The sequence below is a fragment of the Lissotriton helveticus genome, chromosome 8, assembly GCF_964261635.1.
Source record: "Lissotriton helveticus chromosome 8, aLisHel1.1, whole genome shotgun sequence".
Taxonomy (NCBI): Eukaryota; Metazoa; Chordata; class Amphibia; order Caudata; family Salamandridae; genus Lissotriton; species Lissotriton helveticus.
Window position 1 is genome coordinate 147,179,255 of NC_136069.1, and position 144,179 is coordinate 147,323,433.

The 144,179-nt window shown below is 45.5% G+C and overlaps 1 protein-coding gene across 1 annotated transcript; it reads right to left on the minus strand.

Moving 5' to 3' along the window:
• Positions 1-4,135: 4,135 nt before the first annotated feature.
• On the minus strand, positions 4,136-103,886 carry BTLA (B and T lymphocyte associated). Its single transcript, XM_078656765.1, has 7 exons — positions 103,617-103,886; positions 53,223-53,570; positions 32,667-32,825; positions 18,772-18,818; positions 6,397-9,581; positions 5,663-5,719; positions 4,136-4,964 (listed from the first exon to the last, which is right to left on the minus strand). The coding sequence occupies exons 1-5, from the start codon at positions 103,681-103,683 to the stop codon at positions 9,249-9,251; spliced, it is 954 nt and encodes a 317-aa protein (XP_078512891.1). The 5' UTR covers positions 103,684-103,886; the 3' UTR covers positions 4,136-4,964; positions 5,663-5,719; positions 6,397-9,248.
• Positions 103,887-144,179: the final 40,293 nt, after the last annotated feature.

Genomic DNA, 144,179 nt, shown 5'->3' on the forward strand with positions numbered 1-144,179 from the left:
ATTCACTTGTTTCTCTAGAAAGGTTAGGAGGGCGTGTGAGGCACTAGTTAGTTGGGCTCATTGATACTGAGGTGGTATGGAGACTTACTCCTTACATGCTGATGTTCTATGGTCCCAAGCACAGTTCTGTTCCTGAGCACAATCCCTGCAACAATTCCTCTGGGTTTTGTTCTAAATCTGCACAGTCTAGTTCCATCTACCATTCACACCTCTCTGGTTCTGCATGTACTTACCTTTTTTTTTGTAATTGTTGCCAGATGTTATTTCATTGTGCCAGGGTGGACATCAATTTAGCAGGGCAGCTACCGCACCACACTATGGTATGGGGAGCATTCTTTATTTGGCTCCCGTGCTTAGACATGAAATCAGGGCACTAACCCTAAAAAAAGAAGTGTGGAGACTAATCGAGTTAGACAGCATGCAAGTGGCATCATGGCTCATGACATCACAGGGTGTGACGTCACATGTGGCGTCACTGAAAGTGGCATCACAACCCAAGACCTCACAGGCAGTGACATCACAAGATGTGATATCAGATATTAACACCACACACATAGTTAGCAGGTCTATCATGTGTACATTTGAGTGCACCACAAGGTTGATCAAATTTGCTTTTGGGTTGTGTCAAACAAGTAATACAACCCTGATGCAAAATCTGAACCTCAATTTATACATCTATTTTTAATTATTCTGCCACAGAGATATTGGCAACCAGAAGAAATATGAAGAGTTAATCTACTTTGCTCAATTGTTTGCAAAGTCTGCATTTTTAAATATCTTATGGTGTTGGGGCACCTGAGGCAAAGATATTTGTGTGCTCAGAAAATCTTAGGGAATAAAAATAAAGGAAAGATAACTCTGGATGTTAACACATTTGCTGTAGGGATCTGTTGTTTTATCTAGTTCCAGTTTTTAATCAAAGTAGCATAAAGGGTTAATATGAATCCTGCAAAGCACATCATGCAACATACAGATGACATATTTGGATTTTATGTAGCTAGGTAAGTGGGTTACTACTTTTAAGACAGATTTTTTTGCTACTTGCAGTTCATAAATTGCAATCCTTCTAATAAAGTACAGTGAGCTATGAAGAACATGTGACTATTACGCCTTGTAACCCTCACTGTCTTATGTAACACAGCCTGTAAATTGTTTTATACACTTGCATAATTTAGTATCAATGTGTGATGTGTACATGTGATATAAAGCGCTTTGACACCCTGTACCGGTATGGGAAAAACTGTAAAATAGTGCCATTTTAAATGTTATATGTGTAAATACTGGGACAGGTCAACACATATGACATTCTTACAGTGCGTGCATATCTCTTATATACACGGACTGAAGGAAGTCAAAACTGCGCCTCTCTTGAGTACTTGTGAAGTGACAACAAGCTGTGTGCCTTTGTTTCCCCTTCATTCGGTTTGCTTTTAGGTTTGACACTCCTGATAGCTCCCAGCTAGAAGACTCGAACAAAAGAAGGCATGATGGCCCCTTAACGTCAGACTTGTTTTGACTCCCATTACTTGTGTGTATTTTCCTTTCTCGCTCTAAGCCACTGGATTCAATCTAGTCTGGCAGATGAGGGCTAAAATCCCAGAACTAGTCCTAAAATGCTTGTTTCCGGTCTAGGGAGGACCTGGCTTGGCTGTTCCGGCTTGACTGCTCCCATAAAGAACATAGGCAAGACTGAATTTCATAAGGCTGGATCTAAACTGGGGTGGCATGGTGAGCAAAAGAACGATGGATTTAACCCAGATGCTTTGACTGAGGGTGAATGTTTTGATTTGTTCTACATTCCGTCCATCACTTGTGTGTCTTTTGCTTTCTCGCCCTAAGCGTGCCAAATATGCCCAGACGTTGGGTCCCAGGCTCACTGTGCCACTGGACTCAAGCTAGCCTGGCTGATATGGGGTGAACCCCCCAAACTGGTCCTAGACTGCTTGTTTCCGGTCCAGGGAGGAACTGGCTTGGCATTTCAGGTCTGACAGTTCCCATGAGGTACATGAACAAGACTGATTTGCATATGGCTGGGTCTAAACTGGGGTGGCATAGTGAGCAAATGAACGATGGATTTAACTCAGATCTCTTGACTGGGGGTGGATGTTTCGATTTGCTCTGCATTCCGTCCATCACTTGAATGTCTTATGCTTACTTCTGTGCCCAGCTGGATTTGAAAATAACAATGCCTCCTTGCTGCCTACTTGTTGCTACTTGGAACAAAAGCATACAACATGCAGGTGCTGATGAATGGGTCCCAGTGCCTGAAAAGTGCACTGGACCGAGTTCATCATATTTCTGTGGGGGTCAATTCCTGGGCAGGGTCAACGGCAATCACCCTGTGAAAATTGTGGGTAGACGCTGTCTACCCGTGTGTACGCTCAACTTGTGCCTAGCAGGCAATTCAAGTTGTTACGAGATCTTGGCCAAGTGATTCTCTTACCCGTCTACTGATTCCATAACTGCTCATCCTCCTGCCCTCCCACGCCACTTCCTGTCTCCCTCAGCGTTCCCTTTTATGAAGGGTCATTGTCCTGTGAGGTGAGGCTGTCCCTAGACTCCAGGGTTCTAATCCCTGGTCAATACTGCATTTCCAAGCTTCCCTCTCCACATGTTCTATCAATTAATGTTTTTTGTGAAATGGTGATTTCTTTTTTTATTGGATCATCTAAACTGGCATTGGCAATACTTATCCAGTAAGTGAAGCATCATTGATGGTACTAGAGTTCTGTATTGCGCCTCTCGCTACATCAACACTAACGAACCAGGGTAGCAGTCAAATACACCAAGCAATATTGCACATGAGAGCATCTTGAAATGCATGAGTTAAGGATGTGTGCTGTATAAATATTTATTGTGCTTGATTATTAGAGTATAATGTTGTCCCATGCCTAATAAGAATCTAGCCCACATATAGGGTGCACATAATAACTGGCTTGCCTCTCAGTTTATTAATAGCAGTGTCCTCATAGCAGGGGCGATGAATGTTTTAAAGTTTAAGTTCTTTTATTTAAAGCATAACAATGCACTAACATGCTCTGATGTTATAAAGTAAAACGCTTCTGCATTTGAAAGAAATACACTATTCTGAATATTGAAGAGACTTGAGGTTTTTTGCATGGTTTTCATGCAAAGCAGGTCCCTGGCTCATGTACACCCTTTTAGAGCCAGCCAGGACTCTGCCTGTAAATGTGTTGGTTTGCTCAGCTCTTAAAAGATAAGAGCCATGGTCAACTGGAGAGAGAACTTGTGCCGAGAAATGTAGGATTTTCACTGTGAAATAATCTCAGGGATGAATCACTCCTCTCTCTCCCAACAGATGGCTTGGGGCTCGCTTGCACACTGCAGATTGGGATATGGGTTTAAGCCCCACTTGTCCCCTGATTCAGGAAATGTTGTATGGAGTGACGTTTACTGGTTCCAGTTGCTATGTAATAAAGCCCAGGGGCATATTATCAAGGGATTTATCTCTGCTTTTTTGGCTTTAAAAGCCAAGAAAGCGGAGATAAAATTATCTGCCTTTTACCTAGCTGTCGCTAACACCAGTGAGCGACAGCTAGTAGGAGATAGCGACCATCTTGGGCCCCGCTTTGCATGTCAGAGATATTTATCACTAATGACATGCAAAGTGGGCGTGCCAAGATGTTAGCGACTGGAAACAGTCGCTAACATCGCTATCTCCTATTACCAACTTTTGGAGATATTCACGCTAACCGTGAATATCTCCAAAAGCTAACACCTGCCCTGAGCAGTTCTTAGCCATGTTATCCAATGGGAGGTGGATAACATGGCTAAGAGCATTAGCTCGGTAATGCATGAATATCGCTGACTTTACAGCGATATTCATGCATTTCGGCCGATTTTTATCGCTTAGGAGATAAACCTTGATAATAGCAAGGCTCCTAAGCAATAAAAATCGCCGCAACACGGCGATAAAATTATTGCCGCTAAGCCAACATAGCGATAATTATCGCAAGTTGTTGGTAATATGCCCCCAGGTTCTTACCCTTTTGGCGACTGTGGCCCGCCTCTGAATTACTACAGAAAGTTCTGGAAGCCCACCTACGCTATGTTTACGATTTGAACCTCAAAGCAATACAAAAATAAAGAAACAAGTATACATCAAATACACAAGTTAAGAAATATTTACTTTAATTCACCCCCAAAAAATGAAAATATTGACATTTAAACTTTAATGGGAGGGCATATCACTTTGTTTTTTGTATTTTAAGGCATCTTCTATATTTGTTTTGGCCACCAATCACAGCCCCATGCAAAGGAAGGAGTGTCATTGTCACTGCATCATATTACAGACACATGCACAGACCATTGAGAGATGCTCTGATGACGAGGTGTACAGTCAGTGCCCATTGCCATGAGGATACCATCTGGACCATTTAGTTGGGTAACAATAAACATCTGTTATTCAGCGCCAAGCAACCCTTCTGGGTGAACGTGCACTTTACAAATACCCATGTTGTGTTATGATTTGTTATGGACCCACCAGCTTTCCCCCCTCCCCCCCCCAAAAGTGTATGCAGTCACACACTGCACCTGTCTGCAGTTGTGTTATAATCCATAAGTTTTAATGCACAAATCCTGGTAGCTAAAGGTGTCATATTCACAAGGTCTAAGCTGTGTTTAACATAAGTTTTTAATTATTTTAGGATTATTGTTGGGCTATGTTCTAGCCTTACACAGGTTTAGGTTGTATACATATTATTATCCTGTACTTGGTATCTTCCCCCACCCCTTCCTTTCTTCCCTTTGTGGAACCTCCCTTACCCGTGAAGGCACCCTTAGAATGTTCAGTGTGTGAGACTGATCTTGAAGAGGGCGATGTACTGAAGTGTACTGTGTTCCTGTTGGCACAGTGGAGGCCGTGAATAAAGAAGAAGTTTCATCAGACCTGGTCTGTTATCTTTTTAACACTGGCCATGAATAAAGAAGAAGTTTCATCAGACCTGGGCCCAGATGTAGGTAAAAAATATTTACCGATTCTTAATTACCGAATTTTACCGATTCGGTAATTAAGAATCGGTAAATATGAAGGGTGGACATGTAGGTCCATCCAGATGTGCATTTTACCGATTCGGTAAAAATCGGTATTTACCGAATCGGTAAATACCGACCGGTAATGCTCCATTCATTCCTATGGGCTTTGAAGCCCATAGGAATGAATGGGGCATTACCGGTCGGTATTTACCGAATCGGTAAATACCGATTTTGACAAGGGTGCAGGGGGTGTCACTTTGACACCCTCTAGCACCCCCAAAAAAGGGTCGGGGGCCATATGGCAGGCAGACCTGCCCTAAGGGCAGGTCTGCCTGCCATATGGCACAGGTGTGCATGCACACATGTGCATGCACACCTGAATCGGTATTTCACCATCAAATTGAATTTGATGGTAAAATACCGATTTCTTAGGCCTTGTGGGACTCATAAGAGTCCCACCTACATATCAATTTTAACGAATCTGTAAAAATACCGGTCGGTAAATCTACCGACCGGTATATTTACAGAATCGGTAAAATTACCGATCGGTAAATTTACCGAATGGTAAATTTACCGAATCTGCCCCCTACATCTCAAAATCCTTTTACCGGTCGGTAACGGCCGAATTCGGCCGTTACCGACCGGTAAAACCCTACCTACATCTGGCCCCTGGTCTGTTATCTTTTTAACACTGGCCGTGAATAAAGAAGAAGTTTCATCAGACCTGGGGCCAGATGTAGGTAAAACTTATTTACCGATTCTTAATTACCGAATTTTACCGATTCGGTAATTAAGAATCGGTAAATAAGAAGTGGGGGTATGTAGGAACATCCAGATGTTCCATTTACCGAATCGTTAAGAATCGGTATTTACCGATTCGGTAAATACCGACCGGTAATGCTCCATTCATTCCTATGGGCTTTGAAGCCCATAGGAATGAATGGGGCATTACTGGTCGGTATTTACCGATCGGTAAATACCGATTTTTGGCAAGGGTGCAGGGGGTGTCACTTTGACACCCTCTAGCACCCCCAAAAAAGGTTCGGGGGCCATATGGCAGGCATACCTGCCCTAAGGGCAGGTCTGCCTGTCATATGGCACAGGTGTGCATGCACACATGTGCATGCACACCTGAATCGGTATTTCACCATCAAATTGAATTTGATGGTAAAATACCGATTTCTTAGGCCTTGTGGGGCTCAGAAGAGTCCCACCTACATATCAATTTTACCGATTCTGTAAAAATACCGGTCGGTAAATTTACCGACCAGTATATTTACAGATTCGGTAAAATTACCGATTTGCCCAGTTTACCTGCCCCTACATCTCGGTAGCCAAATACCGGTCGGTAACGGCCGAATTCGGCCGTTACCGACCGGTATTTGGCTACCTACATCTGGCCCCTGGTCTGTTATCTTTTTAACAAGTTGGGTCTCTGAAAATGTGTCGGGCCTGTTGCCCATCAGAGATAAAGCTGTAGTTCAAACTGCAGCTCCGTCTGTCATGATGTCCTTTCCTCAGCACAGGTGCAAACTGTCAGCATTTGTGCCTCCACTGGGGAGTTTGCGGTTTTTCCCCTAACTGGACACACTGCTGGAAACTCTTCACACTGTTGGGCGCCCCTGCTGCGCTACAGCAGCTTCCTCCAACAATCTCCTTTATAACCACCTTTGAAGCTCAAAATGGTGGCCGTAAGACAGATAACATGTGTACTGGAAACAGGCTGTCTGTGTTTCCTGCCCAGGCTGCTGGTCATCACTGTGTTCCCTTGACAACCTGAATGCACCCATGCCTGTGAGATGTTAAGAATAAGAACCCATTCTTTTGATCTGATTCTGTTTGTGTATTTCATGGTCTATCTTAACTGAGAGAGTCATCCTAGGGTCTTTACCAGTGTGGGGCAGCGCAGAGAAGGCGCTGCATTTACTGACAGGCACTAGAAGCATATGGCGTGATCTTGTGTCAGAATTCAACATTTGTGATGTGGTGCACTACTGCATCCCTTTGTGCATATGGTCGTCTAAATGAAGGCACACCACATTCATATTTGAAGACCATTTTTTGACCCAACCTTTTACAAAGCATTGTTTTCACTACACCCTTCAATACTGTCTAAATGTGCCCTCTTAGTTGCAGCTCTGGTACTTTCCTTTAAACCCCGTAGGAAGCTTTTTGTCTAATGATTGGACTTCCTATTTTAATGGAACCCTTTTCTTTCAACTGTGGCCTAATGGAAGCACGTGTCATAAAGGTAATGATATACATGTTTCATTTGATCAATGGCCTGGGTTGAACCCATCTTTCAGTAGCTACTTTTCACCAGAGGGCCAGTAGTTAAACATGAGATGCTAGAAGAAGGCCGGGCGTGGCTGACATTTTGAGGGGGGCACTTTTTTTTACACTAATATAGGTATGTGTCCTCTGCAGAGGTATGTGATTTCCGAGCAGAGTAGGTGCCCAACAGAAAGCAATGTGAGTATTCATAGAGCAGAAATCATCTCTTTGACATGGTGGATTCTTTCTGGTGGGTGATTTCCTCCTTTCACCTGTAGTTATGTTGATGTTCACTGAAGACTGATTACTCAGTGTTCAATCAATAAATAGACCATGAAGCAATCCCTCGCCTCCATGCCTCAAGCACTACTGTACCTGCATAGCAGCCGATTGAGGTCAATCAATCCTTTCCTTACTGTTAGATCAAAACATTTAGAGGACAGCAAATTAGCAGCGACTCGGTACATGCAACCAATGCTGCATCTAAACACTCATTCATTTCTGCTCAATCTCAAAGGGGGGGTTTTACGAAATGATAGCGCAAGCAGAGCAGCAATCAAAGTACTAAGGGGCAGATTTATGAAGGCCTTGCGCCGCCGGTGCGTCATTTTTAACATGGAAAAAAGTGACCCACCGGCGGTGCAAGGCCTTCATAAATCTGCCCCTAAATGTAGCCTGCCGGGCCTATCGTTACTTGCGCTGAACATAAACAAGGGTGGCTAGTGCCACACACAAACGTTGACCCGTAGTGCAAATATGTGTGTGTTGGTGTGTATGATGTCTACCACAGGGTTTGTATTCTGAGGATAGCTTTCCAGTGCGAAATCCTATGCCTAGACAAACAATAAAAGATTTCACACATTGGATGTGTGCTGTACAGTGTGGCACACAGATGTGTGCTGTATAGGGCGCCACACGTTGGATGTGTGCTGTATAGGGTGGCACACGTTGGATGAGTGCTGCATAGGGCGGCACACGTTGGATGTGTGCTGTATAAGGCGGCACACGTTGGATGTGTGCTGTATAGGGTGGCACACGTTGGATGAGTGCTGCATAGGGCAGCACACATGCAATGTGTGAGATGATAGGAGCAATAAAAACATTTCTCCAACTTTGCGGCTGCCTCAAGGAAGTGTTATTTATAGATGCAAAACCTAAATCAAACATTTTAGTAGGCAGGGCAATGAGTCAATAACCATTAGGTAATTGTGCTTAAACTCCCACGTACCACCCATGGAACATCCTTTTGAAACAAAGTAGCATAAAGCAGTGTAAAGTATTATTTATGCTGACCAGGGGCACTTTCCATTGTAACAAAATAATTTTGCATCACTTTGCATGACTCTGTGGTTGTGCAAAGTCTTAATAAATCTGACAGAGATGGAACTACCTGCATTAAGAACTACTGTTTAATCCATGTTTCACTGGGGACCGTCATTGCCTATATTTTGTGAGTTTTGAAATGAACACTCTTTGGAACCTGGATAGACTCAGGCTCACCTCGTACTATACATTGTTAATTTAAAGAGACCTCTACATTTTTGTTATCTTGGGTTCCACCCTTTCTTTTGTCCCAGTGGGTGGCTATTAGTAAATTATTGCAACATATTCTATAGGCAGCTGTTTTGTGAATACAATATTCTAATAACATCTACCCTACATACCATTCAAGAGATAAAATGATTAACAGAAAGACACATACTTTTCTCTGTTTTCAGCATACATTCCATTACTAAAGTCTGTACAGAGAGACACATACTTTTCCCTGTTTTCAGCATACATTCCAATACTAAAGTCTGTACCTTCAAAGGAAACCTTATATGTCAATTTTCAGGAAAAAAAGGTGTTGGCTAAGATCACATTTACAATCAATCCCTGCAGAACTTGGCCTTATGTCTTCATGTGTTCCAAGTTCTCAGCGATTTAGAAGTAGAACTCAAGTTTTAAGGTTTGCGAGGAGAGGCGCTGCAAAGCCAATCTCAGTCCTTCACACAAATGGCAGCATATTCCGTGACGACACCAGACCTTTCTCTGACAAGTCCTGGTTCATTCCCTGAATGGTTCAGAGCAGCATAAACGAGAACCCCATTGTTATCCGTGAAAGAACTGCTTAAGTCGCAAGCAGGGGTGGTATTGGAAGGAGGTGGTCCGGTTGGGATGGGTTTCCAAGAAGGAAGACCATCATTGTCGTACACCGTCTCCTCATGTGGGTCTTGCGGGAGGCCAATCATTGAACTATAGTTTGGAGAACTATGTGCACTTTGTGTTGATGCAAAGATGTCGGATGGGCCAGGAGAATCAGCACCGGCAACCTAGAAGAGATCACAAAATATTCAAATGACTTCAGCTTCTGAACATATAAACAAGCATCCTGTCACATTTATTGATCAATGTAAACCCCAGACATGCTCTCCAACTAAATGAGACATTGGAACAGGAGGTGGTAGAGCCATATTAGTCTATTTGAGAATAGTAATTGCAGTCATATGGAGGTGCATTGAGGGAGTCTAGGACTCTAGTTTAGTTTACTACATCTTTTGAATCTGTAACATCTGCACTCTGAATCATAAATTTGAAATTCTTACGATAACTTGATTTTTCATTATGGTAGCTTTTAAAAACATGGCTAATCCACCAAATAGCTTCTTAAACTTATCGTTTTTCTACTCAGCTGTTAGCGCTGGGATGCCCAAGGGAAGCCATGCGCTCTACAAATGTTTAATAATAATAAAAGTTGGCGTGATGGATGGAAGAATAGGGAACCTGGCATTTGCTGTCTTAGAGTTAAAGTGTATATTTGTGGGATTTTATGATCTATAATAAATGGAACGGTTGAATTTTAGTCATCAATTGGCCATTATTTATAAGTATGTTGTGTTGGACTATGTGCCTGAGCCGGCAGCACATCCAGGAAAGCAGAGAAAGGAAGCAAGGTACTTTGTTGTAAAATGCAGAGTACAAAGAAGCTGTGGAGACCTACAAAATATGAGTGATGTTCATTCTGAAAAAGATCAAGAGCAGGTGGCCGGTTTCAGGGAACTCTATAGATGGGCTGTGGGGAAGCTGGATCTCTGCTCCACCAGTATAAAGATGAAGAAGAAAAAAGAAGGAAGTGGAAGTTGTGACTAAGGCATGGTGGGGAACTGGAGTAGGATGTAAATCCCACTTTCAATAAAAATATTGAGATTACCTTATTAACATTTTCAGGTGTAATTCACAATTGTGAAGAGATAGACTTTTTAGGTTTGGTGTCAGTAACATCACAATTTAAAATGACAACTTATGGTGAAGTTGGATTTAAAGTTACAGCTTAGCAAATGACACTTTTAGAAAGTGGCATTACTCACTTTAGCCATTTTGTGCCTGCTGCCTGTCTCTGAATACACGACTGGGGATGGTGATAGCTCGGCTTTGCACATTCCCTCTAGACAGCCACACAGAAAGGGAGCTGAGGTGTGATTGATGGGTCATCTACATTCTAATGGGCCATCCTGGGCAGGATGGGGGAAGGGGCTGACAATTACACCTGAATAGGCTGAGTCCTATTCCAGCACAGAGGTGTACATACCCCCTTGTAGTGAGTCTTGAGCCAGGACAGGAAAGGAGGACCTATATGCAAGTCTCCCCACTTCAAAGGCACAACTGGGTAACCTCTGACACCATGACTCTAGTACACTTCTGGACCTGCGACTACTCTACTGGAAAGAAGAACAGCAGTGCTGCTCAAAGGACTGCACTCTGCTGGCTTGTTGCTTTTCTGGATTCCTGCCTGGCTGTGCTCCTGCCTTGCTGAGCTGCCCTGCCTCCGGCTGTTCTCCTACCTGGGTGAGAAGGACTGGACCTGCATCCCTTGAACACAGAGTGACTCCAAGGGCTCGCTGGTTTGTCGCCTGTTCTAATTCTCAGGGATATGAAAGACTTCAACTTCCTGCATCAGCATCTGGACTCCAGAAGTAGCCAGTCTGCCCTGCCAAGTGGTGCCAACACAGTCCTGGACCCGTGGAATTGAGGCAGAAGGTGCTTCCTCATCCAGAACCCACTCATCCTCATCGGAACTGGCACATCTGCGCCTCTGTGTAGGTTGGATCCGGCACGTCTTCGCCTTTCCTTGGATTAAAACCGGAGCATACTCGTTGAAGCATGGAGCGGAGCCGGAGCATAGCACTTGGACCCAGCGAATCGCCATCGGAAACCTGTTGCAGGAGCAGTAGCTGTACATCTACTTCAGACCTGGCGCCTCACACTCAGAAATGATGCATCACTACCAACTGCATGGTGTGCCTCGCATCTTCTTTGATGCTGATGCAAGCCCAGATCAAGTACTTTGGTTCAGCTGGCCCAAGTGGGTCCCTGTATCCAGCTCACGCACCATTGCCGTTGGCCTGAACTTTTGACTTTGTCCCAGTCCAGCACGACCAGATTACTTCTAAGTGCTATTTTGCATTTATACTTTAAAAAATAATGGGGCAGATGTATCATCAACGCAAATCGCGATTCGCAATTAAGCAATACCTTCCCATTCATTCCTATGGCCCTACAGGCCCATAGGAATGAATGAAAAGACATTCACAATTTGTGAGTACCAAATAGGTACTCGCAAATTGCAAATGCAGTTTTTAAGGGTGCCAAAATGACACCCTGTTGCACCTCTGAAATATACATGTGTGCGCCACACAACACTTAGAAAAATGCGAAAAAGTGAATTTTTCTTGGAAATCGCAAATTAGCAACAACTCGAAGTTGGTGGTAATTTGCGATTTTTCATGGCTAGATCGCCAATTTTGGGTGCTTGCAAACTTGCATTTAACGAATCGCAATTTGCGATTCTCTAAATGCATTCGCAAAATAGGGAACCGCAAATTTAGCGATTCCTTATTTTGCGATGGCCTTTTGGGCTGATACATCCCAAAAGGCTTTCTCTCATTCGCAAACAGGCCGATTAAACCCTTAATAAATCTGGCCCAATAACTCTACTTCTACCTTTTGGATTTTTATCGTTTTTTTCTTGTTTTATCCATATAAATTATATTTTATATAATTATATTTTATTTCTAAACTGATGTGGAGTCTTTTCGTGATGTTTTCACTGTTTAACTATTTGAAGTGTTGCACAAATACTTTACACAAGGTCTCTTAAGTTAACCCTGACTGCTCTGTGCCAAGCTACAAGAGGGTGAGCAAAGGATAATTTAGGGTGTTTGGACAGAGTGCAAACCTCTGCTAAACAGAAATCCTATTTCGAACAGGAAACTTTTACAACTTCAGTACAAATTAACTTTTAATTGAGCTTGGAGCATGAAGAGCTATTTTCACACATGTGTTTTGAGTTCCGAGTCCCCTGAGAAAAGCATGATAGCTAAGACGCAGAATTTGGACAGTAATGCATATGCATATAAAATAACAGTGGTGAAGGGAAAGACATACTCTTCCTTAAAAGCACCAGAGACCTAATTGATCAAACCCTCAAGACAATAAAAGCAAAGAACCCACTATCTTTGTAGCTCCACCCATATTCCTCCTGCAAAGCTGCCAGCACCTGTTGTCTCCTGAACCACACACTACTCTTCCGGGTTTCCTTCAATGCCTGGCCTTCCTCTTACTGCTCCTTTCACCTAGTCCTGCTTGCCAGGCCTGGCACAAATAGCTAATCCCAGGGCCTCAACGGGCTCCACCATTATCGCTCCTGGGACTTTGCTTAAAATAGAAATCTATATTTGCCAGTATTTGTTAAAAGTAAGCCCACGGATCAATGATGTTAAGGAATCATGAAGCAACTGTAGGCACCTAATCATATAGTATTAAAATGTGAAGATTTCCTTTGAAAGAACCATCCCCTGAGGGTGTCGCATCACTGTACAGAGGTGAAAAGCATGCCAACAGAAAGCAACTCCTTGAATGTTAGGTGAATCCTGCTTTGTAAAATCTGGGCATGCTAAAGCTCGCAATTAATGATTAAATGAATGAATGAATGAATGTTGGATTTATAGAGCGCGTGGTTACCCTGGAGCGTCCCAGCGCTGTACCACTGGGGAACCCGTCCTGGCTTTCCCTGTGAGATGGTCCCTTTACTGGGCATCCCCAAGGTGAAGCCAGGCATCCCCGGCGGTGGTGGGGCCGGAGTGGAGATTAAGCAAGCTATTGCCCAGAGTTGCAGCGTGGGACCCCATGGTTAGAGTGGCACCGAGGCGAGATTTATCGGACCCGCTGACATTTGGTCCTGCAACCGGCCGCGTCGGGAATTAAACCCTGGTCCCGGGCTGACCTCAGCCTCCGGGTCTGTGACTTTGTTTCTCTGCGCTTGCATCAGGATTCAGTGGAAACTTGTTCCAAGGTCCTGTTTGGCCAAAGACTGTGACCACCGCCAGCAGAAGAGATCATAGTGTAGCAAAACCAGCGAGAGGAGAGACGACTAGAAGGTAAACATGGGACACCAAAGACCAGGAAAAGTTGCTTTGTCTCTGCACTGAAACTTTTCCTTTTCAGCTTTAACTGTCTATTGTGGAAGATCTATTGTGAGCAGTACAGTCCCTAGAGTGGGCTTTGGATCAGTCCCTTATTCAACGGATGGATGGTTTTCTTGTCTAGTTCACTTCCCTGCTCATGATCAACAAACACTACAAAGTTGACAATGGTAATTATATTGCTAGCAAATACAAGAATTCAAGAAATTTAAACACACATATGTCGAGTTGGCGTGCTCAATGAAATGAAAGACACTATGTCATCCAAATAGTGTCATATGTAGGAACAAACCATACACACACATTTTGAAATAATGTTCAGAGCACCACCACAAAAAGAAGGTATCAAGGTCTGTGCTTTTAGTGTGTTCCAACAGCTGTTGTCAAGTTGGAATTTTGAAATAAAGAATATGGAACTATCCTTTGGCCTCTATGTAATGTTGAACACAACTAAGGACCCACTAAAACCACAGAGCTCGATACCTGCTTTTTGTGGTGCTGCTCTGAACATTATTTCAAAATCCCTGCTCATGAACTGAAGCATTTAATCCTTTATGTTGTGTTTGTCCTAACCGGAAGCATTCCGATCTCAATGTGTTTTGATTGGCTGGCAAGTATCCTTCTGCTGCGGAGGTCAGGCTTGGCATCTCATTGTATCTAACGGACTAGGGGCCATATGTATCAAGGAAAATTAGCATAATTTCGCGTTTGCGATCGCAATTTTGTCAAATGGTATGTATGAGGCAAATCTGCGTGCAAAATAAGGAATCGCAAAATTTGAGATTCCTTATTTTGCGATTGCTTTTAAGGAATCACAAATTTTGCGATTCCTTAAATGCAATGTAAGAAGCACCAAAAAAGTGCAATATGGAGTTAAGGAATCACAAATTACCACCAACTTCAAGTTGGTGGTAATTTGCGATTTCTTTGAAAAATGCACTTGTATGCATCTTTCAAAGTGCTATGCGACTCACATACATGCCCATAGGGCGTGTATGTTTGCCACATCTGCACCCATGCCCATTTCAGGGGTGCAACAGGGTGTCCTTTTGACACCCTGGCACCCTTGAAATTGCATTCGCAATTTGCGATTCTCTAATTGGGAATCGCAAATAGAGAATGTCTTTCCATTCATTCCTATGGGCCTCTAGGCCCATAGGGATGAATGGGGAGGTATTCCTTAATTACGAATAGCAATTTGCGAATCGCAATTAAGGAATAAGTAGGATTCGCAAAATTATTTGCTAATCCTACATACATAGGTTTTTGAGATTCTCAAATAGCGATTCGCAAAAAATCACTATTTCAGAATCGCAAATGGCCATTTTCATACATATGGCCCTAGGTTGTCTCCCTCTTTATATCTCTCTGCTCACCCTTCTCCAGTGCAACCATATTCCTTTATTAAAAACTATTCTCGTCAAGCGTCTCCGTGCCCTTGCTGCTGTATCAGAAGATGGCCATTTTAGGATGTTTTGTGTCAGTACAGCAACTGTTTCAAGGAACAAAACACAGTAATCTGCCACCGATAAACTGTAACACCCCGTGGCTCAAAATACATAAGGCAATGTAGGAGAAGCAAAAAATTACTGCATCACAATAAATGATTAAAGCAAAAATAGCTCCCAGCACCGGCATTTTTAACTCAGAGACCTCAACAACGTAGATAATGGTATTTAAAGCTGACAATAGCCGACATCTGTGGTGCGCTCCCAGTAAATGTTTTGTAGGAGTGCAATTAAAAGCACATATATACGTATTTTGTTGCACTCCCTTCTGATCCTGCCATGGGGATTTCTTACAACAAACCCATGAACGTAAATTAGCAGAGTCAATAGGTCTCTCCTTTAAGGCGTTAGCCAACCTTTTGACTTTACCAGTGCCTGTTGCTGATGATGAGCAGCACCAGCAACAAGCATTGGTAAATGCATTAGATTTCACCTACGTGATTAATGTTTTTATTTCGGTAAGTTTTAAGTTGGTGAGAAGTTGTGCAATATTAGTTAAAGAAACCCCGTAAAAGTGTTATGACTGGTGGATTATTTCAGCAAGGGCTGCACTGCATTTTTATTTTTACATACAAGTGTCGTTCTGCGGTTTCTTCACGTGTGTCTTCACACCTGTCTGACACATGGGTGGCTAGGAAACTTCACAAGTAGAGCAGCGCGACCTTCAACTAAATGGAAAGCGTAAATAAGTGCTGGGGCTTGTTTTGCGTTGTTCTAAAAAAAGAGAAGTCCACTATTAAAACTAAATAATAAAGATACAGCCTCTTTGTTTTTACATTATTTCAGGAGCAAATTCACTAATCTTTGACATAACTACTCGCTTATTTGAAGTAGGTATATAGCCTTAGCCACAAGTACAATTTTTTTTTTCCATACCACTGTTTTGTGATTTTTGCAGAACCAAACCTGGGAGGCATAAAGTATTTCCAAACGGGGGACAGGTAGTTATAAAAATTTTGATATTTTAAAAATCACACTATGTAAGGAGAGAATGAAGTGTGACTGAAAACGATGGCAGCAGGCAAGGTTCTATCTTGGTATTCTTTTTGGCTGTAGCATTATTCAGGCAGTGCATTGAGAATGCATCCTGCTTCGGCACTGATTACGGCGCCTGGGATTCAAATCGAAGCCTTAGGTATACAGTCGGTGGTCAGCAATAGGCAAAATGGCACTCTTAGGTCTATCACAAGTACCAGCAGACCACTCTACTATATATACAAATCATCTGCACACGTTTCAAAGTAAATACATAAAGTTTCATAAAATATCACGATGCTTGTCTTTGTATTTTCAGATGTCCTTAATTCAAGATCTTAAGCCTTCTTAGCCAACACGTGTTTTGTCGCTGTTCCAGGGGAATACCACGTGACTTCTTCAGGGCTGAGGTCTGTTTCAAGTAGTCTCTTTGTTCTGGTGATAATTCCAACCCGGAAGGGGTTCCTATAATTTCTGCCCCTGGAGAGGTAGACTACTCAGTCTTGTGTCCGAATATCTTAATATGCTTCCAAGTGTAAAGGAGTTTCTTTTAGAAGAGCTGCCCCGGATGGGGTAGCTTATTAAAATATTCGGACATGAGACTAAATAGTCTACCTCTCCAGGCGCAGAAATACAGGTCGCGTAGCGCTGCCTAGGCTCGACCTAAAAACCAAAAAGAGGCAAAACTTTATTTATGAAAAAATAATTCCACCAATGCTTATGTTAACAGCATTTTGGCGTCGGGAAACTGATAAAAGTAGCAGACCAGGAACAAGCATTGGTAAATGGAAGAAAATATGCTACAGGCAATAGAAATGTATGAAAAGTAATTGGCACGCACCAGAACCAATCAGAAGCCAGGAAAGAGAGGAGGAGGGATGTAACTCCCTTTTAAGTTTATATTAACAACAATAGATTGCTCAAGCACAGCGCAAACGCTGTGCTGGCAAAACCTAAAAATGAAAAATGCTGATTGTTGGTGCTGAATTGCATCCTTAAAAAATATAAACAACCCCAGAGTGGTGTATTGTGACCATTTTAACTTTGGTTTAATTTACCATGCCAAGATGACGTATGCCCCTACTGGAAAGGTAAATAAAAAGAAAAGCTGTGCAGAAAGAAGTGTGACGATTGCAAATTGCATCTGCTGGACCGACCGTGTGTAAAAAAAAATGACAAATCCAAAAACAACAGGACAGAGAAGGGCAGAAGAAAAACAAATAGGTGGGTGGGTGGGTGGGTGGGAGTGAGGAGAGCCAGTAAATGCAGGTGACAGCTGGTGGAGAGCAGTTGAGGGGGAGCCACAGAGGCACCATGGTGGAAGGGAAGTTAAAAAAAAGACACTGGAGTAGTTGGGGAAGCAATGGACGAACTGGAGAACTGGCAGTGGAGTAGCAACATGGAGAGCACAGGGGCAGGAATGTGAAGATGGAAGCAGCACACATGGGAGGCGACGATAGAACACTCACATGCACACCAATGGACAGCCAAAAGCAAAGGAAAATGTTTGATGCAGTGCAAGGATACAAGTCATCTAAATAAAAAGGACAATAAAGAAGCTATACTCAAGTGTAGAGACAAACACAAGGATAGGAAGAAAAGACATTGAATAAAAAGCAAGCAAATGAGACTGATAAGAAATCCAAGCAGTAATAAGCAGTGGGATGGCCCAATGTCCATTGTAAGTATTTTCCACAATAGATCGTTCAATAACTGGCAGCTAAACCTGTCTGCAGGCAAGACCTAAAAAAGCAGGTAGACAGTACTTAGCCACTTAAACTACAAGAAAAGCAGAAATCCTCAGACATGTGTGCCAAATGTACATGGCTACTTAATAGTCCATTCAGTCTGGTGACACCTTCCCGGCTTCCAGCAGGGATCCAGAAAGTTACAATTGTCCTCAAACTCCTACTGAAGATTATTGAGGCTTTCTTAACAGAAAAACAATGACCAGTCTCAGTCACCTCTTGCAGCATGCTTTCAGTTAGTGCTGACTTACATTTCAGGCAATAGCTGGTTCTACTGTTTAAGATTAACACACTACGGTGTTGTCTAATACATATATATTTTTTATGTTATCATATAATTAGTAAGGATATGATACAGTATATGTCAGTGCGAATTTTACTAAATATTATTGATGTCTGCATAGTGTCTCTCTCCTATTAGACCAGATCCACAATTTAAAGGATTTCATATGCATGTTCTAAGCCGAAAGTTATAGAATGGTAATTTGGTTCTATGGAGCACGTCTGCCATTTTTATATTCTGTATATAGGAGGAGTGGATATTATTCAGTTTAATGGTACTGCAAGCTTTCACCTATGATGAAGAAAGGCTGTGCCAGACTCACCAGGATCCAAACTCATTACCTGCATGCCACTGTATGTGTTAGAGGTGATCACTAAACAAATCGAGCCACCCTGCTAGCCAATGTGGGCTCGTAGTAAATGAAAAACAGATAACTCAAAATTCCCTTTATAGCTTTGACTTTGCTTTAAGCAGGGCGATGCTACATTTAAATAGGACGGAAAACAGAGATAAAGCAGAAATCATACCCCTTTAGACCTCTCTTGACCAGGCTCGTTGGATTTCATATATTTTTCTGAAAGGAAGGAAGGAAAGGATGATTTAAAAAAAGAACATGGACTAATGAGCAGTGAGATCAAGAATATATTTGACAAAGTTACTATAGCCATGACAGTGGGCCGCTTAATGGAAGTCAGAACTCTTAAAGACGTCTCTTTCTACAAGGAGTACTGGCTGTACCACCAGACCACATGTATGCCTTAGTGCACCAGAAGTCATTGCCACCATCATCTAATTAGTTAGTCCGACCACCCTACCTCAATCACTCGTCACTCTACCACTTAAGCACAACATAGAACTAGATTTAGGGATTCCAAGGTGCGATAGCTTGACAAACTGAATTGTGTGGACAAGGTGATCCAATTGTAGCGCTACACTGTACACCTTGCCTTGCTATAAACAAAGTACTATAGAGTTTCCTCATTATTGATGTCAACATTCATCAGAATGCTTTCCAAAATGTTATAAACCCACTGATCCTTGCACCCTCTTCTTGATTCTCATGTGTGTGTTGGCATTCTTGCCACTCAGCAAGAGACTTTATGTTAGCTATGTCGCTGGTGTGATTGCCCCACTACGTCTGTGAATCTCTATTTGCTGTAGTCCATTGGCACTGCTTATCTCTTACATCATTTGCGTTTGTACAGTAGTTAAGCCTGGCTTAATTCATTGCTACTCATGCATGACTTAGGGCAGCCTGAGTTCTCTTGATAGATAAGCCTTATGGTGCAACTCACTTGCCCTGAAGTCACTACTTCCGTCTACTACATCTCCGTTAGGCTTACACTGTGATTCTGATGGTGCTTACTGGGGCAGTGTGTTCTTGTTCTGCGCATAATAAGAAGGGTACCAATGCTTAGTCATGCTCTCAGTCTTCACCTACTATCCCCACTAGATACTCCCTTCAACTCAGCTAGATCATAGCTGGAATTGACCATTGCAACATTTAGTTTCCCTTTATGTTATTTTGGAACAATAGAAATAAGCGCTTAGAGACCCTGGGGTGATAACGCGCTATATAAATTGAAATAAATAAATAAATAAATAAGTAAATAAATATGCTGATTGTTTTATTGATGTATTGATCACCATCAGCTCGGTGCAGTTGATCAGGGTTTCCTTCAGATCTTCTCAGTTGGCTGAGCTGTAGTCCTGAAGTCTGGATGTCATTCCATACCTAGTTACTCTCAGAGTATAACTCAGCTCAATATACCTTCATCAACCATCTGCAACCAAAGCCTCACCGCCAGAGAGATTTGTTCTTTGTCCACAATCAACTAAATTCTGGTGTCTACCGGATAAACTTTTCTTCCAGCTTTATACTTGAGCCACAGATTCCGGCTGTAAGTCTCCAAAGCAGCTCATATACCAAGGCCTAAGAATCTCTATGGTGCATCATTGTGCAAAGGATATTTTATTCATTCAGTCAAACAAGAGGCAGAAAAGAAAGACAGGCAACATAATTAATTCTAATTAATAGACCATCTGTCCCATAAAATAAGACTAAGAATACCAGAAATACTGTTTCGTCATCCGATCTTGTGCACCGTAACTATATGAACGGTTTCCGGGAACTCACAGGTTCAACAGTAGGACAACAGCAGTTAATTGACAGCTTGCTGCATTTTTCATCACTGTTGTGTCTCAAGGGAAACAACATACTGCACAGAACAACTTACCTGAGTATCTGATTGTATCCCTTGAGCTTCCACCTAGCTCTGTCCCTCCTTCAACAATGACCAATGGTGTTGTCATCTTATATTAACAGACTTTTTAAGCCAAATTGATCCCTACCATCTGTAAATAAAATAACTCTGCAAGTATTATAAGCAGAGAATATGGGAAGCTAAGAAAATCCACATAGTAAATGAATTGCTAAAAAGTGTAGAAATAAGCAAGTTGGGTTCTTTAAAAACATTGTTTGGACAGTTTATGAATAGACTGGTCGGATAACACCATTTCAGACCCAATTTGGGTTACCCATATTAAGACATTGTATATAGACCAGTCCAAGGCTGGGATTGCCCTTTCACACCTGCCTGCATGGCCTCTATTGTATAGTCTAGTGCTGACCAAAATTAAACTCTCAAACCCGATGGTGCATCTGGCCCCAATGGTCTTCCAAATATTTTATTTAAACACAACTCTAACTATTAGGATCAAGCTACCAGAAGCCTATTGGCGTATTCATTTGAAACCCGATTGTTCCTACATCGTGACAGGGGGTCTATTCTTCATCCAGTCTTTAAGAAAGGTGATCCTTCCATGCCTTTGAATTACAGGCTCATTGCACTACTTGACGTAGAAGCCAAATATTACAGGAAAATCTTCTTTAAAGAATTTGAATCTTGGGCAGAATCCAACAACTTAATATCGCCCACACAAAGAGGCTTCAGGGGATCTACTAATACTTCAGTTAATATTAGTCACTCATTGTTAATTCACGTGTCATGAAATTTAAAAAGCCTGTTGACAGTTTTTTTTAGAATATAGAATGGCGTTCAATGGGGTGGACCGCACAATTCTCTGGTCTAATCTTCAAAGATGGGGGATTTCACCCGCACTATTGAGAGACATTCAGTTTTTATACTGGAACAGCAGGGTTCAAGTTAAACTCACATTAGTTTTCAGGAACAAACTTAGTAGGTTGAGCAGGTGCAGGATTGAGGAAACCACAGTAGAGAGACAAAGAAAGTACTGTTATCTGGGTGTCTGGATTGCCAACAAAGGCTCCTATAGAGAACGTTAGGCAGAGTTAAAGTCTATCGCTGCCTCGGTCACCTATGCCATGAAATTACTATATAAGAATCTTTAGGCATATCTGTCACCTTCCAATTTCTGTAAGTCAATCACATATCAGACTTGACTGTCTCTTACAGCAGCCATCGGTAAAGCTGATGTTTCAGTTTTTAGTTAATTTCCATAGGTTTAGGAGCGCCAATGGCCTTTCTCTAAATCAATCAATCAATCAATCATACCATTTGTATAGCGCACTACTCACCCAGGAGGGTCTCAAGGCGCTTGGGGGAGGGGGTATGCTACTGCTCGAACAGCCAGGTCTTGAGTTGTTTCCTGAAGGCGAGATGGTCCTGGGTCAGCCGAAGGTGGATGGGGAGGGAGTTCCATGTCTTGGCAGCCAGGTAAGAGAAGGATCTTCCTCCGGCGGTGGCTCTTCGGATGCGTGGTACGGCTGCGAGGGCGAGGCTGGTAGAACGTAGCTGGCGGGTGGGCGTGTAGAAGGTCAGGCGGTCATTGAGGTACTTGGGGCCCAGGTCGTGGAGAGACTTGTGTGCGTGGGTGAGGAGCCGGAACGTGATCCTCTTGTCGACGGGGAGCCAGTGCAGGTCCCTCAGGTGGTTGGAGATGTGGCTGCGTCGGGGGACATCCAGGATGAGTCGGGCGGAGGCGTTCTGGATGCGCTAGAGTCTTTTCTGTAGCTTGGCTGTGGTTCCGGCGTAGAGGGCGTTTCCGTAGTCCAGTCGGCTGGTGACGAGTGCCTGGGTGACAGTCTTCCTGGTCTCGGTCGGGATCCAGCGGAAGATCTTGCGAAGCATACGTAGGGTGTTGCAGCACGATGATGCAACGGCGTTGACTTGTCTGGTCATGGATAGGGAGGAGTCCAGGATGAAGCCCAGGTTGCGTGCGTGGTCTGTTGGTTTGGGTGCGCTGCCTAGGGCGGGGGGCCACCAGGAGTCGTCCCAGGCGGAGGGTGAAGATCCCAGGATGAGGACTTCCGTCTTGTCCGAGTTCAGTTTCAGGCGGCTGTCCTTCATCCACTCGGCGACGACTTTCATCCCTTCGTGTAGGCAGGTTCTGGCAGCGTCGGGGTCTCTGGTGAGGGAGAGGATCAGCTGGGTGTCGTCGGCGTAAGAGATGATGTTGAGGTTGTGCTGGCGTGCGATGGCTGCAAGAGGCCTCATGTAGACATTGAAGAGGGTTGGCTGAGTGAAGATCCTTGCGGGATGCCGCAGATGACTTCGGTGGCCTCGGAGCGAAACGGGGGGAGGCGGACTCTTTGTGTTCTTCCGGCGAGGAACGAGATGATCCACTCCAGTGCCTTCTCTTGGATACCGATGTTGCTGAGGCGCTGGACTAGGGTGCGGTGGCAGACAGTGTCGAACGCAGCAGAGAGGTCCAGGAGGATGAGGGCCACTGTTTCCCCCTTGTCGAGCAGGGTCCGGATGTCGTCGGGGGCTGCGATGAGGGCGGTCTCGGTGCTGTGGTTGGCTCTGAAGCCGGACTGCGAGGGGTCGAGGGATTCGTTCGTCTCGAGGAAGGCGGTCAGCTGTCTGTTGACGATCTTCTCGATGACTTTAGCAGGAAAAGGGAGGAGCGAGATGGGGCGGAAGTTTTTGAGGTCTGTGGGGTCCGCTGTAGGTTTCTTCAGGAGGGCGCTGAGCTCGGCGTGCTTCCAGCTCTCCGGGAAGGTGGCGGTGTTGAAGGAGGTGTTGATGATGTTCTGGAGTTGGGGTGCGATGGTGGAGTCGGCCTTGTTGAAGACGTGGTGTGGGCAGGGGTCGGTTGGTGATCCGGAGTGGATGGTGTTCATCGTGAGGGTTGTGTCTTCGGTGGTCACCATGGTCCAGGTGCGAAGGGTGGCGGTGGGGGGTGTGGGTTCGACGGTTGGGTGCGTGGGTGGTGCGCCGTAGCTGTTGTGGATGTCGGTGATCTTGCGGTGGAAGAACGAGGCGAGGGAGTCGCAGAGGTCTTGTGTGGAGTGATGTCGTTGGTGCCGGTGCTGAGGTTGGAGAACTCCTTGACGATGGTGAAGAGTTCCTTGCTGTCGTGGGCGTTGTTGTCCAGTCGTTCCTTCAGGGATTTCTTCTTGGTGGTGCGGATGAGCTGGTGGTGCTTGCGGGTAGCGTGTTTGAGGACGGTCATGTTGTCGGTGGTCCGGTTGAGGAGCCAGGCTTTCTTGAGGGTGCGGCAGGTCTTCTTGGAGTCCTTGAGTTCGTCGGTGAACCAGGATGCCTTCTTGCTTCTGGGTCTGCTGGGAGGGTTCTTTAGTGGCGCGAGGTCGTCGGCGCAGGTGGTCAGCCACTGTGTGAAGTTGCGGGCTGCTTCGTTGGGGTCCGTTGTGTTGGCGGGTGGGCTTTCGCTGAGGGAGGTGGTGAGCTGGTCCGCGGTGATCTTGCTCCAATTCCTGTGAGGTACCTGTTGCGGGTGGTGGTGGGTCGTGGTTCTTTTGAAGCTGAAGTGGACGCAGCTGTGGTCGGTCCAGTGGAGTCCGGTGGCGTGGCTGAAGGTGATGTACTTGCTGGAAGAGAAGACGGGATCAAGCGTGTGGCCGGCGTAGTGGGTGGGGGTGTTGACCAGTTGCTTGAGTCTGAGGTTGGCGAGGTTTACCAGCAGGGCGGTGGTGTTGCGGTCCTTGTTGTTCTCCAGGTGGAAGTTGAGGTCCCCTAGGAGGATGTAGTCAGCGGAGGGTAGGGCATGCGGGCTGATGAAGTCTGTGATGTCTTCGCTGAATTGTGTGCGTGGTCCCGGGGGTCTGTAGACGAGGGTGCCTCTGAGGGTTGTCTTTGGGTCGGTGTGAATCTGGAAGTGGAGATCTTCGGCTGCGGCGAAGGAGTCGTTGGCGTCGGTCGTGATGCGGATGGTGTTCTTGTGGACGATGGCGATGCCTCCTTCGGTCTGGTTGATGCGGTCCCTCCTGATGATCTTGTACCCGTCCGGGATGGCGATGGCGATGTTGGGTGCAGAGGAGGCGTTCATCCAGGTTTCCGTGAGGAAGGCGACGTCCGGTGATGTAGCGTCGAGGAGGTTCCAGAGTTCCACGGCGTGTCTGTGGACGGAGCGGGTGTTGAGCAGGATGCACTTCAGGTGGTTGCTGCTGGTGCTTGGCTTGGGGGGTGCGGTGCAGGTTCGGAGGCAGGTGAATTTGCAGGCTTTGCAGGTGAAGGGTCCGTGGATGCGTCTCGGGGTGGCTCGGCAGCAGGCAGGGTTCCGGCCGGCATTGAGTGCGTTGAGGGTGGCGGCGTCGTAGGTCCGTCGGGTCGTCTTGCTTCGGTGGGGGCCAGGGGTCCTGGCGCTGGGCGCGATCCTGTGGTGTAACATTAGCTGCCGCAACCCCTGTGGTGCAGGGTACACCCAAGCTACGGGGGGCCTTCCAGCACTGTGTATGGGCGGCGGGGACCTGGCCTGAGAGCTCCTGCCTGGGACCAGCGGTTTGGGGACTCCCTGTACTTTGCCCAGGGACCCCCTTTCCAGCACTGTGCATGGGCGGCGGGCCCCTGGCGTGAGAGCTCCTGACTCGGTCCAGGGGGAGGGACTCCCTCAAGGTTCATTACGCCACTGCCGCGATCTGGACTGCCCTATCAACACACGCAGCTAATTTTGTCCCCTTGATGGATTATTTAATCATTGCAAAAACCCCATTGCATCTGGAAGCCCTTTGGCTTTCACCTCTGTCAGCTGAGCATTTCAAGAAGGCAAAACGGTGCACCATGATTCCTTTTTGCCCCAATTTCCAAGTCAGTCAGACATATTTTATTTGCCTACATTTTTATCACTTCCAGTCTTGGGATTTCGTCATGCCTGGCCAGCATATAAACATTATACAACAAGCTGACGATTATGTTATGTTATGTTATTTAATTTTATAAGGCGCTCAGCTACCCAAGGGTTTACCGGCGCCGCCTGAAGAGGTCGATAGCAATTAGGGATGGAAGCCAATTGATTAAAAAGCCAGGTTTTCAACATCCTACGAAAGTGCACAAATTTAGACTCATTCCTTAAAGACATAGGAAGAGAATTCCACAAAGGTAGGGGAAAGAACGACCACCTACTCTAGATAATCTATGCTTTGGGACCACAAATGTTGTCTGGTTGGCTGAGCGAAGAGAACGAGGAGGAACATACAGTTAGGCAATAGATCTCAAATATTGGGGGGCCTTACCCATTTTAATCCTATACATTCAGGCTAAGATCTTAAATTTAATGCGATTCTCCACTTACAACCAGTAGAGGTCGCACAAGGAACTAGACACAGAAGAAAATTTGGGAATCTGGCAAAGCAAGCGGGCAGCAGCATTTTGAACAATTTGTAACTTATGAATCACCTCCTTGTTAGCTCCAAGAAAGAGGATGTTGCCATAGTCCAGGCGAGAAGTGATCAAAGCCTGGACTACCGTTCTTTTTGTAGATTCAGGCAGCATCCATAAGATCTTTTTGAGCCATCTAAGAATGGAGAAACATGTTGCAGCCACCTTTATAGCTTGAGGCCTAATTGAAAGCTGATCGTCGAATACAAAACCCAAATTACGGGCTTGCTTAGTAGGCTGAGGGGTAACACCCAATTCAGGAGGCCAATGTTGGGGGCCCCAAAGTTCTTTATTTTTCCCTAGGATGAGCACCTCTGTCTTTTCTCCATTAAGCTTAAGCGAATTGACTTGCATCCACTGCCTGATTTTACTCAATCCGGCTTGAATAAAAGAGGGCCCGAAAGCTCCTTTAGCAGAAAGGGAGAAGACTATTTGGGTGTCATCAGCATAGGAATAAATTGACAGCCCTGCCTCCTCCGCAATGTCAGCCAATGGTTTAACATAAATGTTAAACAATAAAGTGCTGAGAATCAAGCCCTGCGGTACTCCATAGGGGAAGCATGAACTTTAGAAACTGCTTTAGAGGAAGAAACCTGAAATGTTCGGCCAGACAGAAAGTTTACTTTCCATTCCAAAGCTACTCCCGTCACACAAATGGATCTAAGTGTTTTCAAGAGCACAGTATGGGACACCGTATCAAATGCGGTGCTCGGGTCTAACAATATGAGCGCCACAGAGTCCCCATTATCCAAATGGCTACGCAACATTTCACTCACTCCCAAAAGTATGGTTTCTGTCGAGTAACCTTCTCTAAACCCTGATTGAGATGGGTGTAAGAGCTTATGGGACTCCACATAGTGAGTTAGTTGCGAGTTCACATGTTTATCCAATAACTTGGAGAAAACCGGGAGCAGGGAAATAGGTCGAAAATTGGAGAGCTGGGCTGGGTCAGCATTAGGTTTCTTTAACAGTGGAAGAACCATCGCATGCTGCCATTCAGGAGGAATCAGGGCTTCACGTAGGGAGGCATTAAGTAGCTCCTTAATCTGATCCAGAATAAGAGGGTCCATTTTTTGCAATATAGTAATGGGAAGCGGGTCCCAAGGAGAACCTGATTTAACGCTATTTAAGACATGATTCAAATAAATCGTCACAAACAGTGTCCATTGTTCAAGTTTATTCATACTGTTCTCATCCTGAGCCACTCACCAAGATTTAATAAACCAGTAGTGACCATGCATTGTTGTAAAGTGGAAATTTTAGGGATATTTAATCTGGAATAGATCTGCTCCACTTTATCAAGATTATATGGTTATAAGTATGAATCACTATCAGGTCATATGTGCATGCCCTTATTTATTATTGGAAAGCACAAAATGGGTATGAGCACTCTTTGTGAAAAGTGTCTGTCACTATGGAAAAGAGGCTGTCAGTTATGCAATGGGTGGCAAAAGTGTGTAAATGTCGTACTGCTTGGCGTAGTACATGAATGTGGTCAATTCCCTACTGGGTATGAAGGAGGAAGGGCTTACTAAGACGGCCTCTCTGGGGTGAACAGCTCTTTCACAGGCTGAGATCGTGTTTAATGTAATATCAGCAAATGTTTAGCTGACACTGATTTGAATTAGAAATAATATAGTTTCATAAATGAATTATAATACATATGAATTCAACTGACACGTTGTTTTAGTTCCTGATCTGATGTTTTAAGCATGTCTTATTTCACTGATATGCAGTAACTGAGGCTGTGCAATAGACTCATATTTTGTAGATATTGTTGGTACATCTGCACTTTATTCCATTGTTTCTTTTACCCACCGTAGAGTTGAGCCTGTCTTCTATGTTTTTAATGAACTGAAATAAAGGCAAATAATAATATTGTAGTGTATACTAAGTTTTTGCAGCTTCCCCAGGACAGTAGACAGTATAGTTTCTATGGACTCTTCATGCTCCCAATCACTGGCCTGCTTCTTGTCAGAACCCACACTGCAACTTAAAATAACATTTTACAAAGCTTTATTTCCAGAATAGAAAAAAAATGGAATATCCAGAGCGGTTTTGCCCAGAGGATCTCGGGGGACTTTTTATTACCCCTATTCCTAACTTGGACATACCATTTTCTCGCTGCATGAAGAAAGTGACTGCAAAACAGAACTTTCACAAGGAATTCGGTGCTTTATTTCAGAAATCCATTTGTCAAGCTTCACAAGAACCTTTCTAAAAATAGTTGGGCCCAGTTTTTTGCTTGAATACTGAGGGGTTGACTGGTCACCAGACGACACAGTGTCATTTGTTCTTCCATTAGCCCGTGTGTGCATGCATCATCTTACCGGTACATTCAACCTCTCTTGTCCTCCTGCTCAATGTCTTCACAAAGTGCCATCATATAAAAGGAAACTTTGGATACCTTGGTGGCAGACAGGTATCAAACTATTACCGTCCTCTCCTTTCTGGCAAAGCCCTCAATGGATCTGTTGCTGGACATCTCTCTGCCTCGTCAGAAGAGTCCGAAGTCAGAAGAGTCCAGTTCACTGATTTGCGACAGCGGAGCTTTCACCTTGCAAGGTCCTTGGACCAGTTGAGCTCTTTGAAGTCCTCACTGTATCTTCTGCTCATTTTCAACATTACTTTCATTTTTAGAGACACTGATATAGCATTTAACATATCATAAAGTTGCCTGTTGAGTTTTGGGGTTTATTGTGGAGCTGTGTGATAGTAAAGCAGGATGTGGGTGCAGACAGGAGAGGGCAGAATGCGGATTAATTCAGCATTAAATAGAGAGGTTCATATATTCAGCTATATTGGGGATGTTACAGGGTTTATAGAAACATTAATGCAAGGCAAAGGATGGAGAAATGCAGCCCACTGTTTGAGAATGCCACCTGTAAGTGTTACAAAATTCTTCAAAGAATACAAATATGCTGCAGGTCACTTATTGATTAGAACACAAAAGGGAGCAACTTAAGAGTGGTAGTAAGGGACCTTGGTTAACAGCCTGAGCTTCTACAGTTGGCTACATGGGTGACTCTTCTTGGACTTAAGCGACCTCTGCCCTAAGGTACTCTAGCCTACATTAGAAAAGGGAAAATTGCAACTTTTCAAACCTCTTAGGGAATCCCAATGCCATATTCGGTAGAGGGCTTTTTATGCGTGCTTTCTATTTCTTACTATTTAAATATATGATGCATAGAAGGGTCAGAGCACTCAAATTGTAAATAGTGGGCTTAAGCATGCAATATGAATACACTCTGCTAGAGACAATAGGCCCAGTTTGCATGTTCAGCTACAAGCAAGACTTAATTGCTTTGGTAATGCTTTGTTAAAATAAACACGAACTTTTGGCTTTGCCAGTGATTGTTTATTTTTGTTTTTTTAACATTTGACTCCCACTTTGGAGGTTTGTTTTCGAAAAACAAATACTTTGGGAGTGGGCCTAATAAATATGGTGCCCAATCAGCAAAGATTCATTGCCTTCGTAGAAGCTGCTACAAAGTTCTCTAAGTGTGACATGCAGTCTTCCACCAGGTTAGTGAAAGAATTTCTCAGTTGACGCGACACACCAGTGGATCATCTGTCATATTCTAAATGTGGCCCACAGTTGGCACGTTTGAAGAATTCAAGAAATACAACTCTCTCATGTGATGCCTCGCATGGAGGTGGTGGTAGGCCCACCACAAGCTATTTCCATTGGAGACATTCAAGGCTAGTTTTCCATTTGAACCTAAACACTGCACACACTACACTTGTATGAAGTAGGCTCTGCTGTACACGTTTTGGGCTTGTGCACAGTTCCATATCACATTTGGGAAGGAGGGATGGACCCTGCTAGGTGATAACAGAGTGGATGAGGAAAATACTTTGGGGCATATTACCAAGCTTAAGCGAAAAATATCGCTAAGCTTGGTTAGCGGCTACATTTATATCGCCGTGCTGCGCCTATTTTTATCGCTTAGGAGCCTTGCTATTATCAAGGTTTAGCTCCTAAGCGATAAAAATCGGCCGAAATGCATGAATTTTGCTGAAAAGTCAGCAATATTCATGCATTACCGAGCAAATGCTCTTAGCCATGTTATCCACCTACCATTGGATAACATGGCTAAGAACTGCTCTGGGCAGGCGTTAGCTTTTGGAGATAATCGCGTTTAGCGCGATTATTTCCAAAAGTTGGTAATAGGAGTTAGCGATGTTAGCGACTGTTTCTAGTCGCTAACATCTTGGCATGCCCACTTTGCATGTCATTAGTGATATATATCGCTGACATGCAAAGTGGGCCCCCAGCAGCTCGCTATCTCCTACTAGCTGTCGCTAACTGGTGTTAGCAACAGCTAGGTAATAGGGCGATTAAATTATCGCCGCTTTAGCGGGAAAAATTCCCGCTAAAGCGGCGATAAGGCCCTTGGTAATATGCCCCTATGTGAGGTAATAGTGAGGACCCTACCCAGTTTAACTGAAGAATGGCATCCTTGGCACCAAGTTTCCAGCTTCTGATGTGAAGGCTGTAGTGGTATCAAGCAAGAGGGGTTCTCATGAAGTTCCTAATACTGTTGACCTTGATGGGTCAGAGGAAACACAGAGGGTAAGTAAACCCTGCAGGGACACCACTAGTGGGCCAGGGTTGGATGCTGCTCTGGGAGAGGAACTTATATCAGACAATACTGCTTTTGTTTGATCTGTTTAACCTGCTCATGAGACTCACTAAATCAGATTATGCTCTAGCAGACTCATGCCTGGTGCACAGTGAATTTGCTAGCCTAAAGGCTGCGGCCTTGAGGTCCCTCATAAGTCTTGGATTGCCAGGCACAGGCTCAGTTTCAAAGGATAGTCCCAGAGCTGAATGCAGAGAAAGGATACAGTGTACACCTGCAGCAAGAGGCACAGGTTTATCTGCAAAATCTCATGTTGGGTCGCCAGTTTGACAGATTGGTGACGAGAGTTGCTGGAGAATGATGTCTCATGCCTTCCCAGATTAAATCCCAGCTGATACAGTTGGGATTACTGCTCCTAGATGGGGTTCCTGGAGTCTGGCTTCTTTGATGATAGAAGAAAGGGTGACCCATGGACCCTGTGTCACTGTTAGACACCTAGAGGAGTGGGCTGTCTGTTACCTAGATAATGTGTTAGCCCTTCTGTTAACACAGGTGCTGTGAGGAAGCTTTGGTTGTTGGCTCAAGGAGAGATATTTGAACCTGCTCTCTCAGGTGAGAAACAGGACAATATCCAATGGGTTAGCCCCTACAAAGGTGTCACCCTGAGGAGTTTGTTGGCTCACCTCTAGGTAGGAGGAGTCAGCCCTCTTGACAGCATGATTGTTGTGGTTCACTTTAGAGTGACACCTAAAGGAAGTGTATTGGACCATAATGTCTCAGAGAAGAATAGGACCTGTAGCCCAGAGGTCTAATCATGTTGCGGGGGTACCCAGGAGAGGGAGTGGGCTACTATTTCATTTTGTGATGTCAGTCTTCCTAAAAGCCCTACTTTCTGGTCTTAAACCGTACCTTGGGGCATAGTGACCTTGCAAGCAAGGTGGAGAGTGGGGTTTGTCCCTATCCCCTTTAGGTGGGGATTGCATCGTAGACCTTTCCTACATCATCTTGTGATTGTGTCAGTGCAGAGTGAGGAAGGAGAAGGTTTGAGCAGTGTGTCTGCTCCTTTATGGGATCGTCATTCCCGTTTCAAAGATCTCATCTTTTTACATGATTACATGTTTTCACTTTCAAACTAAGCATTCGTGGTTCTAGGATCCAGTGTTGGAAATAAATTATCTGTGAGCTGAAGCCACTGGCCAACCTTCCTGCATATGGATAAATGAAAAAGGCCTCTTTCCAAAGAGAGATTCCCTAACATGTTCAAGCACCAGGAAACCCACTCCTCTTGCCGGAGAAACCATGCACTATGACTCCAAGCTCTGTCTATCAGGTCCCATCCACTTCACCAGCCTCTGGTAGCCATCCACCCATCCTAATGGTGAATTAATGAAAAAGAAAAGGCACTCAGGACTCCAATAGTGCAGTGGCGGCTCCTCGTGGGAGTACTGCGGGCTGTGAGGCGGTGTGGGGGAGGGCAAGGGTGGTGGGGTAGTAAACTCCGGCATAAGGCCAAACAGATTCCAGTTAATAAATAAATAAATAAAACGAATTTCATTGCGCGTGTGCAATGCAGCGATGCAATGCAGCGCACGCAATGAAATGACACAGAGGTGGAACAAGGCCTAAGTGGACATGTAAGCAAACGATCTTTTGACATTGTTTGGACCAGGCTTTTCCAAAGAGCAGCTTGTCAGCTACCTGTAGTGGCCATACGTATCTCTCCTTAGTACAGCGCAGCATAATAATTTAGTACTTTTTGCTTGTTTGAATAAATATATCTATATCAAAATTGAAAAGTCTGTATTTGATACAAAAATGTGTGCATTTTCACAACTCATGCACTGCTGTTTGGGGAGAGGTATTACTAATATTAACTTGGTCCCAGGAGCATTGCATCTATGGGTATTACCCATTTAGAGGCATTCCATATTGACAAAGCAACTTTGTACTGCTGTTAATCATACCTGATGCACTGAGATGACAACTGCTGGTAATCTTGCACATGGACGGCACTAATGTAATCTCTGACCTAGTCATTATTAAAACTCTAAAAATATTAGTAGCTCAGATGATTTTCACTGAACACGAGTAGCTCTTACTACAGAAAAGGTTGGAGACCCCTGGCTTTGCATTCACTGCTAGGATGCTACTCCACACAGAAAAGGCACTGAGGAGATGGTTGTGAAAGAAGTACATTGTAGAGTTAGACAATGACATCAATTGAAAATGACTGACCTTTTCTTCTTCGGAAGCTGATGTACACGAGGAATGAGCTTGTGATGATGATGAGGCAGAAGGCCCCCACTGATGCACAAACATACACTAGCGATATCACGTTTGCCTTTGGAGATCTCGCCGGGGCCTCCGTGTTGTTTGCGAGCTCTGTCCCACCACCTACAAGTGGCAGTCAATTAGATTATTTATTATCCAACATGTCAGAAGTCCATCTAATCCCACAGTTACTAGAAGTAAAATCACATCATAAGACAACATAAAATCTATGTGAGTGCATGCTAACAAGATGCCCACATACACCATGGACCTTATCATTAGCAAGATGCACTGTTCAATAACTGGCTTGCAAACATCCATTTGCACACACACAGAAGCGTTCTTATGATTTATATGTCTAATCATCAGTTAGTGCATATGCCCAATGCTCTAATTAACACATATGAGTATATTAAAAAATGTTGTGGGTCGGTGCTCATTTCATATAGTTGTTCCTAACTGAGAATATTACAAAACATGTTTTGCCATGTTGCTTGGTCTACTTTCTGGCATCACCAATTCTAGCACACACGTCCCCACTTTTGCCTTTTGTGCAATATCAGTAATTGTACATTAGCAATGGGAGATGCTTTTTACCAGCTGCTGTGAACCAAACTCAAGGCTTTCCTGTCAATTCTACACCTGCCCGGCTGGATTCTATGCAGTGAACTTTATGATGTACATTCCTGTTTTCCAACATAATATATAGCAGGCTCCTCCAAAGAGTAGTTTATCAGGGCGGGGAATCGAGCAATGACGGTACCGGAGTGAAGAGCGGTCGATCAGCCTAACGCCTCACGCCAGTTGCGTGCGATCGGCAAGGCGGCCTACGATGCGCGAGTGGAGGCGCTGGCAGGCAGCGAGGCAGGCAGCGAGGAGAGACGCGCCGAGGAGCAGAACAGGAATCTTGGCACGACCTGACCTTTGGAAACCCTGTGCTTTGTCCCGCGATTTTCGCTACCTTCTGGAGCAGGTCGACAGAGCCTCCCTCCTCAAAGCGCCTACCTGGACACTAGCGTTTTTTTCTCTGGCCGCCCTTACAATTTTGGAAACGCTGGTGCCTGGCTGCAGTTTGGGGCGCAGAGAAGGAGAATCCCGGAGGGGGCTCAATCACTTCATGGATTTGAGCAGCAGAGGTACGCTACCGAGCCTAGAGACAAGGCTGCATCAGAGGGCAGCATCAGCAGCAGCAGCCAAACCCGGCAAGAGGTTAGTGGCACTAAGAAACAGTTGGGAAAACCTGGTGGGGTAGGGGGAGACGCAGGGGTTACCAAAAACTGTACCAGCGCAAACTGTGCACCTACACTTGCCAAAATCTTTCAAGTGGCTACGGGGTAGACTAAAGGACTAAGCCAGAATACTAGTGCAAGTAGTAAACCCCCGCCAACGGTCTCCCCCGAGAAGGTCCCTTTGGACTTGGATTTAACCCTGACCAAAAGCCCTGTGCCCACACTAGCCCAGAAGCATGAGAGTGACCTAGTAGGAGTGGAACTGGAGGCCTCACCAGAAAGTAGCGCTGCGGATGCACCAGAGCTAGTAGACAGAGCGGAAGACCTTACCCCTCCGTCTCTCCCATCCGAATTCGACAAGGCAAACCAGTTAGACCCAACTGTAACATGCAATGAAGATTCGCTTGAACAGAGGTCAGCGAAACCCGAAGCTCCACTGACTACGCCTGAATCCAGCATTTTCAATTACATTCAGGGCCTGGAAGCAGCTGCTGGTTCACAAGCACGATGGACCCCAGACACAGGGCCCGATCATTTCTATTCTGTCTCGGATGGCACCGGGACATCTTCAGATGAAGGGGGCTTTTGGCTCAAGCAAAGGCTACAGCGAGGAACTAGTCAAAGACACTGGAACGGTGCAACGCGCCAAGAAGGGAAAAAGCAAAGGAAAAAGAAGGAGCCAACTCAAGTGGGACTACTCGGACTCACAGATGTCCTATCCCCTGGACGAGGAAGAGGATGCGCAGCCAGCTCACTGGGATAAGATCAAGGGCTTGCCGGTCACCGCTGAACCCGCCAAACCCTCTCTAGCATCAATACTAGCCTCTATCAAAGGGTTTCAGGAGGAGGTACGGGCGGACAACCGGGCAGCAAAGGGTGCAGCTAAAAAGGTCCAAGTTGGCCTAAGACGGCTAAATAAAACATGCACAGATATAAGCGACCGTGTTATCATGATTGAGGGGCGCACGGAATATCTAGAAATCGAAGCCACGGCGGTCAAAATGCAGAGTGAAGCCAACACCGCTTGCCTGGGAGACTTAATGATGAAGATGGAGGAGCAAGAAAACCGTCAGCGAAGGAACAGCCTGGGCCTGTTGGGTATTCCAGAAGGTAAAAACGGAGAGGACCCCAGAAGATTTATTGTGAACCTCTTGCAGGACTTTTTCCCTGAACATTCAACCTGGGATTGGGACCGAGAGGTGTAAAGGGCTCACCGCTTCCCCTTCAATTTGAGGAGACAACGTGACGGTAGTAGCAGCACGGAAAGCGGGCACTCAACGGTGTTTTTAGTCTATTTTGGAAACTTTCTACTGAGACAGCTCATCTATGATCAAGCCCATCCTAACTCCAGAAAAGGGGCTAACGGCATCAGCTTCTTCGCTAAACCAGACTTTTGTCATCAGACAGTTGAGCGAAGGTGGCGCTTAAGGCAGCTGATTTCCCCATTACATCAGTTGGGAGCCGAAGCCTATCTTATGAACCCTGCTAGGCTCAAAGTCTTTGTCAACGGGAGATCCAAGATTTTTCTGTCCGAAATTAAAGCCGGGGAGTACTTGGAGGAGATTAAATCAAAAAAAGGGCCTAGATAAAAGCTTCTGACAAAGAACACCAAAGGAACTTTACAAGTATAGACATTAATATGAAACGCTTTTTTTCTGTAAACTATACTGTATTATTTTTGGTAACAATGTAATCTACGGTTTTCACACTTGCTCTTCACTTATTCACCTACTCACCTGTAAACCATAACACTTGGGGGCGGCCCTCCTTAAGTTAGCTGAATACACTGTAACCTCAGTGATACAGGGAGGCACCTAGCCGCTTCTAACTCTATATTTATAAAGGTGTGGCGGGCGGCTGAGCTTCACTTACGGTAACCATACCTGATTGCTCGGGTTTCAATGGAGGAGAGAGGAGGGGGTGCAGGGGGGGGCACATGAAGGGAAACAGCACGTATCAGGGGCATCCTACCTCGCACAGCTATTCACCTACTTACACACAAGGATAAAAGACAATGTTGAGATCTGCTTTGGAAATAAAAGAAAAAGGGAAAAAAGAGGAGAGAAAGGGGTAAAAAAGGGAAGAAGGAAGGGGGAACAATTCAGTCATAGAGACTATCTGACAGGTCATCTCTCAAGAAATTCTAATCGCTAATAAAGGAACCCTTAGGTTTATTTTGGTTAATGTTTGTGGGATGTTTGACAGCGGGAAAAGGCAGAAAGTTGCACAAGGACTAAGGTCGCTAGGAAGGGACATCATATGTCTCCAATAAACTCATCTGGAGGGATCACAAAAACAGCTCTTGGACACACTAGGCTATAAAACCATAGTAACAACCACACAGGGAGCAAAAACAAAAGGGGTGGGAATACTGGCTGAAAGAAGATTGCCCATTAAAAGCCCAAAAGTTAAATCTGATACACTCGGTAGATGGGTGATAGCAGAATGTAGTCTTCCTACACTTCCTTCACTATATATTCAATCTACGGTAGCAATACTGACGACCCAAACATTATTAATCAGATATCCGGGGAGCTAGCCCATTGGCCCACTCCAATAATTTTGTGCGGAGATTTTAACATCAAACTACCACATGACCAGGAACTAGGGAGCAAATGGAACTGTAAGGGCAGGAAGCCTCTAGTTTACAATGCTTTATTCAACTTAGCACAAACACACGGACTTAGGGATGCCTGGTCTAAACTTAATCCTTCACAACCTGGGTATACATACTTCTCATTTCCACACCAAACATTCGCTAGGCTAGATTATTTCTTGATGTCGTTGTCCTTATTAGATAAATGCACAATAAGCTTAGCCCCACGCTTCATGTCAGACCACAACCCACTTATTCTGACGATTATGGGGATTGAGAACTGGAAAGATATCCCTAGGTGGAGTTTTGAGAGGGCACTTTTGCAGGATGCTAGCTATCGGATCCACATGCAAGCCTGGATCTCGGAATTCCTTGAAATAAACATGGGGTCAGCATCTAACATGATAGTTTGGGATACATTAAAAGCCGGCATTCGGGGGGAAACGTTAAGATTTTCAATTAGGAAGAATAGAAGAGAAAAACAGCTGATTACACTTACATTAGCTGACAACTGATTTACAAACAAATCTAACAGAAGCAGAAACCGCATTAATGCAAAGGGTTCAAAATGGAGCTGAGACGGAGAACATCCAAGCTGAAGTAGTGCTGATAAAGGCTAAAATAGGCGCAATATTCACGGAGAGAACAGCAGCTAAGTAGGCAGCTGCGCGCAAAACACTTTATGAATTTGGCGACAGCAGTGGTCATCATCTCACTGTCAAAACAAGGCAAAAAATAGTCAATAGCGAAATATGCACAATCCGTCTATCTTCAGAGACAGAAACTAGTGACTCCAACAAGATTCAAGAGGGCTTCCAAGATTTCTACGCAACTCTTTATGCAGAAGGAAACATCCAGCCCGACGACCTGGTAGAGCAAGAAATTACTAATTACTTGCAGGACATTGAACTCAGGCATCTTAACCCAGACGACTCTGCCAGAGTGGGATGATATCCTAGCCGCCCTATCTAGTCTGCCTGATTGTAAAGCGGCGGGCATAGACGGTATCCCAGTAGAATTTTATAAGGTCTTTGCGCCACAAATAAAGCATATCTTTTTTGGCATGATCACTGCTATATTTAATGGAGAACCACCCCCTGCATCCTGGTCTAATGCAAAAATCTCCATATTCCCAAAAAAAGATAAACCACCTTTAGAAATGGGATCTTACAGGCCTATTACTCTAATAAATTGCGACTCTAAGATTTATTCAAAGCTACTGGCAATCAGACTGTCTGCGGTAATAGAATCCCTGGTCTCAGAGTGGCAACATGGATTCATTCCAAAGAAGGGCACCACTGAACACATACGGAGGGCTATCACCTTGTTTGCTGCCGCGCAGGTGTCAGGAGAGCCGATGTCCCTGATTTTGTTAGATGCCGAAAAGGCCTTTGATCGGGTCTCCTGGCGGGTCCTGTGGGGCCTCATGGAGAGGATGGGCTTTGGTCCAAAATTCAAGGAGGCAGTTCAAGCGCTGTATCACCATCCGACAGCCTGTGTAGTGATAAACGGGAGGCTATCCAAGAACTTTAGTATATCACGAGGCACCAGGCAAGGCTGCCCCTGTTCCCCTTTACTTTTTGCCCTTTACATAGACCCCCTAATTAAGAAAATAGAGAAAAAAACGACAATCCAAGCCATAAGCACACAGGGCCTACACACCAAGATATTGGCATACGCAGACGACCTGGCCATCACAACCCCTGACCCTGAAAATGCTACGCTAGCACTAGAATCAGAAGCCCAGATGTTCGGAAAAGTTTCAAGATACGCGCTGAACAGCTCTAAAACACAGATAATAACTGATAGTGAAGTCCACTGGAACAGCAGCAGGGTAGTGACAAAAGCAAAATACTTGCGGGTGACAATAACGGCAAACTTAGATAACATAGTAACGGAGAACTTAGTCTCTTTGGCCTCTGAAACAAAGAAATCCCTTAAAGCAATCGACAACTTACATTTGACAATAGTGGGAAGATGCAATGTGATCAAGATGACGTATTTTCCAAAATTGCTTTACTACTTTCGCTCTATCTCGCTAGAATTTACCAAGGCACAGCTATCAAGGTTCCAGCAAATCTTTACACAGTTTATTTGGGCTTACACGCAGCCTAGACGGGCTCTGAGACAACTGACACTTCCTAAAGAATGGGGGGCTGGGCTCTGCCAAACATTGTGCTCTACTACTGGGCATCAGTTATACAGTATAGTACCGATTTAATCACGACACACCCTTGCACTTCTGCGACTGGATTGCCATCTCCATTTCTGCTGTTATTGGGAAAGGAAGCGCGCGGTTGTCTTTTTAGACAGCTATCCTACGGATACTACAAGCGGGTCCAGTTTAAGACACTGATGAACTCTTTTAAGGTGTTTTGTAGTATATGCAGGATATATGGTCTTGGAAGGCTTAACCACTACACACCCTTAGCCTAAACTGTGACCTGCCTGGCATCTTTGGTCAAAGCTACTTAGAAGAGTGGTATAACGCTGGCATCTTAAAACTAGGGGACTTAATCTCAAACGAGAGAGTGAGCACGTTTGTAGAACTACAAAGCAAGTATGGTTTAAAACCACAAGACGCCTTTAAGCACTTAGCAATCCACAGCTTCCTCTTCTGGAAGGTGAGGGGAGTGGCCAGATTCTCAGAGGTCAAACTTATTAGCATGCTACGAACTCTGGTTGCGCCACAAATAGGAGCTATATACACAACTCTTAACATGAACACACTGGACGATCTCCCTAGAATAGCTGACAAGTGGTTATCAAAATTGGGGGCGCCACATAGCCTGTTTTTTAAATCATTAGAACTCTCACAGAGTGACTTATTGTCAGCTAAACTGCAGGTGCAACACTTCAAAACCATCTTTTTTTTGTACCTAACTCCTAGCAGAATTGCCAAGTGGAGCACAGGTGAGGGAACAACCTGCCCACGGTGCTCCGAGTCTGGAGCCGACTCTATCCACATGTTTGTCACCTGTCAAAAACTGTCCTCTGTGCTATCCCGAATACAGAAATTGCTAGGAAAGGTTGTTTCTCAGGATTATGTAGTAACCCCCACAACAATCATACTAGGGACCTGTGATGTACTCAGCAGGTCTAAAGGAGGGGCATTGGTGTTTGTACCTATGACGGTATGGAGGATATGTGTAGCTTCCGGGTGGAAAGATACAGACCCGCCACCATTCTCTCAGTGGCTAGCCAGGCTAATGGCGACGTACCATCTCGAGAAAGCGGTGTATGCCAAAAAAGGGCGCAAAGGGAGAAAAAGGGGCCTGGAAATATGAGGACCTATCACCACGTGGCTTGAACGCTCTGATTAACTATTTTACCTAACTACTCTTTCTCCTCACTTTTCCCTTTTTGTCTCATTACTCGCTCTTTCCTCTAAGTTCTACACTCCCTTAAGATGTTTGTTTTTTTCTTTTCTTTTTCTTCGTGTACACTTTAATGTTCCTGATCAACATTGTGAACTTTATCTCTATTTTTTATGCAAGAAAGGGGGGGGGGAAACCACTATGTTAAACTCTGTATACTTTGCACATTTTGAAAAGAAAACATTAAAAAAAAGAAGAAAAAAACAAAAAACAAAGAGTAGTTTATCATCTAGCCATAAGTATCCTCCTGTGAGAAGCACAGCCTAATAAGTTAGAAGCGTTTGATTGTTTGAATACAAATATCTGTACCAACATTGAAAAGTCTGTATCTGAGACAAAAATGTGTGTATTTTCAGAACTCCTGAGCTGGTCTTTGAGAAGACGCATTACTAATATTAACTTAGCGCCAGGGGCATTGTAGGTTTGCATATTACCCATGTAGAGGCATTCTACATTGAGAAAGCAATTTTTACATTACTTCTGGGAACCTTGCCTGTTGCAATGAGGTGGTTACTGTTAGTAATCTTGCATATGGTGGGCCCTAATACAATCTTCTATGGTGTGGTCAGTATTAAAACTCAATAAATATTATTAGCTTGGGATGATTTAAACTGAACACGAGTAGCTTTTACTACAGAAAAGGTTGGAGACCCCTGGTCCACAACTTCAGCATTGTAGACCGCCTGCGTATCTGCAGAACATCTTCGACCTACCATACAAAAGGCATCTTGCCTCTGCCCTCAGACAGGACTAACAAATCTTAATAAAGCAGAAGCATGTTTGCTTTTTACTTGTGTTACTGTTCAAAGGTGGTCAGGCCTTGAACTTCGTCCCCTTTGGGTCGGGACAGGATGGATTTGCAAAATATTGAACCGTTTGTGATGGCACAATGAAGCTAATAATTATAGTGCCACTAATTTAGTGGTTCTGATTCATATAAGCATTGCGAATCAGCTCTTTACATGTTCCTACAACTTTCTTCTGCTTCTTGAAAAATACAAGCAGTGCTCCTTTGTTGTTACACAGTTTCTCATAGGAGTTAACTTTTTTCCTTTATATATCAGTCTCGTGAGACAGTGCTGCTGCTATTACGTTTTCTTTAATATGCACCTTCCTCATTTACGCTTTGCTCGTTTTCCTCATATTTTATCTTTCAATCTCATTCTTACATATTCTCACCTTACAATAGTGTGAGCTGCCAGTGTTATTTTAGTCTTGGTGCATTTTATAACTGATCTGCAGTAACTAGTTGCATGAAACATTCACGCTATCGCTCATTCTGTGCTGCACTGATGCATCCTGCCCCCGTCTTCGGCATTCAACCCCAGGCACGCACTTGCAGGATCCGGAAATCCTTTTCACAGAATGAGCGCGAAACCGCGAATAGATGTTATGAAGCAAAGCTTCGTGCACCTGTACCTGATTCTGATACAGTACCGGAAAACACACTAGGCAGGTATTGTTAAAAATGTCTTAAAACCTAGTGCAAGTAGTGTTTAAGTTTCTTTGGCTTTAAAAACTGTTATGTATTATTTTTTTTTAAAGAAAATAAGTGTTACTAACATTTGCAGCATAAAGATAGACTTGATGCAAAATGATTTATTAACAAAAAGGAAAACGTGCAACATTGTAGGGCTGTTTTTACTTTTTTTCATGTTTTAATAACTCATTTTATCTGTTTTTTAAAAAACATTTTTTATCTATTCTGGTCACACAATGATTTAACTTCCCTTGAAGCTAATGAATGCGCATTCTGTCATTAGGGATAAATGTAGAAACCTCTACTTTTCCTATTACAATTAAATAATCTAACAATAGGGCATATGAATCCCGTCACTGCACTCTACTGTTTCAAATACTGGAGACCCAGCAGCCTACACTCTAGACTTCTTTAGCCTGTAGGGTCGTATTGTTCCTGGTATAGCAATGTCTGACAAAGTCCTATTAACATGGAAAATGATTGCCCCATGATTGAGTCAGAGAGGTTGTGTTCGGGTTCAGGTCTTTTTGTGCAGGCTGCACCCCTGCGTGAGACCAGGCGGCCACCATTCACAGGTATAGACCTCACCCTTTCCCATTCGTCACAGTTTAGGGTTGGATGCGAGCACCATATGTGAGATTTAGCGCCTTGTCCTGGGTGATTGTATTATAATGCTTAACATGTATTGGGTATATTGTGCTGAGACGCCTGGTCACACTGACCTCCTCCACTGTAACACTCCAAGCCATGCCTGTGGGTCGCTGGTCCCTTTAGAAATGGAGCTGCTGTATTTGCGCCCCAGCAAAGAGAAGATAAGGGCTTTTGTTCCATTGCAAACTTGATAAAAATATTTGACTCAAGCTGAGTATGTGCTTATAGTGTCTTTATTTGTGGAATACCAGAAAAATGTCAAAAAACATTAAATGCTATGAGTAGGCATGCTGTGAGAAATTGGGTTGTTGGTTGACTCGGGTGGGAACCCTGTTCAAGCAGCAACCACAACCCTTGTCAAGGTAAGGCACAAGCAAACCCCAAATTAACCTGTGCTCAACCCTCTGCTAGCTTGGCACGAGGCAGTCAGGGTTAACTTAGATGCAACATGCAAAGTATTTGTGCAACACTTCAGATAGTAACAAAGTTAAAAACACCACACAAAAAGTATTTAGAAATTGGAAAAATAGAGCAAAAGTTCATAAATGAAACAAAACCAAAAAGACAAAAATCCAATCAGTAGAATCGGTATAGGAATTTAAAAATGTTTTAGATGAAAATAGCGCCATAAAGCACAAAGCACCAACTGGGTATATCTAGTCGCACTGGGCTAGGTCAAAGTTAAGCTTTCAGGCAGACCGCGATGGAGCGCAGTTCGAATACAGTCACCAGGTTAGGCCTATTGAGGTTTACCTTGCCAAGAGTCCTGTTCACGTTGGAGGGGTCTGTGAAGAATGAATGGGCATTTGTTAAAGTGAAATTTTACCCAACAAATTAGCATTCTGCCGCTGATACTAAACAGCAATGTAAACCTTTTCCATAGCCTAAATGGGGCAGTTTAAATGAGGGAATGACAAAGTGTGCCAGAGGCTTGAAAAGCCACATCTTCAGAATCTTTTTCAAAAGAATCTTACGTGTTTATAAATCGGAGATGCATTGGCAACTGATTCCATGCCTTGGTGCTTATCACCATGAGGGATTTTCCATCTTGCATTTTTAATCTGGAAAAGAAGGGGAGCTTCAGGAGATTTGCATTAGAGGATCTCAGTGTCCTGTAGTGGCTGAATCTGGCAATTAGATATTCGGGGTCCGTGGCATCAAAGGCTATAAAGACTAGCAGCATTGTCTTAAACAAAATTCCTTCATGTACAGGTAGCCAGTGGATGTATGACGGAACCTAGCATGCATTTTCAACACATGCCTTCACTCTGCAGTAAGTACCCTGACTGCAATGGTTCCATGCACACCTTTACCACACAAGTCGTTACAACGACTTGCCTTAGGGGGGAGCTGAACTTTGGAATAGTATAAATTACTATTCCAACTCCAGTCAGTGTATCAGTAGGGATGGTGTTGGATTTAACATCTAACACAAGTTCAACAAGGAGTCCCCTAAAGCAAGTCATTGTAATGGCTTATGTGGTAAAGGAATTCATGGTAACACCACAATTGGGGTAGTGACCACAGAGTATAGGTAGTTCTTGGTTCTGCTTGCGGGGTAAAGGATGTTTCCCATAGCCAGTGAAGTCTTTTTAATGTGGCTGATGCTGAGCTCCGTTCAGGGAGCTGTACCACCATTCTGTCTGCTGCATCTTGGACCATCTGACGTTTGTGTAATGACTGTTTTGTACACACATACAAGCTGTTACAATAATCTAATCTCAACGTAAAAATTGCAAACGCTACAGTCTTCCTGGCATTAAGGGGAAGAAAATAAAGACATTTCTTAAGGCATTTAACAATGATGAAATACTTCCCAGCTACTGCCGCAGCGTGACGTTGAAAAGATAAGTCGGTGTCAAATTTAACCCCAAAAATCTTGGCTACTTTAACCGTATTTGGTGGAGAGCGGACTAAGTTTGGCCACCGGTGTATAGGAGACAAGAGATTAAATTCTCCAAAGAAGAGAATATTAGTTTTCTCAGAACTGTATTTAAGATAATTGTTTTTCATCCATGAAATCACGTTAGAGTGACATTTTTGAAAATTAAATTCTGGGACAGTTGACCCCTAAAGAGAAAAGATCAACCGGTTGTCATCTGCGTAGGACGTAGTTGCAATTCCGTAGGAGTCAATTAGAGAAATAAGAGGTACAATATAGATATTAAAAAGAGCAGGGCTAAGGGATGATCCCAGTGATACACCCCTAGTAATCAGTTTTTCTTCATAGTAAAATTCTCAAAGGACAACCATTTATCTGCTATCAGTTAGAAATTATCTAAGCTACGATAGGGCTCTATGGGAGACCCCTACATCTTGAATTCGCTGAAGAGGAATGTTATGTGCAATAGTATTGAATACTGCAGAGAGGTCCATTAGCATCAATACCGCATCATTCCCAGTGTCAAAGGTCATTTTAATGGTCTCTGTGATCTCAAGGAAGGCCAGCTCAGTAGAATGATTAGGCCTAAAGCCTGATTGGAATATGTGGAGGGAATTGGAACTTTCCAAAAAAGCAGTGAGCTGCAGGTTCAGGGGGAGAGGGTTGCAGGAGGTTGCTGGTGCAACGTGAAGAACAGGCCAGGTGTCGCAGATGGGCGTTGATGGAGGTTCGCGTTGGCGGTGCCCGCAGTGGTCGGTGCTGGAGTGCAAAGAGTAAGGAAGACGGAGCGTCACACACTGAATCGTGGTGTGAATGGCGAGGACTCTGTGTGATAAGGCCCGTTCGCGGTTGCGAAGAGCCCAGAAGCTTAATTTCAGCTCACTGAACTGCAACAAAGGGCAAGGACCTGAGTGGGTACAACGTGGGGGTCAGAACTCACTTGACCTGGGTCCAGGGACTATTGTAGGATGTTGGGGAGCCTTTTATGTCCCTGAGGCTTAGATCAGGAGGCCAGCAGACTAGCCTTTGGAGATACTTTGGTGTCCTGGGTTTAAAATGAAGATGCAAATCCAGTTCTTACTCTCCAGGCAAGAGAGCAGCAGGTAAGCCCAGCAGGGCAGAAGTTCCTTCAGATTAGCAGTCCAGAAGAGTGACATTCCTTTCAGCAGCACAGCAGTCCTTCTTCCTGGCAACGTATCCCTAGGTCCAAAAGGAAGTGTACTGAAGAGTTGATGGCAGAGGTCCAGTATTTATATGCAGTTGTGCGCCTTTGAACTGGAGGGGAGCTACTATAGGCTTGCCTTTAAAGTGCACAGATGCCCTGCCTTCCTGCCCCGGCTCCAGACTAACTAAAGAGGGTTTGCATACAGTTAAGCTCTCGCTACTACAGTACAGTATCACATAAACAGTACAGTGACTGATGAGTATTCAAAGAGACAGAAGCAGATTCTTTGTTGTGTTCTTGGTCACAGCAAGACGTAGGTTTATTCTCTCCAGACTTGAGGAATGTCAAACAAAGCCAGCCGACACGTGTTTCGTCGTGTACAGTTGAGTCAACACGACTCTTCAGGGCTGATGATACAAGAATAACATATGTAAACTCAGTAAAGCGTCTTGTAGTAGTGACATCCTGCATATGGTGACTAAAAGTGCAGCCAACATGCAGTTGTACAGTGCGTTTGGGTTTGCACCCAGTGGTAGTGTATGGTGGTGATGCTACAGAACTGAGAGGTGTGTCACCCCAAGGCTGTGGGTGATTACCCTTGGGTGGCGGTGCACAGACGTGAGGTCTTGTGACATAAAGCTCGGGTGTGTGGTCTCTCTTAACACAAACACGGCGATCTTGCACTCCGAAGGTACGTGCGGTAGTGAGTCATCCAATTGAGAATTTATTTAATATGGTGAACTATTGTGTGGGGGTGTTGGTGAGGGACTGTAACGGTAACGTGACATGGCTTGGAAACGGTGTGACTCCATGAGGTATAAAAGCAAGCAAAAAATATCCGTTACCGCGCAAATAGACGTATTCAATTTTTTAATAGAATTTTATAGTCTCTCTCTACATAATGGCTTGTTTACCTTCGGGCTCAGTTCAGTCGTAGTGATATGACCCGAGGTTCGGACTAGTATCCTTGTGTTGGACGTTTACATAGGAGAGAGACTAAAAGAGAAAACATAAAGGGATCATTAAGGAAAAACATACCAAAAGGGGGATAGCATCTATTCAGTAAAATAGATGGCGGACAGCGGAAGCGATAATCTTACCACTGTTTGGTCCAATGTGACTATTTGGAAAAAGTAAGTTCTATGACGATAGTCACGTAGAAAGTAAAATGGCCAGGCGGTCTGCCTTATTGATTGCCAAAAAATTCTCGAATTAAGCACTCTATTTAGAAAAAACAAAGGGACAATACAATTAGAAAAGGAAAAGGAAAAGTCACATCAGTTCTGACAGCTGAAAGCGCGGTGTAGCGCAGTGCTTAAAAGAACCAAATCACATCTCGTTTTGAAGACTTAAATTAATGGAATACCTGACTACTGGTGTGTGTCAGGAAGTAACCGGGAGGGGATCCGTCTAATACAAAGGCTCGCTGGAAACGGGTGCGTTTCTCTAGTGGCAATGCGCTGTAAAAGAAAAGGCAAGTCCCCGAATTAGCTCTAGGAAAGCCCGGATATAAGGGCTTCTAATGTACATTTATGAAGGAGGGAAAAAAACCTAGTGGTATGTCCTAAGTTCCCGCTTACCCGAGTTCAGGTATCCCTCCTCCTGTGGTTCCCGGTCGCCGTCTCACAGTACGGACACGTGACCATATGGGAGGGTTCTCTTTATCAGAAAATGGACATCGACGATGTCCATACGAAAGGTGGAGTCCAGGCAAATGGTGCGCCATCTTTAAATGGCGAAAGTACATCGTAAATTAAGCAGTTTTATGAGGTAATCGTCTCATATGCTTCATAAGAATGAGGTTTCATAGAGGAACCCACAGTATATGAAATCTGCATGAAGGGTATGTTTAGGGTTTTTAAAGAAGACGGTCGCAGGAATAGTTGGTTAGTACTCGTGGGTAATAAAAATGTCAAGTTGTGCGAGGAATGAAAAAACAGGTCATTTACAAATGGAAAAAGTACAAGGAGATAAATACCGACTGATAATAGTTCCTCTCCTTAAGGATAAAGAGGTGAAAATGAAGCCGTCAGACAGTAAATTAATTAAGAAAAGGGGGCGCGTCAAAAAATAGTTAGTATAGGAGTAAGCGATAAGATCATGGAGTCACACCGTTTCCAAGCCATGTCACGTTACCGTTACAGTCCCTCACCAACACCCCCACACAATAGTTCACCATATTAAATAAATTCTCAATTGGATGACTCACTACCGCACGTACCTTCGGAGTGCAAGATCGCCGTGTTTGTGTTAAGAGAGACCACACACCCGAGCTTTATGTCACAAGACCTCACGTCTGTGCACCGCCACCCAAGGGTAATCACCCACAGCCTTGGGGTGACACACCTCTCAGTTCTGTAGCATCACCACCATACACTACCACTGGGTGCGAACCCAAACGCACTGTACAACTGCATGTTGGCTGCACTTTTAGTCACCATATGCAGGATGTCACTACTACAAGACGCTTTACTGAGTTTACATATGTTATTCTTGTATCATCAGCCCTGAAGAGTCGTGTTGACTCAACTGTACACGACGAAACACGTGTCGGCTGGCTTTGTTTGACATTCCTCAAGTCTGGAGAGAATAAACCTACGTCTTGCTGTGACCAAGAACACAACAAAGAATCTGCTTCTGTCTCTTTGAATACTCATCAGTCACTGTACTGTTTATGTGATACTGTACTGTAGTAGCGAGAGCTTAACTGTATATAATTGTTTAGTCCCTTGACTACTTAGACGGTTAAGGGTGTTTTTCCGCCTGCTCTTCACGCACTACACACTAACCTGTCACTCTATACCTTGTAACGTTTAACTGAGGTAGTGCGCCCGAGTGATCTGAATCTATAAAACCCCCCCTTTTAATTGTTTCTTAAAGAGGGTTTGCAGCCCTTTATGGGGAGGCAGGACCTAGCCTATTCAAGTGTAAGTGGGGCTGGGCCCAGCTCCTTCCTCCCATCCTGCAGGGGTTATCCCTCCCAGTCAAACCTCAGCACCCCATTTTGTGCTGCTGTCTAGGAGGAATACATAAATCCCAACTGCCAACTACGCCAAGTCTTGTGACCCAGAGACAGGGGCAGGCACCCCTAAGGCAAAAAAAATGCCAAATATCTACACCTGGCATTTTTGAAGTTGTAATTTAAAATCCAACTTCACCATAAGTTAGGTTTTTGAATTCCAATTCCAGAGACACCAAACATTAAATGGTTAATTGGTCACATTTGGAAATTACACTTGTAAAATGTAATAACGTAACATCAATGTTATCCTATGGGAGATGAAGGCCTTGCAGTATAGAGAAACAAATGTAGGGGTTTCTCACTGCTAGGACATGTGAAACTTAAAAGTACATGTCCAACTTTTTAAACACACAATACCCTGCCCTCTGGACTGTCCATGGCCTACAGTAGGGGTGACCTATATGTATTTCAGAGGAACATTTTGGCCTGGCAAAGGTGTTATTTGGCCAAGTCGAAATGGCAGTATAAAACTGCACATACACAGGCTACAATGGCAGGCCAGAGATATGGTTAAAGTGCTACTTCAGTGGATGGCACAATCAGTGCTGCAGGCCCACTTGTAGCTTTTAATTTTCAGACCCTGGGCACAGTTAATGTTACTATACCAGGGTCTTACAAGTAAATTAAATAAGCCATTTGGGTATAAGCCAATTCTTCCATGTTTAGAGGAGAGAGAGCACAAGCATTTTAGCAGTGGTTAGCAGTGGTAAGTTGCATAGAGCCCTAAAAGCCAACAAAAACTAGTTCAGAAAACAGGAGGGTTGAAGGCATAAGGTTTAGAGGTGCCTTGCAGAGAGGGCCAGGTCCAACATAATCCCCTAATTTCTCCTCAGTCTTTTATTGCAGCTGGCACCGAGAACAGCTGGTCATATTTTAATTTGCTTACCCTCAATCGGACCCTGAATTATACTTGATTTCACCTCGGAGAGGAGCGCATTTTTACTCTGTCTCCAGGAGTAATTTCTGATTGTTTTGATTGGTGAGCGTTCTAGTCTCATTAGACCAGCTACCAATCACTTATTTAAGGAGAACATTGCTGTGGACGCGCAACGGGCTCCGAAAACAGCTGGTCATATTTTAATTTGCTTACGCTTAATCGGTTGCCTGATTTTAAAACTATTTTTATGTTTGATTGCTTGGATATATTTTAAAGTAAAGGTGCTGCTAAATGTTTGATTGCTTAGATATATTTTAAAGTAAAGGTGCTGCTAAAATGTTTGGGGGGAATTTGCCAGGAAATTGGTGCTAATTTAATATTTTTTCTCCCGCATGACCATTTATTCTCTTTTGCACAGTGCACTTCAGTTGGGAGCATTACTTTGATCTTCTTTTGGGGGCATTACACTTGATTTCACTTAGAGCGGAATGCCATTTCTACTCCGCTTCCCGTGGCCATTTCTGTCACCATCTTGATTGATGAGCAGTCTATTGTCAGTAGACCAGCTCACAATCACCTATTTTAAGAGAGCCATGATGTGGATGCAAAGTGGGTGTGTCGATGGAGCGCCAAGGCAAGCTCACCTGTGCCCGGATTTCATGCAGCGGCAGACATGCTGCCCATTTCTCTATTACTCAGGTCCGCCCTCCCTCTAGAGAAGTACTCTTCTCCTTAAATTGTGGCCCGTGCCATTTAGCCATGCCGTATAATCCTTGCACTGAGATTACCTTAGACTTTGTGTGCATGTCCTGTGGTTTTAATTCAAAGCTCCATCACCAACGACAATCCACCATCACAAGACCTGTGCAACTCACTGGAAACCTTCTTTCACCGCAAGATCACCAACATCCACGACAGCTTCAACACCGCCACCCCCACATCCACCGCCGAGACCACCACCCCTGCAACCACCACCCGCACCAGTCGCCTGATCGCCTGGTCCAACTTCAGCGACGAAGACACCATCAAGACCATGAACTCCATCCACTTTGGATCTCCATCTGACCCATGCCCTCACCACGTTTTCAACAAAGTCAGCACAGCCATCGCACCCCATACCCGGAAAACAATCAACATCTCCTTCGAGACAGCAACCTTCCCAGAGAACTGGAAACACGCCGAGATCAGCGCCCTACTGAAGAAACCCAAAGCGGATCCCAACGACCTCAAGAACTTCCGGCCCATCTCCCTGCTCCCTTTCCCGGCGAAAGTCACGGAGAAGATCATCAACAAACAGCTGACCCGCTACCTCGAAGACAACAACATCCTAGACCCATCCCAGTCCGGCTTCCGCAGCAAGCACAGCACCGAGACCGCCCTCATCGCCGCCACCGACGACATCAGGATCCTTATGGACAAAGGAGAAACGGCCGCCCTCATCCTGCTGGACCTATCAGCAGCCTTCGACACGGTCTGCCACCGCACCCTAACAGCACGCCTCTATGACGCCGGAATCCAAGAGAAGGCTCTGGCCTGAACCACATTTTTCCTCTCCGGCAGAACCCAGAGCGTCCGCCTCCCGCCCTTCCGCTCCAAGACCACCGAAATCATCGGTGGCGTTCCACAGGGATCATCCCTCAGCCCAACGCTGTTCAATATCTACATGGCACCACTCGCCCACGTCGCACGACAACACAACCTCAACATCATGTCCTACGCCGACGATACCCAGCTGATCATGTCCCTCACCGAAGACCCCCACACCGCCAAAGCCAACCTCCACAGAGGTATGAAGGCCGTCGCCGAATGGATGAAGGACAGCAGGCTGAAGCTGAATTCAGACAAAACGGAGGTCCTCATCCTCCGCCCCACCCCCTCAGCCTGGGATGACTCCTGGTGGCCAACATCGCAAGGAACAGCCCCAGAACCCACCGACCACGCACGCAACCTGGGGGTCATCCTCGACTCCGCCCTCTCCATGACCGAGCAGGTCAACGCCGTCTCCGCTTCCTGCTTCAACGTCCTCCGAATGCTCCGCAGGATCTACAAATGGATCCTCTCCGACACGAGAAAAACCGTCACCCAGGCCCTTCTCACCAGCAGGCTGGACTACGGGAATGCCCTCTACGCAGGAACAACAACCAAGCTCCTGAGACGGCTGCAACGTATCCAGAACGCCTCGGCACGTCTGATCCTCGACGTCCCCCGACGCAGCCACATCACACCCCACCTGAGACGCCTACATTGGCTCCCCGTCAACGACAGGATCACCTTCAAACTCCTCATCCACGCACACAAAGCCCTACACAACGCCGGACCAGCATACCTCAACGACCGACTCAGCTTCTACACCCCCACCCGCAGCCTCCGCTCTGCCAACCTCGCCCTCGCCACGGTTCCACGCTTCCGGAAAACCACCGCCAGCGGTAGATCCTTCTCCTACCTCGCCACCAAGACCTGGAACATTCTCCCTACCAGCCTACGACAGACCCAGGACCTTCTGGCCTTCAGAAGACTTCTCAAGACCTGGCTTTTCGATCAGTAGCAGCCCCCCTTCCCCCCCCCCCCCTGCCCCCCAGTGCCTTGAGACCCTCACGGGTATGTAGCGCGCTTTACAAATGTAATGTAATGTAAGACAACTTGGGATGCTCAAGCTATGCCCTGGGACATCATACCCTCGTCTCCGTGGTACCACCCAGAGTGGTCTGCTATATTGCCTGCCTCATTAATTGCAAAACCAAAGGGGATGATGGATGGAGTGTTGAACAATGCAAGCACTCACCCCCAGTCAACCGATCTGGGTTTAATCTATCATCATTCTTTAGCTCAACCCGCCACCCCAGTTCAGACATGGCCATATTCAAATCAGTCTGACCCTGTGCCTCATGGGAACAGTCCAGCCCGAACTGCCAAGCCATGTTTTCCCTGGACCGGAAACAAGCATCCTGGGACTGATTTCTGGCTAATCAGCCGTCATCAGCCATGCTAGCTTGAATCCAGTGGCAAAGGGAGCACGGGACCCATGTCTGGGCATACCCTGCCAACTTAGGGCGAACAAAGCAAAACCAAAGGGGATGATGAACGAAGTGTTGAACAATGCAAGAACTCAGCCCCAATCAACTGATCTGGGTTTGATTCATCATCATTCTTTAGCTCACTCCGCCACCCCAGTTCAGACATGGCCATATGCAAATCAGTCTGACCATGTGCCTCATGGGAACAGTCCAGCCCGAACTGCCAAGCCATGTCTTCCCCTCGTCTCCCTGGTACCATCCAGAGTGGTCTGCTATAATGCCTGCTTCAATAATTGCAGGCCCCTCCCCAAGCACTCCTCTGATATACTGCTCTTACTATCTGATAACACATGAGATTTCATATTTCTCACCGAAACCTGGCTCAAGGAAGGCTCCAATCCGCATCTTGCCATGGCCATCTCTCCAGACTACCAGATATTGTGTGCTAACCAGGGTGGAGATAAGACAAGAGGTGGAACGCCATCATACTTAGGGATACTTTGGAAGTCTCATCTTCCTTTTTGGGCCAATTTGGGAACATTTAAGGAAAATGGGCTGCTTTACAACTAAAAAAAGATTGCTTTATTGAAAAGCAATCACGGACATGCTGGTCTGCTGATCTCAGCAGGCCACCATCCCCATGATTTTTGCGATTCCTAGGGGGTCGCAAATCGCAACCTACCTCATTAATATTCATGAGGTAGGTCATTTGGGACCCCTAGGAATCGCAAAAGGTGTACTGTACACCTTCTTACATTGTATTTTGCGATTTCCTAATTGCGAATACTTTTTATTCGTAATTAGGGAATCGCAAAATGCTATCTACATACATCTGGCCCTAAGAGTCATACAAAAACAGCTGAAATATGTCTTACCCGGGACCCGAAAAATCCTTAAGGTGACAAAGGGAACAGAGAGACAGAGTCAGAGGGAGGCAGAGAAGGAGAGTGATTTAGATAGAGAGAATAGACAGAGGTCCATGAGAGAAAGTTCAGTTTCCCATGGGGGCCTTTGGAAGGTAGGGTCCTTGACAATTGTCTACTTTGCCCATGCCTTAAAATATCTCTGTACCCTATTACAGATAATAAGGTCTTGCTAAGAACACTCTATGATCATGCAACAATACCCTCTCACTGAAAAAGTTTACAAGTATCATGTCTTAGTATCATGAATTAGCCAGAATTCTGTTTCTACTATAGAAAAGTAAAAGTGGATTTTGGTACTCACCAGCTATCACAATAAGATGTATTTTGTTGCTCACACTGTTTTGGCCACTCAGAGCCTCAGCCTTACAGCGATACATTCCAGTGTCGTTTAGCTCAACTAACTTAATGCTTAGGATAAAGTCACCAGCGACGAATGTCTGTGTCCCTGTTGTCCATTCAGTAGATATTCTGCTTTGCAGGTGTTGAACAGGTATACATTCACTTCCATTAAATTTGCACCAAGTTGCCTTAGGCATGCTGCTACCACAATACTTCACTGGGCAGTGTAACGTTTGTGACCTGCCTGCTGCGACCTCATAGCGAGTTTTTTTCCCAACGATAACGTCTACATCACAGGAAGTGTCATCTCCTGGATAGAGAGAGAAAAGACACATGACAACAAAAATAAATGAGAATCTGCAGTCGTATGTGGTCTCCTGTTAGATCACACAGCCATGGTCTTCCTATCCAATGTAATCAGAAGTACTCCTAGGATGGGGCAAACTCATAACCACACTCTGTCATGAGATCTGACATTATCATCACAGTTAGATAAGCCTATCAACAAGCACTGTCCTGTTGTTCTTCATTGTATATCTGTGATACTTAACTATGTGTATGGCATGACACTTTGCTGTACAGTGTGATGTGTGCTGCATGACAGTTTTGCCCTAAACTATTTTGTACAACATCGATGAATAGAGGGAGTTTATCTTCTAAAAAGTATGACAAGGGTTGAGGACCATGCTAATCTAAGTGTAGAACCTTGAGGCCCACATATGTATGTCTTTTGTGAGGGCCAGGTGCCCCCCCTCACCTCCAAGTGTGAGAAGCATATGCCATGAACCCTCTTTTAGGTCTGGTGTTAGCCAAGACATTTTAATTATACTAAAATGATGGTGAACAACCTTTACAACGAAACTTTTACAACGAACTACCATTACAACGAAACTTTTACAACGCAAACTATTACAACGCATATCGCTTGGGGGCGCTCTCGGATAGGGAATAGGTTTAATGTACTATCCAACACCTTCCCTACTATCCACGGGGACTGGAGTTGGAATAGTAAATTAAACTATTCACTATCCAGCGCCCAAAAGCATTATGCGTTGTAATGGTATGCGTTGTAAAACTTGCGATGTAAAGGTAGGCGTTGTAAAAGTATGCGTTGTAACGTCATACATCCTAAAATGATATACAATATACTTACTTATGGGGGCTTTAAGCCAGCCCTCCAGCCAGTGGTCTGTTGTTGTGTCATTTACATTTCTCTACCACCCACTACAACATATAAGCATGGGGCAGTGGGTCAGCTTACTTCAGCTATTGGATATATTCACTGTGAATGACAGCATTCTGCTCATTCGCAAGGAGCAAATCCACACCCAATATAGTTCCCTTCAGTGCCAGGGACTAATATGGCAATGTGTGCTTCACGAGAATAGAAAAATCAGATTTTAGCCATTTTTGTTTATATTGCCAAAGGTCTGGCAGCTCGCTCAACAATAAGGGTTTACAAGAACTGTGATCAAAGAAACACAAACCAACATTGGGAAAGGCAAAAGGTTGGTAACCAACCCGACACCTATTGACATTGTCAATGTGTGTTCTGCAATGGTATCATCTGGGGCATGAGATCACAAACGGAAGAGCTCAAAGAGTCTCCAGGGTGAACCAATGATTTTACTATGAGTTACCTCATGCTCTTCATCCCCTTTGCAAAAAACACAGTTGATGAACAGAATGTAGAACAATGTCATACATTCACCCCAGTACAAGGATCTGGGCCTAAATCCATCGTTTTTTTGCACTCCACACCACCCTGGGCTAGACACTGGCTATATGCAAATCTGCTCTGACCCTGTGCCTCATGGGAATAATAATAATAATAATCCACATTTGTAAAGCGCACAATCACCCGTAAGGGTCTCTAGGCGCTGGGGGCCGTCGGGAAGATTAAGCGAGCTATTGCCCAGAGTCACATGGTGCTGGGCTAACCTGCCGCCGTAGCCGGGGATCGAACCCTGATCCCCAGATTCCAGCGTCAGTCGCCCTGGCCGCGGCGCCACACCTCTCCCACGGGAACAGTCCAGTCCGAACTACCAAGCCATGTCTTTCCCAGACCGGAATCAAGCATCCAAGGACCGGTTTCTGGCTATCAGCCTTCATCAGCCTGGATAGCTTGACTCCAGTGGTGCGGAGAGCCTGGGACTCACGTCTGAGCATACCCAGCCCACTCGGGGTGAAAATTGCAAAAAACACAGTTGATGGACAGAATGTAGAACAATGTCATACATTCACCCCAGTACAAGGATCTGGGCCTAAATCCATCGTTTTTTTGCACTCCACACCACCCTGGGTTAGACACTGGCTATATGCAAATCAGCTCTGACCCTGTGCCTCATGGGAACAGTCTAGTCCGAACTACCAAGCCATGTCTTTCCCAGACCGGAATCAAGCATCCAAGGACCGGTTTCTGGCTATCAGCCTTCATCAGCCTGGATAGCTTGACTCCAGTGGTGTGGAGAGCCTGGGACTCACGTCTGAGCATACCCAGCACACTCGGGGTGAAAATTGCAAAAAACACAGTTGATGGACAGAATGTAGAACAATGTCATACATTCACCCCAGTACAAGGATCTGGGCCTAAATCCATTGTTTTTTTGCACTCCACACCACCCTGGGTTAGACACTGGCTATATGCAAATCAGCTCTGACCCTGTGCCTCATGGGAACAGTCCAGTCCGAACTACCAAGCCATGTCTTTCCCTGCCCGGAATCAAGCATCCAAGGACCGGTTTCTGGCTATCAGCCTTCATCAGCCTGGATAGCTTGACTCCAGTGGTGTGGAGAGCCTGGGACTCACGTCTGAGCATACCCTGCCAACTCGGGGTGAAAATTGTAAAAAACACAGTTGATGGACAGAATGTAGAACAATGTCATACATTCACCCCAGTACAAGGATCTGGGCCTAAATCCATCGTTTTTTTGCACTCCACACCACCCTGGGTTAGACACTGGCTATATGCAAATCAGCTCTGACCCTGTGCCTCATGGGAACAGTCCATTTCCGAACTACCAAGCCATGTCTTTCCCAGACCGGAATCAAGCATCCAAGGACCGGTTTCTGGCTATCAGCCTTCATCAGCCTGGATAGCTTGATTCCAGTGGTGTGGAGAGCCTGGGACTCACGTCTGAGCATACCCAGCCCACTCGGGGTGAAAATTGCAAAAAACACAGTTGATGGACAGAATGTAGAACAATGTCCTACATTCACCCCAGTACAAGGATCTGGGCCTAAATCCATCGTTTTTTTGCACTCCACACCACCCTGGGTTAGACACTGGCTATATGCAAATCAGCTCTGACCCTGTGCCTCATGGGAACAGTCCAGTCCGAACTACCAAGCCATGTCTTTCCCAGACCGGAATCAAGCATCCAAGGACCGGTTTCTGGATATCAGCCTTCCTCAGCCTGGATAGCTTGACTCCAGTGGTGTGGAGAGCCTGGGACTCACGTCTGAGCATACCCAGCCCACTCGGGGTGAAAATTGCAAAAAACACAGTTGATGGACAGAATGTAGAACAATGTCATACATTCACCCCAGTACAAGGATCTGGGCCTAAATCCATCGTTTTTTTGCACTCCACACCACCCTGGGTTAGACACTGGCTATATGCAAATCAGCTCTGACCCTGTGCCTCATGGGAACAGTCCAGTCCGAACTACCAAGCCATGTCTTTCCCAGACCGGAATCAAGCATCCAAGGACCGGTTTCTGGATATCAGCCTTCCTCAGCCTGGATAGCTTGACTCCAGTGGTGTGGAGAGCCTGGGACTCACGTCTGAGCATACCCAGCCCACTCGGGGTGAAAATTGCAAAAAACACAGTTGATGGACAGAATGTAGAACAATGTCATACATTCACCCCAGTACAAGGATCTGGGCCTAAATCCATCGTTTTTTTGCACTCCACACCACCCTGGGTTAGACACTGGCTATATGCAAATCAGCTCTGACTCCAGTGGTGTGGAGAGCCTGGGACTCACGTCTGAGCATACCCAGCACACTCTGGCTATATGCAAATCAGCTCTGACCCTGTGCCTGTGCCTAGTCCCAGGCTCAGAGTGCTGCCTCTCTGGATTGTTTTTGTGCAGGAAGGTGCCCCTTCCGGCCCAAAAACAATCCTGCATGCAACGCAACCATGGTGCAAGGGGTAAGAGACAGCATTACACCGTATTTCATATATACTGGGCATTCCTGCCCTTTCACATTGGCGTAGGGCAGTACAGTAAGAATACTTGCACCTCTGCCCTACTCCAATTCCCCATAAAGAAGCCCCATAGTTTAGTCAGTTTTGGCTCTGGTGTTTTACCAGTATGCAGTGGTAGAAGCTGGGCATGGTTTTGTAATTCTTAGGAACATTTAGCTATTTTTAAAGGCAATTATTTATAGGGAAAATGGTGAATTTATACAAGGCACAATGGAAGGGGCTTTTTTATTTGAATAATGAAACGTATTTTACCAAAATACATGTATTCCATGCTTCTGACTTACAAGCTGTGAAAGGATGTGTTCATTTATGTAATAAGTTAGGGCCTCCCATACGACACAGAGAAATGAAACATCATTGCAGGAAACCCATTTTGTGTTGTAATTCCATGGAAATGTTTTGATTTTTAGACTCTTGATTCATGACCTCTTTGCAGTTTAAAAATGTTTTTAAAAATTACATTTACATGTCTCAGTTTTTTGTAAGACAGCCGAACAAATAGCAAAGTGCCTAAAGTCAAATGGCAAATGTAAAATTGCAGGGAATGGTTGAACACTCTCATTGGGAGCACACCTTGTAGTAAGAGCTTAGAAGCAGATGGGTTGAAAGATAAGCGAAGATGTAAACAGTAAAAACTATTCCCCCCCCCCCCATTTAAATGCACGATTTAACGTAGTGTAAGCAAGTTCTAACTGTACCTTGCAAAGCTAGACCAGGCTCCTTTATTGTTCGAATATAAAATGTATGAGGTGCCCACACTTACATTAAAAAAGGTGAGATGAACTTGGGTGCTATGTTACAAGGGAGTGGATGCAGCAGTCGATCAGCTTTCAAAACTGCAGTTTGCTTAAGCCTCTTTTTCGCCAGTAACTTTTAGGTAAAGCCTAGAATCTTTATTCTAGCAACATATATATTAATTAAGTCATTTAAAAATAATTATCTACATTTGGATTGGGCTGTCTTCTAGCATGATAACGAACCTCTGCCCTGAGTGGCCCTAATGCAAGGGAATCTGGTAGCCTGTCTTTATTTTGGCTTCTGTCCACACAATAATCCTGCCTGGGCACTGCTGGCCTAGGCCTGAAATTGACACTGAGGCCCAAAACGTGGCTCTAAGTTCATAGAGGGGTACCTAAATCATACCCTTGGCTGGGAGCATTGTGTGTGTCCCAGGCTAAGTAGAGTGAATGGCGGTGGCTGCATACCATGTTCCTAGTCATCAGTAGCTGAACGGGCCTTTTTGCCTATTCAGAGGTCTGATGTGATCCCTATAGGCCTTCTCAAGTAAAGTTCCAATTGCATGTCATGACCAGACCCTACATGGACATCCCTATATGAATGTCAACCGAATGTGCATGTATGGTAGCAGGACTCCATATTTTCTGCAAGTGTGTATGTATACTGTTAACAGTGGGATCCATATTTGATTGTCCCTGGTCAGACATATCACAAGATGAAGGTTTCGAAACGAACCTAAGAAAGTGTTTTCCTGTATTCCTGCATTCCTGAGGAGGGTGTAGCTCTAGTGTGGAAGGATGGAGACAGGACTGCCTTTAGAAATTATATGCTACTTATTTAGCAAGGGATTGCTCATTAGTTCTTCGTGAGCACTGGCATTTGGTTAATAGTGGAGAATTGAAGCGAGTAAGTTATAACTGTCCAATTTAGCCATGTCAATGGAGAAAGACACAGATGTCCTGTGCTTACTCTACCTTCATTGCAGTTCAGTGATTACACCAGTGCCATGGACTGAATGAGGAAGATCCTTCCAAACCAACTGCAGGAGCAGACTGCGGGAGGTGTGTGTGGGGTCACTGATGTGCCACCTGCTTGACCATGGAGAAACGGCAGAGGGTTTGCCTGAACAAGTTCCGATGAATGAATGCATATGATATCTAAAGAGCGCACAATAACTCAACATGAGGATCCTGGCACTAACCTAGACACCGGCTGCACCTCTCAAACAGTGCAGAAAAGGAACAACCAAAAGATATCAACAGCGGAAGGCAGAAAGTGAGTAGAAAAGAGATCCCACCCAACTACGATAGCGAATGGGACAGAGTATCTGGCGCAAGAAAGAGCCAAGTCTTCAGACTCTTCTTGAGTACATCAGGACATCCCTGTCCCCTTCACCAGCACACCTACACCTGGTAGTCTTGAGTATGAATCACACAAGGTAATTCCATATGCCTCAGGCATTGACTGTGAACTTATGTGAGTTAAGTGTAATAATTTATAGAACATTGATATTCCTGAACTGAATAGTCATTTTGTTGTAGATGGGCCTATGGGTACGGAATGCTAGGAAGCAGCTCCTCTGCAACATACTGATCCTACCCAGTTCTCCTTCAGGAAAGGAGAAAATTACTCTGCAACCATTTAATTGCGGGAATATCTGGTCTTGAGGCAAGCTATCAATGCTTGTTTTGACTCCACTGTTATTATCCTGAACTTTCGGTTTGTAACATTTTTTTTTAACCGCATGCGTGCAGCCGTTTTTCCCGCTGTATGCGGCAATTTTCAAATTACCGCGATTCATGACGAGCTCAGCTCGTCATCAGCACACGGCTGGTAACGCTGATGACGAGCTGTGCTCGTCATCAGCATGGAAGGGGTTAATTATGACAAACAAAACTGAAAGCACACAAAAGGTCATAGGAGGATGCTTTCAGTACATCTAACTACTGGCAATTGCTTGGGGTAGCATTCCAACCCATCATCCTTGTGGCCACATACCACCTCAGATTAGAACCATTCACATTCAAATCAGTCTTGCTTTGCTCCAAATGGAACATCCCCCAAATTGCCAAGCCAGGTACTCCGTGAACAAGCACACAAACCGGTTTTGCCCTGATAAACTGGGATCTGATATGAGTAATTACCGGTGGCTGAGATTCATTCAAGCATTCCATTTATCACTTTTTGGATACTTTAGTGTGAAACAAACTGAAGACATGTTCTTAAATCTCTGTCCAACCTGTGGGTACTATTAACTGAATTATATACATTTTTACCTCTTTTACTCGTACTGTACATAATTAATAAGTAAGGTAATGTAACAAGTGTATGCAATAATGTTAACTAATCAAGTGTGAATGAATAAACTTGTCAACTTTTATAGTAAACTTGCACCTAAACTTTAATTATGATTTCACGTTTCAATTCTGTACAGATCCTCACAGACCTTGTACTTCATCCATGTAAAATGACTTACTCCGTGTGTAGCATAATGCGTTTTGTTGTGATTAAAATACTTATCATTTTCAAAGATGGCAAGCAATGGGCTGGGCACTGCATTATGACATCTACTGTGTGATTGTTTGGGTTTGGAGTCTCCACCTTGAGACTCCTTGGATTGCTCGCCATTGCTACTTTGAGAGTCAAGTGCATTTGGGTACACTTTGGGGCAGATTTACAAGCCCTTTGCACCTCATTTACGCCGCTGTTGCGTCACTTTAGTGACGCAGCGCCGGCGCAAATCCTGCTCCATGGTGCAGGAGTACTTACAACGTGACGCATCTGGGAGATGCGTCACGTTGTAATGCCCTGCGCCACATGTAGGCGTTCCTGTGCAGGGGGGGGCCTTCCGGCGCAGGAACGCCTCCTAAAAGTGGCTGAGTGAAATCTACAAGATTTCACTCTGTCACTTATAGGCTCATGCTGCGTCAAAACCCTGCGCCTGCCTGAAGCAGGCGTAAGGATTGACACAGCATTAACTGGATAGGGCCCCCAGACCATTGCTGGAGCTGCGTCTCGCTTGCGACGCAACTCCAGCAATGCGTCACTTTTACGGCACAGATGCGTGGCGCATCCGTGCCGTTTTTGCACCATGGTGTGCCGCATTATAAATGCGGCGCATCAATGATGGCGGAGCTGTGGCGCACAATAACTGGCGCATCACTGCTGATTTGGAGGGATGCGCCAGTTATTGTAAATATGCCCCTTTGTCTAGTTTGCAGAGCAATGGCAGGGTAGACTCCAGAACACAAGTGGCAAATTACCTCAACCACCCGTTTCCCCTGTCTGTCCTATTGTTGCGCTGAAGAGGGTTTGAAAACCTATACTTGAGTTTTACTATATATATATATATGTCTATAAAGAGATTTTATTAAGTTTTAACATTTCTGCCTATATGCTGACTAACTTGTTATGGTAGTGTACTTCCCTTACTGTGTAGAACACTTTTTGCTTACAGATAAATAAATCCATTCACACCACTACCTCCTGGATGGAGTTGGCCATCTTCCTGTCACATCTTCCCATTCCATCTGCCTGTCTATTCTCTGGCAGAGAGGGTCTCACAGACAGAGAGGAGCCTCTTACCACAGTCAAAGGAAACAGATGTGCTCAAGAGTGGATGGAATTGTCTTTGATTTTCAACAGGATGGTACGCACTGGGTTTTGAAAAGTTTGAACAGAGAGGGAGAGAAATTACAATAAGGCTTAGCGCTACCATTTTGGATTTCAGCAGTACACTGAACTCGGAGATACCTGTTGCCACAAAGTGCCACATATATCAGTCACATGTTGTAAACTCTTAAAAGGGCTAGTGGAGGTCTTTATGTGTAGTTTGAGTTTGGAGGCTGCCTCCAATTTCATCCTGAATCTGTGTACCTCAAAAGATTCTGAAACAATTAAAGAAGCTAGCCTCTTGCCGAACCGCAAGGAGAAGTGGATTCAGATTCTTCCAAAGGAAAAGAGTTCCTACTCTGATACTTACTGCCTGTGCTCTTGACCAATCAAAAGCTCAGGTAAGGCTATTCTTCAATGAATTTGAAAAGATTTTCATTACCTCCCAGTCATTCCTCCAACTCTACTTCAATAGTCTTTTCCAATCAATGCCAGATCTTGACATAAGTTTTAATATTAGTTGTATTTCTTATGAGGTTGCAGATCTGTCTGATACCAGCTGTTATAGACTGCATTCTAAGGAATATGGTTGGGTGTCCCAATCACCATTCTGATAAATTTTTCAACGAAGGGCTATCCTTCTTTGCACAATGTTGATAATGTGACCTCCTCCTCCTCCTCCAAATTTAGTGTAGGAAGAGTAGTTCACATGTGGCCTTAACTCGCAGCCTAATAAGTAGATGTAAATTGTTCAATACAAACAAAAACTGCCTCTGTGTCAGTCAACTAAATCTGGAAGCAACAAATGATGGGTGTCACCATTTATATGATCGCACGTAAAAGGTTCAATTTTATATTGTTTACTCCAAGACAAAAATAATATTCTCTTTTATTTAGTGTTGTCTTTATAAATTTAGATAGTAAAACCCAAGCATAGGTTGCCAGACCGTGTTTATGGGAACAACGCGGCAGACAAAAGCTACTGTGCCCCAAACATGGTGGTTGAGGTCATTTTTCACTTGTGTTCTGGGGCCCAGTGCACCAAACAGGCATATTGCCTGTCACCATAACCAACTCAGCGTAGGCTTTTCTACAAGGCAACCATCAGACACATAGAATCATAAATGTATTCACAATTACAGTGCCTAAGCAAAATACTATCTCTTCTAAGACGACCTATCAATGATTCTCACAAGACAAACCTACTATAACCACATTGTGTCACAATGAGTGACCATCATCAAAACCACTGCCTATTACAGTAATCTGCAAGATTTCATATAACAAAATACCTTTCTGTAGGCTTTAATTCAGAGTAATAACAATCCAACCTTAAATGCCTGTCGATTTTAAAATGTGCTTTTCAGAGGCCCTGTGCCTTTATCAGAACATTTCATAATAACCGAGCCTATAACCATGATCATTGGCTTGCCACCATAACCACCCAGTCCTGCTGAATCGAGTATAAACTTTGCCACTAGACAAAAAGTGCATTACCAGTATTATTTTCAGTGGGAGCACACAAGTTCGATACAATCAAATCCTGCAGTCAGGGGAGCCAACATCGAGGAGCCTAAGCCCCGTTCTCAGTAGAACTGTGAAAGCTCTTTTTTTTTGATGATCACAAAAGGTCAACGACAGTTGCATTATCAAGCCATACCTAAAACTCCATTTAGATTAGAGTAGCCCTGTGCTCTCAAACATAATACTGCACTCTGAAGATTAAAGTTAGTTTCTGCCTGCCCTCCTCTCATCAATGCTGGTTCCAGAGCAAAACAAACACTGTAACTTAACTAAGTAGTCTAAAACACTTTAATAAGATTATAATTTCATGTCAAAATAATGTAAAAAGGGTCACAGCTACATGAGGGCAAGCACTTTTTCTTCTGTCCAATCAAAACATGCAGGCCTGACTACCAATATGTGGGTGGAGCCAAAGCCTCTCCCCTGGTAGTGCATCTTAAAACCTTTGTTTACGTTGATCACCTAATGTTTAGTGGCAGCAGCGCTATCAAGCCAGACCTAAAACATGAGGAAACTGTTTATAATAAAGTAATTTTCTCAGCTGTAAAATATGTGAATTATGACTGTACTATTGCAATAAAATTTAATGAAATTGTGAAAATTGGTTCTAAATTTATGATAGGACCTGACCCTATCTAAACAGACAATACTATGATCGGGATTAGGAAAATAAACTATCTATACAGAACTGCCAATGGTATTTAGATACCCTAATGTAGAGTGATATCTAATCATTACAACATTGGTTCAATGTATGCTGAGTTTATGAACATCAAGGGGCACACTTACTAAACTAGGGGCACCTTTCTGCACAAAAACAATCCTTGGAGTAATGTTCCGCTTTTGACGTGTGCTGCAGAATGCAGTGTTGCAGGGATTTCTGTTCCTATACAGGACTGTGCACAGAGACTTAGGACCTTAGTGAATCAGGGTGTGCCAAAACTCACCTTAGTACCCAAAATCCCCTACCAGACTAGCATCAGTGACTCATTGGTTCCTCGTCCTATAGCAAATACACTAATGATTAGTCAATCCAGAGCATGCGACTTAGGATACCTCAGGTAAGGTGGAAACAGGAACACTCTTTCGTTATACTAGCATACTAGTCCAAAACAGGGAGTAATTAGAGACACAAGCTAGTTTGAAATATTTATTTCTAACGCCGTGATCTCAGGCGCAGTAACTTTGCTAATACAAGCAGACATATTATAAGAAACAAGATTGTCAGCATAGTTACTATTCCATAGAATACAAAGGGAGAAAGCCTGTTATAATGCTAAATGGAAACAGGTTTTACTTCTACCTAGATTTCGCCCTCCCTTGCTAGTAGGTTATTTTATAACTAATAGAAGGTCTCTTAGGCTTACATGGGCGGGCCCATACCGCTGGTATTCAGCAGAAGTGGATCACATCAGATTCTGCCCAAGCTCTCAGCATACAAATGTTCTCCAAGTGTGTGTGATCATGCCTACGCAGTGCATTATTAAAGGCACCAATATCAGAGGTGGCCACAGCTGCATATGTGTTATGGCTAGAACGTGCGCTGATCCATTAAAACAACAACCCTAGTGTCTAAGATAACCTTGACGGTCTCAGCTCACACTGTACAGACTAAACCATTGAAGCAGCTTAGAAATGCAGCAAAACAAGTTATTCTCATGTGAAGCAAAATACTCAGTGTTCTCTAAACACCAGCGAAAGTGCGTGTCGTGTGCAAAGCAGAGCAGGAAAGTAAAAATGGCGTTTAAACTTCTAATAAGCTCATGTCAACTTAACACTGTGTAAATGTACGGATCATCCTCACGACAGCAGCACATGTGGAAAGAGGAAATAATGAGGAGAAATAAACATATTTCTCTTTGTTACACCTCACTTGGGAAAGTGTGATACATTTACAGGTTTAAAGTCTTTGTTAGATCTGAGAATGAGCCATTTCCATGGATGGATGCATGGGACCATCCATGCATCACCCACTGAATGCCTCCAAAATTGAAATGTAACATGACGCGGCGCAAGCAGCTGCCTTACGTTACATATCTTTACAAAGCCATGCAAGGCTACAAAAATCAGACCTTGTTTAGTTTTATAAACTTGACTGAAGCCTTTGTTTTGTCCTTGCATCGCCTTGCATGATGGGAGGACAATGCAAAGGCTTCATAAATATGGGCCTAAGTATGATATAGTTCTTTATTTTCATTTCTAACCTTCATTACAGTGATTAAATGTATTTCTTTTATAAGGAGGAAAGTTCTTAGCTAGGGATACAGCTATCTCATCCGCCATTGTTTCAATTTTATTCCAGGAGTCCCTTGTAGTTTTGCTTTTGGGATCTGTTCAAGGGTCGTCGAATCAATGAGATCCAGTGAAAAGCAGCCTCTGTTCATTTTTTCTGGGAGAGAGGTGGTCGCGAGCATTAGTTAAATGGTGAATGGAATACTGATCAGGAGTTTAGGAATGTATACAGACAAAGAAAGAACTGTGATCAATTTTGTGAACTGAGAATATTAGGCTTGCTCCTGGATGAGAGCAAACATCTTTTGTACAAAAGAGAAATATAAGTTTATGGAAGAATGCAGTTCACAGAGAATAGAGGTTTCAGCCCACCTCCCACTTTTTATAGCGACGATGTCTGTGTTGGATGCACATGGTTTAATGCGATGTCAGTCTTCCTGGAGTGGTTGGTTTGTGTGGCAGAGCAGGCACAAGCACTACTAACCATGCTAAAGGAGGAGAAACCTGCACCAGCTCCAGCCTGGTTGGATGGGATTCAGGAATTGTAATTTGCATACATTATAATTGATACCAGATCTGCAAATGCCCTAATAAGGGGCTTACTGGATCCTGCGGTGCAAACTGCCTATTCTCTGAAGGACTAGACTGAGCATAATACCTGCTAAGCCTCCATTGGACTCTCATGCATCTATTCTAATACCAAGGATAACAGAATATGCCAATATTGGTAAATTCAACACCACTGTGTGATAAGCATGGGCAGGAATGTGCTGGGGCAGCACAGCCAAACCACACATGGCCTCAACAAGCCTAGAATTACCTACACTACCCCAGGGCGAGCTTTAAAACATGCGTAGGCATCACCATGGCCATGATTCTGATTCATATTATGTCAAGTTCTGCCAACTATATACAAGGTTTCATTGCCCTTGTGTTAAGCACGCCCACAATATACCAACAAATACCAGAATTATGCCAGAGCCTGTATTTGTGCCACAAGTAGGTAACACCAAGGTAGGATGCTCACAACATGATCCTGACTCATATGTGAAGAATGACCACCATTAAGCCAGGGCCGGTCATATGTTAGGGGTGACCATGATTATACAAGCGTACCTACAAGTGTGGAAAGAATAGTCCCCATCAGAATACAGATGGACCCTATTATGCTGTAAATGTCCCCATTTGCTGGGTGGGTTAACAGATGCAATGGAAACCTGTGATGCAAGGGGTCTGGGTGAAGGATGAAGGGGCTGGCAGATGGGGATACTGTCAGGATGGAGAAACACTACACCATACACACATATTATCAGACACATATAAACAAGTAAGAACTGAACATACAGACAAGAAGAACACATGAACATACATACAAGCAGAAATGTGCAGGCATACAGACAATCAGGTACACACATAAATACAAGCAAGCAGAAATGTTCAGGCATGGATACAACTACAAACGCCACCCAATAAACTAAGAGGCATATTTATCAAAGAGTTGCATCGCCCTTGCGCCATGCAACGGGGCGCAATAGCAACGCAACTCTTACGTTAGATTTATCAAGCCACGCAATGCCACCTAGCATGACTTGATAAATGTAAAGTAACACAAAGCGCAAGTTGATGCCTTTCATTACTCTGCCCAAGGAAGGCGTTCCTTGGGTGGAGCGAGGGTGTTCTCACGCATCCAACCATGGATTTTGGTGCATTCCCATATTTTCCATTACTGGTAGACCTGGGAATGTGTTAAAATGCTATGCCTCCCCAGGTGAGGCATAACGAGGAGAAATATCCTTATTTCTCTTTGTTATTACCTCTTTCTTATTTGGGCTGCAGAATGCAGCCCACTTGAAAGAGGAAAATATCTGAGGGGATAGTTTTTTTGCAGGAAAGTACTCCTTCCTGCACAAAAACAATGCTGCTTACAACACTGGCACCCTTCCACCATGGTGCAAGGGTGCCCGCATTGGCGCTAGGCAGCACATTGTGAGCCAACGCTGGGAAAAGACAGGAATACACTGTATAATGTTAGATACGGCTCATTCCTGCCCTTTTCCTATCACACAGCACAGCAAGGCGGCCTGCTGTGCTGCGTGATATTTAATTAAATATGCCCCTAATTTGTTTTTTGTTAAATACTTGTCTTTTCTGCTCCCATTTTGATTCTACTCTGGTTCACATTTTGCTGTTGTAGTAGGCCCTTGTCAGCTTCTCACAGATCAGTTCCAGGCCAACTTGCACAGTATAATCAGAGGCCCAGATTTAATAAGGTTTTGCCTTTTGCCATGCAAGGGGATGCAGGGCGATGCAAAACATAGAATGGGATTTCCCAATCCATGCAAGGCTACCTTGCATGGTCCTGCGTCACCTGGTAAGTCTGAAGTAAAGCAAGGCAGCACCAGTCGCTGTCTTGCTTTTACTCTGAGTGGTGGGGGTGTTACAGGGGTGGAGCGGAGGTGTTTCCACACATCCACTCATGTATTTTGAAGCATTCCCAGATTTACCAACACTGGTAGACAAAAACAATCCCGCCTGTAATGCAGGCACCCTTGCTCCATGGTGCAAGGGTACCTGCCTTGGCGCTAAGGTGCAGAATGTGCACAAGCACAGGCAGAGGACAGGGATGTGCCATATCTTGATAGATATGACGCATTCTAGCCTTTTCATGCAATGTAGGGCAACATGTTGTCTTGCTGCGTTGTGTTTTGTGAAAAAGTATTAAATATGGACCAAAGGCTTTAGATTACGCTCAATAATACTCGTTAAGTAAGTGCTGAAAAATCCTTTTAGAAAAACTTTGCAAAAATGCTTCGCACAATGTTTTTCTTTAAATTAGTTTAATGAACCTTGTTGTATTACAAACTTCAAATTGTAATACTTCTTCATCAATCAGTGAATGCATTTAATTTGCAAGGGCATAAGTGTTATTTATGCTGTACCAGCTCAACGCCCCATCAGGGGTAGTAAGCGCTGTATAAATCTGCGTTAACTTCGTTGTATAAACTGTCAAAGTCAGGTAAGGTGCTAAACAAAAAGCCTCTGACTGGAATACGTTTTTCTATTAGGCCCTAGTATGCCTTCTGGCAGCACAAGACACATGTAAACGTGTGCAGTATGTCACTTTTGAGCTCGTTCTGATTGGATGTGTAGAGCCTGCACCACAACCAATCATCATGAGATAAGAGCAGCATGGTAATTAGCCAGGTGGCAGAGTCAATGCTGTCAATCACACTAAGTGTGGGTTGGCTGCTTGCCTCTGGGGTGGCTGCGGTTGTATGACAGTACAACGCGGGCTATTACCACGCGTGCCATTACAATGCTGTTTTTACAACGCAAGTCGTTACAACGACTTGCGCTGTAAGCGCTGGATAGTGGAATAGTTTAATTTTCTATTCCAACTCCAGCCCACGTTACAGTAGGGAAGGTGTTGGAATAGAAAATTAAACTATTCCTTGTCCAACAGCTCCCTCCAGCCCAAGTCGTTGAAACGACTTGCGTTGTAAAAGCAGCGTAGTAACGGCAGCGCGTGGTAATGCCCACGTTGTAAAGGCTGTTCCCCGTTGCTGCTTGCCTCTGGGGTGTAAGTGGCCATTCCTCCACGAGAGGGCTAAGGGCAGCTAATTCAGCAGCTGCCAATTAGAACTGCATGCTTGCCAGCACAGGAATCAATGCTGCTTTCACTCTTAGGCCCAGATTCACAAATGTGTCATGCAACACAGCACAGTACCCAAAGAGGCTTTGCTGTGTTGCATGACAGGGAGAGAGCAGGAGAGCTCCATATTCAAAGAGCTATGGTACTCTCCTCCCCTCTCCCTAGTGCTGGAGCTGACTTGTGCTGTTGTGCGCCATAGTGCTAGGGTGCGTGCCTGAGTCTACCACATGTTCTGTACCGGAATGGTACCCTTCCTGTACGAAATACTATTGCTAGACTAGTTAAAAACCTTTTCCTACTTTGTATGTCTGCTGTACAGTGTAGCAGGGTATACAACCTTTACAACGCAACTTTTACCACGACCTACCATTACCACGCATTTTTTACAACGCAGGATCCATGACAACGCATACCATTACCACGCATGTATTTACAACGCAGGTACTTTTACAACGCATACCATTACAACGTAAGTATTGGTAAGTATATTATTTTATTAAAAATATTATTTGTTTTTTTTTATAAAGGGGTATTTTTTGGGTTCAGGGTCAGTTTTGGGTTTTTGGGTAAAGGGGTATTTTTAGGGTTCAGGGTCAGTATTCAGTTTTTGGGTAAAGGGGTATTTTTAGGGTTTAGGGTCAGTTTTCAGTTTTAGGGTAAAGGGGTATTTTTAAGGTTTAGGGTCAGTTTTCAGTTTTTGGGTAAAGGGGTATTTTTAGGGTTCAGGGTCAGTTTTCAGTTTTTGGGTAAAGGGGTATTTTTAGGGTTCAGGGTCAGTTTTCGGTTTTTGGGTAAAGGGGTATTTTTGGGGTTCAGGGTCAGTTTTGGGTTTTTGGGTAAAGGGGTATTTTTAGGGTTCAGGGTCAGTTTTGGGTTTTTGGGTAAAGGGTTTTTTTTAGGGTTCAGGGTCAGTTTTCAGTTTTTGGGTAAAGGGGTATTTTTAGGGTTCAGGGTCAGTTTTCAGTTTTTGGGTAAAGGGGTATTTTTTGGGTTCAGGGTCAGTTTGGGGTTTTTGGGTAAAGGGGTATTTTTAGGGTTCAGGGTCAGTTTTGGGTTTTTGGGTAAAGGGGTATTTTTAGGGTTCAGGGTCAGTTTTCAGTTTTTGGGTAAAGGGGTATTTTTAGGGTTCAGGGTCAGTTTTCAGTTTTTGGGTAAAGGGGTATTTTTAGGGTTCAGGGTCAGTTTTCAGTTTTTGGGTAAAGGGGTATTTTTAGGGTTCAGGGTCAGTTTTTAGTTTTTGGGTAAAGGGGTATTTTTAGGGTTCAGGGTCAGTTTTGGGTTTTTGGGTAAAGGGGTATTTTTAGGGTTCAGGGTCAGTTTTGGGTTTTGGGTAAAAGGGTATTTTTTTGGGTTCAGGGTCAGTTTTGGGTTTTTGGGTAAAGGGGTATTTTTTTGGGGTCAAGGTCAGTTTTGGGTTTAAATTTAAATTACATTAAATTAAATTGATTAAATTAAATTAAATTAATTAAATTAAATTAAATTAAATTAATTAAATTAATTAAATTAAATTAATTAAATTAAATTAAATTACATTATATTAATTTTAATTAAAATAAATTTTAAAAAATATTATATACTTACCAATACTTACGTTGTAATTGTATGCGTTGTAAAGGTATATGCGTTGTAAATACATGCGTGGTAATGGTATGCATTGTCATGGATCCTGCGTTGTAAAAAATGCGTGGTAATGGTAGGCGTGGTAAAAGTATGCGTTGTAACGTCATACATCCGTGTAGCAGACATGCAATGTCGGAAAAGAAAGGAGAAATGAAAACATTTCTCCTTTTAATGCCTGCTTTTCAGCTGCGCTAATTTTTTGTGCTAAACCCTGTATACTAATGGCAGTATATAGTGTTTTGCATCAAAAAGCATGGGTGATTGCATGGGAACACCCATGTAACACCCATGTAACGCCCCTTCACACAAAGCAATGTAAAGCAGCGTATTGCACTGCTTTGTGTTACTTTTCCATAAAAACCAATGGAGATATCAATTTGCATTGGTTTGTTTATCCCCAAAAAAGTGGTGGCTCCTCCGCCAAGGTGGAGGAGCGTCGCCCCACTGCTTTTCAGCAGTGTGAAAAATGAAAAATAAAATGATAATAACACAATGCTATTATCATTTTATTTTTCCCTGTTGAGGCAGTTTTGCAGGGCGGGCTGGGCTGCTCTGCTCACAGGGGTGGGGGGGACTGGTGGGCACTCTGTAAGTGCGCATGACGGCTTGGCCGGCCGTCTTGGGCCGGCTAGTCATGCGCACTTAGCATGTTCTCCACCAAGCTGCAATACAGCCTGGTGGAGAACATGCACAGGCTCTTAGTCCCCGTCTGAGCAGCAAACCACGCGCTCAGACAAATCAAAACGGTGCTGACAGCAATGTTGAAATTGGCTTAGGAGAACCTGTGTGCTTCCTGCTTCCGTTCCGGACGGACTCGTTGGGAGGAGAGACGTGGTGGTGAGGTACGACTAGTTTTATTTTTATACACACGGCCCCACAGGCTTAGCGTCTGATATGTGTTACAAAAGTAACGTTAACCCGACGCTAAACTTTTGGGAATCTAGAACTAAGAGGTTGAAACTGTGAGGAGCCGCTTCCTACAAGGTGGCAACGTACAATTCCTAAAGGTTTTGTGATCTTTAATGCATGTTGACAGGGAATACAGAACTTTAGTCCGAGGACATCGATTCTCAGTCCAGCATCCATGAGTTTCAAGTGCCAGAGAATGGCCGTGGTCGATCTGTGGGACTTGGGCAGGTGGTGTCGGACAATAAACTGTTTTCAGACAGTTTGCCTGTGGTAACACTCACATCAGAATAAAATATAAGTGCTGCTGTTATTTCCTCTTTCCTTGGTTTATAAACAACAAAGAATTACTATTTTTATAGTTTCCTCTATTTTTTACAGTTGGGCAAAACAGTACTTAACACAGCTCTTGTGCACTGCTCTTGTGCACTGCACTTGAGCAGCAACGGTTGCATGGCTGGACCAGTGCAAACATGATATAAAATATAAACACAAAGCACCCGATGTAAAGCACATATTTTCCACCTAATTTAGAAAAATGCTTGAGTGTTGTTTGTTAATTGCTAATGTGCTGAAGTGATGCAACATGCATGTAGCTTTGCCGTTTCTGACCTTTTATAACCCAGTGTTCGCAAATGTTTTCAGAAAGTGAACTTTGCCTCTGTGGGTGACTGTACTTCTTTCCACCCCCCTGGTTCGGAAATTCTTACTTTCTCTCCAGCACATCTTACACACAGACGGTGAGAAAAGACTTTCCACCCCAGACTAACAATAGCTGCACTTGCATAATTATAAATCAACCTGTTCACGCCCTAACAATAGTAAGAATAACCGAAACGTGTCTGTTCAATAACCCCATGACGTCACATGAAATGTGAACTCAGGGACATTGTGACTAAACCACAGGCAGTGTTTAATTTGTAACATAGTGAGTACCGGGGCCAAAGCACTGCTCAGAAGCCCTCCTCCAGTACTATTAAATGTCCCTGTGCGAATACCAAGGCTGCATAGTCCTGAACTCACCTCAGGCCTCTTTATTCCACTACCAGACACTCCCCGCCCCTCAGTCTCACTTTCTACCTCTGTGATGGTTTTCTGTCTTCTCTTCCTCCTTTTTCCCTGTCTGTGTGTTTTTCCTTCTATTGCTCTCGGGAAAAATCGGATCAGGAAAAATATGGGCCTGTGGCCCTCACAGGCTCAAAGGGCCTCATTTATGAAAAGAGACGCATCGCTGCGTGAAAACAGCGATGCGTCACTTTTCATTGCGCACTCCTTGCGTCATGATTGATGCGTCATATTTATAATATGACGCATCATGTCGCAAGGAGTTACAGATACGTCAGTATTTCTGACGTATCTGTAGGCGCAAATGTGACGCATTGCTGGAGTGTGTCACAAAAGTGACGCAACTCCAGCAATGTGTACTTTCACATAGGCAAGTCCCATGTTGTTAGTGCCTGCATCAGTCTTACACCTGCCATGAAGCAGGCGTAAGATTTTGACGCATTAGCGGCCACGAAATGGCGCAGTGAAATCTTATAGATTTCACTGCGTCACTTTCATGACCTTTTGCTGCGTCAAAACGCCCCCCTTGCATACATTGTACCTGGCGCGGGGGTTTACAAAGTGACGCATCTACCTAGATGCGTCACTTTGTCAATATGGCGCAACAAGGCGCATTTTTTACGCCACTGGTGCGTCACAAAAAGTGACGCACCAGCAGCGTAAAAGTGACGCACAGCCTCATAAATGAGGCCCAAATTGAGCACTGTGAGTTCTACCGAGGGACTTCTGTCAGCTTTTACTTTATTAGATCATCCTCCCCATTCACAAGCCCCCTTGATTATTTTAGATTATTTTCTTTTTTTCTCTTCCTTTATGCAATTTTTTATTTGGAGTTATTGGAGGCATTACGACCTATATTAAGGCCAGACTAAACAGCACTGGCAGTTTGGCATCAGGCCCCGCAAAATGATGGCAGACATGGTTCTGGAAAACAATGTGTTAGGGGTGAGATAGGCAACACTTTGATGCACCCACTGTGCAAATCTTTGTGCAAACTTAGAACCACAGGTTCGAATCGCAGAGTATCCACTAAACCTTTCATGCCCGAAGTCTAGGAATAGAGCATCATGGACCTGGATAATAGGAAGGGCTGTTATTTACAGCGCTAAAGAGCGGTCTACCAAGCGCTAGTCAGAATAGCATCGTTATTATCAAGGGAAGTTGGTACAACTGTCGCTGTGTATGAAGGACATAGAGGCGCCAGTGGTACATGAACTACTTTCGAGCGATAGGGCACGGTTCCTTTGAGGCTGGTAATACAACTCTCGAAAGACAATTGATCCTATAGTGACTCAAGAGCCTTGACAGGCAGAATCCTGCATCTCCGGTTACAGGCCTTGGAGGATTGGGGGTTCCAACTGGCAGCCAATGGAGTCTCCCAAAGTTAGTTCTCACCTGTGGGTCTTGTTCACATTTCTTCCCAAATACCTGTTCTACCCTTTAAACCCGGGTTCTCCAAAGTCGGCCGTGGAGGGCTGGATCCATGCCAGATTTTTAAGATAACTCCATTTATCTGAATGGGGCTATGCTAAAAATATTTCATGGATCAGGCCCTCCAGGACCGACTTTGGAGAACCCTGCTTTAAAGTCCAACAGTCGGCTGACCAGTAATGGCCTTGATCAAAATGTCACTGTAGCTTTGCATAAGAAGAGGCTGCATGTCCTACTAGAGCCTGAAACAAGTAAATTCTATCGGCTTAAATTGAGGTTCTGCCCAGAGCAAGAAGTACAATATCATGATTTGATTTGAGTTGTTTTCTTTTTTATAGGATCTTGTTGTCTATTCTGCTCTTGTTTGTTGTAGGCTTAAGTTATGCATTTGCTGTTTCACAGTTTGTGTGGGGTGGTTTCTGGGTCTCTCCTGGCATTTGCTATGCATTACAGATCTATCAATCAATCAACTAATCACACCCAAAGGCTCGAACTCAATTCAATGTTAATTACCTAATGAAAAGGAGTTATAGAGTGCTAACAGCTGCTCCCAAAGAAAGTGTCCGGGCTCTAAGCTAACAGTGTAATGGATCCAGAGTACACCCCTCTAAAGATGGGGATCATACAAAAACAATGAACAAGCTGTGGTTGCAGTCTTGAGTTTCAGTGTCTGTGCTTGGATGTTTATTTAGTAAAACACCAGAAGTGGTTGAAGTGATATTGGGCTATGTTTGCACCCCCATGACATCTTAGGGCCTGATTATGACTTTGGCACAGTTGCGCGGGCTCTCCACCGGCACAGCTGTGCCAAAGCCACGTGAGGATTGCCCGCCCGCCCTATAATTACTTTTTTAGTCATTGGCAGGCATTTCCTTTGGCACCAAGCTGGTGCCTATAAAATAGGCACCGCAATGGGAACGTCAAAGAAGAACCATGGACTGACAAGTCCAAGCCATGCTGGAACTACTGTGCATGCACACATTTTGTGCCCCACTGTGTGCATCCACAAGGCTGGAGGCACAAGGGGCCCTGCAGGGTCCTCTTTCATTCCTCACCGCCACTGTTACCATGGAGGAAAGACCTCCATGAAATCACTGGCGGTGATGAAAGTTGTTATATGCTTGGCAGGACCGCGGTGGTCTCGCCAAGCAAATAGGTACCTCTGGACGAACGCGCCTCACCCTGGCGGAGTTGTCGATCCCGATGTGGCACGACCACTAGGGTTGTAATGTGGCAGTTGCAAGACCGCCACTGCCGCCCCACCATGAGTCTGGCGGTCCTCAGACGGCAGACTCGTAATCGGGCCATTAGTGTTGACTCTTTGTCCTGATCCTAGGCTCCAGGTGCGTCCTATTTGCTGATGAGGTTTCTAAGGTATAGGGAAGTTTTCAAAGTGTGGTTAAGAAACTGAATTTGGCATGGACAGCCCTGTTGTCCTTTTATGTTATGTTACAAAGATTTACACTACACATGTAGTGCTTAATTTGAGCAGGTGGTGTCCGGTGCTCTGCTCCGGCACATAATTGTCAGTCTTGGCACTTACGATAGTGTTCCACATGGTGGCGCTGTTTGTTCAATTTAGAGACAAGCACAATAACATTTCTTTGTTAACTCAATATACCTTAAAAATGCCTTATACCTGCCTCCCAAGCCATTCTTATTGCTTTGGGAGCCTGGAATAGTATAAATTGTCACATTTGGAAGGGTGTGATGCTTAGTAGCTGTGTCTGTACTGTCATTGGCAGTGGGCGGTGCAAGCTTCACTGGCCTCCTGCCAAGCGTGCCACCTATTTTTCCACAAATTAAGAACTGTCCATGGCTGCCCAGACAAGGGATTCTCAGTGCGCCTGTTGCAATAATAACACAGCCAGGGATTGCCCTAAACCGAAACCAGCCAGGACTTCAGTTGCTTCCAGAAACTAAGATGACTGGATAGAGTCATTCATTCAATTAGTCTTTATTTCGACTTTTAAGTCACAAAAGACACAAACATTTAAAAATACATTTCAAGGCATTAATATTTACAGGGAAGTACATCTTTGAGGATTACAAATTATTATTTCCACAAACAGGGTATTTCATCTTGACCAATAAAAACATAAATAATGTGTTTAGATAAAAAGCATTAAAAAAAGTTAAGATATTCCACAATTCGTACCATAATAGATTTATAAGGGCTGCAATGCTTTCATTTTGGTACTGCGGATTAACCACATCCACTTTAGGAATTTTGCTAGTGCAATCACAAAAACATCAGAACAATCAGTCTGGAAAATCCTCAGAGCTACTGTCCCAGTCTGAATCCCCTTTTGGATACAGATCGACCTAATCCATTTATGGCGAGGAGCTTTATACTCTGGGCATTCAAACAGGACATGAGCTATACTTTCAGTGTGTGATATACAGAAGGGGCACAAGTGATCATTTTTACTTGTTGACCATTTGCTGGTAACTTGGTTGAGAGGGAGGGTCCCAACCCTAAATTGATGGAACAATTTCCTATCATGAGGCGATGTGATTAGATCCCAATATCTCTCATACAAGGGAGAATGTTTCAGCTCCAGGAAAGCCCTGGTAAGCATAGGATCAATGTGTGACTGAAACACCTCCTGTAGTACCATCGCCCAATACGCTTCTCTTAGCTTAATTTTTGAAGGGAATGTACTCTCCTGGGGATTATCCCATAGCTCCCTCATACCTATGGCCTTGAGTAAAGATTTGACCTTCCTAAACCATAAAAGTTTACCCCCTGTATCCATGTTTCGTGTTTCCAGCAGAGCTAACGCATAGTGAGAAAGTTCAGGTGTCACCCACAATCTCCTCCAATATGCGAGTGGTCTGTACCTGCAAATGTCCTGTATACTATTGCACCCCAAATACAAACGTAATGGTACAAGAGGTGTGGAGTGTGGGAGCCCTGTTATACAGCGAAGAAATTTGTTGTGTGACTGGATAGAGTCCTTAAATGAGTAGGCAAACATGGGTGCCATAACACGAAAGGCACCACGCCCAGTTGGCGCAGCTTGAGGGGTGTAATCACTGCCAGATTGAGGTCTCCTGATTTTAACACCCTAGTTCCCCAGAAAGGCTGAAGCAAAGAGAGCATGCAAGGTGCACGGATCTTATACAAAATTCAGTGGGCCACGTATGACACCTTATATTGGATATACTTCTCCAGAGGGAGCCGGAGTAGAGTGCGGCATTGTTGAGAGACTGAACAGGTTGTAGGCATCTGGCATAACAGCCTTGCTGCAGCATTCTGGATAATCTGCAGTCACTTTTCACATAGCCATGGGTACCCAGATACAAGATGCTATAGTAATCTAGGCGCTGGCTCTTTCCTGGGCTCTGAGACAAGGGGTAGCAAGGTTAACATCTGGGGTAGCAAAATCAGCCAAGGGCTGCAAATGTTAAAAATAGCAATATGTATGTACATAAGCGGCGTTCATTTGTGTTCACAGTACCCCTTGGCGTAAACAGAATGGATATCGCTAAGACTCTGACTGTGTTGTCCCGCTGGCATAGCACACACGCACACGACAGCCATTTTAGGTACCGTGGTCTCCCTGTCCACGATCGCTCATCAGCGCACTTCCCTGACCCTGCAAGCATTCCCCATGCACCCTGACTGCCCCCGCTCTCTCATGCGCGAGTCATGAGCCCTCCCCTCCCGCATGACTCTGTCCCTAAGAATCGCACCCCGCGCCTGACCGACACCTCCTGTCCCCCCATGAATACCCCTCCTTTGATGACCTCTTCTTCTGAGCCTGAATGTCTGCACAGACCGCCGGTCATCCCTTAGCCCAAGGATACAGTTTATTGCCCATCACTGTACGCACTCGTCTCTCTCGAAAGAAGCCACTATTGATCACGACCGCCCCACCCCCTGAGACTCGATCAGGCACACACATTCCAATAGAATCAGCAGAACACTCAGCCGCATGACAGCCCCCTCCTATTGCATGGAGGATAAGGGCCCTACTGTAGCCACGTGTTGGAATACCTCCATACTATACAAAGTGTTGATTGTAATAAAGGTTGCCTGTGTGCCACCAACCTGTGTATAAAAGACGAAGCCTCAGAGAAACTTGTTAGAGCACCTCCCGAAGACACTACGCGAGTGTCCCAAAGGACAGGCTCTCCTCATGAGTAATAAACCCTGTTCTTGTTTTCCTACTTCCAGTGCCCGTCTCTTTATTTGGTAATTATTCAAGATGAGAATGAAGAGTCGCCCTGCACCAGCAGCCTGGGCATCGGGTGCGATATGGGCTGACTTTTCTACAATTGGCGTCCCAACGCGGGGTCCATCAGCGACATAGGGTCCGGTAAGAGAGGTCCAGACGATGGGGTGAACATCTAAATGATTGGAGTATACCTGCCTTGAGAGGACCCTCGTCCGGCTGCCGATTGAATGAACTTCACCGATTCCGAACGGACCTCTCTCAAGTGACCTATTGTCCTGACTGGAATCCCACAGGAATGCTGCGGTAAAAACATGGAGAAAGAGAACGATCGGGCGCTGGAAAAAGGAAGGCGAAGAACTGCCCACATGGTCCGGTCCGGGTAAGGTCGTGACACACGACAAATTGCGAAATTGATTGATTGATTGATTGTTTGATAATACTAGTATTTCCTATTGATTGCTTCTGGGAGATTCTCTATTTGCAAACAAACACAGAATCGCCATACTCTGTTTATTCTTTGCAGATAGTGAAGGGTAGGCAACGCAAAACTTTAACACGTCGTGCCTATCTTTTTCTCCCCATTGATTGATTGATTGAATCGAGCATAGAATTGTTCGAAGTTGGTTCTCTTAAAGGATCTTCTCTGCCTGCAAACGGGGAAGAATAGGAATATTCTCTCTCCCTTTGCCGATAGTGAAGGGTGGGTAACGCAAACCTTTAACACGTCGTACCTATTCCATTCCTCATTGATTGATTGTTTATCCAAACATTGACTGTTTGGGAATTGGTTCTTTTTGGAGGTATTCTCTATTTTGCAAACGAGCACAGAAGTCACCATACTCTAGTCTTTGCAAGTAGTGAAGGGTAGGTAATGCGGACCTTTGTCCCCCGTTGTAATCTGTCATGCCTATCTACTCCCCACTGGTTGATACGCCAGTTTCGCCCGGACCATTTACTAGAGGAAGATCATCTGACCCGACCAGAAAGCACCCCTAGTGAAAAGGACATATGAGATAATAAAGTGATCACTGTAAACTGTTAACAGAAAACTTTAGCATGAAACAATCTGGAAAGAAAGGAATAGGGAAACGAAATCAGTAGGCCACTGATGAACATGAACTTTTATTTAAACAACGAACAAAGAAACAATAACAATACGTAATAATAAAACCTATTAATGCCCTAGAAATAGGAAACGTTAGAAACGAGAACGGTAAACTGTAGAAAATGAAAGTCAGCAGAACATCCGCCCCCACTCTGGAAAATTCCAAAGTGGAGCAGGGTGCGGCTACGCCCAGCCGGAAGCAACCCATACAAGGCGGGTCCTGCTGCCAACAGTCGGCCAGGAGATCGTAAACGTAGGGTGTAGCCGGAGGAGAGACCGAGGCCAACGGGACCCGGCCAGGGGATTGCCTTGACAACGCTGGAGAGTTGCAGGGGGGGGAATGTCTATGTCCTCGACCCTCCCCTCTCTCTCTCAGTCCGGCCGCGGTGGTACGTGAGAGTTGCAGATAGTCCCGCCACATGCTCTCCCGGTCCGACCACCAATGGCCGGGGACTGGGGCCGACGGGATCCGGCTGCAGCCGATGAGCCAAGGAACCAGTTCATGGGGCCAGAGCAAGGGGCGTCCGGCCGACATCCACCGGAAGCCCGGCCCAAAGACAGACGGGACATTTTTTCCTTTTCTCCTTCGTAATGGCAGCGACAACACGCCAGGCGCCACTTCTTTCTTTTCTCCTCCGTAATGGCAGCAGCAACACGCCAGGCACCACTTCTTTCCTCTATAATTGCTGCAACAACCCAGGGGGGGATGTCTTGCACATGCCACCGACCCCCCCCCCTCGTCCTCATCGCCTGGTCTGGCCATAACAAATGTCAAGCGAGGGGCCGTGGGGTGCACTGGGAGGGAGAGACGGTGCGAACAGGCCTCTCCCGCCTCCCCAGGTGGAGGCTTCCCAGTTGCACCTTCAGCGCTCCAGGCGCCCGGAAAAGGGTTCTTCCACTGTGGCGATGCTGCAACGCCTCGCCCGGCAGGGTGGAGCCCGTCCGCTCATTTCACCCCGCGATCGCCGGTAGCTGCCGAACTTTCAAAATGGCGATCGACCTGGCCAGAGCGGGCCCAGCATGAAGGAATGGCCCGGTCACTTGTTGACTCCACCGTCATAGTTCTCCACAACCTTGAAGATTCTAGAGGAGCCGCGGGAGTCCCCGACTCCCGCCAATACCCCCGATGGGGAGTGACTGCCATGATTGCCCACGGAACGATGGAAATGTAGCCACAGGACGTCGGCGCTCCCATGCTGTCGCCAGCCTCAGTTTGAATGACTAGAATCCTGCAGACCACAGTCGGATCAGTTCCGGTGAAAGCACAGTATGACCCGGTAGGAATATTGTTGCACCCCCCCCTCCCTTTTTTTGACTAATGGTTCAAACCACCGATCCTTTCTTTTGCCCTTTAACGGAACTTTGGGACTGCCAAAGGAAGCTCCGGGCCCAACCACGAGTTAGTAGACATTTAGACTATGCCTGGTTCTGCCTGACTGCACCCAAAATGGCGCCGAAGCAAATGAAACCCTCAACTCTTTTTGTACTCCGATTGCTCAGCTTTGGTGTCATAGGATATGTATGAAGTTTTTAAACATTATAGATTGATATAGGATGTGTACTGATTGTGAGTTCGAACAATGGATTGATATAGGATGTGTACTGTCAGCTCGAACAATGAATTGATATGGGATGAGTACTGATTAGGTGTTCGAACAATGAAGGACAATGAATTGGCGTAAGATGGATACCGATTGAACATTCGGACAACGAATTGTTGTTGAGATTGGCGCATCATGATTATTGAAAGTTTGAAACTTCGATGTTTTATAATATACGCTCACGCTAAAAGATTCAATATGATTTCATTGCGCTTTTCGCACTTTTTGTATGAAATAAACGACCACCGACTCCATTAAAGTTTTCTACTAATAAAGTATCCTCGCATCTACAGTTTCAGCCTGCTCCGTGGCTGGTCCACAGGATTGTAGGCCCGTATTTATGCACCGACATTCTTATTAAAGATTTTTTGAGAAAGCAACTATATTTGTCCGTGTAAATTGATAAAGTCTTGAATGAATAATGCCTATTTTTCGATATAACTGAAATATGGGCGGAATGACTAAGCTCGATTAGATAAAAGGGTTGAAAAGGTATAGCACATAGAAATATTGCAAATATGAAGGGTCGAATTTCAGTTGTGTATTTTTCCTTTTTATACAGCCAAAAGCAACCGCTGAAGATCCAGGTATTTAGCCCATACTTTATATGCTACCTATATAAGAAAAATCACACTAACGATCCACCTGGGCTTAAACGCCCCAGTTGGCAGTGATTACATCCTGTGGAGATAGGCCGAGTACGCAGTAAGTAAAAGCCTTTCTGGGGTTATGCACGCAAAATGTGTCTATCAATGTAGCCTGCCCTCCCTTCCCTCCTTTTCTCTCTCTCTGCAGGTCACCTCGGAATGCCGACGAAAATAGTGATCCAACAGACGAAGAGACGGGAAAAGGGGTCTGATTATAGTACCTAACCGCGACAAACCCCGAATAAAGCAAAAAGGATAATGTACACACATGATTAAGCATTCTTACGTTTAACTAAGTAGGAAAAAGTTTAGGGTATTTCGAGGTAGGGGTTACACAAGTATCCTCCGCCGAGAGGACTAGAGATATTGCCAATATTTGAAAACCTACTACCTCCTTTTCCGCATCCTCATAGGCTTAGAACCAAAAGCTGCCCCATTGCTCCCCAATTGTCACCAACGGTTGTCTCAACCTGGAAACACACTTGCTAAAAATGACTCGAATAAACCGCTGTGAGCATTAGCCCGACCAGGTTAGTTCATGACCAGTTGCCAAAGACGTAAGTGTGTACAATCAAAAAGCCACCAGTAAGAGGTAGCCAACGAATAAAGGGATAAGAAAAGGGTAAAAAGAGCGTAGGATGATAAAGATGCTCAGCATACAGAAAAGGATAATTGTGGCCAATAACTGTTTTATGTTCTGTCTTGGATTTTTTTTTTGTGTATAATACATGTACTGTCTTCCCCGTCTGAGTTTGTGTGTACGTGATGCATGAATCTACGTCATCCCTCTGTCTGTGTTTCCGTGTTACTTAACCCCTGTTGTTCTGTGTTGCGCGCACTGAACGGTCCATTATTGTACACGCCTCTCTTTCTCTCCCCATGTCATATGTGTACCGAATGGACCATTTAGGGTGCGGTCTCTCTCTCTCTCTCTCTCTCTCTCTCTCTCTCTCTCTCTCTCTCTTTCTCTTTCTCTCTCTCTCTCTCTCTCTCTCTCTCTTTCTCTTTCTCTTTCTCTTTCTCTTTCTCTCTCTCTCTCTCTCTCTCTCTTTTTTTTTTCCCTCTTTCCAAAAACCCCGTTTCCTCTTTTCAAGTATAAAGACGTTGTGCCCCTCCGGCACAAAACATTATTGGGTTTTCTCGAACACAAAGGTGTTCAGCAAAATTGACCAAAACCAAAGCGAATTGTGACTTGCCATATTACTACCTCTCCTTTCTGCAGACGATAGAACCCGAGTTGGTAATGAAGGAAAGGACAGGTAAGACGACGGATGTCCCCTAATCTGGCCTTTTATAAGGGAACTATAACGTTAATGGCCTTCTGTTTCTCAGTTCGTTAGAAATGCGATCCCCTGTTGTATAACTCCTATATATCCCTATATCGTGTTAAGTTAGCATAGGTACGTTTGAGATTTAAACGCCATTTTTCCTTTCTTGCAACTTCTGCACACGACCCTCATTTGTTGACTTAGCTTTCAACCTAGTAGTTTGCCGTGGTGAATGTGAGAATAATATGTTATTGCTCTGATATCTGCTTTGTTTAATAAAACATGTCTGCACGGAGAGTGCTGAAGTTTCAGGAGCAACACGATATGGAATTGTTATGAGGTCTGATCTCCACGCCTTCATAGTCATAACACAAGTGCAGCCTTTGCCAACTTGGGCTTGAGGCGGGATTGATATTGCTTTGCACGAGAATTGTTAACACACTTGATGCGGTGCACATGCAGAGAGAGCTGGTGTATGCTGATGTGATTCCTTCATGCTAGGACACTAAGGTATGGGCCCGCCCTAAAACAACCCAAAGAGACCTTCTTAGATAATAATATAATATATGTGTTAGGGAGGGTGAGATATAAGTGTTGTTAACTCTTATTCATTACAGCATGTTAACATGCTGTCACCATTCGCTTTTTATGTCTTAGTAACTATGCTGATAATTTTGCTACTGATAATAAGTATACTTGTATTATCAAAGATACTGCGCCTGAGAAGACGGCATTAGTAAATAAACATTTCAAATGCACATGTGTCTTCTTTACTCCATGTTCTGGTTTGTAATGATAATATAACGAAAGAGTGTTCATGAGTCCCACGTACCCTGAGGTACTGTAAGTTCATGTTCTGGTTTGTCTAAACATTGGGTGTTTGATATGTCCAATGAGACACTGTAGCTAGCTCGGTAAGGGGTGAGTTGGTTGCTAAGGTAAGTTTTGGGACACCCTAATTTGCCGAGGTTCCACTCCTCTGTGCACAGTTCTGTGTGAGTACAGAAACCCTGCAACATGGCGCCCAACGGTTTCGGTGGTCTTATATCATGACACTCGAGTAGTTTATCATTATCATATCATGGGCTTTATTCGAGGCAATGGAAGCAGAGTCAAATGAAAATCTGGATTCCTTTGCTAAACCAACTTGCAGGTCATGCATGGACCAATCATTGGGGTATGTATAGTCTGTCTCATCAATGTTAGTTCCTGGTAAATTATTCAATAATGTACTGGAAACAGCAGGTAATTCGATCGCCACCTCAGGTTCATTATTAGAAGCAGTTGGCATAATTGAATTTCTCACAATGGAAGGACAGTAAACAGCCGTTGTCATGCTAAGAAGAATCGGCCACTCTGTGTATCTTGACATTGTCAATAGAAATAAACCTGTTTTCCTTACGACCCGGAATTGGTGGTAAAATGACTGTTCTTGTGCCCTTCACTCCAAGCACTGGGACCGGAGCTCGATAGGAGGGACCAAACTCTTTCTTGTTGTCGATCTTCTCTCGAACCAGTTCTCCAACTTGGGGTAGCCAGCCAACTACCGGGATCTGCAACGCATCATCCGATGTGGAGGGCAAATGTTCCTTTGCAAGAGTGTCTCTCGTCTTTTGTAGATTCTGTAAAACATTGCAATGTTCATCTGCGTCAAAGGAAGTGGCGCGAACCACCGAGTCTAGACCGTCAAGGTCAGGGACGAACATCTTGATGCCAAAGAGCATTTCGTATGGGGTCCGCCCACCCAGAGACCTTCTAGGGACATTATTAAGAGCACACTGCACGCCATATAGGTGAGCCAGCCAGTTTCTGCCAGTGCCTATAACTCGAGCTGTCAAAGATTGCTTTAAATCACATTTCATTCGTTCAACTACACTATTACCCTCGTGTCTGTATGGTGACGAAAACTTGACTTGGACCCCCATCGAAGTCATGGCATCCTTATACGCCTTAGAGGCGAAAGCCGGACCCTGATCCGAATGGAAGGTACCACAGGCAAAAATCCCTATAAAGATACGCAAATCTCTGATGACAGTCCGGGAATCAGCGCTGCGATGTGGCCATAACCACACAAAGCGTGTGCATTAGTCAACTGCTACTAAGATGTATTTATACGCAGTATCAGATGAAAATGGACCGCAGTGATCTAAATAAACACAGCCTAGTGGTTTATTAGAAATGTCCACTCTCAATTCCAGGTACTAATTGGCCTGCGCTGGGTGGCTTTACCCCGCACCCGAATCACGGGGCTTGTACCCTGGCAGAAATTCGCAGGCTGCATGTAGTTTCCATTTCCGTGATTCGTGCTTTAGTGCAATACATCGGTCGACATCTTCCTGGTGGTCCCCAGGGGGGTGCGGCCGCTCCCATGGAACGAGGCGGAATGCGTCTCAATCCTGTTATGGTAAATTCGGTTTTTGGTGCGCGTCCTGTTGACAACGATGACTTCCCATTCTGGCTAGCAGAGAAGTTTGATCAACTGGAAGCGGTTTTTCCGAATTCCACTCCTGCTGATAAACATAGAATGTTGACGATTACTCTCCCGAAGGATATTACTCCTGAACTTGCTGACTGTGACAGCTGGGGAAAAACATTTGCGGCAGTTTATACAAGGTGCTTCGGCACCCCGTCTATGACTGCCCTGCCTGAAATCGTTCGACGTGTTCAGAATGATCACGGTCCAGAGGCAGCGGTTGAATTGGGTATGCGCCTGTGTGGTTCTTTTGAGATTGTAAGTGATCTCATTCTCTCCAATGTTAAAGGAGATGCAGTTAACTTTCAGGTGTCGAATGCTTTGGCTGCTCTGCCCGATGCCGACAAACCCCGCCAGTTAGCAAAGATTGTAGTGGCCGCTTATAAAACGATTGGCCGCACAAGTAGAGGTCTGAAATATTTTCCAGTAAAGGAGAAAAAACAACCACTGGTACAATCTGCAGTGACAGATGCCCAGCCCAAGTCCAAGAAACAAAATTGGCCTAAGAAACAGACACAGGGGAAGCAGACAATGCAGACTCAGGGTTCTTTTCCTGCAATACAAGCTCCTGCGCCATCCGAAAAAGTTTATGATTTGCGCGACCGCGCGATGATTAAATCGCCTGATCGTTTTCAGGGTTCTGATCAACGCTCTCCTCGTTCCTTTCAGGACACATCGGCCCAGAAAACCGGTGGAGGAGGAGGGGGTGGACGTGGACGTGGTGGCCAACAAGGACGTGGTCAGTCCCGCCAGACGGACGGCGCAGTGAAGCAGGAGGATTCTACGCCTAGGCGTCCGCAGTTTGCGAAAAAGAAAGTCGCAGCCTTAACAGCGCATCGATATGCCACAGATAGTGAGAACGCGGCTTCGGAATCTGACGTGGGCTCTGACCTTGCTGGACAGCGCGGCGGAGATAACAATAGTCAGAGAGGCGCTGCGTCCACTACTGAGGGTGACAGCGACTGAAGTCTACGTTGTGATAGAAACAGCGGATACGAGACTTGCTCCCCCTGAAAGACTATATGAAATTGTCCTGTTAATTGAAGGTGACATACAGCGTACCGTTAAAGGTGTATTTTGGGAGAATCTGTCTTCTACATATGATATTTTACTTTCGGAGGCTGACTGGCCCCCACCTTTTGTGCTCGCGGCGCCGCGAGGGGAGGAGGTAATCCTACCCAGTTTCGCGAACACTGTCTCGAAAGAGCATGCGCAGCATTTTGCAGAAGAGTGGGCTCGGGCTCTCGCGCCGGCTCTGTACCGTAACCAATGTGGTTGGGATAAATTGTCGCCTTGCCACGAAATTCCGTTGCGGTCTCAGCCGCAGCCTCAACCTCAATATCCCATTCGGCGTGAAGCAAAATCTTCCGTCGCGGAAATCCTTGAACAATTGGAATATCAGGGAGTTATTGAAACGTGTGTGTCACCGATGAATAATCCCCTTTTTACTGTGAATAAACCTGACGGATCATATCGTTTGGTTTTGGATTACCGGCATTTGAACTCGCATTGCCGTAACTGTGCAGTACAGAATACCCACGGCTCTGCCCTAGTGGATAGTCTAGTGCGTAAGCGTTTCAAGACAACGCTTGACATATCCAATGGTTTTTATGCCCACAGACTGGACAGCTTTAGCTCCCAATGGACCAGTTTTACAAGCGCTGGAGTCCAAAAGCAATTCCGGCGTCTTCCAATGGGCTACAAGAATAGTCCTGGTGTATTTACCGCTCGAATTGTCTCTATTCTGGAGGCACTCGACCCGGATGCTTTTTCGTATGTGGATGACATATATCTCACAGACGACGATATCTGGGAGCATCTGTGTCGTGTAAATTCTCTTGTTTGCAACTTCGCAGACATGGGTTACAAATTCAACTTTGCAAAATCGCACATTGCTGAACACACAGTGTTGTTTTTGGGCTATGAGCTCAACAATGAAGGTAGAGGTTTGGCTCCTCACTTCTTGGAGAAGTGCGCACAATTGCGCGCACCAACAACACTGAAGAAATTACAATCCTTACTGGGCTTTTTGAATTTCGGCAGAACTTACATTCCGGAATATGCCCAGCGTGTCAAGCCTCTGTATGCTTTGATACAACCAACTTTCTCAAAATCATGCTGGCTGCCTGAGCATTCAGCCATTTTGCAATCCTTGCAGGCTGATCTGCTTGCTTCTAAATATTTACTGACTCGTGATAACCACACCAACCTGGTAATAAGAATAATTCCTGGGACGGTGGGTTTCACCTACCTCACTTTTAATGAAGGTGACACAGTACCTATTGCTTACAAGTCACACTTGTACACCTCGGCTGAGATGCGGTTTCCCACCATAGAAAAGGTTTTAACTGCTGTACAGATGGCAATTCTAAAAGAACGCGCTCTGTCACAGGGGAAACGCATGCTAGTGGTAACACCCTGTCCTCATTTAGAGGCAGTCACGAAAGCCAGTGTACCAAATTCAAAGGCTTTGCACCCTCGGTGGATTCAGTGGGCTGCGTCATTGTCATCCGCAGATGTCATGTTTATTTTTGACGCCTCCTTACGGTCACAGGAGTACTTGCAGTATGAATTCGTTCATCCTGCTCCTCTGGCGATGCGACCTTTGGAGGACTTCCATTGCATCATTTACACTGATGGGTCGGCGCAGGTTGCGCATGGCTCTAAACATGCCTACGTTTCCGCATGCGCCATTGTGGTCGGTGCTATGTTGAATGACGAGTTCATTTCCAGGGAGGTACACACGTTGCCCCTGGGCGATTGCACTGCACAATTGGCAGAGCTTCGTGCTCTATTACTAGCTTTGGAGTACGCAGATCCAGGTGTTACTACTCTAATTGTAAGTGATTCTTACTACTGTGTCCAGTCTTACAATGAAAACTTGTTCTTTTGGATTCAAAATGACTTTCGTGATTCCAAGGGTAGCACAATAAAACATAAAATGATCTGGGTTCGAGTGGCAGAGCTTAAGGCTATGTTGCCACTCGTTTATGTGATTCATACTCTCGGTCATCAGCGCGTGGGAGTACACGCTCTTGGCAACTCGCTTGCTGATGAAGCGGCGAAATCAGCAGTATCTACATACTTAGTTGCAGCAGTTACTAGGTCTAAAACCAAGATTGATAGCGACATCTTGGCAGCGGTTGCTGCCTCTGAGAAGGGAAGTAAACATCCTTCGGGATTCCCTTCGAAGTATAAATACCACTTAAGTCCCGAAAAGGTTCCTTTTGTGACAATTCCTGATGTTGGGGAACGGCTGATTCCCAACACGGATCGCAGAGCAGACTTGATTACAGCGGCTCATGAGGGTGTGGCGTCTGCGCATGCGGGCGTCTCGGCCACTGTAACTCAATTACAATTACGTTTCTGGTGGCGGGGACTGTACAAACAGACGCGTGATTATGTCCTTCTGTGTGACATATGCCAGCAGATTAAACCTTCAACTGCTACGCGTCCGCCTCAGACACAGTTGTACATTTCTAATAAACCACTAGGCTGTGTTTATTTAGATCACTGCGGTCCATTTTCATCTGATACTGCGTATAAATACATCTTAGTAGCAGTTGACTCATGCACACGCTTTGTGTGGTTATGGCCACATCGCAGCGCTGATTCCCGGACTGTCATCAGAGATTTGCGTATCTTTATAGGGATTTTTGCCTGTGGTACCTTCCATTCGGATCAGGGTCCGGCTTTCGCCTCTAAGGCGTATAAGGATGCCATGACTTCGATGGGGGTCCAAGTCAAGTTTTCGTCACCCTACAGACCCGAGGGTAATAGTGTAGTTGAACGAATGAACCGTGATTTAAAGCAATCTTTGACAGCCCGAGTTATAGGCACTGGCAGAAACTGGCTGGCTCACCTATATGGCGTGCAGCGTGCTCTTAATAATCTCCCTAGAAGGTCTCTGGGTGGGCGGACCCCATACGAAATGCTCTTTGGCATCAAGATGTTCGTCCCTGACCTTGACGGTCTAGACTCGGTGGTTCGCGCCACTTCCTTTGACGCAGATGAACATTGCAATGTTTTACAGAATCTACAAAAGACGAGAGACACTCTTGCAAAGGAACATTTGCCCTCCACATCGGATGATGCGTTGCAGATCCCGGTAGTTGGCTGGCTACCCCAAGTTGGAGAACTGGTTCGAGAGAAGATCGACAACAAGAAAGAGTTTGGTCCCTCCTATCGAGCTCCGGTCCCAGTGCTTGGAGTGAAGGGCACAAGAACAGTCATTTTACCACCACTTCCGGGTCGTAAGGAAAACAGGTTTATTTCTATTGACAATGTCAAGATACACAGAGTGGCCGATTCTTCTTAGCATGACACCGGCTGTTTCCTGTCCTTCCATTGTGAGAAATTCAATTATGCCCACTGCTTCTAATAATGAACCTGAGGTGGCCATCGAATTACCTGCTGTTTCCAGTCCATTATTGAATAATTTACCAGGAACTAACCTTGATGAGACAGACTATACATACCCCACTGATTTGTCCATGCCTGACCTGCAAGCTCGTTTAGCCACGGAATCCAGATTTTCATTTGACTCTGCTTCCCTTGCCTCGAATAAACCCTCTAAAATTGCAGTATATGCTAGCCTGTTTAAAAAACATTTTTTGATACCTCCTTGGATATACATTTGGCTGGTCCTTTTTTCACTGTACCTTTTTATGTCAATTGGTTTTGTGTTTTATTTTTTCCGAATTATGAATGGACACTATGTCGAGGAGAGAACTTGCATTACTCATTTAAATGGAACTTTGGCCCCACTTTCCTCTTCACATTCTACACATAGATTAAAAAGAGACTTGACTTTGGTTAACATCACAGCGTGGCCTGTTCTGGATGGAATCGCGTGGGATGCAGTTCGTTTTCAGATTCATGGCCCAACGGAAGTCGTTAATGTCCCTAATGTACTAAGAGTTAATATGGGGGATGTGGTGAAACAAAACATTCGTTCTGATGATTGGGATGTTAATGCTGTGGAGAGTTTGTTTTCTGATTTGAAATATTATGCTGCTTTTGATGCTGAGGATTTATATTTAGAATCTGCTAATTATGGTGAATTGTTCTGTTACCAACATTATGGCAATCACTTCTTACACAAGACATCTTCCCGAAGGGATGCGGTTAATTTTACTCAGTGGGAACATTGCCCAGCACCAACACAAGGGAGTTCAGAAACGTTTCTTAAAAAGTATACTTATTTTACTGACTTTAATCAGTCCAATCCCGAGTCCTTTTATTTTAAATTTCACAAACAGCCACAGTCCAAGGTTCGACTTACAAATACAAAATTGTTATATTCAAAAGCCTTCCTGGATCAATTAGTTACTGGAGGGTATGAGTTATGGAAGGATACCATAGACCTTAAATCAGTTTGGGGCTCAAGGGCCTGGCAGGTACAAGGCACTGAGGCTTTGCACCGTGCATGTCTCATCCCAAATCATATGTGGTTTTTAAATGATACCATTTCCCAGACCACATGCTTTGGATTGGCTACATCTAAAAGGTTGAACACCCCGTCTTTCCCGGAGTTGGAGGAATATGAGAATTGGAGTAATTTTACTAAATTGTCCATTAGAGAAATACAGGCTCTGCTTCTGAATTCCTCCTTTAACATTTCCAGTATGAATCCCAAGGGTTGGCTGCTTTGGCACCGTAGTGCTGATTCTTGCCAAAAAAGATTTTTAAATATAACTGGCGGTTTTAAGACTGTTAGATCTGATCCCCGTTTTGATTTGAGTCATACTGTCACCTCTTACTCTGTTGGCAAGTTGTGTCAAGCTTGGCTGAAACATTCAACTTTACCTGCGGTTAAGTATCACCTTTCCAAACTGAATGCAGACGTGGATTTGAATGATTTCATTAAGGGCCCAGCTAGTGGCAGGTCGAAAAGGTGGTTATATGGTGTTTACAATGAAATTTGGAAACTCTCACAGATTGAGGCTGCTTCACGCCTTAGGGCTATTGATCAGGCAAATCTTGAGAAAGTGCTTGCAGTGGTTGACAATAGCATTAACGTGCTTTCCTCTAGAATTTACACATTAGATAATATTGTGTCGTCTGTTGTTGATATTGTGCATGATGAAGTGTCTGTATTATACCATGGTCAAAATCAATTACGTTCAATCATGCAGTTTGCATGGACACTACAGACTCTAAAAATGGGTAAAGTTCCCTGGGGATACATGAACGTTTCTTCTTTATTTGCACCGTTTAATTTGACAGACAAACAACGCTTGCTTTCAATGCGTGATGCTTCCTTTTCTATGCTACATATTGAAAGGTTGGAATCTTTACCTTTTTCTGTGGCAGAATCCACTGCTGCTACGTGGCTTATCCACGGTTTAATAACACTGCCTTTTGCTTTATATAAGTTTTCAAATTGTATGAAATATGTGCCAATAGGTCGTTTTGAACCCTTAGGTAGCGGTTTTCTTCATGAGGTCTGGTCACTCCCATACACATACAGATGTTTCAAGGATGACCAAGAGGTTTATCTAACAGGGGATGAGTGTACTGAGACTCCAGATCATTCTTTAATGTGCAGACACATACAATTACACGGTTCATGTAACAAGGACCGCCCGAATATGGCTTGCGTTTTACAGGGCACGCCAGTTCCTGCTATCATCCCCACGTTTAAATTGTTAGAGAATGGTAGTTATTTAATGCTCAATAATGAAAACTGTTGTGGTTTAATTAAAGGTATAGCTTTCATAGTAACAGTTAGTGAGCGAGTTATTTGCTGCAGAAATGTTCTTTATCCTCCCACACGTGAACATAGGGAGTCTTCCATTTGGCCACAGATACCGACCTTGGGAGCAGAATTCAGCGGCGTGGCTAGAATAAGAGCTCTATTGTCCCAGAAAGAGGTGGCCTTGAGCTCGGCCCGTGAAACTTTCGTGCTTCACGTTGCTAACACCCGCACGGAGGTTCAAGCTCTTTTAAACACTGATTTGCCCTTGCATTTCGGAGCCATGGTCCGTTCTATCTTTAACGCATCCTCCACAACGGGCCTAGCACATTTTTTTAAAGTTGTTAGCGGTGGTCTCGTGACTTCCTTTGAGAAGATTTTTGGAGTCATCCCTGCTTTCTTCCATTCTATTTTTTCATCCTTATTTGGAGGGTTCCCGTTTTTACTTGCTTTAGCGGCTGGCGCATTGGTGGTTTTCTGCCTTTTTAAATATGGATGCCCTTCCTGTGCAAGTCCACGCACAGCTACTACTGACGCGGTTTCGCAACCGCATGCTTGATTATTATGGCACACTGCCGTTGGCGACTCTAAGCACGGCTTTTGGATTATCTTTTCGGTTCTCCTATTTCACCTGTGTCCAGCCTGTATTTCGCTGCCTGACCTGTGATTTCCTTTGGGCCATTGATTTGTGTCTCTGCGGACCAATATCTGCTGACGTCGATTTTGATCAACTGATGAGTCCTATCATTGCTCACGAGTTGGTTTGTTCTGACGAAAGGATTATGGCCTTGGCGGTGGCACATGGACTAATGGGTCCCTGGGATGTGTTGTCGGCAGCGCAAAGTTTCTTGGAACGAAGTTTTCTTGAAAACCCACCGAGCTGTCCTCTGATGGTTATAGAGGATCCGGTGCTGGAAGATCACGTATGTTCCTTTCATCTTTTAAATTGGATGGCTGAACTGTTTTCGGATGAGGACAGTGACTTCCTCCTGGAGGCTGTTGCAGCTTACTTTTCATATACAGTCTTATCATAGACACTGCCTCAAATTGACATGCTGATTGATAGCATTTCCTTGATTTTATTGACTTTTGGTCAAGACATTTTATTTTTGCTTGCCTATTGGCTTGAGCCACATTATATTTGTGGGCTATTTTTTAGCATTAGTTTTTATTATTGAATCTTTATTCATGCTCGTTTATAAATGGATTCTGCTCTCATGTGATGGCACTTCTGTTACCTTATTTAGTCCGTTCTCGGATCATGGGGGGGTGTTGTATAACTCCTATATATCCCTATATCGTGTTAAGTTAGCATAGGTACGTTTGAGATTTAAACGCCATTTTTCCTTTCTTGCAACTTCTGCACACGACCCTCATTTGTTGACTTAGCTTTCAACCTAGTAGTTTGCCGTGGTGAATGTGAGAATAATATGTTATTGCTCTGATATCTGCTTTGTTTAATAAAACATGTCTGCACGGAGAGTGCTGAAGTTTCAGGAGCAACACGATATGGAATTGTTATGAGGTCTGATCTCCACGCCTTCATAGTCATAACACAAGTGCAGCCTTTGCCAACTTGGGCTTGAGGCGGGATTGATATTGCTTTGCACGAGAATTGTTAACACACTTGATGCGGTGCACATGCAGAGAGAGCTGGTGTATGCTGATGTGATTCCTTCATGCTAGGACACTAAGGTATGGGCCCGCCCTAAAACAACCCAAAGAGACCTTCTTAGATAATAATATAATATATGTGTTAGGGAGGGTGAGATATAAGTGTTGTTAACTCTTATTCATTACAGCATGTTAACATGCTGTCACCATTCGCTTTTTATGTCTTAGTAACTATGCTGATAATTTTGCTACTGATAATAAGTATACTTGTATTATCAAAGATACTGCGCCTGAGAAGACGGCATTAGTAAATAAACATTTCAAATGCACATGTGTCTTCTTTACTCCATGTTCTGGTTTGTAATGATAATATAACGAAAGAGTGTTCATGAGTCCCACGTACCCTGAGGTACTGTAAGTTCATGTTCTGGTTTGTCTAAACATTGGGTGTTTGATATGTCCAATGAGACACTGTAGCTAGCTCGGTAAGGGGTGAGTTGGTTGCTAAGGTAAGTTTTGGGACACCCTAATTTGCCGAGGTTCCACTCCTCTGTGCACAGTTCTGTGTGAGTACAGAAACCCTGCAACACCCCAAATGCCCCGATTGCCCCACCCCCTTGCACCTAAGTGCGGATGTCCAGAGCCACCCCACTTCCCCCGATCGGCCCCAGCTCCCTGTTCAAAAGCACCCACGCGCCCCCGATCAACCCTACGATAACGCCCCTGCTTGCAAAAATTAGCCGACCCCGAAGGGAGATGTAAGATCGTCGATACTTGGGTTAAAGGGAAGAACGAGTCTCTACATAAAGGACACGATGTTTAATGTGATGTAATACATTGTGTACAAAAATCCAATTTCTCTTATCATATGTCGCGAATGTACGCCAAAACTAGTCTATGAATTCAATATGCAACACCCTTCTCCAGACTCCATAAGTGACGACCTTTGACTGTGACCGATGAACCTATCCCCCACCTACTCAGGCATGGGGATGGATTGAGATGTATATCTATTCTCTCGACCAGTTTTTCTAAAACTTGTTTTTCACCCATTCAAAGATACAATCACCAAAGGAGAGGAGCTGGACGTGACGCACAGCCTGGCCACAGATCATGGAGCACGTGTGACGACCAAAGGTGGAGCCGCAGAGCAACGAGACGCGGGACGAGGCACTACTTCCAAGTTCAGCTGATGAAGAAATAAGGGGCTGCCTTGAAGCCCTCGACTTGCTGACCCACTCGTGCCTGAAGTCCCCGTCCCTTTTTTTAGTCCGACTGATGGGCCTGCCTGCTCATTGTCCTTTGCTCCCTTGGTCCCTTGGTGTGTTCGAAGATCTGGCCCCACTCCGCCCTCTCCTCCCTCGATTATTCCACAAACTCTTTCATATAAACTTTGACTGAGGACTGGGATTTTGTCACGGAAAAAGAAAGACACGCAGGTGCCCAGCATAAGGCACCCCTAAGAAAATGAGTTAGGAAACAGGACTGTGATCTAACAGCAGAGGACTGATCGCACCCTGCAACGTGTAAGGACGAATCCGAGCTGGACCTATAGCTCCACCGCCGGTGCTCAGCAGCGCCAACAAAAGAAGACGGACTCTGTTAAAAGACATTACGACAAAGACCCTCCCCCTTTCCAGAACTTTCTATTCGCCCCTTGACTAAATTACTTGTATCGAATTGAACACCTCCCTCAACCATTTTGTATTGCCTTTTAAGAAATGTTTCATCGGTCACTCATGTGGTTAGTTGTCCAAAGACCCCCTATAGTACTGGCAAGCCGGAAGGTATCAGAGCGTTCTTTCTGTATATGATGTCACTAGAGAGAAAAATGTGAACTTGATTTTTATGTGTCGAAGCATTTTTTTGATTCTACCCCGACAGAATATTATGCCGATGTCTAGGCTTGTATAAAGAGCCTAACAGATGTAAATTAACATGCATCGTATTCTGCCTATCACATCGACTGTGTAGAAATTGAACGTGCTAATGTAAAAAGTGGCAACTGTTAAAAATAGCAATATGTATGTACATAAGCGGCGTTCATTTGTGTTCACAGTACCCCTTGGCGTAAACAGAATGGATATCGCTAAGACTCTGACTGTGTTGTCCCGCTGGCATAGCACACACGCACACGACAGCCATTTTAGGTACCGTCATGGGCGTCCGCAGAAATTTTTCCAGGGGGGGGCAAAATGTGAACGTCATCACCATCCTCCGACATGATGTGTGCCAGGTGGGGCACAAGAAACACTGGGGCGCAGGAGGAGCCATGGGGGGCAGGAAGCAGGCCGCATATGATCTCCTACACCATAGGGTTGTTGTGCCACAGCCATCTCTTTCTTTTGTGGCACCCCAAAATCCATACCTGCCCTGGTCCCTAAAATTACCCCCTAGCACCCCAAAACCCATACCCACCCTGAACCCTAAAATTACCCCTCCCCAGCAAAACTCATACCCTCCCTGAATCCTAAAATTACGCCCCTGGCACCCCAAAGCCCATACCCACCCTGAACCCTAAAATTACCTCCTAACAACCAAAAACCCATACCCACCCTGAACCTTAAAATTACCCCTGCCCCCAAAACTCATACCTGCCCTGAACCCTAAAACTACCCCCCTGGCGCCCATAACCCATACCCACCCTGACCCCTAAAATTGTCCCCCTGGCACCCCAAAACTCATACCCACTGAACCCTAAAATTACCCCCCCTGGCACCCCATAACCCATACCGCCCTGATCCCTAAAATTGCCCCCCTGGCACCCCAAAACTCATACCCGCCCTGAACCCAAAAATGTCCCCCCCTTGCACCCCAAAACCCTTACCCGCCCTGAACCCTAAAATCCCCCCCCCTGGCACCCCAAAACCCATACCCACCCTGAACCCTAAAATTATCCCCCTGGCACCCCAATCCCTAACCCACCGTGAACCTTAAAAATACTCCCTGGCACCTTAAAACCCACACCCACCCTGAACTCTCAAGTTACCCCCTGGCACCACAAAAGCTGAACACTACATTCTGATTGTGTATAGCGCCGTCTCCCTGCTCAGGGAGGATCTGATGGTCCGGATCGGCTCGCCCTGGTCCGGTTCTGCTCACCCTTCTCTGGAGCTGTTCTGCCTGCCCTGTCCCTCTTCCGGACCCACCGAGCTTGCCTCGTGCACACTGCCTGGACCTACTCTGTCTGGCCTGGTTCTTTCTCCGTTGGACCCGCTGTCTTCACTGGCGGAGTTAGAACACAGGTCTCACTTCTCTGAAGCTGCTCTCCCTCACCCAGACCACCCACTCCCCCTCCACTTGCTCTCTCATCTTCCTTCCTCCCTACTTCTCAGTCTCTCTTTCCCCACTGCTTCTCTCTCTTTCTCTCCCCCCACTTCTTTCCCTCTCACCCCCACCGTATCCGTCTCCCCTACCCCACCAAGTTTTCCTCTGTCCCCTCTCTCTATTCCTCCTCCTCATGTCGGTGATAGGGAGCCCGGGGCCCTCTCTGAAAATGCGAGCTGGAGGTGACGTTAAGTGTGAAAGCACCAAGGTGTGAACTGGGAAAAGAGGCGGGGAAGTGGTGGGAGGCAGGTAGAGGGTCAAAGGGGGCACTGGCTCTCAGAGAGGTGAGAGGGGGCGGGGAGCAACCCGAGGACAAAAACAACACCAGAGCAAGTGGCAGACACTACTCTTTTATTCAAATGTTACTATTCTTACTGCTTAGTAATTTACTTAACAGCAACTGTTCTAGGCAGTCCATCACTATAATCCAATAATTATTTGAAAAGACTTTGTCTCCTGGCGCTTCTGACTAAATTATAAGATGAAAGGGGGAGGGGGGGCAAAGGGTACGCCGAAAGATCTAGAAAAGAGCAGAGTCTCCTGGTGTTGTCTACATGTGACGTGCGATGAGATGCACAGGAGTTCACCTAGAAGAGAGTGCCAAAGGGACGGTGCAGGAAAATGAAGCCCGCGTCTTGTCCTACTGAGCCCTGAAACGCAGAGGAGCTTAAGAATAGAACAGAGAGTGCAAGCTGGAGAGGAACCGTGGCTGGAGCACCATGTGTAATGCATAGTGGCATGGGCGTCCGCAGGGGGCAGGGCCAGCTTTAGCGCTGGTGGCACCCAGTGCGACAATGTTAGTTGGCGCCCCGAATGACCACCTCCACCACGATTCTCTCACTAGCACCCTTCAACAGTGACTAAGACTCCATGACCACTCTCTCTCAGATGCATTGAATTCGTTGTATAGCGCTACTCATACCATTAAAGTACGTCAGAGCACTTTGCATCACACACACATTACACAGACAATCAATCATACTTGTGTAAATCAGTGTATAGGAAATGTTACATAAGTCAAAGGACAAAGGGGCATATTATCAAAGCCTAGTGATATTTTTATCGCCACCTTTGCGACGGTTTTCGGATGAAATGCGACGATAAAAATATTGCTTTATTTACAAGAGCACGCTAACGCGTGTTCAATGGGATTAGCGCTGGTTTCAACATCACATCGCCTTGCATCACTAATGAGATGCAAGGGAGGCGTGTCCCGTGAAACAACATGGGATATCATCACTAACCCTGATTCTCTCTATTTTCAAGTGTATCGCTAATAAACATAGCGTTATTATAATCAGCGCTAACCGAGTTTTCCGCCGCTTTGTAACGCCTGCTATTTTCCTTACTAAATCATATCTATAATGGGAGATGGATTGTAATGCTGAGTCCACGTCTCCCATTAGAGATTAGGTTTTCCCTAACGCGGTTTTCTATCACTGGAATTCCGGCGATTTCGACTCTTTCCGCCGCGTTTGCCTGGATTTCTATCGCCTGGGCGATGCGCCTTGCTGATATTGCGCTCACCAGGCGATAGAATCCGGCGATATGCGGCGTTAATTTTTTGAACACTACACACAGCCAGTGATAATTATCACTGGCCGTTGGTGATATGCCCCTAAAAGTGTAGGAGTCACATGTCATCCATACTGGTAGGCAGTATAGTTTAGGAGTGCTTGGTGTGGAGAAACACACACTCAGAGTCGAAAAAGAAACATAGTTGGGAGTTTTCTTTAATAATAAGACTCCCTTTCTACTCAAATTAACCCTTTTTGCAACATTAATCAATGTTCTATACTTAGCAGAGTGTATGCACTTCTATGATGAAAGTTAATACCTCACTATTCTATATTAGGACTTTAAGTTATAAATTGCAAGTAAGAAAAGGATGGCTCTTTTAAAAGCAGTAACCTGCTGATCCATTTACATTAAATGTACTCTTTAATCTACTTGGTACACGTTCTTTGCATCAGGCATATTAACCCTCTGCACTACCTTCACATACGTCAAAAAACTCAACTACACAAAACTCTGATCTCTGGCTAGGAAGAACATTAATCACAGGAGTTATCTTGACATTTTTGTGAGGCCCCGTAATTGCAGGAGGAAAGGAACGTGCAGCAGGTGCTTTTAAAATCATAATTAAGTTGTAAGCACGGCACCCCCAGGAAGCCAGCACCGGTGCCATGGCACAGGTCACACCACCCTAGAGCCGGCCCTGGCAGGGGGGCAAGGAGGGGTGCTCAGGGGGGGGCAAGCGCCCCTCCTTGCCCCCCCTTGCGGACGCCCATGGGTACCGTGGTCTCCCTGTCCACGATCGCTCATCAGCGCACTTCCCTGACCCTGCAAGCATTCCCCATGCACCCTGACTGCCCCCGCTCTCTCATGCGCGAGTCATGAGCCCTCCCCTCCCGCATGACTCTGTCCCTAAGAATCGCACCCCGCGCCTGACCGACACCTCCTGTCCCCCCATGAATACCCCTCCTTTGATGACCTCTTCTTCTGAGCCTGAATGTCTGCACAGACCGCTGGTCATCCCTTAGCCCAAGGATACAGTTTATTGCCCATCACTGTACGCACTCGTCTCTCTCGAAAGAAGCCACTATTGATCACGACCGCCCCACCCCCTGAGACTCGATCAGGCACACACATTCCAATAGAATCAGCAGAACACTCAGCCGCATGACAGCCCCCTCCTACTGCATGGAGGATAAGGGCCCTACTGTAGCCACGTGTTGGAATACCTCCATACTATACAAAGTGTTGATTGTAATAAAGGTTGCCTGTGTGCCACCAACCTGTGTATAAAAGACGAAGCCTCAGAGAAACTTGTTAGAGCACCTCCCGAAGACACTACGCGAGTGTCCCAAAGGACAGGCTCTCCTCATGAGTAATAAACCCTGTTCTTGTTTTCCTACTTCCAGTGCCCGTCTCTTTATTTGGTAATTATTCAAGATGAGAATGAAGAGTCGCCCTGCACCAGCAGCCTGGGCATCGGGTGCGATATGGGCTGACTTTTCTACAGCAAATGTCCCCGGCTATCCTTAAATGACGGCCTTGAAAATAGCTTAACTCTGTTTAAAGACAGGGTCATTTTAAGAGGGGCCAGGCATATTTTATGCCCCCTCTCTTTTTTTAGCACCCATGTAGGTACGTTTAATGGGATCCTGAGTGACATGGGGCATCAGAGGCACTTGTATGTGTAATCTGTGAAGAAACAGCTGTTTTCCAATATAATACCTCAATTTGTATTTCTTTTGGGGGCTATGAGTGGTTCACGCCCTGAACTTGGCTGAATAACAGATATGTCTTCCATCTACAGTGACCCTCTTCTCTTCGATTTCCCCCCCACAATTTGCTTCTAGAAGGTTAGTCTGTGATATTAATCGGGCACTTCTGATGGGTGGTAACCTCAAAACAAGGGAAAGGAAAACCCTCCCCGAGTCACCGACCTGTGTGTCTTGCTGGTATCCTTTTGGGTTGTGTGTTTGATTGGGGAGGGGAGGTTTAAACTCCGTAACACAATTGCCCCAATGATAATGTACAGGGACCATCAGCCCGTCTGAGATTCAACTTCACGTGCTCACTTCACTATTTCTGGTGCCATGAGATTTGTACTCGAGTTGCTGGTCCAGGAACAGATGCCTAATGTGTAAATGTCTCAACACTTTAGCTCTTTAAATCCAGAAGAAAGTTACTGATGTCACCCTTGAGTACAGACACTATGATCCCTAAAGCTTCTAATAATCCAAGACACGGCTGCGCTGGCAGATGTAAGTGTTACATCAGTGTTATTCAGTTGGCGCCTATAGACAATTTAGTTTCAGGAGTCTGCCCTGTAAATTATAGAAAGTAAAATAAATAATAACATTTTTGTATTTTGTATTAACATTTCATACCAAACTTGTGTGTGACTGGTTATATGTCACAAGACAGAGAGATTTTTCCATACAGTTATCCTTTTTTGGTTATCCACGTCATTGGTAATCAGACAGAGAGGCCTTGGGACGAGACATACAGGACTCTGACCTTGGGTGAAGTATACTCAGATATTTAAATGGGGAACATCTGAGAATTACAAAGAACCGCCCTAGGTCAAGTATGTCCAAAGGCTTTTCCCAGACACTTAAAAAAAAATCTGCAGAGTGGCCCTACCAGAAACACAGACAAACTTGTTCCTAAACCTACATTTGTGACTTTGAAAATTCGACCGTGGTTGCAGAATGTAAAATACTTTTTATGGGTGCAACATTCTATTCAGTCAATTTTCATTCCGTGAAACGGGAATGGCAATGCATTGGTTGCACAGTGGGAATTCCGAGCACTTTAGTTCCACTCCAGTGTGCACAACGATTAGTGAATCTGCCCCGTAATCAATCAGAATGCGAGTATCTTGAGGCCGCAAATGCTGAGTGCACTCAGAGTCAGTGGTGGTGACATCACTGTAAGAATGGAGCTGGCCTGGACCCATTCAGGTACGGATGCCTGTGGTGTTCAGATGTCAGTGTAGAAGCTGGCGAGAACAGGAACTGTCAGGGTCAGATTTACTCATTTTTCACAAAATGCAGCACAGCAACGAAACCTGCTGTGGTGCTTTGAGCAAAGGGGAAAACACAACCTCGGGTCCTCTCGACTGAGATTGACATGCTGCTGGTGCCACCCCTCCGCGGGTGCACAAGCATGCTGCTCGCATGATACCAGCCTTGCACCACGGTGCAGAGGTGTAGGGGGGGACAAGCCACAGCCGCCCATGTGGTGTAGAGGACCCGTGGGGGTGGGGGCACCCTTCACAGGACGCCCCATTCGGCCGAAGGCCAAAGAATATCTGTGAGATATGGGACACTCGGGATCATCATGACATTCTGCAGGGGGGCCATCATTTTGCTTTATGTCACTGTAGAGGTGAGTGGGTGCTGTCTAGTATAGGATTTGTACAGGAAGCATTCCCACCCAGTCCAAATTCCTATGCCTAGATTAATCAATCAATCAGGTTTTGTAGAGCGCGGCTAATCCCCCGCAAGGGTATCCAGGTGCCAGATTCTTGCTGGGCTTAGTCAAAAAGCCAGACAAACTTAGAAGCCATGCAGGAGACTTGCAGCATGCATTTTTTTTAAATAATTCAACCCATTTCACCCTTATGAACGGCTGCTTCAAGGAGGTGTTAGCTTTGATGCAAAGTCCGGCCTAGCTGTCTTAGTAGGTTGGACTTTGCATCAAAACCTATGGGCATTTGTGCTGACCTGCCCCAGTACTGCCCCAGAAACAATCCTTTGATGCAAAGCGATACAAAGGGACACAAATGAGTTTTTGTGTTGCGAAAAGACCTCTCTTATTGCGCAAAACGTCTTTAGCGCTAGATGGGATATAAACTTGTGAGATTTTGCAATGCATTGTGTCGCTTTGCACCGGTGCAACGCTTTACTAAATCTGAGCCTTAAGCTAATGGCAGAATCATCGATGGGGATAAATGTAATGAAGCCACATAGGATGTGTCTGTTTCCATCTGGTAGATGGAATGAAAGGCACTGGTCATGTGTTACTGCTGCTCTAATTCAGGGATGGTTCCAGGCCTTGGCACATCGTTACAGTTTTTCTAGGCCAGGGTCCCATATAGGACATGAATTGGAAGTCCACAAAGACCTTTGCCATGTGCTGAGTGAATCGGTAAAACCTTTGGAATGAAGTAGTTGTAGTGGAAACACTGGTGGGTATATTTACAAGCCCTTAGTGCCACCGTAGCATCACTTTTTTAATGCCCCAGTAATGCAGCGCTATTTTCCATATTTCCAAGGTGGTACTACCCTTGTAAATATGCCCCTTTCCGCAAAGGGGAGGGCAATGGGTGTTGCTGTGTACGTTCCACTGCTGCACACATTGCTTTTTGACTCGGCCTTGGATTTACACCGCTGAGGCAGCGCCAAAAACTAAAGCCATGGAGTCCATGCATTAGAATTGCGCAAGAAGAAAAAATTATTGATTTCTCCTCGTTATTTGCTCTTTGCAGCACACATAGAAGGTGCAAATCGCAATTAGTGATTGTTCATGTGCAGGAAGGTGTCCTTCCTGCACATAGACGATCGTCCCTGCAGCACAGGCACCCTTGCAACATAGCGGCAGCAGCGCTAGGAGAAACACAGGGGTGCAAAGTATTGTTGTGAATACAGCGCATCCCTGCCTCCCCGCTCCGACATTTTCTTGTGAATATGCCCCATGGTCTGTTTCAAAGTTTCAATAAATTTAGTTCAATTGCTGATATCTGCGTGTGTACCACGTATAACCAGCTCAGCTACTTGCAGGGCCAACTCAGCATTTCATCTTTCAGTACACTGAGTACTATTACGCTGGGTAATTGTCACACGTTATTTACAGCGCTTAGAAACTGTAATCTGCAGCAAGAAGCGACTTATCAAAACAAGTTATTAGAATGAAACCAGAATGACCTTACCACCCACGTGTACGAAGAAATGCAACAGGGATGCGACGACCAGGACCAGGAGCTGTCGGCGACACATGGCTAGTCGCGAGGTACTTGTTGCTGTAGCATCGTGTGGCTCTAATGAAAGCGCTGGGGGATTTGCGGAGTTAGAGAATTGGCAAGGTCTCCCCCACGCCCCTCTTCTTGCACGTGCCCGGCTGTGTGATTTAATAACCCTCTCTCACTGGGACGGAGGGCAGTCACAACAAGATGAAAGCCAGAACCGCGAGGGCGTGTCTTGCAGGTTGCTTCTCCCTCTCTTGCGCTGTTTGCGTAGGTTTCTTGACTGAACGTCACATGAAACGGAAACGACTGCCCCCACCCCCGTGATAAACTCCCCCGCTGTGGTTTGTGTTCAGACTGCTTCCTCCTGGGCTCGGGGCGAGCTCACAGAAGCATCTGAGACTGAACTGTCCTACGTGATGTCAAAAAAAATTACAGAATCAGTGAGCGGTGTCCCTCTGGCCGCCAAAATTCTGAAAGGTGCCAGGACAGGGGAACCCCACGACAGGGGTGAAAGGCATTAAAATTCCGCCATGAAGATGTAGCTTTCCGGCTTTTACACATTCTTTTAAAATCGCGAAGTTTATGAACTTTGCTAAAGTTTGCCTTTGAGCGAAGATACCAACACAAAAAATCGTTCCACATGGTTTTCAGAATTTCCTACCTTCCTGTAGTGTGTCGAAATTTTTGCACATTTTTTTCTCCTGCTAAACTTAATTTTATTGTTTTTCAACTCTGTTCTGGAAGCTTGCAGTGTTGAAAATATCATCATAAGATTTGCAGAAGCGAAGTCCACCGATTTTAAAGTCCCTGGTTTAGTCGGTAAAGTTGCTAAGAGGGTGATTTAATGAGGCCTGGCACTGGAATAGGGTGGTCAGAATCAAAAATGTCAGCTGGCATAAATCTTGTGTCCTAAACCTTGTTTGGAAAACTATTGAAGTTTAAAATAGAAATTCCACATTAAAAGGGACAATATTTGTTAGTGAAATTTTCAATATTTATGCTATGTGCTGGGTGAATGTGCTTTGGGGGCTATATTCAGATTCCAGGGGAGCGAGAATGTGGTGGTGGGGGGCTGAAGCGGTTCTGGGACTTCTGTCACAAGGTGCCACCACACTTTCCTCTTTCCCAAAACTTTCACCATCTGAATTTTGCCTCCGGGCAATGGGGGTGGTAATGTGCACCACTGCTCATCCTTACAGAATCCAGAAGGGTCTGTGATTACTAGAGGGTTGTATTTGGTGGGGGGGGGGGGATAGAGAGGGGGTCTGCATGTCCTCCTCCCCTTCTTCCTCTTCATCCATTGCTCCTGTTGCTCACCACTGGTCCCACGGTCTGCTTCACGTTGCTAGTGTGCAGTCAGCTCTTCCGTGTCAATGGTGCCTTCTGAGAGAGAGAGGATGTCATTGCCACAATGGCGTTGACGGTATTCACACATGTGCTAGGAGTTTTTTCAAGCAACTATTTAAATGTCTACGCCTGACAAAAGTGCATATTCTTCATCAGACTCACAGGGCTTGATTCACACATGTAACTTAAACTTTTGAGAAAGATTACGCTTTTGAATAATGCACTACTTTTCGATATGAAGGTTGGCACTTACTACAAAAGTGTAAATTACTACAAAAGTGTACATTACTCCAAAGTGCAGATTATGAATACCGAAATTAAGTAAACTTTCTCCAAAGGGTAAGTTACCACAAAAGTGCAGTTTGCGAATATCACTTTGTACTACTACTGTAGTACTAAAAAACAAACTACAAACTGCAGTTTGTGAATCAGGCCCACATGGTACACATAATCCTCTTACTGTTCTATAAAACTTTAAGGGCCTTGTTATGAGTTTGACGGTCCCGTGGACTGCCATATCCGCGATGACGGTCCGAGCGTGGTGCGGTCGGTGTCTGACCATGCGTATTACAAGTTGCTTGTTCCAGGAGTGGACCACAGAGGTCCGACCGCCAGCTTCTGGGTGGCGGTGATGAAGGATTTGGGGTGCGTACTCATCCCTTTCTTTTTCTTCCAGGCAGAATCCAATGTGGATCCCTTTCTCCAGGTCTCCCCTTCACAGCAGGATCTTTACCCCAAGGCAACTTGTAATACGCACGGTAGTGCAGCTACCCTGCTGCGGTTGCCTTTCCTTGGTTGCGAACCCGATGGTCGGTGGTCTGCTGGCGGTCTTAGTGGTCCAGCAGTGGTCTTCATAAAGCCTATCTGCCAAACTTTTAAAACGGCGGACAGACACAGAAAGAACCACGATCGGACCGTCATCGCCAATATTGCAGTCCACGGGACCTTCAAATTCATAATCCGGCGATCTACAGGTGAGTCCTTTTCGTAATATACCCATTGTCAGGACTTCCCACATATAGTCCGAACCCTGGTAATGGGTATATGGTATTGTCCCACATATATCATGCATATGGGTGCATCCAACACATATGCAGTCGAATTGCACACACAGGCATCGAAATATTTAGTGATAGTACTCACCACAGCTGCATGATCCCCGTCTTAACACCGCCGGCCCCGTGGTCAACTCGTAATGGGGTGGTTTTTGGGCCGCCAGCATCGTGGGCTGCTGGGAGAGGGCAGGCGCGGTCCCACGGCGGTCAGACTGTCAAACTCGTAATAAGGCCCTAAATGTACAAGTCCTGTGGATGATTAGCCTGTGCCTTATGTTTTGTTTATGGTGCCACTCATATTGAATCTAGCCCCACCCTCTACTTTCCATTCGAGGCGAGGAGTATTGTTTCTTCTCAGCCTCAGCAGTTTCCCCAAGGATTGGCATGCAAACCCTCCCACTTTTGTCTTGAAGGGAGTAGGGACACATCATCTTCAGCCACCCTCTCTAAGACCATCTCCATCAGCATGTTCCCTTGGCTAAGAAGGTATGGTTGGTAAGCATGGGCGGATCTAGCGGATCTCGCGTACACGAATTTGCGAATTTACGGATTCGCAATACACAAAATCCGCTAACTCTCGGGGATTAGCGGATTTTTACGTTTTTTGTGTTGGCGAGCGTTCGTGAGGATTTGTGGACCATTTCGCAATTGCGAACTTACTTTTCGGCTCGCAACGGCCACGACTATGTTGTTTCTACGTCTGGTTTATCATCACAGGTTCACAGCACCCTCTGTTTCACCACTGCCACCCCCCGGATACACCCATGCCACCCTCTGGTACATCCTCACTGCCACCCATTATGTTTGTTTATCACTGTAGATTATGGGGGTGAAAAAAAGCAAGCACACCTGCCCTGCTTCAACTGCCATGAATTAATTTGGGGTTGATTAATGTGTCAGTGATTTAGAAACTTCCAGTCTGGCTGGCACCTGCTTCCTTCCTTATCTGTAATTTGCTTTCTGTTGCAGTGAAAGCAAGCACACCTGCCCTCCTTCAACTGCCATGAATTAATTTGGGGGTGGTGATTAATGTGTCAGTAATTTTGAAACTTCCAGTCTGGCTGGCACCTGCTTCCTTCCTTATCTGTAATTTGCTTTCTGTTGCAGTGCAATTTTTTTTCACAGGACCTTTATGGTCTACTTGTAGCTATTCTATGAGCCTGCTGTTTGGGTCATAGCAGGGTCATAGAATAGTTGCAAATAGGCAACTGAACTCTGGAGGGGCCCCTCAGGAAGCACTAGAGTGAATGGTTACTAATGTTAAGTTTGAACTTTTGCACCTGGTGATTGCTTTCAGTTTAGCAAAAATCGTTTTTCTGCAATTTCGCGCAATTTGCGGGGCGCGAATCCGTGCGAGATCGATTTCGGAAACCGCGAATGCGTGCGAATACACTATTTTTTTTTGCGGCGTGTATGTTCGCGTGATTTTTTGCGTGTTCGCAAGGCGCTTGTACTGATACGTTTTCGAACGTACCCACGCGGTCATACACGGGCGCGGCCATCTTGTTTGCGTGACGTAATTCAGTTTCCGGCCGCTATGTGTAATCTCGCAAAGTGTGCTGCTCGCTAGTACAATTTCGCACGTAATTGCGAGGAAAATCTTGCGCGAACTTACCCACGCGGTCGTGAATGGGCGCGGCCATCTTGTTTCTCATTCATTGCTATGGTTCTGGGCATGCTTTCTGTATCCTCTCTGAATCTCTGCCATCCTTTGCTTGTTTGAAGTTTATTTGATCTATTTTACTTATGATCTATCCCTCTATTTTTCTAGCTCTATATTTTTGTGTTTTCTGCTACTTTTAGTTAATTTTAAACTACTTTTTTAAACTCTTTTCTTTTCTTCTTCCCTATTCTATTTCTTCTTTATCATTTAACTTCATTTCTGCCCAGACCATGGTAAAGGGAGCCGGGAAGCACCCTGAGAAGGGGAAGGGTCCCGCACCCCGTGCCCGGCTCCCGTGCGGGCGTTTGAGGGGGGAGCAAGTGGTGCCACGGGAGATCTTTAGCGCGGAGGAGGTGGGCGCACTAATCTTCTACTTCCAGCGCCGCCTCCCCAAGACCATCCTGGGAGGCGGCAAGATCGCAACCGGCTATGGCATCCGGGAGCGCCGGAAGCGGTGGGAGAAGGTGTGCCGGGCCATGTTTAAGCTCTCTGGGGTCCGGCGCACCTATAACCAGGCCACCCACCGCTGGACGGATGTCATGGACCGGGAACGGGACTTGCTGGACGCGCTCGGCGTAGAGGTCCCCGGGCTTGGTGAGTAGTAGTAGCTATTTCTAGCTATTTCATCACTACTCTGTTTTATCCGGCTCTGTTACTTGCAAATCTTTGTTCTTTACCAAGAGCTAGAATGCTGCCGATTACATTGTAGGTAAATTATATTTCAAAATCTTCTATGCATTTCAGGTGCACTGCTCTCCTTCTCAGTAGCCTTGCTTGCTACTATGCTTATTTGTTTTGTATTTTGTGTTCATTTCATTGGCCTGAGAAATTATGTATGAGTGTAGTGTAAAGATAAGAACTGCGTAATGCTAGACACTAAGGGTCATATTTTCAATTACCGGCGCATCCCTGCAAAGTAGCAGGGATGCGGCAGTAATTGTGCGCCATGCCACCACCACCCATTGGCCCAAAACGTCACAGAAGCCTTACGCATCTGTGCCGTAAAGGCGGCGCATTGCTGGAGTTGCGTGCCAATGATGGCGCAGCTCCAGCAATGCTCTGGGGTGCCCTATCTCCCCAATGCTGCATCAAGCCGTACGTCGGCTTCAAGCAGGCGCAGGGTTTGAGTCACGCATCATTGTCCTAAAAGTGACTGATTGACATCTTGTAGATTTCCCTCAGCCACTTTTAGGATTCGTTCCTGCGCAGGAACGCCCTCCCTTGCGTCGGAACGCCCCCTGATGGCGCAGGGCTTTACAACGTGATGCATCTCCCATATGCATTATTTTTCAATATATACGCCGCACCATGGCGACTCTTTTGTTCTGCCGCTGCGTCACAAAAGTCACGCAACAATGGAGGAAAATGAGCCGCAAGGGACTTCTAAATCAGCCCCAACAGACTGAAGTCCAGTCCTTCCTTTAGACACATGGCTATAAGAAGAAATAGTGGTGGTGGTCGGTGGATTGATAGTTTGAGTATTCACTGATCTGCAAGCAGGATGGACTTTGTCTGTCACTTCGCGTGCTGCGGACTGCTGCCTGCCAGGCCTAGGCAAACCTTTTTAGTAGTCTGTTTATTGAGTTACATAGGAACTTTGAAAGTCAACGGTCCGCAAATCAGGCAATACGAATAACGTAGTATACCACATGAGATAGGTCAATATATCCAGTGGAATAGTTGTCTATCTATTTGCTATTTCTCCAAAATATTTTGTTATTGTTCTTTTGAAATGTTTGATTTGGTTGACAAATCTCATCCATGTTTTCTGGTCTTTCTGTCTTTCATGTTGTACATCAGCTCCCCCCAAGGGCAAGAGGACACAGGAGGAGGAGGAGGAGGGTGCTGTTCAGGTGGATGCAGGCCAGGATCGGGCAGGCGAGGGCTCCTTTGCTGGCCCCAGTAAGTTTTAATTTTAATAAAGAGTACCTATTTTTTCCTAGCGTTCCTCATTCGATTTTTTCTAAATCGTCTTTGATCTGCTTGTAGACTGGATCTAAATTCTTATCCTGCCTCGACTATGACTCCCTGTGGTATTACTAGATTATTCTTATTAGTCTGTGTGTGTAGCTAACTAAGATTGCACATTTGGCAATTCCATTGGACTCCCATTCTAGTCAGCAATAGCTCTATGCACTGAGTGCAGTCCTCTGGGATTGTCCATAATGTCTTTTCAAGTCTTCTAAATGTTTATGCTTTGACAATTGGCAACAATAAAAAGGTGAATGACCACCAAGAAAGAATAAGATACTACTTTACTTTTGGTTTGGATAGGAGGACAACCCATTCTACTACTGTTGCAGGGACAAATCTGCACAAACCGAACTATGAACACTAAATAGTGCATTGTTTATCAATTATAATAGGCGCAGGTAGACTTTCTTTCCACATACCTCAGTGATATCAGACTTTGAAGAACCCCCAATCTCCTTACTGACTAGATAGTGTGGCAGAGTCATTTAGCTCCCTAAGTCACCGATGATTGATCCCCAATGATCATTAGATTATCCTACGCAGGACAAGAGTACGGAGTCACAGTCAAGAAGTGTTAGAGGCACTCATGCTTGCAAAAATTCCAAAACCTTTAGCTCATCCACTCTAGTCTGGAGGACCAAAAACCACAGAGTCTATTTAAGTTTAAAAGCTTTATTACAACTAAACACATTTATTAAAATCAACTTTGTCATAAAAGTAAACGTTTAACTGAAAATGGAAAAGTGCTTAGTGCTAACGATTAATTGGACACATTTCTTGTGGTCGAGCTGAGCTCTCACCTGGTTTGAACTTGAGCTTGACCCTGATCGTGTTCTTAGAAGTCAAGCTTCTGTTAGGGGAAAAAGTGTTGTGTGTTAAAAATAAAAAGCAAGCATTCATCAGTTGTGCCAAAAAGTGCAGCAAGACAACAGCCTTCCCTGGAAAAAGGGACATTTTTACTGTAGAGTATACAGTTACAAATTATTACATTGTATTTCTTTTTTTTAAAATTTCTTTATTCCTCCTAGACCAAATATTATATAGTAGTGAGTGGTGTATTTCTAACATTCTTAAATGTACTTTGTAGGTGTAACATCTGGTGGCGGGGCCAGCGCGGAGGTGGTGGTGTTGGGCGAGGACCCTGGGGAGGATGCGGTGGAAGTGCCGGCGGACGTTCCTGTGAGGGTTCGCACGGTGGTGGCGGGAAGAGGTAAGCTATATATTCCTTACTTATTGAGATTGAAGACTGCATAGTGTGCTTTCTGCACGGGTGTATTACAAATCAACCAGGTAGTAGCCTCCTCGAAATGTACTTCGACTTAGCTGTGAAGTTTTTCGTGAGAAGAATCCCAAATTCCCAATAAGATCTTAGTTGAACTTGATGGATGGGATGAACGAAAAGCGAAAGAAGGGTGTAAGTAAGTGTGGAAGGACGCGAAATTTTATGATGGCTGGCAAAGAAGAATGATATGTGTTTGCTTGGCCCCCGAGGTGGCTGGGAAGGAAAGAATATGGTATGGTGCATGGCTCGGTCAATGATGAAGCAAGGATGGGTGGAAGGACAACAGTCTGGGTGGGTGAAACAGAAACTGTATGTGTGCATATACTTTGAATGGATGGATGCCTGGAGCATGGTATTATCTGACTCTTAGATAGCACATGTGTATCTAGAGAGAGTAGATGGTCGCTGGATGAACTAAGTGTTACCTTGAAGAGCATGTAACACCGCACCCGCACGTCCGTTCCAGTGTAGGGAAGGCAAGGAAAAGAAATTGTAAATTTGTCCAATACTACCATGAATAGTAGCAGTAGTTTGTATTGCAACTGCAAGCACAGCATATATCCGGTTATTACGGTGGACACTCCGTACCTCTCTTAATAACTTTAGTTTAGTAGTAGTATGTCATTCATGTGTGGGTGTATCACTGTTTACTCAATAATAAGCAAAGCACCTAAAGTCATCCCATATGTCATCAAATACATCCCATGTGAAGTGATAGATAATCTAATTATTTAGCTTCTTCATTTTCCTTTTCTAGTACTCCTTTGCACTGTAGGGTGAAAGGTAAATTAATTAAGCAGTAGCCCTTGTAACAGAGTATTCTCAGTGCCACCCGTAATAGAAAAGTAATAGCTTCACCACCTGCATGTACTGGACCGGTACAGTAACGCAAGTCTGTCTCACTCATCATGGTGTGCGTCTGTTTTTCTCGGGTGCAAGTTCACTGCGCTGGCATTCTGCCGGCTTGCATTAGATAACGTACCAATTTTCCTAAACAAGAGAGAAAAAGAAGAATAAGACTGGTGTACTGTCATAGTCGACTGTAATGGAAGTCCATAGTGGTCGTAGAATTTGTTCATTAAACTACCACTAATGTTAGAGCAAGGATGCAGAAGTGGGAGGTTAGATAGATACTGTCCTCAATAGTTATGTACTGTGCTTTCAATTTGCTACTTGTACTGTGACACAACTTTCGGCTCAATCACTTTGTGTTATTAATGTTAAGGAGCATTGGTTACAGACTATGTCTTTCTTTCTTCATATAGTTGCTCCTTCCAAATCGACATCACGGAGGGAGCAGGCTCGAATGGCCCGGCAACGGAGGCTGGATGCCACTGTCGCCGAATATCGGCGGCTGGTGGCCCTGGAGGAGGAGAAGGACACGCAGTCGGCCGGTGCAACCACAACATCCTCGACTGGGACAGCTGCATCCTCCTCCGTGACCCCACGGGCTGCCAGCCAGCGCAGTGCTCCAGCGGTACGGAGCCGGGCTAACAAAGCCAACCGCCACCGCCAAGCAGCAAAAAGACCAGCTGCCCCCCACAGGAGCTGCAAGGCACGCCAGCGCCGCCTAGAAGTCAGAATGTCCTACCTGGAGCAGGAGGTCCTTAGGTACAAGGACTTGGTGGAGGGCCTCCGCTTCGACCTTGCCACCCTCCGCAAGGAGTATGATGCCCTGGCCGCAAAATTCACCAGCACCCTCCAGTAGTGGAGTGTCCCTTGCCCTTTTTTTAGAGACTTTTGGGGGGTGGGATTTGGGAGTTGGGTTCTTTTTGGGACTTTTCAAAGACAATCGTTGGGGTTAGGGAGGGTCTTGAGGGAGATTATTTTGTTAGGGCTAAATAAATATACTTGTTTAAACTTTATCTGACCATACCTGTTTTTTACTGGTTTTCAGTCTGGTGGGTGGGGGTGTAACAGTAAGTTTGTTTTCCTGAAGAGTCCTAGGACTTTAGTAGTACTACCGTCAATCTCTCGTCTAGTCCTAATACTCCATTATACTACCTCCCACCAAACGCTTATCTTACCTGTAATTTGTGTTAGAAATTAGGGCTAGGCCCAGGGCTGGCTCCACGTGAAATGGGGATTAAGGTTGGCAATCCTGGGCGGATGAAATTTCCTCATTGCGGTGGTACTAGTGGTGTGACACAGTGGCAGTTGCATGCCTATGGAAAAAAAGAAAACGAAACCTGGTTTGTCCTTACTGTAGCATTACAACGATTACGGTACGATCGAGAATATAGCAGGTGACAGTACACTAGAACAGTGCCACAATGTAGCCTAACAAATGGTAAAGTATTGCAAGTATAACTAGTACTTGCGTTGAATTTTTTTGACATTGGCTCCTACTACTACAAGAAATAGTACTGAAGCTGAGTAAGTCTAGAATATATCCTCGTATTCCTTCACCAGCCTGTTGCTATGACCTTATCCTCCCCAGCAACCGTGTGGAATTATTGATGTCATTTAGTCAGACATCAAGCAAAACCACACAGCCCGGGGGAAGAGGGTTAGGGTTTGGAAAATGGATGGGAATGGGGGTTTCTTTTTGGGTAGGTTTTGTTGAGAGAAGAAAAAAAAGCACAGCATGGACAAACAATAATTGAAGATAATGAAATCTTTGGGTACAAACTAAAGCTAACCACATGCAGTCACACTCATAGAAGAAAACAATGGATACAGTATCTGTATTCTGTATGTTGTTGGAGTTGTCCTGTTGACTTTGGTAAGTAAGTTGCATGCAGCAAACAATTCCTCTTATTAGCGGCACTCCTCCATTCCAGCTGACGCTTCGTCCATCAATGTTGGTGACCACTGACAGAAGACACCCTGTCCACTGCCTGCCTGGCGGATGTTGACTGAAACCCGGCCTGTAATTATTGAACGGAAAACAGGAAGTGCTATTACAATACCACTGATAAATAAATATAAGGTATGTACGCTGTGTGGTGCAAAAAGTCACACTTTGATTTCCCTAATAGACAGTACAATATTTTTGAAATTGCGTACTCTGTCTGAGTCACCTTTTTAAGGATAAATAAGTATGGCCAAAATAATTTAGCGGATCTTTCCCCTCAAGCTAGGTGTACTGTAAACTGTGTTTTAGAACAAAATGTGACCTTCCCAGCAATGCTCCCACCAAGACCGTTACTAAAGCCAGTCGCAAAAATGTAGAAGACCCCCAATCAGATCTTAAAAAACGAGGCCTAGCAGAAAAATGGTGACAAAACGTACTTTGAAAGTAAAATTAGGCCCACATACACCCTTACCCACCGTGGATTGTATTCAAACCACTTGCAAGCAAGCAAAAGTATCCATAGCCAGCATCGCTCCAAGAGTGCTCTAACACCCCAGAACTGAGTTGCAATAGAACACCCCGAAACACATGCAATCCTGCTGCTAGGGCTAACCCAAACGAACCCTAAGTTACAAAAAGTGCCAAAAGGCTTTTCCTTATGGATTTTGTCCTAAACACTTCTATCCGGTATTAGACCTTCACAGGAATGCCCCAAGAGACCCGACAACCTACCCGCAAAAAGCACGCGACAACACCCCCAAACAGCCAAAAAGCTAAATCTCATACTTACAATATCTCTCGACCTTCGGTCCAAACGCGCTGTGCAGCTAGGTCATCATCATAACTCCTGTTTTCCACCACGGGTTTCCTGAAAAGCAAATGCAATCAAGATTAGACTGTCGCAGCAGTGCTTCGACAGAGACCCTGCAACCCACCCACAAACACCAGGAAGCCCCCCAAAACGCTACATTGAGCAAGATGTCAGAAGAAATAGCAAAAAAAGGCTTTTCCTTATGGATTTTGTCCTAAACACTTCTATCCGGTATTAGACCTTCACAGGAAGGCCCCAAGAGACCCGCCAACCCACCCGCAAAAAAGCACGCGACAACACCCCCAAACAGCCAAAAAGCAAAATCTCATACTTATCTCTCGACCTTCGGTCCAAACGCGCTGTGCAGCTAGGTCATCATCATAACTCCTGTTTTCCACCACGGGTTTCCTGAAAAGCAAATGCAATCAAGATTAGACTGTCGCAGCAGTGCTTCGACAGAGACCCCGCAACCCACCCACAAACACCAGGAAGCCCCCCAAAACGCTACATTGAGCAAGATGTCAGAAGAAATAGCAAAAAAAAGGCTTTTCCTTATGGATTTTGTCCTAAACACTTCTATCCGGTATTAGACCTTCACAGGAATGCCCCAAGAGACCCGCCAACCCACCCGCAAAAAAGCACGCGACAACACCCCCAAACAGCCAAAAAGCAAAATCTCATACTTATCTCTCGACCTTCGGTCCAAACGCGCTGTGCAGCTAGGTCATCATCATAACTCCTGTTTTTCCACCATGGGTTTCCTGAAAAGCAAATGCAATCAAGATTAGACTGTCGCAGCAGTGCTTCGACAGAGACCCCGCAACCCACCCACAAACACCAGGAAGCCCCCCAAAACACTACATTGAGCAAGATGTCAGAAGAAATAGCAAAAAAAAGGCTTTTCCTTATGGATTTTGTCCTAAACACTTCTATCCGGTATTAGACCTTCACAGGAATGCCCCAAGAGACCCGCCAACCCACCCGCAAAAAAGCACGCGACAACACCCCCAAACAGCCAAAAAGCAAAATCTCATACTTACAATATCTCTCGGCCTTCGGTCCAAACGCGCTGTGCAGCTAGGTCATCATCATAACTCCTGTTTTCCACCATGGATTTCCTGAAAAGCAAATGCAATCAACATTAGACTGTCACAGCAGTGCTCCCAGACCCCAAAACTCACCCACAAACACCCGGAACCCCGCCAAAGAGCACCTCAAAGGCAAGCAAGTCAGCAAAAACGGCAAGAAATTTCCGCCTCATATTTGGTCCAAAACACTTTTATCCGTTATTAGAGCTTCACAGCAATGGGCCCAGAGCCGTCAACTCACCCGCAAAGAAGTAGAACACCCCCACAAGTGCTGAGTCTTTCTTCATTGGGCGTAATCCAGCCCTCTGCTTTGAGGGAAATAGGAGGAGGAGGATAGAGGAGCATGTTCTTCTGAACTTGTGAACCTGAGGAATGTAGACTGCGGCACCTTCAAATCAATAAGCAAACAAGTGAAGACAGTTCTGCTGATGGGCTTGTTTTTGGGATTAGGTGATTAAAGTTTGAATTAAATTAACTGTGCAAAACAAAGAAAGACAGACACACAGGAATAACAGTGAATAAGGACGAAAAAAAAGTTATTGATTCATTGTCTCATTTTCAGGGCTCGGTGTCAGGGAATAAGAAGAAGATTTCGTCATCATACTCGGCGAATTCAGGCAGGATGAGGTCAGCGTCACCGAACAGAGAACAAATCCCCTCATCTACGTTGCCGTCCTCCTCGTCTTCATGCGGCGTGCTTTCTCGTACTTTGTAATCTGGTGGTATGAGGTGCTGATTCATCTTGATCATTGTTAGCCGCTCCACATTTTTGGGCGAGAGGCGGCTCCGTTTGGGAGTTACAATGCCACCAGCAGCACTGAAAACACGTTCAGAAGACACACTTGCGAGTGGGCAAGACAAATAGTTTATAGCCAGGTTGGAGAGCTGTGGCCACAATTGTTTTTTCCCATGCCAATACTGCAATGGCTCATCATTAAGAAAGACCTCTGTTGAGTCATTCAGATAGTCCTGCACCATCGACTCAAGGTCCTGAACGGCTCCTCCACTTTGCTTACTTTTTGCTGTGCCTGTGACCTTTTTTCGAGAACCATACCCAAGCAAACTTAGCCAATCCTCTTCAGTAGCCACTGTTACTCTTGTGTGTGGTGCAGATGATCCGGTTGCCGGTGTCTTTAACGGCTGAGAGGTCACTTGTGCCACAGCCACAGGTGCAGAAGTGGATTGTTTTGACTGGGGATGGCCTGCTGATGCTGATGTACTGCCTTCTCCTTCAATACACTGCCGTTCTTTTTCAAACCTCTTGGCTGACCAGGCTAGCCAACGTTTGTACTTTTTAACATCTTCATCAGCAAAAGGAAAGAATGCTTGGCCTGCCAGCGCCTTTTTGTAGCGTGGATCCAGAATAGTAGCACAGATGTAATGCTGTTCTGAGTTGATCTTTTTAAGACGTTCATCACCACGTAGGCGCTCTAATAATTTCTCCGACAAAAGAAAAGGGTCTTTTTTTTTCATCTTTTTCTAACTCAGAAGACACCGCCTTCAGTTGGTGCTCCAGCATGCACAACAATGGGATAGCTTTTCCCAAATTACAGTCCTCCTGGCTGACTGCACGCGTGAAGAACTCAAAAGGACGAAGCATGTCTGTCAGGCTTTTAACTATGTCCCATTGCGCCGCACCCATCCGCAGGTCCTTCTGAGCTGTACCCTCTTTTAAGAAATAGTGATCGAGTACCGTATACTGCTCATACAGACGCTCAAGCATGTAGAAGGTTGAGTTCCAACGTGTTGCCACCTCCTGGATGAGTGCTTTCACTGGCATTCGACGTTCAAGTAGCAGGCTCCTCAGATGCTTTCGGGCCTTAAAAGAATGGCTGAAATGGTTGCACATTTTGCGGCAGGTGGCCATTACCTCGAACGCTGGACTGTCTTTATCACTCAAGAATTTTTGAACTACCAGGTTGATACAGTGCGCCAAACACGGCACTCTGAAATAGGCACCCAGCGCCATGGCCCTAACTACATTGGCGCCATTATCCGTGGAAACATAACCAATCTGGCGTTTTTTTGGGGACAGCCAGTGAAAGACCTTTTTGTTAAACTCGTCCAAAATGTTTTGTGCTGTGTGACTTTTCTCCAAGCCAAACATGGCTAGTGTTGCATGTTTCCGAGCAGCTTTAAAAACTTGGTCCGGGTCAACACCTGCGTTTAGCTTTGCTTTAACACCTGAAAAAGAGACCCAGTGTGCAGTGATGCACATGTAATCAGCGCCTGCGCCACTGGTCCACATGTCTGTTGTCAGATGTATTGTGTGAACAGCACTCTTCTGCAAAGCTGCCCCAATCGCCTCCAGCACATCTTCATGTAGTGCTGGAACCGCAACTCTGGCAAAATAGAACCGGCTAGGAACCTTCCATTTAGGGCAGAGCGTTGCCACTAATTCTAGAAAACCTACCGCTTCTACAAAAGAAAAAGGGAGAAGGTCCACAGCTAGCATTTTAGCCAGCTTAGTGTTATACAGACGCGTCAGTGGGTGGTTGCGTTCATATGGCGCGTATGAAGAAAACATGTTTCTAATGTTGCCCTGGACCAAGCATTTACGGGATGATAATGACTTCGTGGACCCAATTATGCTCGCTGGTGAACTTTTGCGCGTTGGTGTCTCACTCGCTCCAACACTCTGTGTGCTGCTGACAGGGGTACTGGGTGTAAGTGAAGTGTTTGACACGTCTTCTTCCTCCTCGTCATCATCAGATGCAACATCAACGTTTTCTTGACTTCCAATTCGGGCTTCCTTGATCGCATCTAGGTGCGCAAACCATTGGACAGTGTGCTGTCTCTCAAGATGACCTCTCTGGCCTCCGGTACCATAGTTGGTACCTGACTTACCACGACTAACTGCAAGCTTACAAAGGGTACAAATGGCGAACTTTTCCCTTTTTGTGCAAACAGTAAAGAAGTCCCAAACTGGGGACTTGAAGTGTCTGTGGGGCCTGGAGGAGGCGGCGATACTGGTGGTGGTGGTCATGCTGCTAATGCCAGATGAAGTGGAGGATCTGGATTGCCCAACTTTTGTACGTTGTGCACTTTCACCGCCACTAATTAAGGTCGAGGTGGATGGAGGTCCCTTCTTGTGAGAAAGAAATATGGAAGCGGTACGAGTTGGTGTACTTAACTCCAATGATTGTGGTGTTTCCACTGCCTCCTCGTCGACAACATCATCATCATCACGCTCAGCAGCTTTTCGGGCTAGGGTCAAAATGTCTGTTTGCTGCATGCCTGCTGGGGCTGCAGTGACCTTTATGATGACTGGGTCGTCGTTGTCAGAGTCTTCATCAGCAGCAGTATCCGCCACTTCTTGTTAAGCCTCATCATCACACTCCATAAGTCTGAGACTTTGGACGAGCTTCCTTTTACGCTTAACTACCTTTGTCAGATCATGTGCCTCACTCTCAGATGGCAGTGGTGCTGGTTCCCAATTTTGATCCGTATCATCAGAAGGAGGTGTGCTTGAAGAAGATGTAGACACCACCCTTGATCTCTTCCTTGCTAGGGGTGTGGAAGACAATGAATGATCATCAGGAGGAGTGTCTTCCTCAAATGATACCTCACCTTGATTGTCGATTTCCTGATGTGCCCCTACTTCGGGAGGAACAACTATTGTGGGCACTTGTGACCCTCCATGCACCTCTGCTTGCGCATCTCCTTGCGCTGCCTCTCCTTCCACATGTACTTGGGCTTGTACTTGCGCATGTGGTTTTTGTTGCGTCTGTGGTTGTTCAACACTCGTCAGATGAGTTACAACAACCTGTGTTGATTGAGGGACATTGCTGCTACTTTCTTGCGATGAGCCAACATCACTGGTCGATGGTGATTGAACAACTAGACTAAGTGCCTCTGCAGCACTGAAGGGCTTGGACTTAAGTTGGCGTGGTAGTGGTGGTGGCACTGAGCCCAATGGAGCGGGGGTGCTGCTCCCAGCTTGGTCCCCAGCAGATCCAGCTGCTGCTGCAGGCATACTTTTTTTTGTACTCCCAAAAAAAGAGGCGGCCGGCACACCAGTCTCCTTGGTAACTTGCTTCTTCTGCTCCTTACTGGCAACTTTCTTGCTAGAGGAGCTACGGGTAACTTTTTTTGGGGCCATCTTCTTCAGAACAGCAGGCAGCAGTTGCAGAGTTGTCTGTGTCCAGACGTGACGTCGCGTGACGTTATGCTGCACACACACACCGCTGCAGGACTTCTTCCTGGCACTGGTCGTTCTCTAGAGTCTTGTGCACCTAAAAGCAATGGAAGACAGAGGAACATCAGTTCAGTTATACACCCCAAAAAATGGAAAAACACAGAAAAATAAGCACAATCCCATGCCATCCATGATGTTTACATTCAAGACACCACACAGAAAGACTAGGCCCATGCAACACTGAGTCACTACCCCTGGGGATAATGGATGAAAAGTAGGCTAAATAAGTGCAGGCCTCAGACACTGCCTCTCTTCAAAATGGCCCCTTGCACCCCAAGCACATGTTGCCTGTACCAGCCAGCACTCAAGATGGCCACCACCACCACCCACATGGCCAGTCCACATCAACAGTACACCCCAAAAAAACAGAAAAACACCCAAAAATCACCACAATCCAATGCCATCCAGGATGTTTACATTAAAGAGAGTGAGACCCCACAGGCACACTCAGTCCATGCACCACTACCCCTGGGCAAAAGGCCACACCAGCAGCCCCCCAAAAAAAGACAAAAAACACAACAAACAGCACAATCCCAGCCCATCCATGGCCTCAATGGTGTTTAAATTCAAGAGGACACCCCACAGAAAGACTAGGCCCATGCAACACTCACCACCCCTGGGCAAAGGGCCCCACCAGCAGCCCCAAAAAAACGACAAAAAACAATAAAATCAGCACAATCCCAGCCCATCCATGGCCTCAATGGTGTTTAAATTCAAGAAGACACCCCTCAGGAAGACTAGGCCCATGCAACACTCACTACCCCTGGGCATAATGGATGAAAAGTAGGCAAAATATGTGCAGGCCTCAGACACTGCCTCTCTTCAAAATGGCCCCTTACACCCCAAGCCAGCCACATCAACAGTACACCCCAAAAAAACAGAAAAACACCCACAAATCACCACAATCCAATGCCATCCAGGATGTTTACATTAAAGAGAGTGAGACCACACTACAGGCACACTCAGTCCATGCACCACTACCCCTGGGCAAAAGGCCACACCAGCAGCCCCAAAAAAACGACAAAAACCACAAAAAACAGCACAATCCCAGCCCATCCATGGCCTCAATGGTGTTTAAATTCAAGAGGACACCCCACAGAAAGACTAGGCCCATGCAACACTCACCACCCCTGGGCAAAGGGCCCCACCAGCAGCCCCAAAAAAACGACAAAAAACAATAAAATCAGCACAATCCCAGCCCATCCATGGCCTCAATGGTGTTTAAATTCAAGAAGACACCCCACAGAAAGACTAGGCCCATGCAACACTCACTACCCCTGGGCATAATGGATGAAAAGTAGGCAAAATAAGTGCAGGCCTCAGACACTGCCTCTCTTCAAAATGGCCCCTTACACCCCAAGCCAATCCACATCAACAGTACACCCCAAAAAAACAGAAAAACACCCACAAATCACCACAATCCAATGCCATCCAGGATGTTTACATTAAAGAGAGTGAGACCACACTACAGGCACACTCAGTCCATGCACCACTACCCCTGGGCAAAAGGCCACACCAGCAGCCCCAAAAAAACGACAAAAACAACAAAAAACAGCACAATCCCAGCCCATCCATGGCCTCAATGGTGTTTAAATTCAAGAGGACACCCCACAGAAAGACTAGGCCCATGCAACACTCACCACCCCTGGGCAAAGGGCCCCACCAGCAGCCCCAAAAAAACGACAAAAAACAATAAAATCAGCACAATCCCAGCCCATCCATGGCCTCAATGGTGTTTAAATTCAAGAAGACACCCCTCAGAAAGACTAGGCCCATGCAACACTCACTACCCCTGGGCATAATGGATGAAAAGTAGGCAAAATAAGTGCAGGCCTCAGACACTGCCTCTCTTCAAAATGTCCCCTTGCACCCCAAGCACATGTTGCCTGTACCAGCCAGCACTCAAGATGGCCACCACCACCACCCACATGGCCAGCCCACATCAACAGTACACCCCCAAAAAACAGAAAAACAGCCAAAAATCACCACAATCCAATGCCATCCATGATGTTTACATTAAAGAGAGTGAGACCACACCACAGGCACACTCAGTCCATGCACCACCACCCCTGGGAAAAAGGCCACACCAGCAGCCCCAAAAAAACGACAAAAAACAATAAAATAAGCACAATCCCAGCCCATCCATGGCCTCAATGATGTTTAAATTCAAGAAGACACCCCACAGAAAGACTAGGCCCATGCAACACTCACCACCCCTGGGCAAAGGGCCCCACCAGCAGCCCCAAAAAAACTACAAAAACAACAAAAATCAGCACAATCCCAGCCCATCCATGGCCTCAATGGTGTTTAAATTCAACAAAACAGTTGTATCATGCACCCATAACCAACCCTGGTCCTACTGGATACTCTGGCTACCCACAATATAATTTATTTAATGTTCTGAAAAAGTTCCAAAATTGTAGTTGCAGCAACTGTAATGCCCCAAACAAACTTACTTGTGAAAGTTGATTTCTAATCCAAAAGTGATCCAAAGAAAGTCAAAAAGGCCTCAAATCCAAATATCCAGCAGCACCCACAAAAAGTAATCCTTCCAGCTCCAGATCCAAATGAAAGTGACCAGGAGATGGACAAAGCACTGGGAGGAGCCTGCTGGACAGGAAAAGGAAGTTGGAGACTGTGGGGCACTTCCTTCCCTCCCCCCCCCCCAAAAATGGACTCCTTGCAAAAAAAAAGGCCATGCAAATGTCAACCTGAGGAGTGATTCTGATAAAAATCATCATTTTCTGAAGGTTTATCCTGTTTGCTGGTGGATTTCTTGTGCAGAATTGCAAAATCTCTATTTCGCGAGTGCGAGATTGTTCCTTTCCGCCGCAACTACGTGTTCGCAATTGCGAACTCTCGCGAGGTGTGCTGTGCAAGGTGGCAAGCCGCGATTACGTATTCGCGGGCGCCAAACTCCCGCGGGATCACGCAGCAAGATCCAAAATGGCGCAGCACTCGCAAAATATGATCGAGAAAAACAACTCGGCAAACGCTTAATGACGGAAAGTGAACGCCGTGCACCACGCCGCGCACCGCAACCAAGCAAAAAATCCGCCGCGAGCGGATTCACGGATTTTCGACAAATTCGCGAGAGTTCGCGGATTGCGAATTTGCCGAAAATCCGAAAAATCCGCGCGCGGAGCGGATTTTACGCCCATGCTTAATGGTTGGTATTTTTACACACTAAAGTTCCATCGGTGATCATCTCTCAGACCATTGAGCTTACTTAACACAAACATAGACACAGTGGAATGCTAGTAACAAGGACACATTCTAGACGTTACTACCACTATACCTATACTGGCACATCGCTTAAGCAGTTTGCACTTGCCAATTATAAGATGGAATATGGTACATTGTTCAAAAGTCCCCAAGCCAGGACATAATCCAAACTGGACTGTCGACAAAACATTATTCTCACCAATCCATCATTCCAGCATTTCAAGTATAATGCAGCTCACAATCCTAACAGAGTCTAAAACAAAAATGGGATTATAGCATGCCGAATCCTGTCTGTTCCCCTTTTTAAAAATGGGCACTATATTAGCGGACCTCCAAGATTCTCACAAGCAGAGTAAAAGAGTTCTGTGACCATAGGGGCCCAGAAATCAGTTTTAGTCCTGTACAGGTCCATTTGGACACCATCAGGGCTAGGGGCTTTATCAGCTGGGCTGTGCTGAATGCCTGCCAAAACCTCTTCCAAGGCAGAGGAAATTTCCATAGGGAAATTTGATTGAGCAGGAAATAACTTGCTCTGAGTATTGTGTTTCAGAGTGTAAATACATTGGAAGTGGCTCACCCAGCCTTCCAGGGCAATATTGCAGTCCAAGGCTAGCTTGGGTGCATCAGAAGCAGGTTCCTGGTTCCATTGATATTCTAGGATCCCTTTGTAGGACCTTATTTAAATATTAGAGGCAGGGTTTTCTTGTTCTGATTGCTTCTGTATTTCTCCCCCGCTAACCCGCCTACATCTTTACCCGTTGGGGGGCCTCCTTCTATTTTGTTGTAGCTTGGGTACATCTACCAGAGAATAATTGTTGACCGGGTTCTAAAAAGTCCTATTGTGATTTAAATGTTAGGCCTCTAACAACTTGTCCCAGGGGATATTTCTCACATCTGCGTTCTTCGTCTTCAATTAGGTTGTGGTGCAGAAAGAGCAAGAGAAGTGCAGAAAGAAGCAACAGAGGTGCTGAAAGAGGCACGAGGGGTGCAGAAAGGGGCAAGAGAAGTGCAGAAAGAAGTGAGAGAGGTGCAGAAACAGGCGGGGAAGGTACAGAAAGAGGGAACAGGGGTGCAGAAAGAGGCAGAAAGGATACAGAAATTTGCAAGGGAGGTGCAGAAAGAAGCAAGAGAAGTGCAGAAGGAAGCAAGAGAAGTGCAGAAACAGGCAAGAGGGGTGCTTAAAGAAGGCAGAGAAATGCAGAAAGAAGCAACAGAAGTGCTGAAAGAGGCACAAATGGTGCATAAAGAGGCAATAGAAGTGCATAAAGAAGCAACAGTTACAGAAAGAGGCAAAAGAGGTGCAGAAACAGGCAAGAAAGGTGCAGAAAGAGGGGACAATGATGCAGAAAGAGGCAAGAGAGGTGCAGAAAGAGGGGAGTGGAGTAGAAAGAGGCATGAGGGATGTAGGAAGAAGCAAGTGAGGTGCAGAAAGAGGCAACAGAGGTGCAGAAAGAGGCAAGAGGGGTACAGAAACAGGCAAGAGAAGTATAGAATGAGGCAAGAGAATTGCTGAAAGAAGCAACAGAGGTGTAGAAAGAAGCAAGAGAAGTGCAGAAAAGGGCAAGTGAGGTGCAGAAAGAGGCAAGAGACGTGCTGAAAATGGCAAGAGATCTGCAGAAAGAGGCAAGAGGGATGAAAAAAAGGGAAGAAGGGTGCAGAAAGAAGCAAGAGACAGTCAGAAAGAAACGAGAGCTGCAGAAAGAGGGGTGCAGAAAGAGACAAGAGAGGTGCAGAAAACAAGAAAAGTGCAGAAGGAGGCAAGAGAACTGCAGAAAGAGGCAAGAGAGTTGCATACACAGGCAAAAGAAGTACAGGAAGAGGGAACAGGGATGCAGACAGAGGCAACAGAGGTTCAGAAAGGGGGAAGAGGAGTGCAGAAAGAGGCAAGGGTGGTGCAGAAATTTGCAAGACAGGTGAAGAAAGAAGCAAAAGCAGTGCGAAATAACCAACAGATATGCAAGAGGGGTGCAGAAAGAGGCAAGAGAAGTGCAGAAAGAAGAAACAGATGTGTACAAAGAGGCAAGAGGGTTGCAGAAAGAGGGAAGAGAGGTGTAGAAAGAGGCAAGCGAGTGGCACAAAGAGGGGAAGAAGGTGCAGAAAGAGGCAAGGGGGAGCAGAAAGAAGCAGGAGTGATGCAGAAAAGCAAAAGAAATACAGAAAAGAAGCAACAGAGGTGCAGAAAGAGGCAAGAGGGTTGCAGAAAGAGGCAAGAGAAGTGCAGAAAGAAGCAACAGAGTTGAAGAAAGAGGCAAGAGGTGTATGGAAAGAGTCAACAGAGGTGCAGAAAGAGGGAAGACGGGTGCAGAAAGAGGCAAGAGGGGTGCAGGAAGAAGAAAGTGAGGTGCAGAAAGAGGCAACAGAGGTGCAGAAAGAGGTAAAAGAAGTGCAGAAAGAGGCAAGAGATGAGCAGAAAGAGACAAAAGAAGTGCAGAAAAAGAAAGAAAGGTACAGAAAGAAGCAACAGAAATGCAGAAAGAGGCAAGAGAGGCGCAGAAAGAAGCAAGAGTGGTTTGTACACCATTAATACCAATTTAACACCCACATTTAGCAATAACTAACAGGTGACCATTCTAAGTTTGCAAAGGGCCTTCCACCATGCTGTAACACTTGTCGTTGCATTTTTGGTAATGTTTGAGCTAGAAACAAGTTTTTTTCTGTTCAAATGTGCAGAATATGCAGCCAATGATGGATTATGTGGCAATTGCGGAAAATGTATAATTGTGCAAACGTCAGTGCAGCCAAACTGTCACATAATTTCAGTGGCCCTGCTCTAACCTCTGACTAGGTCCCGAAGTACTCCTCAGTGGCTCCTTCTTTTTTCGTCTCATTGAGTTTATAGCTTAGCTTCTATGGAAACGTGGACGACTAAACCTGAGGTTACCACTCCACAACACAGACTAACATACCACATAATTACTCTCCATAACACATAATCCCACTATACATAATTCCTATACACTAAACACTACATACTTTCTAGCTACATAATTTCTGTGCCCAACATACCACATATTTACATTACACACAACCTACATCTACTCCCCTTAAAAAAACAGTAGTAAAAAACTTTTACATTTAGGCCAATAGCTCTAACTCTCCCAAATGTGAAACCTATTACATTGCAAATGCATCTTTAACTAGTAGTTGCGTTTGCAGAAAGGTGGAGAATGAGGGCTGGGTCTCCGACCAGGGCTAAAGAATTCTGCTGAGTAGGTCTTATAGGAGGTCCAAGGAGGGCTTCTTGGCCCCCAAAGTCCCTCAGGAGTAAAGTTGACTTCATCCCCCAACCAGTAGTGTGCCAGGAGGCACATTTGCAGAGTGGTAGAGAAAGGGGGCCGTGATCTCCGCAGACCTCTTAGGAATCCCACTGTGTGGGTCTTACTGAAGGTAACAGGAAGGGTAGTTGGCCCCCAAGGACATCCTTGGGGGCTAACTACCCCTCCTATTACCTACAGTAAGTGCCACACAGCAGGATTGATAAGTTCTCATAGCAGGCCATGTCCCCTTTGCCCACTACTCTGCAAACGTTATCCCTGATGCACTTTTGGATGGGGATTGAAGTCCCCTTCGCTGCTTGAGGTCCTTAGGGGCCAACTAGCCTACCTGTTACCTCCAGTATTCCGTACTCTGCAAACGTGCTTCCTGGCGTGCTCTTGGTTGGGGGATGAAGACCTGAGAGTCCCTTGGGGCCAACTAGCCCTCCTGTCACCTCCAGTAAGCCCCACACAGCTAGATTGCTGAGAGTGGTCAGAGGCCATGCCCCCTTTTTACACAACTCTGCAAACGTGCCTCCTGGCGCACTGCTGCTTGGGGGATGAAGTCCACTTTAGTCCAGAAGTCCTGAGGACACAATGGGACCTCATTGCCCCACCAGCAGTGCGCTAAGAGGTGCATTTGCAGACTGTTGTAAAAAGGGGTATGGCCTCCGACCACTCTCAGCAATCTAGCTGTGTGGGGCTTACTGGAGGTGACAGGAGGGCTTTTTACCACACAGGAGCTGCTAACATGCAGCCTTCTGGTGGTATAAAGCAATGTGTACTCGCTTTGAACAGGCGAGAGCAAAGTGCTCTTGCTTGTTCAAAGCGAGTACACTGTTTGCTATGGCAGGGCGGGAGAAGTGCTCCCACCCTGCCAATGCAAACTGCAATGTCACGCAGGAAGGAACCCCGGGACATTGCTGGAGCTGTCCCTGGTGGTGGCAGTCCTCAGGGCCAAGGAGGGCTCCAGTAGGGGGGCTGTGCAGCCCCCTTCCCTTGTGTGTAAAGCCCTGGGGAGGTGGTGGTCCCGGGGACAAGCGGGGGTCCACAATGGACCCCCGCTCTCAATTTTTGTTTGCCCCGGGGAGGTGGTGGTCCCTGGGGCAGGGTGGGGAGGGGCAGTAGCCCCCCACTTCTTTATTTAAATTAAAGCCCCAGAGAGGTGGCGGTCCCCGTGGGTGGAAGGTTGTGTGCCCCCGCATAATATTAATCATGCCCCGGTTTGCCCCAGCCCGGGTCGTAGAAAAAAAAGCAATTGGGACCGTGCTTCGTTTAAAAAACAAACAATTGGTGGGATTCGCGTAGTGTCTGTGAATCCCGCCTAAAAAAAATTTGGGGGGGACTCTTGGGGTCCCTGTGGGCCTAGAGGGTCAGTGTGTTTCTACCCTGCCTCTTTTCTTCATTTTTGGCTTCCCATCAGAGTAAAGCTCGTACTCAGAAGGGTTCACGGATCCACTGTGGTCACCAGATATACAATCATTTTTAACTATGAATATTTCAGGAACTACTTAACGGATTTACACTATTTTAACCCCTTCGTCGTGGGTATAATTCACCCCCGATGCTGGGGGCAGGGGAGGCGCGCGCAGCGCCTTGGAGCTTTTGATGAGCTCGGCTCGTCACGCTGCACAGTGGCGCTGTGCTCATGACGAGCTGAGCTCGTCATGACTACGCCCTTTTTCGTGGAACGCTCAGCACAGCAGGGGATTATTCCAGCCTGTGAGCGCCGCGCGGGTCCTGACGAGCTCAGCTTGTCATGAGCACAGCGCAACCGTGCCTCCTGACGAGCTGAGCTCGTCATGAGCACGGAAGGTGCTAAAAAAAGCACGCTTTCTGAACCAAGAGCTACTTGTTTGCCAAATTTGGTGTAATTCCGTTCAGCAGTTCGGGGTGTAGCTTTCTCCAAAATCTCCTATAGAAATGAACATTGAGAAAACGCGTTTTGGGACCCCCCCTTTTTTTCTGCCCCCACATGACGAATCACTCCGAAACTTTCAAGACAAGAGCTGGTCCAAGAGGCCCATTAGTTTTTAACATTTCACTAAGATTTGTCAAACGGCGTCAAAGATATTGGCAAATCAAAAACCGCTTTTCCTATGAAAACTAGGTCATAACTATAACTACCACCAGGCGACCGCCAGTAGGTAATATATATGTATATATATATATATGTATGTTTATAGGGATATATATTGCCGATAAGTAGTTATAGTTAGGAACTTGTTTCCATAGGAAAAGCGTTTTTTCACTTGCCTATTTCTTTGGTGCCAGTTGATGAATCTTCTCTACATTTTCAAAAGAAAATCGTGTCTGTAAAGTTTCGGTGTGATCCATCGAGCCAAATTTGGCAGAAAGCTAGCACTTGATCCCAAAAGTGTGCTTTGTGTTATTTGGTATAAATGAGTTCAGTAGTTTTAGAGAGATTAACCAAAATCCAAATTTGTATTTCTAGGGGCGCGGACCCTCCACTGATCCACTGGCGGTGAATCGGCAGCTCCATGCACCACAGCCTGGGCCTGATTTGCTGGCCACAACCTGACAGAAAAGTTGTAGCCACCATTTTATATGTCGGGAAACGGTCCCCAGGGGCTAAAACGAAGCATGTAAAACAGATGAAGGAGTCAGGGTAGAGGTACCCTGACCCTATGGGTGTGAAATAAATTAGGTGAAAACATGTTTAATGGGGAATAAAATGTGAGGAAATAATTTTTGGGGTCACTCGTGAATTTCTTGAATCCTCAATGATGCTCATCATGCCTCCCCCGAGTAAATCTGTGAGCAGTGAAGTTAAGTTACACAGGGAGCCATGCTGGGCACCGTGGAGGAATGCTGGAGTTGCAGAAAAACCCACTACAATCGAAGTATGGAAAGGGTGAAAGAAATACTGACCATTTAAAAGTGGTAAACCAAAAAAGAAAGATGAAAGGAATACTGTGATTTGTTAACTAAAGCAGCATAAGTAAGAGCACATGGTGAGGGGTAGCCATTGAACCTGCTTTACTATTAAGCGAATAGGTAGTTTGCAGGAAGTGTAATTGGACATTTGGAATGAAAACATATATGATCAGTGATATAAATAAAACTGTAATAACAACAAAGAGCTTTTACAGGTATGTTAATTAGATTATATATATAAAAGTATATTTAGATAAAACATTGTGAGTGTATGTAGCTGAACGAAAATGTGTGACTTCTAGAGACTATACTAGAAGAGAAAATAAAAGATAGCTTAGATGAGAATATGAACTAAAAATACAGCGAGCAGGAAAGGAGAAAGATAAATTGGTATACTAAATGATTGGTGATTAAGTTAAGCCACTATCAATTAATGTGTTTGAAATTAGATTTGGGTGTTTTTCTTACAATATGTAATTTAATAAGCCTTATAGCTCCCGTACCAGGCTATACCGGCTATTAAAGGCCCATTTCAGTGTTATAGGCCCAAGCCGAAGGCGAGGACCTTTAACAAGGGAGCTGGACTTTAATAGCCGTATAGCCCAGCTATGAAGGGCTATAAGGCTATTAGAACATTCTGGCACTAACAAGTAAAAGAAGGCGTCTCGGAGCCCGATGGGGTTTAAATCCCCTCGAGCTCCGAGAGGCCTTTGTTCACAGCAATAGCTGTGAACAAAAGCAACATTGGAATGTTGCTCTGCAGGCCTTTACCAGCCCTTAGAAGCACGGAGCACTCCATTGTATTTATTGGAGTTCTCCACATGTCAATGTTCTAATAGTATGTAATGTGTACATGCTCATACAGTCAGGCAGGTACTTACATATCTAGTTGCACTTCACAAAACCACATATGTACCCACCACTCATACAGCCAGAAAGTGACTGTAACACTCAGTCACACAACCATAAAATCATTCACACACCCATTTACTCAACTATACATATATATATATATATATATATATCCAGGTTTGAGTACTTGTTCGCCCTTAGAGAGGACATGCACAAAATGAAATCTGTACCACAAGAAGAGTTTGATGAGGACAACTTTAGCACTCTTAAAAAGAGAGAACCCTAATGGTGGTTGACGTCAGAATCAGGGCCCCAAAGTGTAGTGAGTTTCTGAAGGAGGAAGAAGATTGGAGAAATGAGTGGGACCTGATGCCACAGTTGGGCTAGCTGAGTGCAGAGGAGAGAAAAGGTGAGGTTAAGAACAACTTGTAGTTGAAAATGGTTGTGCTGACTGGAGTGTGAAGCAGCTGTACTTAAAGGCCAAATAGGTGTTAGACTGTAACTGAAAAGGTGTGAGTACCACTACTGTTCCTGTGCAGAAGAAAGAGTTCATATATTCACAGATTTGGGGGGAGATTTTTTATGAAAGTAATACAACTCAGCAAAGCCCCCAGTGAAGCTTTGTTTCATTGCATGACAGGGAGGGAACAGGAGAGTGCCATATCTTCAGGGAAATGTCTCTCTCCTCCCCTTTCCCTTGCACCAACTCTGATTTCAGCTGCCGTGCGTCATGCACACACCTTAGCGCCGTAGCGCATGGGTGTGCGCTTGAGTGCAGCATAGTTTTTGTACAGGAAGGTTACAGGAAGGTTACCCTTTGCAGCACGCATGCAAAGTCGGGAAAGCACAGAGAATTGAAAGTATTTCCCCTGCTAGCGCCTCCTTTGAAGCGGCGTTAACTTTTGGCGCAAAACCATGTTTACAAATATTTGTAAATATGGTTTTGCGTCAAAAGGCAACGGTGGTTGCATGGGACCTCCCATGTACCACCCATGTAATGCCCCCTCGGTGTAAAGTAATGCAGAGCAGTGCTTTGCTCTACTTAGAGGGTATTTTCCAGCACAAACCAATTTTTTGCACTGAAAGAAAATAGCAAAAAAAAAGATTTGCGCTGGTTAGCGTCATTTTTGTGAGGCAAAACTAGTGCAAAAGGTTTGAAAATCTCCCCCTTGATGTCTGACTTTAAGGAGGGGTTTGATATAGACAGGGTATTTCTGGCAAAATAAGTAGCTGGAGTGGTACAGATGATATCTTAAGAGAATTGTAGAGATGCCTTCAAAGTCATATTCATATCTGTAGTGATGGGATGGACAACAAGCTGGCTCTAGAGAAGGGGAAGAGGTTGAGGTATCCCACTGTAAAGGAGGTCCTTGTCAGTAACTATGAATTAGCCATAAAGGGTAGTGCAGGTTGAAAGTCAGTGTTAGTGAGAAACTATGTCATTACTACTCGGATGATTTTGTGGGATAGTTTTGAAATGTTTGTTTCTTGGCAGTGCTGCTGGGTAACTGTATGTTGCAAATATCACACTGCATATATTTAGCTTTACTGTCTTTTCCCCAGTAGATATAGCAAAGGGCTTCCAAACATTACTTTCTTTTGTGCTGCTGTAGAGATACACATGCATGTGTTTGAAAACTATGTTTGTAAATAGTTAATAATAGTTAACAATAGGTAAATAAGTTGGGATATGCTTATTTGTTTATTTGTAGTGAATGCAACACACAATATTCCTTTATTGCAATGAGATAGTGTGCAGATTTGGAATTTTTCTATAATATTTGATTGTTTTTCCCCCACTGTTCAAGGATGTCTGCTTATAAAGTACATTGTTTATGGTGCATGAGTAAAGAAGTGGAGAACAGTAAAAGAGAGAAAATGAAATGCCTATTTATGTAAATAGATACCTTTACAATATGAGAACTGTCTAGTTATTTCTTAGAATTATGTCTTTATGCATTGTTGAAATTGTAAGTTACTTTTGTAATTCTATTTATTGTACAGCTAATAAATATTTGTGTTTTTTATACAGATCAATGGCACCCTCTATTGGGGTAATGTAGTTTACTAATTGGTTCTTGCAGTGATGTTCCATAACTTTGAATTTTAGGATGCACACCCAAGGACAGATTGCCACAGTTACTAACACACCTAGGCCCACATAAGCACAGCAACTCATACACCAAGTTACACACAGAGGTACTAACAGACACAGGCTAATACTGATAGATCCACTAACACACCTAGGCACACATCAATACAGTCACTGACACACCCAACTATACACTGATGCAGCCACTGACGCATCCCACCAAACACTAATGCATCCAGTTAACACACCCAGGCATACTTCACGCACACACTAACATAACCAAAGACTTACCAACGCAGACACTGACACACCCAGGCATACAGCAATGCAGACACCGATACACCCATCTAAACACTAATTCATCCAATAAGACACCTAGGTATACACTGACGTATACACTGATACACCCAGAAACCTACCAGTGCAGACACGGACACACCAAGGCATACAGCAATGCTGACACTGACTCAGCCAGCTAAACATTTATGCATCCAATAACGCACTCAGCGACTTATCAATGCAGACCCTGACACACCCAGGCATACAACAATGCAGACACGGACACTGCCAGCTAAACATTAATGCATCCAAAAACACACCCAGGCATACACTGACACACTTAGGGACATAACAATACGGACACTGACACACCCAGGCAAACCACACTGCAGACAGACACAGCTCCCCTTTCAAATATCTCGATGGCATCGCTATGTATTCGGGGCAAAAAACGTGACTTGGGGCTGCCACTAGCACTGTTGATAGTTAATGATTCTTCCAATACAATATCAGAAACATAATCAACAATATCACTCCCACTTTCCAATGCCCCAAATACATAGCGATGCCATCGAGATATTTGAAAGGGGAGTTATCTCAGAATTTAAAAAACTGGACAAACGTCCCAAACATGTGGGTGGTAACCTCAAGGCTAATCAAGTGAAGGCTATAAAAAAACTTCATGACAACGAGTCCATCATCATAAAACAGTCAGATAAGGGCGCGAACGTGGTGGTGTGGCCAAGGCAGATGTATCAGGAGGAGGGTAATCGACAATTGTGTGATGGTGAAAGTTACCAGATTAGTAACAGATCGAATTATGAGAAAAGTAATGAAATCTTCAAATCTAAATTGATCAAGTGGAAACATGATAAGTTACTATCTAAAGATGAGTACAAATTTCTATCTTGTGAATATCCCAAAATACCAGTAATGTATCTGTTACCAAAGATACACAAGAATAACAAAATCCCCCCAGGTCGCCCTATTGTTTCCTCTATAGGGAGTATGTATGAGAACACGTCAAAGTATATTGACTATTTTCTGCATCCCTTTGTACATTCATTACCATCTTACATTCAAGACAATCGGGATTTTTTTATGTAATTGAAAAGGTACAGTGGTCTGAGGGTATGTTACTAATGACACTAGATGTCAATAGTTTATATACCTGCATCCCACATCAACTTGGAATTGATGCATCTAATCATTTTTTGAAACAACGTGAATTGCTATACTTGAAACACACAGAAATGCTATTGTCCATGATGAAAACATGTTTGGTAAACAATTATTTTCTGTTCAATCATGTTGTCTATTGCCAAACCCAGGGGATGGTGATGGGAACCTGCTTTGCCCCCAGCTACGCAGGTTTGTACCGGGGCTGGTGGGAGGAGCAGGTGGCCAGTACAATCAGTGCCTTCGTCCTCTGGATGAGGTATATAGACGACGTGTTTTGTATTTGAAAAGGGACGGAGTTACAAGCTGGTGATTTTGTGACCGAACTGAACAGAAATGATTATAACCTGAAGTTTACCAACACTATACATCTGGCAAAGATAGAATTTCTTGATGTAGAGGTCATGGTAAAAAATGACAAGCTTACTCAGGAAGTCAAATGCTGGAAATAGCATATTACATGCTAAAAGTTGTCATGCCCAAAATGTGATTAACAGCATACAGTGAGCTCCTCAGAGCAAAAAGAAATTGTAGCTCGGAGGAGTTGTTTCAAACCGAAATGAAAATTATGAAAGAAAGATTCCTGGAGAGAGGTTATTCTACAAAGACAGTAAACCTAGCCTGTTCCAAAGTTTCAAAGATTGAAAGATCATCCACACTATCTAATAAATCTGTAGTGAAAAATGAAGAAGAGCCTTTAAGGTTCATTACTTCTTATTGTAATCAATCTTGGGAATTGGGCAAATACCTAAAAAAATACTGGCATGTTTTAAATACAGATTCCACCCATAAGAAATATGTAGGAGGACATCCCAAGATCACTTACAGAAAGTGTGAGGCTTTGTCAGACATGTTGTGCAGTAATGTAATACCAGATGACACAATTTCTAATCCAATACAAGATTTTTATCCATGCAAATCATGTAAAGCCTGTAAAAATAGCCCCAAGTGTAAAGAAATGCTTTTATCTTTTGGTCATAAACCTTTCACGATAACAAAGCATCTGACTTGCAAATCAGATTATTGTATCTATGCATTAAGTTGCCCATGTCCGCTGGTATATATAGGGAGCACTATACACCCAGTTAAGAAGAGGATATTGGAACATACTAGGGCAATAGCAAATGAGGACAAACAATATTCTGTGGCCCGGCACTTTAAAGAAGTGCATGGTAAAAATATAAGTCTTCTAAAGTACTGTGCTTTGGATAGAATTCCCAAATCTGAACGAGGAGGGAATAGAGTGAAGGAACTGAGATGCCTGGAGTCAAAATTAATTATCAAATATGACACAGTCTTTCCCAGGGGGTTGAATAAAGATGACGAAATGTGGGTACACCTGGGATAATTGTAAATATACATTGTACAATCTATGTGAAATCAGTATGTAATGTAAATACATCTTTTTAGTTCGAAGCTATGTTTGTTTTTAACATTTTTAATACATTGATGGCACTTTTTCTTTATTTTGTAAGGAGACAATGTTGTCTGCAACTCATGTTGAAGAATTGGCATCCTAAACATACTGACATTGACACTCTGAATCTAGAGTGACTGAAATAACATCATGAGTGATTGATATAAGATTTGCACAGTGGAGTAGGGTAAATTGTAATATGCTCCAGGCCCACATGGACTTTATTGATTATGTTTTGTCGTGTTTTATGAATTAATAATCCCACTTGGGCATAATTGGTAGACATGCATGTTAATGGACCTGGTTCATTATATTTATGTTGACTGAGAAGTGCAACAAAGTTATTTAAAAGTTGTGTAAAATGGTACTTTTCCTTACCAATCTTGATATATATCACTATACAATCATGTATAATTTGTGATTTGATACATTGTATAAATTGTTTTTTTATAAAACTTTATTGATACCAATGTGTTACAGTCGGAATTACAAAAGATCATTCTAATATGGCTGCCAAAAAAACGGAGTGCAGAGACAGGTAGTCCTATTGCACTTTTCATGAATTTTGCAGTATATGTATAGCTAATGCACAAACAGTTCTCGACCTGTGACCAAGGTGCTTTGGCACTGAAACGCGTCGGGTATGTGACTTGCTGCACGTTTCAATAAATCCGCACGCTGCAGAAAACATTTGGGCTCGAGTGGATTCTATAAAAAAAAGTTGGAGAAATCCTGGTGTGGAGTTTTAAGAGGGTCGCGACCTCTTCTCGAGCACACCGCTATTAAGTGGCAAAGAGAACCGGAAATGCTGTGGTGCTGCATATATATATATATATATATATATATATATATATATATATATATATATATATATATATATATATATATATATGTACAGACAGAATTCGCCTCCTCCTGGGAGACAACGAGGGACCCTCATCAGATGCCTTCGCTTCCTGTGCTGGCTCCAAGTGCAGTTCCATTTAGATGTACAGTGCCTTCTTCTTATTGGTGAAGCACAGGAGGACTGCAAATACCAGCATCCTTCATGACGGATGCTGGCAGCGGCTGCCAGGACTATGAAAAGTTTCAATTGGGACTGAATTTATCTTCCTGCTCAGCCCAACGCGTTCTGCAGCCCCCGCGACGGGGGTAGTCTAGGAAGCGCCGAGACAGTGCTTCGTGCTTCCACGTGAAGTCACGTCCCTTACAGGCCAGATGTTCACCCTCCGTGGCATGCAGCGTTCCAAGCACGATATCGACACCTTGATCTGCCACCATTTTACCTCACCTGTGTTTGGCTCGTAGGGGCGTGTCACCTCACTTGCGCTGTAGTCTCGCAATTCATATGCAGACAGAAGTCGCCTCCTCCTGGGAGACAACGAGGGACTCAGCGGGCAGTTGCAGGTAAGTTCACTTCAGCATTTGTTTTGTGGCATGACGCGTTTCGGGAAATGGTCCCTCATCAGATGCCTTCGCTCCCTGTGCTGGCTCCAAGTGCAGTCCCACTTAAATGTATAGTGCCTTCTTCCCATTGGTGAAGACCAGAAGGACTGCAAATCCCAGCATCCTTTATGCATCCATTTCTAACGATAATGGCATTACTCCCAGTCCTACTCCCTCGCCTTCCTTCAGCACAATTGAGGCCCCGCCTCCCACCCAGACCCACCCCCAGCATAAAAACTCTGCCCGCCCCCACCTCCACCTGTACATAAACAAGCAGAGCTAGCACTCAGTTGAACCGCACCGGGAGGGAGGGAGGGTCCTTGAAGGAAGGCGAGGGAGTAGGACTCGGAGTAATGCCATTATCATTAGAAATGGATGCATTACCTCCCGTCCCTCCCTCGCCTTCCTTCAGCACAATTGAGGACATAGCAAGCAGAAGCAAACAGAGACGGAAAACTGAGTGACAAAGAACACAAAACAGTGCCCCAAACACAGCAGATCAACATCCCCGGCCTCGCAGAGGACAAGACTCCGAAGCCTAAACCCCCACCAGAGGAAAAGCCACCAAGGCTGGGTACCGAAACCAACAACCCCATGGAGCGGGGGAAGGCAAACACCAGAGCCGGACCAAAGCGAACAAACAGAGTCCGCCACCCGGAAGGACACCACAACCAGCAGGCGCCACAGCAAAAAGAGGCCGGACAGCCAAACTGAACAAACGAGACTACACAGCCAAGGAAGGAGCAGGACAGAACACAGGCCAAAACCACCCCATGACAGAGCGAAAACGCCGAGCCTCCGGAGGGAAAAGGGACGGAACCGGACCCAAAACCAGCAGAACCACACAGACCAGACAGAAGGGAACGCACAAGACAGGGCCCACAACACCCCCAAGCACCCCGCAGGGGTGACAGCAACCAAAAAACAAGGCCCGAGAGCCACAACCCAAGACCCCAAGGAGCCCAAAGGGTGGATCGGATAGGACATCCAACACCAGCAGCAAAGACCCCGAAGGGAAGGACCCGACAGGGCGGTGAATCAAACACACCAGACCCGGAAAAGAAAACCAGGCAACAGACCCCAGGCAACACGCAAGGAAGCCAGGAGTACCAAGAAGCAGGAAAGCCGCCCCCTGCACCCGCAGAGGAGCCACCGACAATCCCAGAAGAGCCCCAGAAGGAGCGAACTGCTACACCAAAAGGAGGCCAGCACCATGGGAACAACACCCAGAGCAGAACCCCAGGCCCAAAGGCCAGCAAACACCAAGCATAGGACAGCTGAAAGGAGGACCAACGGGAAGCCCGCAAGCCACCGCCAGCCGGCCGAGAACCCCCAACCCAGCCATGGCCAGCCGCACAAGCGCCAGGCAGCAGGGGCAAGCCCCGCACAGAACCCAGGGGAAGGGCTCGGAACATCAAAGGGCACGGAACCCCCGGAAGGAACCCCCACCGAGCACAACACAACCCGGACAGGAGGGGAAAACAAGGAGCCCAAGGCCAACAGGGAGCAACCAACAACCTCCAAGAACAGACCCACAGAGCCCGCACCAGAAAGGCCCGAACTACGTAAAAGGCAGGGCAGGGAAAGGCACACAGAAGAGCCAGAGGCCCAGGAGAGGGCCAGACGCCCCCCCCAAAGACCCGGGACCCCAGTCCAGAGACCCGAACCGGGCCACCCAGGCCGACCCCGGAGCCACTAACAGGACCACCACAGGGAGGCCCCAAAGACCCACCAACAGTCCAGACCCAGGGAAGGAGAGAGAAAACCCAGGAGGAAGGAAGGACCCAGCATGACAGAACTGCCAGCACACAGGTCACCCACAGAGGCAGAGAGCCGACAGCCCCAGCACCCAGACCAGAGTCCACAGAAACAGGACGCAGGCAACCAAGGAACAAGGATCAGACCCACCCAGGATGCGGCAAAGGACAACGCCACCGGAGTGTCAGACGGAGCCAACACCCACAGACCCGCAGAGAGCCCCGAAAGGACACCAGGGCAAGGCAAAAACGCCGCAACAGCCACCAGCAAGCGGACCCCCGGGAGAGCAGCAGGAACCAGAACAGGAACCCAAACTCAGCCAAGCCCGAACAGGCCGGCAACCGAAGCCACCACAAGTGGAGCCGGAGGAGCCAGTGAACACCGAGCCAGAAGGCAACAGTGGCCGAGCCACCAGGAGAGCCCCCCCGTGGACCGACCGACAAGGGAAGCAGGGACAACAGACCCCGGAGACCAACCCAACAGGAGCCAGAGCGACAGGCCTAGAAGAAGAAAACAAGCCCAGGGAACACCGCAGAAGCCAGGCGCCCCAGCACCAGCAGCCACAGGACACGCCGGAGGAGCCCCCGGGGCCACAAGGCCGAACCCATGAAGGAAGAGAGACCAGGCACCCACCGGACAAGGGACGGGGCTGAGCTCACAAGAGCGTCCGGACAAGCGGGAAGACCCAGGGCGAAGGCCCGAGGCCGAAGAGGAAGGATGCAACACAGAAACAGGCATACCCCACATAGAACCGCAGGAAAAGCAGAAAAGAAGCAGTGACTGGGAAGAGGAGAGAAGCGACCCCAAAATACAGGGCATGCCAAAACCACCAGGAAGGGCCCGCGGAAAGGCAGCCCGAAGGGCCAACACACGGAAGGGCACAGGTCAAATCCAGGAGCAGACCCCCAGGAGAACCAGGACAGGCACAAAGCCGCCGGACACCCCAGCCACAGCACCAGAATGGAGCGGGCCCCAGACCCAAGCCCCACCGACAGGAACCCAGCAGACGGAACACATGGCAAGCCAACAGGACACCCAGTCCAGCAGAGCCACCCAGCAGGAACCTGAGACAGGCACTGGAGACAGCCAAACCCTCTCCAAACCGGTGGAACCCGCACCAAGCCGACCCAGCACCCAAGAACATACAGCAGTGACAGGAACCCAACAGGGCAAGGCACACTGACCAAGAGGCAGCCAGCCAGGGCAAAAGAAACGGTCAAAACCGCGCCCACCCAAAAGACAGAGGAGAAACCCACAGCAGGGACCACGGAGAGGCCCCAGAGCAAGGCACGGGAGAAAGGCAGGACGCCCCAACCAAGGCAAGGCAAGCAGAGGGCCCGAGGTGGCGACATGCAGCCACCACTAACCGCCACCGCAAACTCCACGAAACCCAGCACCAAGGAGGACACAGAAGAAGCCGAGAACAGGCCAGCCAGTGCCACGGCAGCAGCCAAGCAAACAGGCCCACCAAGCAGCGCGGTCAGGACAGAGGCCAACTGCACAACAGGAGGAAAGGGGTGACCCACACCAAGAAGCAAGCCACTGGAGGAAGACAGGGATGTGCAGCCCAGAAGCGAACGCTCTGGCGCAAACCGAGAGCGCAGAGAAGCCTGAAACCAATCAGGACCAACACATCGCAGAAGGAAGAAGGAGGGCTGGGAAGAGACCGCCAATGGCAGGCTGCACAGGAAACCGCCAAGCAACAGTCAGCAGGGCAGCATCACAAAGACAAAGCCACACGCACCACGCACCTACAACAAGTACGAGCAACGCACGCTACACACAGCACCAACCCCCACCCCGGCACAAAAGGGCAAGCCCAACCGGGAGGGCCGGGGACACCAAGGAAAGAAACCCACAGGCCCCGCCCAGCAGGAAACAGGAAAACCCTGCCGACCAGCACAGGAGTCCAGCGACCCACGGTCCGAACGCTCACCACCCCGGAGCCACACACAGAGCAGAGGCGGGAGAAGGATCCACACCCAAGGACCCAGACGGGAACCACGCGCACTAAGGACCAGCCGGTTGAGGACGGGACGCGGAAGGCATCAACCAAACCCCAGAACACAGGACAGGGCAGCTACAAACAAGGCCAGCACCATCATGAGACAAGAAAGGCAGAACACCCCCCACGAAGCCCATTGCGACAAGGGCACCCCAGGGGGACCGGAGACCCAGCAGCAGAGGAAGAGGACACCAGTACGCCCCCAACCAATCCCCATGCGACCCCGTCAGGAGCAGACCCAGGGCAGACAACCATCAAGGCTACCACCAAAGGGAACATGGAGCAGCAGGACAAGAATGGAAGCCATCCAGCGAAAACCAGTGCCACCAAAGGACTTCACTGAGGCACAGCACCAAGGCATTCACAGGGCAAGAAAAACGCACAAGCAGGCTGTAGAAACCACAGGCCATAAATATGTACAATTACGCCTCAGCAGTGCGAAGAATCTGTCAGCGGCACACAAATCCAGAAGGCACGAAAAAGGAAATGTGAAGCCGAGGAGCCGTGGATGGAAAAAGGCACAGGGAAGCCGGAAAACCCACACGGTGCACCTCAGAGGAGCAGGGGGACCACAGCAAGGGGGCTGGGCCATGCCCAGCCCCTCACCGGGCAGCCAGCAGAGCGGCAGTCCCCGGGTGCAAGAAGCAATGCGCCCCGCCAAGAAACAAAAAAGGAAACGGGCACAAACCCGTCCTACCTGGACTCCTGGAAGACAGCACACCGGGAGGAGGCAGCCACGCAGCCCGAGCCGGAAACACAGCCCCAGCCACAGGAGGACCGCCAAACACCGCTGCGGAGTCCTGAGCCACCGCTCCGCCCCCAAACCACGAGGGAGATGAGGAGAGGAGGCACCGCCAGGAGAACTCACCCGAGGGCACCGCCGCAGCAGAGAACCAAACCGAAGACTCCCCGGCACCGCCACAGGGAGGAACTGAAAGGGTAAGTCTCACTAGTGAGACAGAAAAAAACAGGAGGAGGTGGGGGCGGGCAGAGTTTTTATGCTGGAGGTGGGTCTGGGTGGGAGGCGGGCCTCAATTGTGCTGAAGAAAGGCGAGGGAGGGACGGGAGGTAATGACGGATGCTGGAAGCGGCTGCCAGGACTACGAAAAGTTTCAATTGGGTCTGAAGTTATCTTCCTGCTCATCCCAACACCCTCTGCAGCCCCCGTGATGGGCGTACTCTAGGAAGCAATGAGACAGTGCTTCGTGCTTCCCCGTGAAGACACGGTCCCTTACAGGCCAGATGTCCACCCTCCGTGGCATGCAGCGTTCCAAGCACAATATCGACACCTTGATCTGCCACCATTTTACCACACCTGTGCTTGGCTCGTAGGGGCGTGTCACCTCACTTGCGCTGTAGTCTCGCAATTCATATGCAGACAGAAGTCGCCTTCTCCTGGGAGACAACGAGGGACTCAGCGGGCAGTTGCAGATAAGTTCACTTCTGCATTTGTTTTGTGGCATTACGCGTTTCGGGAAATGGTCCCTCATCAGATGCCTTCGCTCCCTGTGCTGGCTCCAAGTGCAGTGCCACTTAAATGTACAGTGCCTTCTTCGCATTGGTAAAGACCAGAAGGACTGCAAATCCCAGCATCCTTCATGACGGATGCTGAAATCGGCTGCCAGGACTATGAAAAGTTTCAATTGGGTCTGAAGTTATCTTCCTACTCAGCCCAACACCTTCTGCAACCCCCGTGACGGGCATAGTCTAGGAAGCCCCAAGACAGTGCTTCGTGCTTCCCCATGAAGACACGGTCCCTTACAGGCCAGATGTCCACCCTCTGTGGCATGCAGCGTTCCAAGCACGATATCGACACCTTGATCTGCCACCATTTTACCACACCTGTGCTTGGCTCGTAGGGGCGTGTCACCTCACTTGCGCTGTAGTCTCGCAATTTATATGCAGACAGAAGTCGCCTCCTCCTGGGAGACAACGAGGGACTCAGCGGGCAGTTGCAGATAAGTTCACTTCTGCATTTGTTTTGCGGCATTACGCGTTTCGGGAAATGGTCACTCATTAGATGCCTTCGCTCCCTGTGCTGGCTGCAAGTGCAGTGCCACTTAAATGTACAGTGCCTTCTTCGCATTGGTAAAGACCAGAAGGACTGCAAATCCCAGCATCCTTCATGACGGATGCTGGAAGCGGCTGCCAGGACTATGAAAATTTTCAATCGGGTCTGAAGTTATCTTCCTGCTCAGCCCAACGCCTTCTGCAGCCCCCGTGACCGGCGTAGTCTAGGAAGCGCCATGACAGTGCCTCCTGCTTCCCCGTGAAGTCACGATCCCTTACAGGCCAAATGTCCACCCTCCATGGCATGCAGCTTTCCAAGCACCATATCGACACCTCGATCTGCCACCATTTTACCACACCTGTGCTTGGCTCGTAGGGGCGGGTCACCTCACTTGCGCTGTGGTCTTGCAATTCATATGCAGACAGAAGTGCCTCCTCCTGGGAGACAACGAGGGACTCAGTGGGCAGTTGCAGGTAAGTTCCCATCAGCATTTGTTTTGTGGCATGACGCGTTTCGGGAAATGGTCCCTCATCAGATGCCTTCACTCCCTGTGCTGGCTCCAAGTGCAGTCCCACTTAAATGTACAATGCCTTCTTTCCATTGGTGAAGACCAGAAGGACTGCAAATCCCAGCATATAAGCAAATATTTATATATATATATATATATATAGATAGAGATCGATAGATAGATAGATACCTATACACGCACATATATATCATATTTTCATGATGTCAATGTATACCTATTTGCTCCAATCTTTATAATATTTGTGTGAGATGGTATTTAAAACAAAGTATTACACTTTCAAACCTATGATCCGAGCAGGAAAACAACAGGCTGCATTCATAAACAGAATGAAAACCATGCTGAAGGTACTCAAACACAACTCCTTTACATAAATAACTTAAGTTGTTTTTTTTACTTCAAAGTGAAAATGTGGGCAAAACATTTTTTGTGGTTAACTAAACATGTTTTTCTTCAATTGTTTGTTTCTTACCTGAGCATTTGAGAGAACATTGGTTTCACAGAAACTATCATTTCCTCCTTTTTCATTTTTGATTCTTTTCAGTTCTGGTTTTTTATTGTTGATATTTTAGTCGCTAGGCAAGGCAAGATTTGGTTTTAACGTCGGAAGTTCCAAGTGTTGTCATGTTGAGTAGAATCTAACTTAAAACAGCAAAAACATACTCTTTTTCTAACTCCGGAAACTACCTGTGGATTGGTAGCTTGTTCATTTTTATTTATTTATGTATTTATTAGCATAACATTTCAAACAGAAATATTTTACAATAGAACAGAAGCTTCCACACAGCATCTTGAACGGGTAGCTTGTCTATGGAAAGCGGGGTACAGGGTATGTGAATATATGCCACAATGTGTAAGAGCTGCAATCTTCATGAATACTTAGTGCATCAACTGGCAGAAATTCACATGAAAAGGTAACTGGCTGAAATCTATATAGTTCCAGCGTGAGAGTGCTGAGAGAGAACAAAACTAAAATTTGCCTTCCAGTACCCAGGAGCTACTTGTTTAAAAAAAATTGATTTCCTGGGTGGAGATGATAGTTTGATGATTGGAGGAAGAGAGTTCCAGCGAATGGAGCCGAGTAGAGGGGAGGACTGGATTCTTGAGGTTGCAGAGGGTGGTTGACCTGCGACCAGAAGGTGCTGGTTGCTAGATCAGCTGTTGTTACTAGGGCTATAGTGTGTAATGGCTGAAGAAAAGTACTTTGGCAGCTAAGGCATGAGCATGAGTAACATCAAAGACAAATGTTAATCAATTGCAGTAGGGTCTGTTTTGGCAGAAAGTCAGTCAGTCTGGTGCTGGTAGGATGAAACGGGACAGGGATTGGGAAGATTGTAAATTGTTGTCCTGGCAAAGTTTATGAACTTGTC

Excerpts from the sequence above, each read along its gene's own strand:
- BTLA (XM_078656765.1), bottom strand. The coding sequence starts at position 103,683 with ATGTGTCGCCGACAGCTCCTGGTCCTGGTCGTCGCATCCCTGTTGCAT. Across the intron at positions 53,571-103,616 it reads TTTCTTCGTACACGTGGGTG|GAGATGACACTTCCTGTGAT; the intron begins GTAAGGTCATTC and ends CTCTCTATCCAG. Across the intron at positions 18,819-32,666 it reads CAGCTTCCGAAGAAGAAAAG|AAAAATATATGAAATCCAAC; the intron begins GTCAGTCATTTT and ends CCTTCCTTTCAG.